Source organism: Oncorhynchus keta, chromosome 14, assembly GCF_023373465.1.
Source record: "Oncorhynchus keta strain PuntledgeMale-10-30-2019 chromosome 14, Oket_V2, whole genome shotgun sequence".
In the NCBI taxonomy this organism is placed as follows: Eukaryota; Metazoa; Chordata; class Actinopteri; order Salmoniformes; family Salmonidae; genus Oncorhynchus; species Oncorhynchus keta.
In genome coordinates, this window is record NC_068434.1 from 39,313,593 (window position 1) to 39,415,793 (window position 102,201).

Below are 102,201 nucleotides of genomic sequence, written 5' to 3' on the forward strand. Positions count from 1 at the left end.
GCAAACCAGATGGGATGGAGTATCGTTGCATAATGCTGTGGTAGCCATGCTGGTTAAGTGTGCCTTGAATTCTAAATAAATCACGCAGTGTCACTAGCAAAGCAACCCCACACCTCCTCCTCAATGCTTCATGGTGGGAATCACACATACGGAGATCATCCGTTCACATACTCTGTGTCTCACAAAGACAAGGCAGTTGGAACCAAAAACCTCCAGTTTGCACTCATCAGACCAAAGGACAGATTTCCACCGGTCTAATGTCCATTGCTCGTGTTTCTTGGCCCATGCAAGTCTCTTTTTATTGGTGTCCTTTAGTAGTGGTTTCTTTGCAGCAATTTGACCACAAAGGCCTGATTCACGCAGTCTCCTCTGAACAGTTGATGTTGAGAAGTGTCTGTTACTTGAACTCTGAAGCATTTATTTGGGCTGCCATTTCTGAGGCTAGTAACTCTAATGAACTTATTCTCTGTAGCAGAGGTCTTCCTTTCCTGTGGAGGTCCTCATGAGAGCCAGTTTCATAATAGCGCTTGATGGTTTTTGCGACTGCACTTGATGAAACTTTCAAAGTTCTTGAAATGTTCCGGATTGACTGACCTTCATGTCTAAAAGTAATGATGGACTGTTGTTTCTCTTTGCTTATTGGAGCTGTTCTTGCCATAATATGGACTTGGTCTTTTACTAAATAGAGCTATCTTCTTTATACCACCCCTTACTTGTCACAACACAACAACTGATTGGCTCAAACGTATTAAGAAGGAAGCCTCCCGGGTGGCGCAGTGGTCTAGGGCACTGCATCGCAGTGCTAGCTGTGCTACCAGAGACTCTGGATTTGCGCCCAGGCTCTGTCGCAGCCGGCCGCGACCGGGAGGTCCATGGGGCGACGCACAATTGGCCTAGCGTCATCCGGGTTAGGGAGGGTTTGGCCGGTAGGGATATCCTTGTCTCATCGCGCACTAGCGACTCCTGTGGCAGACCTGGCGCAGTGCGCGCTAACCAGGTCGCCAGGTGCACGGTGTTTCCTTCGACACATTGGTGCGGCTCCCCAATTTTCATGGTATCCAATATCTTGTTTCAAAGCTACAACTCCCGTACAGGCTCGGGAGAGACGACAAAGGTCGAAAGCCATGCGTCCTCCAAAACACAACCCAACCAAGCCACACTGCTTCTTAACCCGGGTTGGATGCGTACTGTGTTAAGAAGCAGTGCGTCCTGGTTGGGGTGTGTTTCGGAGGACGCATGGCTTTCGACCTTCATCTCTCCCGAGCCCGTATGGGAGTTGTAGCGATGAGACAAGATAGTAACTAACAATTGGATACCATGAAAATTGGGGAGAAAAAACGTATTAAGAAGGAAAGCAGTTCCACAAATTAACTAGGAGCACCTGTTAATTAAAATGCATTCCCGCTGACTACCTCATGAAGCTGGTTGAGAGAATGTCAAGAGTGTGCAAAGCTGTCAAGGCAAAGGGTGGCCATTTGAAGAATCTCAAATATAAAATATATTTTGATTTGTTACAAAAAAAAGTTTAAATGGTTACTACATGATTTCATGTGTGTCATTTCATAGTTTGTGTAAAGACAATATAGAAAATAGTCAAAAATAAAGAAAAACCCTTGAATGAGTGTGTCCAAACTTGACTGGTACTGTATATATTTTCTTCCACAAGGGGTGGGTGTTGCAGCGCTCTCAGCTTCCCTACTTCCCGCTGCTATGAGCATCCACATTAATGTACTAGTGTTTAGAAACATATTCTATTCTTAATTATAATACAAATGACTCCAATGGCAATACATGATTTACCATTCATTGCTATTGGGTACAAAATAGTCTGAAACACAGCCAAAACTAATTGCAAATGCATCCAATAAGTTTGTAGTCACAAGCTTGATGTCGTCATTGCGTGCTAGAAATAATGGGACCAAATACTAAAGTTTTGACTACTTTATTCATAAGAATCTTTTAGGGTGTCAATTTTTACCCCTACCTTAGAGAAAAAAAGTATTACTTGTTAATCGTCATCTTTCTTTGCCACATACACCGGCTAGGTGCAGTTTTACAGGGTCAGTCATAGTAGTACGGCACCCCTGGAGCAAATTAGGGTTAATTGCCTTGCTCAAGGGCACATCAACATTTTTCACCTTGTTGGCTCTGGCGTTTGAACCAACAACCTTTCGGTTACTGGCACAACGCTCTAAACGCAACATTTGGTTCGTCTACAAATAAATGCTTGATATGTTAGATTCACGTTTCTATCTCAACCAAAAATCTAAGTTGATAGCACTAAATCAAATCAAAAACTTTAAATGCACTTCAAATAAAGTTTGATTTAGAACTATTTTTAGACTTAGATTTTTGGTGAAGATGGAGACGTGAGTCGAACATATCAAGCGTTTATTTGTAGACCAACTAGATGTTGTGTTTAGAGCGTTGGGCCAGTAACCGGAAGGTTGTTGGAAGAGCTACTCCTCTGTTTAGCACTTCCACTTGGCTTTAGGTTGTTGAACAGAGCCTTTGCCTTCCCATATTTGAGTTTGCTTACAACACTTACAAGACTAAATCTAGCTAATATTTCATTGAATACAAGATAGCAAACCGTAAGCTGATAAGATACAATTGAACAAACGGTAACTCATTTGCAACTGTTTAAAGATCAAAGTTGCTTGCAATAAGATCTGCTGAATCATGTTCAAGTGTTACAATGGTTGTATTGACAGGTGCAATGGCATGATACTGCATTGGTGCACTTAAAGCCTCCATATGTGTTGTGTTAAGTATATACAGTGGGGTACAAAATTATTGACGCCCTTGATAAAGGTTAGCAATAATGAATATTGATATTGAGCTATACTGTATTTAAAATATATATATATATATATATACTTAATCTTTCTCTGAGCAATTGTACAACAAGAAAATTTGGTATTCCTAAGGATTTGTATAAATAAAGTAGTAAAAAGTTTAGAACTTGGTCTCATATTCCTAGCACGCAATGACATCAAGCTTGTGACTCTACAAACTTGGATGCATTTAAAGTTTTTGGTTGTTTTTCCAGATTATTTTGTGCCCAATAGATATTAATGGTAAATAATGTGTTGTCATTTTGGAGTCATCTACATTGTAAATAAGAATAGAATGTTTCTAAATACCTCTACTTCTACATTCATGTGGATCTGACTACAGATAATCCTGAATGAATTGAGTGAGACGGTTAGTGTTGAAGCTCATACCCCCAATACATGCTAATGAAAAATGAAATTCCTATTTTCCTCAGGAGGCGATGTGTGGGGATTTATTGAATGACGCTCAAACATTCTTATGACTATAAAATGTTCTCATAAAAAGCATATTTTAACATTGTCTGCTCAGGCAAATTAGCCGAACTGCTAAACCAAATCAGATCTCCCGTACATACCCCTCCTGGTGAAGGCAGCCAATGGCCTGCTTCTATCTACGATGTAAACACAGCCTCCTGTGAAAATACGAACTGCATTCAGATATGCAGTGCAGTCGGAAAGTGTTCAGACCCCTTGACTTTTTCCACATTTTGTTACGTTACAGCCTTATTCTAACATTGATTAATTTATTTTACCCCCCTCAATCTACACACAATACCCCATAATGACAAATCAAACAGGTTTTTACACTTAATTTTAAAAAACCTAAATATTACATTTACATACATTTTCAGACCCTGTACTTTGTTGAAACACCTTTGGAAGTGATTACAGCCTCAAGTCTTCTTGGGTATGACACTACAAGCTTGGCATACCTGTATTTGGGGAGTTTCTCCCATTCTTCTCTGCAGATTCTCTCAAGCTCTATCAGGTTGGATGGGGAGCATCACTGCACAGTTATGTTCTCTCCAGAGATGTTCGATCCAGGGTTCAAGTCCAGGCTCTGGCTAGCCCACTCAAGGAAATTGAGACTTGTCCCGAAGAAACTTCTACGCTGTCTTGGCTGTGTGTTTAGGGTCGTTGTCCTGTTGGAGGGTGAATCTGTGCCCCAGTATTAGGTCCTAAGCGCTTTGGAGCAGATTTTCATGAAGAATTTCTCCGTACTTTTCTCCTTTAATCTTTCCCTCGATCCTGACTAGTCTCCCAGTCCCTGCCACTGAAACACATCTCCACAGCATGACGCTGCCACCACCATGCTTCATGTATGTGCCTTTTAATGAGTGTCTTCCATCTGGCCACTCTACCATAAAGGCCTGATTGGTGAAGTGCTGCAGAGATGGTTGTCCTTCTGGAAGGTTCTCCCATCTCCACAGAGCAACTCTGGAGCTCTGTCAGAGTGACCATCGGGTTCTTGGTCACCTCCCTGACCAAGGCCCTTCTCCCCCGATCGCAGTTTGCCTGGCCGGCCAATTATAGGAAGGGTTTTGGTTGTTCCAAACTTCTTCCATTTAAGAATGATGGAGAACTGTGTTCTTGGGGACTTTCAATGTTGCATAAATTGTTTGGTATCCTTCCCCAGATCTATGCTGCAACACAATCCTGTCTCAGAGCTCTACGGGCCACTCAATTAAATTTACCACAGGTGGACTTCAATCAAGTTAGAGAAACATCTCACGGATGATCAATGGAAACAGGATGCAGCTGAGCTCAATTTTGAGTCTCATGGCAGGGTCTGAATACTTATGTAAATAAGGTATGTTTTTCATTTTTAATAGATTTGCAAAAATGTCTAAACCTGTTTTTCGTATTGTCATTATCAGGTATGGTGCATAGATTGAGGGGGGGAATATAATCAGTTTTAGAATAAGGCTGTAGCATAACAAAATGTGGAAAAGTCAAGGTCTGAATACACTAACTTGCTCCCAAAGAATGAATTAAGATAAATATATGTTTAAGTGCATTTGAAATATGCAGCATGCAATACGAATTGTCTTGATCGTATGAAAAGGTAACTCCGTTGACCATTTATTAAGCCCCGTTTTTTTGGCACTTAGAAGTCAACCCAGGTTGGGCTGGCCTTAGTGGGCTTGCTCAATTTGCATTTCCACTGCTTCCAGGTATTAGAAATCATGTCATGTTGCTAGGTAGACCATATGTGACTGCAGCTGGCAATTAGGTGCTAGTGGAAAAGGGGCTTTAGTGTTTAATTAGCTATTAGTCAATGAATTCAATTGCCATAGCCACGGGAGGTAGGGTTGCTGACCTGAGAAATTTGAATTTATATATATTTTTTTTACACAAAAGTAGTGCATTGGGCTTTTAGCGTTAGTGGACAGATGCCTGCAGCACAGGTACACATTTTTTTCCAGCATGTCCACTTTGGAGAGTTGTTTAATAAAGAATTGTCTTTCAGGATTCAATAGTTGGAGTTATAAGAGTTGTTGCCCTGTCAGATTCAGTGTGATTTTTATTCCAATGGAATCAGTAAAGAACAAAACCCTGTCCTCAAAATGCTCAAGGTTATGGGCAAAGACAAAATATCCATATCAAATCAAATAACATAGAAAACCACTTTGTGCAGTATTGATTTACTTAATGTACATTACTGTATTTTGCATAGTCTGGTCATCTAGGTTTGTACCTGTAGACTTTCGATCACCATGAAGAAAAACTATGCTCAATACAGTAATTGAGTAAGTTGAGACATCAAGTGATTTGCGATGATGTGGCTCATTTGGTAGAGCATGACGCTTGCAATGCTACGGTTGTGGGTTCAATTCCCACTGGGGAAAAGTATGCACTCACTACTGACATTTACACTGGATAAGAGTGTCTACTAAAATGGAATAGGACATAGACCATTTCAGATTTTTACATAGAAATCAGTTGCATTTGCAAAGTATTTCAAGAAACTGGAAAACATTTTATATTCCACAAGTATGATCAGATTAACTTTTGTACAGATAATTATCAGACTCAAGTTAAATGCTAGTAAACACTCATGTTTAGTTTACTTAAAAAAGTGGTGCACTGGGCCTTTACTAGTTCTGTATCAGTGGACCGGTATAGACTTCTTCAGCGCTGGCTATTTTTCTTCTTCTGCATTCTGATGTATAAATAGTGACGGCTAATTCAAACTGTAGTAGGATAGTTCTCACAGATGAGTGAGTCAACCCATGCTTGGTGAATAGCACTTGGTTGATCTCTGTGAGCAGGACACAGGAGTGCTGAATAAATCACATCAAAGGAATGTAGGTTGAGAGCTAGAAAATGAACATCCCGACAGTCTGAGGCAGAGTGCTCTGGAATCATCCTACTCCAAAAATAGACAGGGATAATTTGGCATTCTTTATTTGTTAGTATGAATGAAAATAGTGGGTGGTGCCTTGATGACTATTACATTTACACTACTTGTGCTATAGATTTTTGTAGTCTTAAATTATTACTTTGAATAAACTGATAGCTTAAACTCCTTGTCCCGGAATGACATGCTAGCTAGTGATAAAGCTATCTGCTCCTGCTAGCTAGCAACAGATCTACAGTACTTGTGACTAGCTAGCTACATTGCTAGGGTTGCAGTGTTCTGTTGGGAGTCATTTTACAGCTTGCATTGATTGTATCACATTTCTATAACTAAATAGATAGCTTACAAATAAAAAAAATGATAGCAGTTTGTCACCAGCTGTCTACTACCTTAGATACAGATAACATGATCAGCAGAGATAGAACACAGGTTTTACAGTTTAGTACTGGGCGGCGTTTTGCATGTCCAGCTAGCCAACCAATTTTTTTTATTTTATTATTATTATTATTACATTTACAAGAATTGACATTGCCAACAAACGGAGATGTGTTCAGAATAAATACATATACACAATAAGTTTTTAAAAAACTTCTCCTTTGACAGAGATTGATCGTCTCAAACTAAAGCAGACAGGTCGTAGCAAGCGATCTGCGATATAATCAGAAGGAAACAAAGACAGGGCTGGAAACAGACGGCACCAGATAAACTCTGGCCAATCCAATGTCAACCTTAAGCCCTCATTCCCTGTGCACTTTGGAGATCATACCGCACTTGTAAACCTTGAGGAAATTTGGATTTTCAGTTTACCTTCAAAATTTAAACGGAAATATATTTGACTCCAATTGTGATAGCAGTGTTTGTGCAAGCATGTAATTTGACACAGACAGTACTTGCCTGCAGACACAGGTATGTATTATTCTGACAACTGGAAGCCTCCCCATGTGAGGGAAGCCTACCATGTTGTAATAGGTTTTTACAATAACCAAATTCCATTGTATTTTAGAGCCACTTTGTAAATACTGCAATGCATGATCGAACCACTGCTTCAAATGATTTTCAAACTACTGTATGTGTGTGTATCTATTTGTAGTGGGAGTGGTATTTGTAATTTCATGTTTATGTATCCTGATATTATTGGTGTTATGGGAGTAGTTGTTTTATCATAAATGTTAAACCTGCGTTCATGTTGCAATGAGAGAGAGTCAAAATGACTCATTACATGTTTTAATCACATCAAATCAAACTGAAAGTCATCAGTTACATTAATTGAATCTGTATTGGAACATGATAAATGGAAGTAAAGGGGCTTACTTGTTCTTTTGCTACATGTAAATTGATACTCCACCATGAGTTTTAAAATGGTGCCTTGCATTAAATTGTCTAAAGTGGGTGGAGGAATATTGAATTATTTATTGTATTTTTTAAATGATCTGCACTTAAGTTAAACATTTTCTAATTATACTTATCTTTGGGCAACAGGTAAATTAAACTATTGTGTTCTAATGTTGTTTGATTTATATTGCAGCAGGGTGGCCAATGGTCATAATGCACCACAAGGCATGCTGGGTCAATTAAGTCTAAATCTGTGTAATCTGTACTGCCCTACCAAGCAAGCAAGAAGGCAGTAACTGCTCATTTGGTCAAAAATTAGTTAGTCATTTTTGCTACATAAAATACATGCTTAATCATGTGGACAAGTATCCTGCCTTGTATTGTGTTTGAGAAAATGGAGGTCATGTTAGAAGTAACTGCATAAATGTACTGTGAAACCAAGGTAAATAAAAGTCATTTTTCTCAGTTCCACACTATGAGCAGTTACTGCATTTTTGCTTGGTAGGGCAGTGTATCTTTCAAGGTCAATTTGCTAAGATGTTTAGTAGTATACGTTTGTCAACTTTGCGTGAGTGCCTGCGTATTACAAACTGAGCAATTGCAGTTTGAGACCTAGTTTCTGTCTGCTTTTGACTTTATATGTACAAGTTGCTATGCCAAATAAAAAAAATGAATGTTAGATGTATGTGATCGCTGCGGGAATTGAATCCATGGTGATGCATTGATGTTACCAGTGTTAAACTCGTACATACTGAGCAACACACCTCTGAAGTAATATTCCTTATCTATGGATACAGTTCTCAGTGTTGGGAGGTCTTCAGAAATGTAAAATATATTTAGTGCAGGGAGGACAATATACAGGATATGCTGAAGGCTGCAGAACAAGCTGTTAAATGCACCACAGGCTTACAGTTAGCTACCAGTAGGGACATGCAATCCGCTGAGTGCTGTGTGGCTGAATTGTCTAACCCTTGGTTTTTAAAAAGTTTGTAGGAACAGCATGGTATGACTTACCTTAACAGCATGGTATATGTGCAGTTGTTTATGCAGAGCTGGCTTTAATTGTACTTAGTGTATGCCAGCTGTGCTATGAATCATCTAAAACCACATGAACTAGAACCTAGTGGTTCCTCCTGTAAAAGTTGCGTCATACTGCAGCACACCTTGCGGGCTGCCGCAGAATTCTATGCCACGTTATTTAAATTGTCTGCCGTTGTTGCCATTAATGCTAGTTTGACCACCAGAGGGCATCTTTGAGAAGAATTTGATAGTCTTCAATATTGGCTGTATCAGATAATTTTGACTTTTTTTTTTAGAAGAACATCGTACGTGGGATTGATTTAAGAAATGTAGCTGAACTTGATTAATATTATGACGTTTCTATTCCAAGAAAAATAAAAAACAAAACCCTCAGGGTTTTAATCAGGAAAATGTGACGGTCAGGAGTAGGCTACAGTACTAAGAACATAACATTTTCACACCCTAATTGCAATCTAACCAATACCCAAAAGGAGATTCAGTGAAAATAAAAACCTCATTGATTTATTAAGACCAGTCCCAATGCTTATCTCAGAGCAGCGCGAAACAGTTCTGAAATAGTTGACCACAGCGGTAGGCTATTGTTTCAAATCCTATTGCTTCTAACTTAAATAAGACTTAGACCACTTTTAACAGCACATTACTCAGCACTAGTGACATGTCGCCTATGGTAGGATCAGAATGTTTACATAAACCTGCCAAATACTAATTGAGTGGGTCTTTAAATTGTTTAACTTGGGTCAAATGTTTCAGGTAGCCTTCCACAAGCTTCCCACAATAAGTTGGGTGAATTTTGGCCCATTCCTCCTGAAGAGCTGGTATAACAGCCAGGTTTGTAGGCCTCCTTGCTGGCACTCACTTTTTCAGTTCTGCCCACAAATGTTCTATAGGATTGAGGTCAGGGCTTTGATGGCCACTCCAATACCTTGACTTTGTTGTCCTTAAGCCATTTTGCCACAACTTTAGAAGTATGCTTGGGGTCTTTGTCCATTTGGAAGACTCATTTGCCATCAAGCTTCAACTTCCTGACTGATGTCTTGAGATGTTGCTTCTTCCTCACAATGCCATCTATTTTGTGAAGTGCACCAGTCCCTCCTGCAGCAAATCACCCCCATAACATGATGCTGCCACCCCGTGCTTCAGTTGGGATGGTGTTTCTTCGTCTTGCAAGCCTCACCCTTTATCCTCCAAACATAACGATGGACATTATGGCCAAACAGTTCTATTTTTGTTTCATCGGACCAGAGGACATTTCTCCAAAAAGTATGATCTTTGTCCCCATGTGCAGTTGCAAACCGTAGTCTGGCTTTTTTATGGCGGTTTTGGAGCAGTGGCTTCTTCCATGCTGAGCGGCCTTTCAAGTTATGTCGATATATGACTCGTTTTACAGTGGATATAGATACTTTGGTACCTGTTTCGTCCTGCATCTTCACACGGTCCTTTGCTGTTGTTCTGGGATTGATTTGCACTTTTCACACCAAAGTACGTTCATCTCTAGGAGACAGAACGCGTCTCCTTCCTGAGCGGTATGACGGCTGCATGGTCCCATGGTGTTTATACTTGCATACTATTGTTTGTACAGATGAACGTGGTACCTTCAGGCATTTGTAAATTGCTCCCAAGGATGAGCCAGACCTGTGGAGGTCTACAATTTTTTTTCTGAGGTCTTGGCAGATTTTTTAAAGATTTTCCCATGATGTCATGGAAAGAGGCACTGAGTTTGAAGGTAGGCCTTGAAATACATCCACAGGTACACCTCCAATTGACTCAAATGATGTCAATTAGCCAATCAGAAGCCATGACATTTTCTGGAATTTTACAAGCAGTTTAAATGCACAGTTAACTTCTGACCCACTGGAAATCTGATAGTGAAATAATTGTTGGGAAAATGACTTGTCATGTACAAAGTAGATGTCCTAACCAACTTGCCAAAACTAGTTTGTTAACGAGATATTTGTGGAGCGTATGTAAAAAATGTTTTTTTTCTGTGAATTTAGAGGATACTAAATTAATATCTAATGGGCATGTAAAGACCAGCTACACTACATGACCAAAGGTATGTGGACACCTGCTGGTTGAACATCATTCCAAAATCATGGGCAAGAATATGGAGTTGGTCTCTTCTGGGAAAGCTTTCCACTAGATGTTGGATCATTGCTGTGGGGACTTACTTCCATTCAGCCACGAGTTTTAGTGAGGTCGGGCACTGATGTTGGGCGATTAGGCATGGCTTGCAGTCGGCATTCCAATTAATCTCAAAGGTGTTCGATGGGGTTGAGGGCAGGGCTCTGTGCATGCCAGTCAAGTTCTTCCACACCGATCTCAACAAACCCTTTCTGTATGGACTTTGCTTTGTGCACGGGGGCATTGTCATGTTGAAACAGGAAAGGGTCTTCCCCATACTGTTGCCACAAAGCTGGGAGTGCAGAATTGTCTAGAATGTCATTGTATGCTGTAGTGTTACGATTTCTCATCACTGGAACTAAAAGGGGCCTAGCCCGAACTATGAAAAACCACCCTGGACCATTATTCCTCCTCCGCCAAATGTTACAGTTGGCACTATGTATTCGGGCAGGTAGCATTCTCTTGGTATCTCCCAAACCCAGATTCATCCGTCAGACTGCCAGATGGTGAAGCATGATTCATTACTCCAGAGACATTTTCAGCTTTCAGGAATTGTGTACAGATCCTTGCGAAATGAGGCCGTGAATTATCATGTTCTAACATGAGGTGATAGCGGCGAATGAATGGCACAACAATGGGCCTCAGGATCTTGTCACAGTATCTCTGGGGATTGAAATTGGCATCGATAAAATGCAATTGTGTTCGTTGTCCACCCACCCACACAACACCACATACACACAGTCTACCATCTGCCCGGTACAGTTGAAGCCAGGATTTATCCGTGAAGAGCACACTTCTCCAGCATGCAAGTGGCTATCGAAGGTGCGCATTTTCCCACTGAAGTCAGTTGCAACGCTGAAATGCAATCAGGTCAAGACCCTGGTGAGGACGACGAGCACACAGATGCGGTTTCTGACAGTTCGTGCAGAAATTCTTCGGTTGTGCAAACCCACAGTTTCATCAGCTGTCCGGGTGGCTGGTCTCGGATGATTCCACTGGTGATGAAGCCGGATGTTAAGTAATTTGTATAAATGTCGAAAAACATAATTCTGATTTTACTACATCTCAAGCAGCAGCGTAAAACCAAGCGGGGGGGCGGATACCACTTGCCGTGCGGTAGCAGATAGGACATTCTATGATTTGGGTGACAAGTCATTGACAATTTTTTGGGCCTTCCTCTGACACCGTCTAGTATATACATTTTCACAAAGTCTGCTACCTCAGTTTCTATGATGGCAATTTGCATATACTCCAGAATGTTATGAAGAGTGATCAGATGAATTGCAAAGTCCCTCTTTGCCATGCAAATGAACTGAATCCCCCAAAAACGTTTCCACTGCATTTCAGCCCTGCCACAAAAGGACCAACTGACATGTCAGTGATTCTCTCATTAACACAGGTGTGAGTGTTGACGAGGGCAAGGATGGAGATCACTCTGTCACGCTGATTGAGTTCGAAAAACAGACTGGAAGCTTCAAAAGGAGGGTGGTGCTTTGAATCATTGTTCTTCCTCTGTCAAATATGGTTACCTGCAAGGAAACACATGCGGTCATCATTGCTTTGCATAAAAAGGGCTTCACAGGCAAAGATATTGCTGCCAGTAAGACTGCACCTAAATCAACCATTTATCGGATCAAGAACTTCAAGGAGAGCAGTTCAATTGTTGTGAAGGCGGCTTCAGGGTGCCCAAGAAAGTCCAGCAAGCGCCAGGACCGTCTCCTAAAGTTGATTCAGCTGTGGGATCAGGGCACCACCAGTACAGAGCTCGCTCAGGATTGGCAGCAGGCAGGTGTGAGTGCATCTGCACGCATAGTGAGGCGAAGACTTTTGGAGGACGGCCTGGTGTCAAGAAGGGCAAAGAAGCCACTTCTCTCCAGGAAAAAACATCAGGGACAGACTGATCTTCTGCAAAAGGTACAGGGATTGGACTGCTGACGGGGGTAAAGTCATTTTCTCTGATGAATCCCCTTTCCGATTGTTTAGGGCATCCGGAAAAATGCTTGCCCGGAGAAGACAAGGAGAGCGCTACCATCAGTCCTGTGTCATGCCAACAGTAAAGCATCCTGAGACCATTCATGTGTGGGGTTGCTTCTCAGCCAAGGGAGTGGGCTCACTCACAATTTTGCCTAAGAACACAGCCATGAATAAAGAATGGTACCAACACGTCCTCCGAGAGCAACTTCTCCCAACCATCCAGGAACAGTTTGCTGACGAACAACGCTTTTTCCATCATGATGGAGCACCTTGCCATAAGGCAAAAGTGGTGGCTCGGAACAAAACATCGATATTTTGGGTCCATGGCCAGGAAACTCTCAAGCCTCAAGAGGCTGGTGGACAAACCGTAAACCCACTAATTCTGACAAACTCCAAGCATTGATTATACAAGAATGGGCTGCCATCAGTCAGGATGTGGCCCAGAAGTTAATTGACAGCATGCCAGTGTGGATTGCATTAGTCTTGAAAAAGAAGGGTCATCACTGCAAATATTGACTCTTTGCATTAACTTCATGTAATTATGCATTATGCATGCGCAACAGCTTGGAGCAGACATTTTCTCTCTCTCTCCTATTGAAGAAGCTACAGTCCGGTTGAAATATTATTGATTATATATTGTAAAAACAACCTGAGGATTGATTATAAAAAACATTTGACATGTTTCTACGAACTTTACGGATACCATTTTGAATTTTTATCTGCCCGGTCGTGACCGCTCGAGCCGGTGGATTTCTGAACATAACGCGCCAACCAAATGGAGGTATTTTAGATATAAAAATAATCTTTATGGAACAAAAGGAACATTTGTGTAACTGGGAGTCCCGTGAGTGCAAACATCCGAAGATCAAAGGTAAGCGATTCATTTTATTGCTTTTCTCACTTTCGTGACCAATCTACTTGGCTGCTAGCTGTTTGTAATGTTTTGTCTGCTGAGAGAGATGTCCTTACATAAACGCTTGGTATGCTTTCGTCAAAGCTTTTTTGAAATCTGACACGCCAGGTGGATTAACAACAAGCTAAGCTGTGTTTTCTATATTGCACTTGTGATTAAATGAAATATTTTAAGTCATTTAATTTGAATTTGGCGCTCTGCAATTCAGAGGATGTTGACTAAAATGATCCCGCTAACGGGATGGGTGCATCAAGAAGTTTTAAACAGGTCAACATACACAAAGCTGCAGGGCCGGACAGATTACCAGGACGTGTGCTCCGAGCATGTGCTGACCAACTGGCAGGTGTCTTCACTGACATTTTCAACATGTCCCCGATGGAGTCTGTAATGCCAACATGTTTCAAGCAGACCACTATAGTCCCTGTGCCCAAGAACACAAAGGCAACCTGCCACAGACCCGTAGTACTCACACCCGTAGCCATGAAGTGCTTTGAAAGGTTGGTAATAGCTCACATCAACACCATTATCCCACAAACCCTAGACCCACTCCAATTTGCATACCACCCAAACAGATCCACAGATGATGCAATCTCTATTGCACTCCACACTGCCCTTTCCCACCTGGACAAAAGGAACACTTATGTAAGAAGTCTATTCATTGACTACACAAAAGCTCATCACTAAGCTAAGGATCCTGGGACTAAATAGATACTATTTGGTGGTGAGGTGGTAGCATCACATCTGCCACGCAACACTGGAGTTCCACAGGGGTGCGTGCTCAGTCCCCTTCTGTACTCCCTGTTCACCCACAACTGCACAGCCAAGCACGAATCCAACACCATCATTACGTTTGCAGAAGACACAACAGTGGTAGGCCTGATCACCGACAATGACGAGACAGCCTATAGGGAGGAGGTCAGTGACCTGTTCGGGTGGTGCCAGAATAACAACCTATCCCTCAACGTAACCAAGACTAAGGAGATGATTGTGGACTACAGGAAAAGGAGGACCGAACACGCCCCCCCATTCTCATCGACGGAGCAGGTTGAGAGCTTCAAGTTCCTTGGTGTCCACATCAACAACAAACTAGAATGGTCCAAACACACCAAGACAGGCACGACAAAGCCTCAGGAAACTGAGGGGGAAACAGAGGCCGAGCAAGTGCTCGGCATCTGACCGCAAGGCACTACAGAGGGTAGTGTGTACGGCCCAGTACATCACTAAAGCCAAGCTGCTTGCCATCCAGGACCTCTACACCAGGCGGTGTCAGAGGAAGGTGCTAAAAATGGTCAAAGACCCCAGCCACCCCAATCATAGAATGTTCTCTCTACTACCGCATGGCAAGCGCTACCGGAATGCCAAGTCTAGGACAAAAAGGCTTTTCAGTTTTTACCCCCAAGCCATAAGACTCCTGAACAGGTAATCAAATGGCTACCCAGACTATTTGCATTGTGTGCCTCCCCCCAACCCCTCTTTTACAATGCTGCTATTCTCTGTTTATCATATATGCATAGTCACTTTAACTATACATTCATGTACATACTAGCTCAATTGGGCCGACCAACCAGTGCTCCCACACATTGGCTAACCGGGCTATCTGCATTGTGTCCCGCCACCCACCAACCCCTCTTTTACGCTACTCTCTGTTCATCATATATGCATATAAACATATCTACATATACATACCACCTCAATCAGCCTGACTAACCGGTGTCTGTATGTAGCCTTGCTACTTTTATAGCCTCGCTACTGTATATAGCTTGTCGTTTTATTTCTTTACTTACCCATTGTTCACCTAACACCTTTTTTGCACTATTGGTTAGAGCCTGTAAGTAAGCATTTCACTGTAAGGTCTACACCGGTTGTATTCGGCGCACGTGACACACTCTGATTTGATTTGTGAAGATGCTGGAGGAAACAGGTATCCACAGTAAAACGAGTCATATATCGACATAACCTGAAAGGCCGCTCAGCAAAGAAGAAGCCACTGCTCCAAAACCGCCATAAAAAAAGCCAGACTACGGTTTGCAACTGCACACTGGGACAAAGATCGTACTTTTTGGTGAAATGTCCTCTGGTCTGATGAAACAAAAATAGAACTGTTTGGCCGTAATGACCATTGTTATGTTTGAAGGAAAAGGAGGAGGCTTGTAAGCCGAAGAACACCATCCCAACCGTGAAGCACGGGGGGTGGCAGCATCATGTTGTGGGGGTGATTTTATTGCAGGAGGGACTGGTGCACTTCACAAATCATGAGGGACAATTATGTGGATATATTGAAGCAACATCAAGACATCAGTCAGGAAGTTAAAGCTTGATTGCAAATGGGTCTTCCAAATGGACAATGACCCCAAGCATACTTCCAAAGTTGTGGCAAAGTATCTTAAGGACAATATAGTCCAGGTATTAGAGTGGCCATCAAAGCCCTGACCTCAATCCTATAGAACATTTGTGGGCAGAACTGACAAAGTGTGTGCGAGTTAGGAGGCTTACAAACCTGACTCAGTTACACCAGCTCCATCAGGAAGAATGGACCAAAATTCCCCCCTTATTGTGGAAAGCTTGTGGAAACAATTGACCCAAGTTAAACAATTGCAAGGCAATGCTACCAAATACTAATTGAGTGTATGTCAACTTCTGACTCACTGGGAATGTGATGAAAGAAATAAAAGCTGAACTAAATCACTCTACTATTATTCTGACATTTCACATTCTTACAATAAAGTGGTGATCATAACTGACCTAAAACAGAGCATTTTTACTAGGATTAAATGTCAGGAATTGTGAAAAACAGTTCAAATGTATTTGGCTAAGGTGTATATAAAACGTTTGACTTCAACTGTATGTCCTGGATGTCAGGAAGCTTGGCCCCAAGGATATACTTGGCCGTACGCACTACCCTCTGTAGCGCCTTACAGTCAGATGCCGAGCAGTTGCCATACCAGGTGGTGATGCAACCGGTCAGGATGCACTGTACGTGATAGACTGCAGTTGTTAATTTAATTGTGGTGTAAAAGGTCATGGAAGCCAATAGGGATTCAAATTTCAAGACTGACATTAAAGTCAACACAAAAAATCATCACGGAACCAGTTGATACAATATCTTCATCCTGTATCCCTTACATCTCATATTTTTAAAGAATATTGTTCAACTGTTTGTACTTTCATTTACTGTAGATTTGGATAAAAATAGAGTAAAGCAAACACAATTGTAGTACTCTGGTCTCCCTCTGCAGTACACCTACACATGCTGCCAAACAAATAATACAAAAATAAATTGCAGTAGTCATTCCTCACCTTGTCCTCCATTGCAGTACATGGATGATAGCCCGGTTCCCTACAGAATACACTTGACAGAGGATTCACATGGTTTGATAATTTGAGCAAACCAAACGACTGGAAATCAGTCATTTTCAATGGATAGATTAGAGCAGCAGCAAAGACAATGGACTTGATGGATTAAGTCTCCTGTCAAGAACAAATGCCCCAATTACAATGATTGCACAAATCAAACCCGACTGATTAGATAATGACAGAAGAGCTTCTACTCATTTAATCTATTGTTTTGAGAGCCTCTTGGGGGTAGGGACATCTTCTCCTCAGCTACTTTAGTAGGGTACACAGTTGTGGTGATGCAGGGAATAACTGAGGCTACAATTGAGTGAATTCATTTATTCTATGCTTTTATAAATTGCTTACTGGAAATCAGTTTTGCCTAATTTTATATTTATTTATCCCTCTTAACACCTCTGTCCCCAGACCCTCCCAGAAAGTCCACAGTCTGTCTGTTTAAAATCCTTTGCATTGGTTAAAATATCCCAGCCACTGCAACATGCTGGACACAGTATATCGCACTGTAATTATCCCTAATGGCTCCTAACTTGAACCGTTTACGAGAAAATTCATGTTAAGAGGGTCCTAATGTAGAGGTTGGGGCGTTGGGGACCCTACATTTTTTAATGGTTTGTACTCTACTATTCCTGTATACAGTAATTACCTGTGAAGTACTTATAGGAGAAGGTGATTTGGCATATAGATGGACCCAGAGGGTGGTGTTTGACTGGCTTTTGCCCATGTCATGTGTGCCAAATTATTTGTCCAACTCATTTTGAATTTAAGAATAAAAAATAAAAGTAGTAAATGATGAAAGAGCGGCAGTAAAATAACAATAGCGGGGCTATCTATATACAGGGGGTACCGGTAGAGTCAATGTGCGGGGGCACCGGTTAGTCGAGGTAACATATACATGTGGGTAGAGTTATTAAAGCGACTTACGCATAAATAAGGGGGTGGGGCAATGCAAATAGTCTGGGTAACCATTTGATTAGATATTCAGAAATCTTATGGCTTGGGGGTAGAAGCCTCTTGGACCTAGACTGGGCGCTCCGGTACCGCTTTCCATGCGGTAGCAGAGAGAACAGTCTGACTAGGGTGGCTGGAGTCTGACAATTTTTAGGTGCTTCCTCTGACACCACCTGGTAGAGGTCCTAGGTGGCAGGAAGCTTAGCCCTAGTCATGTACTGGGCCGTACGCACTACCCTCTGTAGTGCCTTGCGGTTGGAGGCCGAGCAGTTGCCATACCATATGCTCGATGGTGTAGCTGAGGAACCTTTTGAGAACCCATGCCAAAGTATAGTTGGTAATCAGTTTGCTTGACAGATTTGGATGGCTTTCTGCTGTAACAGCTGGAATAAAATAACTACAACGTTGAAGTATTCACCTGTATAGTTATTCCTGTGTTTAAGAGACAGATGAGTGGTACACACAGAATTATCCAATAAGATTTATGCTTTTTGCTTTGTTGAATAAATTAAAATAGCTTCTTAGTATTGTTAAATATATATATATACATATATTTAAAGAGCTTTATCAGGTTGTATGTCTTTAACTACATTACATATATTCTCTGCTTACAATGATACTAACTATCTACATTATGGAGAGACATCTTCGGTGAAAGATGAGTTTTTATAAATACTAAAAAAGGTCAATGGTAAGCAGCTTTTCTATAAAAGGATTTAATAAGTTGCTACCGCAATCAGAAATATGCAAAAACAGATCTGTACAAATGAACTTGTGTTGCCGTAGGGCAGTCCATTAGCTGTACAAGAAATGTTAGGCGTATACAGCAGTAAGCAGTAAACAGAAAATAATAAATGTAAATATGCAGCAAAATATATTTCTGAATAATCTTCTCTAAAGACCGATGTAAAGGAGTAGGTGTCTTGATGACTCATGCAGATGTTTTAACGACGATACTATACAAAAATATAAATGCAACAATGAACTATTTTACTGAGTTCATAAGGAAATCAGTCAATTGAAAATAATCAATTAGGCCTTAATCTATTGATTTCACACGACTGGGCACTTGGGAGCCAGACCTAGCCAATAAGAATACATTTTTTCCCCACGAAAGGGCTTTATTAGACAAATACTCCTCAGTTTCATCAGCTGCCCAGGTGGCTGGACTACGATTCCACAGGTGAAGTTAGACGTGCCAATTGCACACTCCCTCAGAAGATGAGACATCTGTGGCTTATGTTGTGTGACAAATCTGCACATTTTAGAGTGGTCTTTTATTTTCCCCAGCACAAAGTAACCTGTGCAATAATCATGCTTTTTGATATGCCACACCTGTTAGGTGAGTGTGGATTATCTAAACAAAGGAGAAATGCTCACTAACAGGGATGTGAATACATTGAACCTCTAAGCTCTACCCAACAGTGCAGTAATCAATATCAAAATATATATGACACATAAATGCTAGAAACAGGGTCAGTGCCAATACCAAATGTACAATGGCAGATACTGGAGTGTGAGGTAGATAGGACATTCGGAAAGCATTCAGACCCCTTAACTCTTTCCACATTTTGTTACCTCACAGCCTTATTCTAAAATTGATGAATTACAATGTTTTCCTCAATCTACACACAATACCCCGTAATGATGAAACAAAAACAGGTTTTTCAAAATGTTGGGAAATGCATTAAAAATAAACATAACTTATGTAAATACGTATTCAATTGATTGGACATTTGGAAAGGCACACGCCTGTCTATACGAAGGTTCCACAGTAGACAATTCAAAGGAATCTCCCGACGAAGGATTGTGTCGAGGCACAGATCTATTGAAGGGAACTAAAAAAAAATCTGCAGCATTGAAGTTCCCCAAGAACACAGTGGCCTTAAATGGAAGATGTTTGGAACCACCCAGACTCTTCCTAGAGCTGTTCCTAAAGGACAACCATCTCTGCAGCACTCCACCATTCACACCTTTATGGTAGAGTGGCCAGATGGAAGCCCCTCATCAGTAAAAAAAAGCACACGACAACTCCTTTGGAGTTTGCCAAAAAAGCACCTAAAGGAATCTGATTATGAGAAACAAGATTCTCTGGTCTGATGAAACTAATTTTGACTCTTTGGCCTGAATGCCAAGCGTTACGTCTGGAGGAAACCTGGCACCATCCCTACGGTGAAGCATGGTGGTGACAGCATCATGCTGTGGGGATGTTTTTCAGCGGCAGGGATTGCGAGACTAGTCAGGATCGAGGGAAAGATGAACAGAGCAAAGTACAGAGAGATGCTTGGTGAAAACCTGCTCCAGAGTGCTCAGACTGGGGCGAAGGTTCACCTTCCAACAGGACAACGACCCTAAACACACAGCCAAGACAACGTAGGAGTTGCTTTGTGACTAGTTTCAATGTCCTTGAGTGGCCGCACGTGAACCCGATTAAACATCTCTGTAGAGACCTGAAAATAGCTGTGCATCAACACTCCCCATCCAACTTGACAGAGCTTGATGGGATGGGAGAAACTTCCCAAATAATGGTGTGCCAAGCTTGTACCGTCATACCCAAGAAGACTTAAGGCTGTAATCGCTGCCAAAGGTGCTTCATCAAAGTACCGAGTAAAGGGTCTGAATACTTACGTAAATGTGATAAGAATAAAAAAATTTAAACAGCCTGTTTTGCTTTGTCATTACGGGGTACTGTGTGTAGTTTGAGGGGGAAAAAACAATTTAAATCCATTTTATATAAGGCTGTAACGTAATAAAATGTGGAAAAAGTTAAGGGGTCTGAATAATATGTACCTGTAGGCGGGGATTAGAAGAAAGTGACTGGTTTCAGGATAAATAATAATAGTAAGCAGTACGGCAGCAACATAAGTGGTGGGTGGGTGTGTGTGTGGTGGTGAGTGTGCGCGTAAGTGTTCATGTGAGTGCAAGAGTGTCAGTGTAGCCGTGATATGCTGATTCTTTAAACAGGGATGAAAAGTGACTGGTAGCAGGAATATATAAATACGAATGGTAATATTCTAGTGGTAATGTATACATGTAAACAGGAGTAATATTGACCAGTAGCAGGATATATTGTTAGGTACTAATGGTAACGGCAAACAATGAACAGTAGAGTAGTAGTAGTAATAAATCAAATAAATAATTATTTTAGCAGCAGCGTAGGTAGTTGTAAGCCATGCCCAAAAAAACTAGCCAAGATGCAAGTTCTGTGCATCTGGAGCCAGATGCAGCCAGCAATAGCTGAATATGCTTGGCTGAAAGAAGAGCACAGATGTGATAGCTTTATCATCTTAAAAAGGTTTTCCTGACAAAGGTTCAATGGGAATCTTTGCACAATTCATCCTGTAACAATGGTGTTTCAAACTGGGTGCATGTCACAAAAGATTTTATAGAAACATTTAGACAAGGACATATGTAGCCAAATCGTGAGCAGAAGGGAATACATTCTCGTCAAGAATTTGATGAAACCATATTGTATAAGAACACAGTTTGTAATAGATGCACAAAACACAAACCTAGTCAAGGCTAAACAGCTCAAACCTACCAATGTCATATCATTATAAAACATGCTCGCTCTTGCAACTCACAAGCAATACATTTATTACAGTACGACCCTCATTATATTTGAGTGTGGCCCTGAGCTTCTGTGCATATTGAGTGTGGCCATTGGTCTTCATTGAGTAAATGACCATTAAAACATTCCCGGACTCCAGGGTAACAATCTACTCCACACAAATCTTCTAAAGATGTAACAATTAATGCCAGAGATCACGGTTGATTAGAAAACATATCATTCCAACCCCCAAAATGCCTGGTAGGGTAGTTCCTCTTAAATTAGGTATACTGCAAGTAGCTCATTTGTAAGAGGAAAACATGATTAAGTCCACTCTCAATATGGCACACAGTATAAAAGGTTGGTCATTTAACAATGTCAGGTTATACCACGAGATACTGCTTTGTAACGATTCCTTTCATGGTTATCACTGAGATTGGGACTCATACAGCCCTATCCATTGTCTACACTGTTTCCCAACACATCACAGTGAACTTGGGGATTGTATACCCTTCAGTCCTTTTGCAATTCTGTTACAGAATGGAATCTATGATATTGGTTTACTGAATGGTAAACCTTTTGTTACGATGGTGTCTCGTTTACCCCGGACCATCATAAAATATTTACTTTTCAGGATACCAATACCATAGATTCCATTCTGCAACAGAATAGAAAGGGTCGACCATTCATTCCGACTGCTGTCTCTTAAAAAGTTTGTTAAAAAGGTGAATTTGTAATGTTCTTTCAAGAGTATATTACTGCTCCAAATGGCATCTCTCTCACAATAGCATTACATTTGTATGCCCAAATTTTAAAACATACTCTACATGCCAGACGGTGCAAGCGCTCTTGAAAATTAAGTAGGTCCTACCACTTTTAGGTGATAGCCTACCTACATTACATATACACAAAAGTATGTGGACACTCGTTCAAATGAGTGGATTCAGCCATTTCAGCCACACCAGTTGCTGACAGGTGTATCAAACCGAGCACACAGCCACGCAATCTCCATTTACAAACATTGGCAGTAGAATGGCCTTACTGAAGAGCTCAGTTACTTTCAACGTGGCACTGTCATCCAACAAGTCGGTTCTTCAAATTTCTGTCCCGCTAGAGCTGTCCCAGTCAATTGTAAGTGTTGTTATTGTGACGTGGAAACGTCTAGGAGTAACAACCACAACTGTGAACTGGTAGGCCACACATGCTCAAAGAACGTGACCGTCGAGTGCTGAAGCGCGTAAATAGTCTGTCCTCAGTTGCAACATTCACTACAGAGTTCCAACCTGCCTTCATCTTAAAATAAGATGAATCTAAGTTTGGCAGAAGCCAAGAGAACGCTACCTGCCAGAATGCATAGTGCCAAATATAATGTTCGGTGGAAGAAAAGTAATGGTTCGGGCTAGGCCACTTAGCGCCAAAAGTATGTGTGAATAAGGGCCTAGAGAGCCACAGCTGTACAATACAAACGGTGGTAACTGCAGGACATGCTGGCCCTGAACCGATCATGTGTAGAGAAAACCATGCACACAAAAAAACAATCCTTATACAGTATTCGAAATGTATTCGGCCCCCTTGAACTGTACTTATCCTTGTATCTATAAAATGTCTCGCACAACTTGCTACAATTATTGAGATTCATCCTCTAAAACAGTGGTTCCCAAACTTTTTATAGTCCCGTACCCCTTCAAACATTCAACCTCCAGCTGCATATAGCCCCTCCAGCACCAGGGTCAGTGCACTCTCAAATGTTTTTTTGTCATCATTGTAAGCCTGCCACACACACACACACACACTATACTATACATTTATTAAACATAAGAATGAGTGTAAGTTTATCACAACCCGGCTCGTTGGAAAGCAAGATACTCTGAGTGCAGCCCAATACAGAAATCTGGCAGTGGCTTCTGATTAAATTAAATTTTCACAGAACCGCTTGCTGCAATTTCGATGAGGCTCTCTTGTTCAGATATCGGTAAGTGGACTGGAGGCAGGGCATGAAAGGGATAACGAATCCAGTTGTGTGTGTCGTCTGTTTTGGGAAAGTACCTGCGTAATTGCACACCCAGCTCACTCAGGTGCTTCGCTATATCACATTTTACAATGTAAGCTAGAGTTCATTTGCACACAAAAAAATCATACAATGATGGAAAGACCAGTGGGTTGTCCTTGTTAATGCAGACAGAGAAGAGCTCCAACTTCTTAATCATAGCCTCAATTTTGAATATAGTTGAATATAGTTGCAGAGTCCCTGTAATCCTAGACTCAGATCATTCAGGCGAGAAAAAACAATCACCCAGACAGGCCAGGCGTGTGAGAAACTCGTCGTCAGACGTGAAAATTATGGTCAGTAAAAGAGAACTTTAAGCTCGTCTCTCAATTATTTTTATTTTATTTTTATAAAGTCAACACTTTACCCTTTGATAACCAGCGCACTTCATTGCATAATGCAGAAAATACACGAGAGTTCAGGGGCCTTGCTTTAACAAAGTTAACCATTTTCACTGTAGTATCCAAAACGTCTTTCAAGCTGTCAGGCATTCCCTTGGCAGCAAGAGCCTCTCGGTGGATTCTGCAGTGTACCCAAGTGGCGTCAGGAGCAACTGCTTGCACGCGCGTTACCACTCCACTATGTCTCCCTGTCATGGCTTTTGCACCATCAGTACAGATACCAACATCTTGACCACCAAAGCTGTCCAATACTTGAAAAATATCCCCTCATGTTGTACTGGTTTTCCCTAATTAACCCCCCATGAACATAACAGAGCTGTGCCAGGCCTGCCACGTCTGTTGATTCATCCAGCTGTAACACATAATTCAATGGCTAGTATGCGCAACAGTAATTGTTTTGTTTTAAAACATCTCCTGCCATGTCACTGATGCGTTGTGGAACAGTGTTGTTTGATGAAGTCATTACCTGTATAGTTTTTGGGGGGCATTTTCCCCCAGCAGTGTTCCAGCCATATCTGCGGCAGCAGGTAGAACTAAGTCCTCCACAATAGTATGGGGCCGCCTGTCCTAAACCACTCGGTGGCTCACCATATAAGACACTTCTAGCTCCTTCTTATTCATGGTATCTGTTGCTTTTACTACTTGAAAGTCATCTTTATTCTCGCTCAAAACTCTCATGGCTTATTTTTTTAAATTGTCATGTTTCGTTTTTAAATGCCTGCACAAGAATGGTTTCCCGCGAGAGAGTAACGGTTCATGTGACTGGATGTTAATTATTTGACTAGATGGTTTAATTTTATTTTTGCCTGAGGCTACTCAGGTGAGAAAAAAAAAACTCACCCAAATGTATAGTCCCGTCGGAAAATATAAATGTACTGTTTGAAAATGTGAAAAAGAGAAAAAAAAAGAGAATCATTTTTATTTGGCGTACCCCTGACAGAATACCTGCTCTAAACGTTTGACACACTAGCAGAGAGGAGTCAATTCATACAAGCACATTTATTTCAAAGTTACCCTTTCTTACTTACCTTTGTCCTTTTTCAAAAGGAGGTGAGGAGGATGCGAGCAGTCGTTAAACCAATTGGAAATCTACCATGTGCACTTTCTCTATTCCCCTTTCCTCCATTCCTCGCATCCTCTCTCGACTCCTTCTCAAAAAGTCAAAGGTCCCCTCAGGTCAATCTTCTCCTCCAATACAGTTGATAATATGGCAAGAAGATACTGTATGCTAGGAAAAGCAGAAAGAAATTTAGATTAGAGCCATGGACAATCATTATTTAATTTCTATTTCACCTGCAGACAAACCAGGACATACTCTAAAATAAGGTGTATTCCAATCGATTTGTCAGTGTTTGAATTCACAATTTAGCCTCACTTCTAGACTCCCACTTTTCATTAGTTAGACATTTTATGAAACACAACACATTTCTTTAAAAAAATAATGTACCGTTCTAGTTCTAACAGTGTTCTAGGCATTAATGGACTTGGTACATATTCTGTTATGTTAATGGGTTGAAGTACTATTGGAAATCTGTTAAAATAGTTTAGCTGTGCTTGACTGAGCTTGCCTGCTGCAATGGACCCAATAGAAAAGTCACAACTTAACCCGCCTGGCACTCCAGGTAGAATAGAGCGAATGCTCTAAAGTATTTGAAATATTTCAAATATATCAGATTCTGAACCCAGGTGTGGTTTCATTCCTAGTACAGCAGGCACCATTCTGAAGACATGAGCTGTGTTCGAATACCCATACGAACATACTATATATTTAATGAGTATATATATATATATACACACACACACTACTAGTTAATTTTAGTATACTGTAAACAAACTGTATCCTTTTAGTTGAGCGTACTAGTTCTTCGCCTGTCTACCTGAAGTTGATGCTGTTGCTATGCAACCTCTTGCTAGCATAACAAATGACTAGCTAGACATTTTACGATTTCGGGTGTGTTCGTAAATTCAATTTGTTGTCAGATTGTCCATTGTCTGTTTGTAAATTCTGAGCGTTTCGATCTCGGCGCATTCAAGGAGTAGGGTTGATCCGAGCGTTCGGACCTCCCAACGGCAATCAAGCACCCAAGCTAACTGGCTAACTACTTCCCGAACACAAATGAGACCACCTCACTGACCATTTTACTCATCCTAGCCGAGTTGGTTAGGCTGTTTTCATGTTATCTAGAGCGTTGGTGACTCCACCTGTGCTGTTGGCAATAATTTAATTACGCTTTTTTTTGCCGACGTTTACTGACACCGGCCATATTCCACGGGTGTTGAGCGTTTGTAAAATTCATCTGTTATTCTGTGCTCTGAAATCAGAGTAGATAGCCAGAATTAACAATGACTATACTACTTAGCTAAGAATGATGTGAATAACCAAGTCAATAATGTTGGGTAGATAGATAGCATATAGTTAATATACTGCCTGGCAAGTTCGATGTATTTGTAGCCAACTAATGTTCGGTAACTAGCTAACATACCGGTACTGCTGTAATGCTATGCGGTTTGTAAGGATAGCGTGGCTAACAAATTGTCAGCCAACATATAACTTATTTGAAAAGCCATGACTTTATTACATTGATCAACATTTTAACATTTGTCATCATTAGTTAAAGCAATGCATTTGTATCTGCTCTCGTCCGTCTTCGGCTGCATATTTTCCACCATTCTCTTCAAATCTGAAAACGTTGTGAAGCCATGCACATTTTCTTAAGAATTGCATTATGGGGCCCTAAAAGCAAGGAAATAGTGTTCACTGCTTGTATACTTTGTATTTTTGGTGAATTTAGTACGACATCTGGGAACTTTTGGCATAATAACATCCAAACTATGACCAATAAGTATACTACATACTCAATTTATGTCACAAAAACTATAGTTAGTGTGGTTAGTATTAATAATCGAACACAGCTAAAGTCATCAATATCACTGTCACATTTCACTAAGAAAACAGAATCTCTGCTTCTGTTAGGAAACAAACATATTCATAACAAAAATATTTAATTCTCTGTAAGTCCCTTTTCAATGTGGCCCACCGGCCAAGTACTTTCCTTTAAACACACACCAGAATCAAAAAACTGTAAAAAAAAACAACGCAGGCTGTTGTGAACATCACTACTTTTGATTAACAGATCCTTTTGATTAACAGATGCGATGAGGCACAGCAAATCTCTAAGTAAGAAGCCAGTTGTGCTCCTTTTCCAGTATCCCTTTGTCATCCTGTGCTGTCCCTGTTGTGACCCCGCCCATGGCTGTGTCCCAAATGCCCCCCCCCCCGATTCAGTACACTACTTTTGAGCATAGGGAACTGGTCAAAGGTAGTGCACTATTTAGGAAATAGGGTGCCAATTGGGATGTAACCCTTGTTCTCGGTGTCCCCAGAGCCCCTCGCTCAGCGCTGTCCGGCATCTCGGATGCGACAGGCCACCGCCGTGATGAGAGCTGCTCCCTTTCCACTTCCATCCTCTGATTGGAGGAAAGTGACCTCGCACTGAGGCGCCAGGTCCCTGACCGTCTCATGCATGATGCTGGAGAAGCTGTGAAGAGGAGAGAGATCAGAAGCAGGTTAGAATGTTCTTACTGAGAATAGACAATGGACCAGAATCTGCAGGGTATGTGAGTTCATATGGCAAGGGACAAGAGAATGAGGGAAACTCATAGGCAGATGTACATGCAGGCACTGTAAAAAAGGTGCTGTTAAAAGGTATGAGGCTAGAATTATACATTTATATCATGTTACATCCTTATTCTTAAATGGATTAAATTGTATATATCAACATATACACACAATGACAAAGCAAAAACAGGTTATACATTTTAGCAAAATGTTCAACTGAAATATCACATTTACATAAGTATTCAGACCCTTTTACTCAGTACTTTGTTGAATCACCTTTGACAGTGATTACAGCCTTGGGTATGATGCTACAAGCTTGGCACACCTGTATTTGGGGAGTTTCTCCCATTCTTCTCTGAAGATCCTCTAAAGCTCTGTCAGGTTGGATGGGGAGCGTCGCTGCACAGCTATTTTCAGGTCTCTACAGAGATGTTTGATCGGGTTCAAGTCCGGGCTCTGGCTGGACTTGAACCCGATCAAACAAGGACATTGAGACTTGTCCCGAAGCCACTCCTACGTTGTCTTGGTTGTGTGCTTAGGGTCGTCGTCCTGTTGGAAGGTGAACCTTCGCTAAAAAGTTTGAGGTCCTGAGCGCGTTATCAAGGATCTCTGTATTTTGCTCCATTCCTCTTTCCCTCGATCCTGACTAGTCTCCCAGTCCCTGCCGCTGAAAAACATGCCCACAGCATGATGCTGCCACCCCCATGTTTCACCGTAGGGACGGTGCCAGGTTTCCTCCAGACGTGATGCTTGGCATTCAGGCCAAAGAGTTCAATCATGGTTTCATCAGACCAGAGAATCTTGTTTCTCATGGTCAGAGTCCTTTAGGTGCCTTTTGGCAAACTCCATAGGGGCTGTCATATGCCTTTTTACTGAGGCGTGGCTTCCGTCTGGCCACTCTACCATAAAGGCCTGATTCCTCCTCTCCACAGAGGAACTACGGAGCTCTGTCAGAGTGACCATCGGGTTCTTGGTCAAATACCGGTTTTCGCTTTGTCATTATGTGGTATTGTGTGTAGATTGATGAGGTTATTTTGTATTTAAATCAATTTTAAAACAAGGCTGTAAAGTAACAAAATGTGGGAAAAGTCACAGGGTCCATATATATATATATATATATTCTATCTGTATCTCACACCAATTAAACTCAAATTATTATAATTATTGAAAGCAGATTAGGTTTGTAAATGCATAAAGAAACCATGCGTAACATTTTAATGAACTTGATTGATGTTTGCATTTTACCTACGTAACCACGGAAACAGAGCCTCGAAGAAAAACTTATGTTTATCCATTTTGCACCCACTAATTTTATTCATAGATTCAGTAAGATAATAAAGGGAAAAGTAAGAGCAAAGTAAAGGCTATAAACTGAAACTACCAGCTGCCTACAGTTAAATGTGCAATTAACGTCTGAGCCCGTATTATTTTTTTTTTAACGAAAAACAGTGCTGATCTAGGCGTAGAGTACACCCAGTCCATATGTTTTTCATTGTCATCGAAAAGGCAAAATCCTAAATCAGCACTCGTGCTCTGGGATGATTCATGAATGCAGCCCCTGGAGTATAGCTTTAACCGGACTCTCTTTTTGTGATAATACTATCAAATAACCACTCACTGTGGATGTAGTTTGTAGAGCGTTCCATCGACACCCACTGTGATTTTGAGCTCGGAGAGGTTGCGGTTCTGCCGGATCTTATCGACCACAGCGGCCAGGCCGGCACCACAGAGTTGGGCAGCGCGACGAGCCACCACGCTGCACACCTCCTTCACCAGGATACTGTCGTCACACGTAGAACTGGTCAGACCCAGGTGCTGCAGGATGGAGCGTACCTGCCTCAGGGCCAGACGGTCACTGACAAGGGGGGTGAGAGACAGGCAGGCACAGACAACAGTCAAATCATTTTTGTGAACATGAAGTGCACACAACATTGTTCTTTATCATACGCTCAACATTTTGGTGTCTAGGAGGGACGTAGTATTGAAATCCAATAGCTTTGAAAAGGGGACGCACACGTTGATCCCACCATGGCTGTTAACCTTTTTAGTGACACTTTTCCAAATCTTCCTTTGGCTCATCAGACATCAACACTAGATAGTGACTGAAAGCGTAATTGCCACAAACATTCCCAGACAAGCAAACTCTGACACTGACTCACCTCTCGATCTGGGAGAGGAACTTGGTTTCAAAGATGCCTCTGGATTTGAGCCTCTCAGAGAGTTTGCCTCGGAACAGAAGTCCCTTTGCAGTGAACTCCAGCAGTATGTTCCTCACTATCTCCCCAAGGTACATCCCACTGATCATCTTCTCATACCTGACAGAGAGACCGAGAGAGACTTGAATCCTGAGGCTTACTGCTACACAGTTTTGTTGACAGAATCCCACTGTGGAAAAACACACTTCAGGTTTTATGGATGAAAGCATTATTGCACTGGAGCGTGTAGTTGTCCCAGCTAGGGTCGCAAAGCTACTGGTAAATTACAAAAAAATGACTGCTGATTTTATGCTATTTCGGGAATTAACATAAAATATATGTTGGTATTTTATACTTTAATAACTATTTTGTTATATATACACACAAACACACACACATTACCAGTCAAAAGTTTGGACACACCTAGCCGTTTTCTTTATTTTTGACTATTTTCTACATTGTGTGAAGACATCAAAACTATGAAATAACATGTGGAATCATGTAGTAACCAGAAAGGTGTGAAATCAAAAGATATACAAAGCTGTCATCAAGGCTACTTTGAAGAATCTAAAATAAACTCGCCCCAAAAAAGGAAACGTCCTCACTGTCAACGTTTATTTTCAGCAAACTTAACATGTGTAAATATAAGATTCAACAACTGGGACAAACTGAACAAGTTCCACAGACATTCTTCCATTTCTGTTAGTCAAATGTGTCCCTGAACAAAGGGGGGGGGGGCGCAAAATCAAAAGTCAGTATCTGGTGTGGCCACAAGACACATTAAGTACTACAGTGAATCTCCTCCTCATGGACTACACCAGATCTGACATTTCTTGCTGTGAGATGTTACCCCACTCTTCCACCAAGGCACCTGCTAGTTTCCGGACATTTCTGGGGGGAATGGCCCTAGCCCTCACCCTCCGATCCAACAGGTCCCAGGCGTGCTCAATGGGATTGAGGTCCGGGCTCTTCGCTGGCCATGGCAGAACACTGACATTCCTGTCTTGCAGGAAATTACGCACAGAACGAGGAGTATGTCTGGTGGCATTGTCATGCTGGAGGGTCATCAGGAAGGGTACCACATGAGGGAGGAGGATTTCTTCCCTGTAGCACACAGCGTTGAGATTGCCTGCAATGACAACAAGCTCAATCCGATGATGCTGTAACACACCGCCCCAGACCATGACGGATCCTCCACCTACAAATCGATTCCGCTCCAGAGTACAGGCCTCTGTGTAACGCTCATTCCTTCGACGATAAACGAGAATCTGAACATCACCCCCGATGAGACAAAACCGCAACTCCTCAGTGAAGAGCACATTTTGCCAGTCCTGTCTGGTCCAGCGACGGAGGGTTTGTGCCCATAGGCAACATTGTTGCCGGTGATGTCTGGTGAGGACCTGCCTTACAACAAGGCCTACAAGCCCTCAGTCCAGTCTATTGCAGACAGTCTGCGCACCGATGGAGGGATTGAACGTTCCTGTTGTATCTCGGGCAGTTGTTGCCATCCTGTACCTGTCCCGCAGGTGTGATGTTTCAATGTACCGATCCTGTGCATGTGTTGTTACACGTGGTCTGCCACTGCAAGGACGATAAGCTGTCCGTCCTTTCTCCCTGTAGCACGGTCTTAGGCGTCTCACAGTACGGACATTACAATGTATTGCCCTGGCCACATTTGCAGTCCTCATGCCTTCTTGCAGCATGCCTAAGGCACGTTCACACAGATGAGCAGAGACCCTGGGCATGTTTCTTTTGGTGTTTTTCCAGAGTCAGTAGAAAGGCCTCTTTAGTGTCCTAAGTTCTCATAACTGTGACCTTAATTGCCTACCGGCTGTAGTGTAGTGTGCTGTTAGTGTCTTAATGACCATTCCACAGGGGAATGTTCATTAATTGCTTATGGTTCATTGAACAAGCATGGGAAACAATGTTTAAAACTTTACAATGAAGATCTGTGAAGTTATTTGAATTTTTACAAATTATCTTTTAAAGATAATCTCCTCTGTGGAGATGGGAGAACCTTCCAGAAGGACAACCATCTCTGCAGCACTCCACCAATCAGGCCTTTGTGGTAGAGTGGCCAGACGGAAGCAACTCCTCAGTGAAAAGCAAATGACAGACCGCTTGGAGTTTGCCAAAAGGCACCTAAAAGGACTCTTGACCATGAGAAACAAGATTCTCTGATCTTTAGCCTGAATGCCAAGCGTTATGTCAGGAAGAAACCTGGCACCATCCCTACGGTGAAGCATGGTGGTAGCAGCACCATGCTGTAGGGATGTATTCCCATGGCAAGGACTGGGAGACTAGTCAGGATCGGGGGAAAGATGAGCAGAGTAAAGTAGAGAGATCCTTGATGAAAACCTACTCCAGAGCGCTCAGACTGGGGTGAAGGTTCACCTTCCAACAGGACAACGACCGTAAGCAAACAGCCAAGACAATTCAGGAGTGGCTTCGGGACAGATCTCTGAATGTCATTGAGTGGCCCAGCCAGAGCCCAGACTTGAACCCAATCTAACATCTCTGGAGAGACCTGAAAATAGCTGTGCAGTGCCCCATCCAACCTGACAGAGTTTGAGAGGATCTGCAGAGAATGGGAGAAACTCCACAAATACAGATGTGCCAAGCTTATAGCTTCATACCCAAGAAGATTTAAGGCTGTAATCACTGCCGAAGGTGCTTCAACAAAGTACTGAGTAAAGGGTCTGAATACTGAAAAATCTGAATAGTTTCCAAACGCACTGTACAAAAATGTATAACGCAACAATTTCAAAGATTTTACCGAGTTACAGTTCATATAAGGAAATCAGTCAAATGAAAAATTCAGTAGGCCCTAATCTATGGATTTCACAAGACTGGGAATACAGATACCTTTAAAAAAAGGTAGTGGTGTGGATCAGAAAAACAGTCTTTATCTGGTGTGATCACCATTGCCTCATGCAGAGTGACACATAACCTTCGCATAGTTCATCAGGCTGTTGATTGTGGTCTGTGGAATGTTGTCTCACTCTTCAATAGCTGTGTGAAGTTGCTTGATATTGGCAGGAACTCGAACACGCTGTACTACACTTCGATCCAGAGCATCCCAAACAAGCTCAATGGCAATGGGTAACATGTTTGGTGGGTATGCAGGCCATCGAAACAGACATTTTCAGCTTCCAGGAATTGTGTACAGATCCATGCGACACGGGGCCATGAATTATCATGCTGAAACATGAGGTGATGGCGACGGATGAATGGCACGACAATGGGCCTCAGGTTCTTGTCACAGTCGCTGTGCATTCAAATTGTCAAAGACAAAATGCCCGCAAGACGCAATACAAGTGGTCTGCGGTACTGAGGCCAGTACTGCCAAATTCACTAAAACAACTTTGAAGTCTGCTTATGGTAGAGAAATTAACATTACATTCTCTGGCTAGAGCTCTGGTGGCATGCCAATTGCACGCTCCTTCAAGACTGTTGTGTTGTGAAAAAACTGCACATTGTAGAGAACCTTGTACTGGTCCCGGTGCAAGGTACACCTGAGTAATGATCATGCCGTTTAATCAGCTTCTTGATATGACACCTGGTCATGTGGATGGATTATCTTGGCAAAGGAGAAATGCTCACTAAAAGGGATGATAATTTGAGAGAAATAAGATTTTTGTGTGTATGGAATATTTCTGGGATCTTTAATTTCAACTCATGAAACATGGGGCCAACACTTTACATGTTGCATTAATATTTTTTCAGTGTATTATTAATTTATTATCTCCGTCTAGTCGATAGCCTATATGTTCGAGAAAATAGCATGATAAATGAAAATGTAAAAAAATCTAAAAACAATGTCTTTATTTTCTATTAACACCGCAACTCTTCCAACTATTTACTTTTTTTCACAACTGCCACCAGTTTAACTACAAAACATTAACAAATACATTGACCTAGCAAAGTAAATAAATGAAGGATATTTCATGCTAAAACCCTCATATTAAACACCAATTGTATTCACTAAGTTGGTTTATATAGAATCATTTTTTACAGCTTAGTCATTGTTTTGTATTTAAAAAAATAAATAATCTAATTTAATATATTTCACATTGATAAAGCCACACAGAGGGCCAGAGATAATTAGACACCTGTGATAATCTGAAGTACCCAAAATGGTCACTAGATGTTCTGTGTTAGATTACACAAATTCTGGTAGTTTACTGGTAAATTTAGAAAGTTTCCTTTAATATACCCTCCCTTTGCAAACCTAATCCCAGCCTCCAAAGACGCATAAATCAACTTTAACAAACAGTCCAATAAATCCACAGAAAGGAGACTTAATTTGTTTAATAGAGCCTCCGTAAATCAGCACCCCAACTAAAGGTGTACTCTTTATTTTTCTTTCAACACCATTGTAAACAAACAGTAATAGGCTACCTCTGTTTGCCAGGGTTGGTGGCACAGTCGTCCACGGCTCTGTCGAATTCTGTGCTGAAGTCGTCCAGCTCACCGTGGTCCCCAAAGGCCCCCCACTCCATGTTAACACACATCCTCCCCTCGTCCCCCTCCACCAGCTCCACATTCTGCATTTCCTCCATGTAGCAGGCATTGGTGCCAGTACCTGGAGAGAGGGGAAATGTGTGTGTGTGAGAGAAAAAGAGAGCAACAGACACTCAAAGAAAAAGGAAGGCAGTTATTGATTTCTTACAGACTGTGCTTTGATCCAGAAGGAACATACAGTAGGCTATTGGAGACTCACCTACGATGAGGCCCACCTCACACAGTGGATCTTCGTAGCCACAGGTCATCATGGTGCCCACAGTGTCATTAACCACGGCAACCACGTCCAGGTCAAACTCCTACAAAAACATAAACACATGGACTTATGGATCACCAAAATGGAACCCTTTTTCATAACCAAAGGATTTCAGATTGGTATACTATAATATCAAAGTTACGGTTGGTGTACTTTTATGGTATCACATTCAATTTTAAATGGATTTGATATCCTACAGGTACTGTAATGTGTAACAGCGTTTTGATTCTGGGCAGTGTAGGATTGTGACTAAGCCCAGTGGGTGGGTGTGACCTCTAACCTCTCTGCGGTGGATAGCATCCTTCAGTAGAGACACAACATCCTCTCCCTCGCAGCCGGTAGCTTTGAAACCCTTGGTCCACTTTAGCAAGATACCCTGAGGAGGAGGAGGAGGAAGGGGAATGGACATCACATTAGGAGGGCGAGGGATAGGCATCTTTACCTGGCCCTGAGCAGAGTGTTGGTTAGCCTATACTATGTCAGGACGCATCATAATTCCTATAATAACTACAACATAAAACTTCTTAACTGGGAATATTGAACCACCAGCTTTCATGTGTTCTGGGCAAGGAACTTAAACTAGTTTTTTTACATGGCACATATTGCACTTTTACTTTCTTCTGTGTTTTTGCATTGTTTAAACCAAATTGAGCATGTTTCATAATTTATTTGAGACTAAATAGATTTTATTAATGTATTATATTAAGTTAAAATAAAAAAAGTGGTCATTGTTCATTCAGTATTGTTGTAATTGTCATTATTACACACACACACACGCACACGCACGCACACGCACACACCCACTTTTTTTTTTTTAAAGGTCGATTAAATCAGCTTTTATTGTGTCCTCCAATAAATCGGTATCAGAGTTGAAAAATCATAATTGGTCGACCTCTCCTACAGACACCTATACAATGTGTGAATAGACCATGTGATGCACTTCGTCCACTCCTGTCAGCACTTGTCCTTCCAAGCCTTGCCATTTGAATGAATAGGTGCAGACAGAGCACAGACTGTTCTCAAGTGTTTTCAACGTTCTGTCTGTGAGAGGTTCAGCAGTGGTTCAAGCCATCCAAAAACAATGTTTAAAACGAGTTTTACGTGTGCGTGTTTGCTTTGTTACCTGGTCCAGTTTATTCTGATGGCAGGGGAAGGAGAAGGTGAAGCCGAGGGGCAAGGAAGCTCCTTTCATACCCATGTACTCCAGGAAGTCAGCGATGCAGTGCACTATGTGGTCAAACAGCTGACAGAGAACAGACAGAGAGAGGAGTCAAATGACCAATGCAGTGGACTGGGACTGTGACATAACAGACATTGAGACGGACATTTCCGGTTTACCTCCTCTCCAGTGCCCTGCATAGCCTCCTGGGGGATGGCGTAGATCTTGTTGTGCATCTCCACGCTGCGTCTCTTCCCGCCCCGCACGCGAACCAGCAGAACTCGGAAGTTGGTCCCACCCAGGTCAAGGGCCAAGAAGTCACCGTGCTCTGATAAGTTCAATGAGTCAGACAATAGGGAAGGTAGCTAAGCAAGAGCGATAACTTAACACTTACATTTTTATTTATTTTTTACATTTAGCAGCTAGAGGGTTATGTGCCTTGTTTAATAACGGAAGTAGGTGTTCACATCCTGACAAACTTTTTTGTCATCTCTGCATTTCCAACGGGGAACCCGCTGATTGCTGGCTGACCACCCACCCACCCACACATGCTAGGCACAGGTGGACTGTTCCTAAGTGAATTTGGTGTATTGATTTGGTAAATTCTTAACTACATGTAACAGCTTAAGGTTTCCTACTCCTCATTCTCCTGCTATAGTCCTTCCAAGGACATCTGTCTATTTTCCAGGATGTTCAATCAAGGGCTTTCTGAAATTCTAAATCTGAAGTATTTTAAAGGTCCATGGTGGGTACCCTTCAATTAACATCTTATGGCTCCATCTCCTCCCAGTCACACACATTCCTCCCATCTCCCTCCCCTCTGACCTTCTAATCCAATGTTTTTTGAGAATGAGCCGAGAGGACACGAGGAACTGCAATTGAGATTCTTCCGCAGATACCACCCCTTCTTATACCTGTTCCGTCGGGTGTGGAGCGGACGTAGGTGGGCAGCATCTTGACGGTGGCCTGGTCATGACTCTCCTTGGCAAGGCCCCTATTAATCTCCTCTCCCATCCTCCTCTTCACCTCCAGAAGCTGCTCCCGGCTCAGACGCAGGGCGTCCAGAACACGCTGCCGCTCAGCATGTTGGGTAGCCAGCCGGTAGGCCACCGCCGTCACCATGGCCGCCCCCTTCCCGCTGCCGTCCTCTGAGCGCAGGAAACGCACGTCGCAGTCCGGCACCAAACGCCGTACCATCTTGTGGAGCCGCCGCGCAAACCTGGGCGAGGAGAGGCACAACTTTACTTTTAAGCTTATTAAAACGTTAAAAGGGTTTAATTAGCTATTAGTAAACTGTTGGTAAATTAATTACAATTTGTTCATGTTTCTTATTAGTGAATACATGTGTATAAACTATTCCTTACGTGGTCTTGTAAATTTAATTGGCACTTGAGATTTAAGGTTAATTTACATTGTAATTCCCCTTATCCGGTGTAATTTATACAGGACAAAAATATAAAAACGCAACATGCAACAATTTCAAAGACTTTACTGGAGTTACAGTTCATATTAGGAAATCAGTCAGTCAATTGAAATCAATTCATTAGGTCCTAATATATGGATTCCACATGACTGGTAATACAGATATGCAGCTGTTGGCCACAGATAACTTTATCAAAAAAGAAGGGCCACACAATAGGCCTCAGGATTTCATCACTGTATTTCTGAGCATTCAAATTGCCAACGATAAAATGCAATTGTGTTCGCTGTCTGTATCTTATGCCTGCACATACCATAACCCCTCACCACCATGGGGCACTCTGTTCACAACATTGACATCAGCGAACTGCTCGCCCACACGACGCCATACACATGGTCTGTGATTGTGACGCAGGTTGGACATAGTGCCACACTTTCCTAAAATTATGTTGGAGGTGGCTTATGGTAGAGAAATACATTCATGGGGTCTTCAAACGGGCGGCGGTTCGTGTGCAAAGTATATGATTACTGTGAGAGTAGTTTCTAAACGTACCAAAGTATTCTCTCGTTCTCTCTCGTAACAAGCCGCAATATTGTGTCAGTCTTCTAGGGACCTGTTTCTAATGTATTAAGTGTGTATATTTATCCTGCGTTATCATTTAGTTAGCTAGTAAACAAATAATTAAACCAATTTGTGTATTACTGAATCATAAGGATGGGGTTTTGCAGATGCAGGAGGTTACGAGTGTTCAGAATGATGATATTATGATTAACGAGTTCAATGTTTATGGATATAATATATATAACCTTAAGAGTTTAATTCGGGAGATGGTTAAAGTTAAATAAACAAATAAAAATATATCGCTCATGATGCCCCAATTCCTAATGAGTGAATTGTTGCATGATTAATTTAAAAATCGGTAACAATTAAACATCTTTAGTTGATTAGATAAATAACAGTCACATTAATGAAAGTAAAGTCATAATAATAGTTTATTATAGGATTCCTATACTTCACAGCAAGTCATGGCTCTGGTGTGAAACTCAAGAGTTGTGGGTTGAATGTCAAATTGAGCCTGAATACATTTGAATGAAATGGGATATTGTGCAATTGCATTTAATTGTTGATGTGGTGAAAGGACTGGAGTAGTAGTGTATTTGAGCCTTGCACTGCTTGAGATCTACAGTGTCCACAAGGGATAGAGGATATGAGAGAAATGGTAGCACTTGTTTTGAAGGTCTTATTTTACAAGGCGTAGAATCTTAAATTTGACCAATTTCTCACAGCAGGAAAATAACCCTGCAGAAACAGGAAATCTGAATTAGTGTGTGAATTATAATTAATTAAAAAAAATTGGAGGATGGATACATTTTTGTAAGGGCAAGTCAAGTCAAGTGGAAATTAAAAAGCCTTTTTAAACGAATACACTAAAAGTATGCTGCAGGAAATTTCCTGAAACAACAGGGTGATCAAATTCAAATCCAACATCTTTAGAGCAGGATGAACTGTATGCCAACCAAATTCATGACTGGCATTTGAGATGAGGGTCAGTTCCACTGTAATTACACTGTGCAGTCTAGTTTAGTTCATTCTTATGCCTTAGAAGTAAGAGCACTTCTATACTTCAGTGAGTAGGAACCCCGAGTGGTGTGTCACAGAGAAGATGTAGATTACCTGAGTATCTAGTAAAATACGTTAAGTGCCATGTCAAGTACAACACTTCACCTGTTCTATCCTGAATTGGCGGGAGCCACAATGACAATGTCATTGATCCCCACTCTGTTAGAGATAACCCCAGAGTACAGCATCACAAAGCTCACACACACACTTGGGCCAAAACACACAAAGACTGCTCCACTCACTGTGGGTGGTTCTTGTAGACAGAGCCGTCCACTCCTATGGTTGTCCTCAGCCTCTCCGCAGCCTTGTTGTCTCTGATCTGTCTCAAAACAGAGACTAGCGTGGCAGCACACAGGTGGGCGGCCCGTGTCGACACAACCTGACACACCCTCTGAGTGGCCACGCAGTCCTCCCCAGAGGGGTCCAGGCCCAGCCCCCTCAGCACCTTCTCCGCACTCACCAGACCCTCCTGGTCTCTGTCAGAAAGAGAGCACCACCGCAGTTACATACTGGCTTAAAAAGTATAACATTAGGTGTGGTACTTGCTCATCATTATCATCATCATCACACTCATTATCATCATATTCATCATTAGCAGCAGCATCATATTCATGATCATCAACCAAGTTATATCAAGATACAAGACAGAGTCAATGAAAGAGCCATGCCATCTATTATTTTATACCTTGATTAAATAGGCCCACAGTCTCACACATATTGTACACTCATACTACTGACTTGTCGTTTTCGATGGCGGAGACGAAGCTGGTCTGGAAGTGTCCTGTGGTGAGGAGGTCAGGAGTGGTGTGACCCTTGAACACCAGGTCCTCCTTGGCCATCTTTACCAGGATCAGACGCACCAGCTCCCCCATGTACATCCCACTGATCATTTTCTCAAACCTACACACGCACACACAGGCACGCAAATCCTGTCATGATTACATGGTTGGTACAGGCGAGCACATCAGAGGTGGAGCTCGAACGATTGCCCTCTGTCTCATGGAAATAGTTTGTGTTTAGCTGTATATAGTCAGCTAACTAGTTGGTTGTTCAATCTTGTTTCTACCGATGTAATTCATACGGAAAACACCCCAAGCTGTTTGCTATAGCTTGCTAATCTGTCTGGCCAGAAAAGTTGTTTGGTAGTAAATTTGGCCTGACTTGGTGTGTCAACTTCAGCTGTCACTTTCACTAGTTAGCCATGCAGACAACCAGCTAACTAGCTGCCAAAATGGAGATCAGAGTAATGTTGTTTATCTGTTAGGTGTAGGTTATGGTTTGTCATGTTTGCTAGGTACAGATATTCACTGTTAGGGTAGAAGCCCGCACAGTGGAGCTCATATGATATCGATTTGCAGTGATATTTGTTTGCAGAGCCAGCTAACAAGTTGCTTGTTTTGTCCTGTTTCTACAGATGCTATTCATTTGGAAACTGTCCCAGCTTTGAATCTTATTTGAATCTTATCTGTAAACACTTACCATCTATGAAAAGTAATCTGACCATGCGTCTTGACGTGTGAGTACCCTATATAGCCTTTATGGTTGTAATCTAACCCCGCTGATCATCCATGACCATATTAATGTGTGTGCTTAGTGGGACCATCATTTGTTTTTCAACAGGACAACGACCCAACACAACTCCAGGCTGTGAGTGCTGCATCAGATGACCTGGCCTCCACAATCACCCGACCTCAACCCAATTGAGAGGGTTTGGGATGAGTTGGCCCGCAGAGTGAAGGAAAATCAGCCAACAAGTGCTCAGCATGTGGGAACTCCTTCAAGACGGTTGGAAAAACATTCCAGTTGAAGCTGGTTGAGAGAATTGCAAAGCTGGCATCAAGGCAAAGGGTGGTTACTTTGAAGAATTTCAAATATATTTTGATTTGTTTAACACTTTTTTAAGTTACTACGTGATTCCATAATGTGTTATTTCATATTGTTGATGTCTTCACTATTATTCTACAGTGTATAAAATAGTCAAAATAAAGACAAACCCTTGAATGAGTAGGTGTCCAAACTTTTGACTGGTACTGTATGCACACCATGAACTAGGAAAATCTGGACACTAAGGTTTTCATGAAATCATTTTGATTGACTGAAAGCGCTGTATGACATCATGATGATACTGTTTACTGTGAGATGGGATTGGGATGTGTGTAACAGTACCACATAAAATATTATGGAAAACCCTAACAGTTGATTATCAGGAAGAAAGTATGTGTATAGTTGAGGGAAAAAAAAGAGAGGAAGGGAGAGCAAGACAAGTGTGAGAGGGACAGAAAGATATTCCTGACCACAATAGTCTCCTATTTGTTGCTGCCCCTCTCCTTCCTCCCCCCGTTACTCTAGGTTCATGACAGGAGTGAGGGAAGTGATTGGGAGAGACATGGCTCAGCACCAGGCAGGGAGGAGGAGTTGGAGATGATTGGAGGGATAGAGCGAGGATAAAGAGGGGAAGAGGAGTGTGAAGAGGGGAAGAGGAGTGTAAAGAGGGGAAGAGGAGTGTGAAGAGGGGAAGAGGAGTGTGAAGAGGGGAAGAGGAGTGTGAAGAGGGGAAGAGGAGTGTGAAGAGGGGAAGAGGAGTGTGAAGAGGGGAAGATGGAGGGAGAGGGGAAGAGGAGTGTGAAGAGGGGAATGGAAGGAGAGGGGAAGAGGAGTGTGAAGAGGGGAATGGAGGGAGAGGGGAAGAGGAGTGTGAAGGGGGAATGGAAGGAGAGGGGAAGAGGAGTGTGAAGAGGGGAATGGAAGGAGAGGGGAAGAGGATTGTGAAGAGGGGAATGGAGGGAGAGGGGAAGAGGATTGTGAAGAGGGGAATGGAGGGAGAGGGGAAGAGGAGTGTTAAGATGGATAGGGAGTCAAAGTCAGGACTATTATCAAAATACTGCAAGAGAATTTCCCCAAACTACTTCACCCATGGCAAGACCTCTCAGTGGATGACAGTAGACTACTGTGGAAGCAGCATAGGCCCCCCAAAAAACAGTAAGTGGGGGGTAAAATATTGTGTCGCTGACTCCTGGACTGGCTACTGCCTAGCTTTCAGTGTGTACATAGGTCGGGGGGGGGTCAAGCAATTGAACTTGGCTTAGCCTGCAGAGTTGTCATGGAGCGCATGAGGAGCTCTCTCGTCACAACACTATGTCTATGCTGATGACAACTTTTCAGCCATACCTCTGGTGAGATATCTTCTTGATGTCGACATACTTTTGTGGCACAGCAAGGCCCAATAGAAAGAATTGACCCAAGGCCATAATGAAGCTCCATACAGGTCAGTCTAAAATGGTCTGCAGATAATCGTAAAGTGTGCTACTGTAGAGACAAACGAGATGTGTACTTTCTATGTCCTAACAGCTCAGGGAATGACACCCTAAAACCAGTATCAAAACACGGGCAGAATGTACTCATGCGATCCAGAGCTGGTCCTGGATTACAATAAAAAAAATGGGCTGGGTTGATAAGGAATTCCATGTAGTATAAGAACACCACCTCCCAGCTGCCCACTGCACTGAGGCTAGGAAACACTGTCATCACTGATAAATCTACGATAATCGAGAATTTCAATAAGCATTTTTCTACGGCTGGCCATGCTTTCCACCTGGCTATCCCTACCCTGGTCAACAGCCCTGCGCCCCCCACAGCAACTTACCCAAGCCTCCCCATTTCTCCTTCACCCAAATCCAGATAGCTGACGTTCTAAAAGAGCTGCAAAATCTGTACGCCTTCAAATCAGCTGGGCTAGACAATATGGACCCTCTCTTTCTAAAATTAGCTGCTAGCCTGTTCAACCTCTTTCGTATCGTCTGAGATCCCTAAAGATTGGAAAGCTGCCGTGGTCATCCCCTTCTTCAAAGGGGGAGACACTCTAGACCCAAACAGTTACAGACCTATATCTATCCTACCTTTCTAAAGTCTTCGAAAGCCAAGTTAACAAACAGAACACCGACCATTTCAAATCCCACCGTACCTTCTCCGCTATGCAATCTGGTTTCCGAGCTGGTCATGGGTGCACCTCAGCCACGCTCAAGGTCCTAAACGATATATAACCGCCATCGATAAAAGACAATACTGTGCAGCCGTCTTTATCGATCTGGCCAAGGCTTTCGACTGTCAATCTCCGCATTCTTATCGGCAGACTCAACAGCCTTGGTTTCTCAAACGACTGCCTCGCCTGGTTCACCAACTACTTCTCAGATAGAGTGCTGTGTGTCAAATTGGAGGGTCTGTTGTCCGAACCTCTGGCAGTCTATGGGTGTGCCACACGGTTCAATTCTTGGGCTGACTATTTTCTCTGTATACATCAATGACGTCGCTCTTGCTGCTGGTGATTCTCTGATCCACCTCTACGTAGACGATACCATTCTGTATACTTCTGGCTAGTGGGAGACCAATTATGATTTTTCAACGCCAATACAGATTATTTTGGGGACCAAAAAAAGCCGATACCGATTAAAATCGGACGATTTTTATATATATTTGTAATAATGACAATTACAACAATACTGAATGAACAATACACCCTTTTCCTTTAACTTAATATAATACATAAATAAAATCTATTTAGTCTCAAATAAATAATGAAACATGCTCAAACATGCTCAATTACCCCACCTCTTCAAGGAATAACTAGGATAGGGTAAGTAATCCTTCTCACCCCCCCCCCCTAAAAAGATTTAGATGCACTATTGTAAGTGGCTGTTCCACTGGATGTCATAAGGTGTATGCACCAATTTGTAAGTCGCTCTGGATAAGAGCGTCTGCTAAATGACTTAAATGTAAATGTAAATTTGGTTTAAATAGTGCAAAAACGCAGTGTTGGAGAAGAAAAGTAAAAGTGCAATATGTGCCATGTAAAAAAGCAACATTCTAAATTCCTTGCTCAGAACACATGAAAGCTGGTGGTTCAATATTCCCAGTTTTTCAATATACCCAGTTATGAAGTTTTAGGTTGTAGTTATTATAGGAATTATGACATGTCGACTATTTAGCTCTAAACCATTTGTATTTCATATACCTTTGACTATTGGATATTCTAATAGGCACTATAGTATTGCCAGCCTAATCTCAGGAGTTGATAGGCGTGAACAACTCTGTAAATCAAGCATTGCTAAGAGCTAGCCCAAACAACTACCTCTTTCCCTACTGTATTTAATTTAGCTCCTTTTCACCCCATTATTTTTATTTCTACTTTGCACATTCTTCCACTGCAAATCTACCATTCCAGTGTTTTACTTGCTATATTGTATTTACTTTGCCACCATGGCCTTTTTTTTGCCTTTACCTCCCTTATCTCTCCTCATTTGCTCACATCATATATAGACTTGTTTTAGTTTATTTTATTTTTACAGGGACAGTGCACATTAATCAACGTTTCAGTAAAAGTGCCGGTTTTAGCCAGCCGGCTAATTTTCAACCGCAGTCCCTGGGCAGGTTATTAAAAACAATTACAATATAGACAATAGCACCATAGACATAGCAACATAGGACAAGCAAGACATAGCATACAGACAGAGCAACATAGGACAAGCAAGACGTAGCATACAGACAGAGCAACATAGAACAAAAAGCAGCAAGACAAAATTCATAAAAGCAACAAAGTGTTTCCACACCTCACAAGCTACAGACAACAGACAACATGGAAAGCGGCAACACACAGCTAGGGACCATGTTCACAAATCAGTATGTACTGTATGTTTGTTTTACTCCATGTGTAACTCTGTAGTTGTATGTGTCGAACTGCTTTGCTTTATCTTGGCCAGGTCGCAATTGTAAATGAGAACTTGTTCTCAACTTGCCTACCTGGTTAAAGGGTGAAAAGGTGAAATAAATCAATTTAATAAAAGCTGCTGGCAAACGCAGTAAAGTTTGAATGCTTACGAGCCTGCTGCTGCCTACCACCGCTCAGTCAGACTGCTCCATGAAATATCAAATCATAGACTTAATTTATAATATAATAAAACGCAGAAATACGAGCCGTAGATCATTAATGTGGTCGAATCCGGAAACTATCATCTTGAAAACAAAACGTTTATTCTTTCAGTGAAATACGGAACCGTTCCCGTATTTTATCTAACGGGTGGCAACCAAGTCTAAATATTGCTGTTACATTGCACAACCTTCAATGTTATGTCATAATTATGTAAAATTCTGGCAAATTAGTTCGCAAAGAGCCAGGCGGCCCAAACTGTTGCACATACTCTGACTCTGCGTGCAATGAATGCAACAGAAGTGACAATTTTCCTAGTTAGTTCATGTTAGCAGTCAATATTTCTTTTAACTAAAGAATGCAGGTTAAAAAATATACTTCTGTGTATTGATTTTAAGAACGGCATTGATGTTGATGGTTGGGTACATTCGTACAATGATTGTGCTTTTGTTAAATCATCCCCCGTTTGGCGAAGTAGGTTGTGATTCGATGATAAATTAACCAGCACAGCACTGATTATATGCAACGCAGGACAAGCTAATTAAACTAGTAATATCATCAACCATGTGTAGTTAACTAATGATTACGTGTGAATAGATTTTTTTCCCTAAACGTTTAATGCTAGCTAGCAACTTACCGTGGCTCCTTGCTGCAGGTGGTCAGCCTGCCACGCAGTTTCCTTGTGGAATGCAATGTAATCGGCCATAATCGCTGTCAAAAAAATGCCGATTGGTGTGAAAACCTGAAATCGGCCATAATTAAAATCGGTCATGCAGATTAATCGGTCGACCTCCAAAGGTTTGTGCTAACAAACCTCCAGACGAGCTTCAATGCCATACAACACCCCTTCCGTGGCCTCCAACGGCTCTTCAATGCATGCAAAACTAAATGCATGCTCTTCAAATGATCGCTGCCCGCACCTGCCCGCCCGTCTAGGATCACTACTCTGGACGGTTCTGACTTAGAATATGTGGACAACTACAAATACCTAGGTGTCTGGTTAGACTGTAAACTCTCCTTCCAGACTCACATTAAACATCTCCAATCCAAAATAAAATCTAGAATCAGCTTCTTATTTCGCAACAAAGCCTCCTTCACTCATGCTGCCAAACATACCCTCGTAAAACTGACTATCCTACCGGTCCTGGACTTCGGCGATGTCATTTACAAAATAGCCTCCAACACTCTACTCAGCAAATTGCATGTAGTCTATCACAGTGCCATCCGTTTTGTCACCAAAGCCCCATATACTATATACCACTGCGACCTGCATGCTCTTGTTGGCTGGCCCTTGCTTCATATTAATTGCCAAACCCACTGGCTCCAGGTCATCTATAAGTCTTTGCTAGGTAAAGCCCCACCTTAGCTCACTGGTCACCATAGCAGCACCCAACCGTAGCACACACTCCAGCAAGTATATTTCACTGGTCATTCCCAAAGCCAACTCCTCCATTGGCCACCTTCCCTTCCAGTTCTCTGCTGCCAATTACTTATTTTTTTTAAATCACTGAAGCTGGAGTCATATCTTCCTCTCTAACTTTAAGCATCAGCTGTCAGAGCAGCTTACCGATCATTGCATCTGTAAACAGCCCATCCAAATACCTCATCACCATATTGTAATTTTTTTGTTGTTGCTCCTTTGCACCCCAGTATCTCTACTTGCACATTCATCTTCTGCACATCTATCACTCCAGTGTGTAATTGCTAAATTGTAATTATTTCACCACTATGGCCTATTTATTGCCTTACCTCCCTAATCTTACTACATTTGCATACACTGTATATATATTTTTCTATTGTGTTATTGACTGTACATTTGTTTATCCCATGTGTAACTGATGTTTGTGTCACACTGCTTTGCTTTATCTTGGCCAGGTCGCAGTTGTAAAGAAGAACTTGTTCTCCAATGGCCTACCTGGTTAAATAAAAGGGTGAAATAAAAAAATAAAACGTCAACCAGCTCAGGAGCTACTAGAATGTTGGATGGACAGGCAGGAAAATGGTGGAAGTATGTGTTGAGGGATGCTCAAAATTGCTATTATTAATGCTTACATTGTGTGGGGACCCTGCAAAGACCCCTTCCCAGAAACCGCAGGCACCTGTCCCTGAAGGCATTCAAAATGCAAATTGCACATTGGCTTTGTGATGGATACAGTGGCAGGAAGCGAAGAGCCAAGAGTGTGGCACCAGGGGGTGTGGACCGATTTGTAACTCATAATTTGAAAGCAGGACAAAATTATGAGAGGGCACAGGAAAGGGTGTGCATCCGGAGTGGATGCAGGGCAAAGAGTGGGAGAGTGGGTTTTGAAATCATTTCTGAATTAGTGTCCTCTGGTCAACGTTTTGATACCAGGGTCCAAAGAGTTAACCTGTTTGGGCTAGGGGGCAGCATTTTCACATTTGGATGAAAAGCGTTCCCAGAGTAAACTGCCTGCTACTCAGTCCCAGTTGCTAATATATGCAAATTATTAGTAGATTTGGATAGAAAACACTCTGAAGTTTCTAAAACTGTTTGAAATATGTCTGAGTATAAAGAACTCATATGGTAGGCGAAAACCATGAGAGAAAAATCCAACCAGGAAGTGGGCAATCTGAGGTTGGTCGTTTTTCTGCTCATTCCCTATTGAACATACAGTGGGATATTGGTAATGTTGCACTTCCTAAGGCTTCCACTAGATGTCAACAGTCTTTAGAACCTGGTTTGATGCTTCTACTGTAAAGGAGGGGGGAATGAGTCAGAGGTCTGGCAGAGAGCCACGAGCTCGTGATGCGCGTTCATGTGAAAGTTACCTCGTGTTCATGTGAATGTTACCTCGCTTTCCATTGCTTTTCTACAGACAAAGGAATTCTCCGGTTGGAACATTATTGAAAATTTAGGATAAAAACATCCTAAAGATTGATTCTATACATCGTTTGACATGTTTCTACGAACTGTAATATGACTTTTTGTCTGAACTTTTGCCTGGACCTGCCCGCGCGTCGTGAGTTTAGATTGTGTACTGAACGCGCAAATTAAAAGGAGTTATTTGGACATAAATGGACTTTATGGAACAAATCAAACATTTATTGTGGAACTGGGATTCCTGGGAGTGCATTCTGATGAAGATCAAAGGTACGTGAATATTTATAACACTATTTCTGACTTCTGTTGACTTAAACATGGAGGATATCTTTTTGGGTTGTGTTGGTCTCTGAGCGCCGTACTCAGATTATTGCATGGTTTGCTTTTTCCGTAAAGTTTTTTTGAAATCCGACACAGCGGTTGCATGAAGGAGAAGTATATCTTATAAATATATCTTTAATTCTGTGAATAACGCTTGTATCGTTTGTCAATGTTTATTATGAGTTTTTCTGTAAATTGATGTGGCTCTGTGCAAATTCATGGGATGTTTTGGAGGCAAAGCCAAATGTAAGGTTTTCGGATATAAATATGAACTTGAGCGAACACAACATACATGTATTGCGTAACATGTTGTCCCAGGAGTGTCATCTGATGAGGAATATCAAAGGTTAGTGATGAATTTTATCTCTACTTCTGCTTTTTGCAACTCCTCTCTTTGGTTGGAAAATCGCTGTATGCTTTCTGTGACTAGTTGCTGACCTAACATGATATGTTCTGCTTTTGCCGAAAAGCTTTTTTGAAATCAGACACTGTGGTTGGATTAACGAGAATGTTATCTTTAAAATGGTGTCTAATACTTGTATGTTTGAGAAATTTGAATTATTAGATTTCTGATGATTGAATTTGGCGCCCTGCAATTTCATTGGCTGTTGGCGAGGGGTTCCGCTAGCGGGTTAACAAGGTGAAAATTACAGTTTCCACAACAAGACAGATGTACTTGGCAGCTGGAGGTTGATATCTTTTCCAGGTGGCCTTGGGCAATAGACAAAGAATACTAGCGTAATCGACAGTATAGTAGAAGTAGAGAGCGGGCCATGCGTCTGCCCTCTCACTCACAGCTGTTTGCCGGGGTTGAGGGAGCCGGCGTCGATCTCCCGGTCGAAGTCTGTACGGAGGTCATCCAGAGCGCCGTCGTCACCGAATGCCCCCCACTCCATGTTGACACACATCCTCCCCTCGTCCCCCTCCACCAGCTCCAGGTGACGCATCTCCTCCATGTAGCAGGCGTTAGTGCCGGTACCTAGGGGGGCAGCGACAGACAAAAATGTCATACTGTTGGCAACAGGGACATAAGGACTGACTAATCTGATGACAAAGAAAATCAACCTCTGGAGCAGATATGTGGATATTGACTCATCAATCACGCTTCAAAATGTAATTCAGGTTTAGACTTGTACAGAGGTTTCAATGCTAAGCCTTTCTTACACCAAAAGCACAATTGAATATGTCTCAATAAACTCACAGTAGGTGTATTATTTACATACTGATTATACTCCCCTCCATTAGTATTTGAACAGTGGACATTTTGTTTCATATGAGGCGAAAGTACAGAATGTCAGCTTTTATGTGAGGGTATTTTCATACATATACAACAATATAAATGCAACATGTTAAGTGTTGGTTTCATGAGATTAAATAAGAGATCCCAGAAATGTGCTATACACACAAAAAAACATCTCTCAAATTCTGTGGACAAATTTGGTTACATCCTTGTCAGTGAGCATTTCTCCTTTGCCAAGATAATCCATCCACCTGACAGGTGAGGCATATCAAGAAGCTGATTAAACAGCATGATCTAAACAGCATAATCATTAAAACCGCACCTTGTGCTTGGGACAATGAAAGGCCACTCTAAAATGTGTATTTTTGCCACGCAACACAATGCCACAGATGTTTAGACATGAAAGCACTTTATCTAATCCCCCATATGACGAAGTTACTTTAGTGTATTAATGTAGTCAAAAGTTTAATATTTGGTCCCATATTCCTAGCATTCAATGACAACATCAAGCTTATGAGACTACAAACTCATTGGTTGCTTTTGCTGTTTGTTTTGGTTGTGTTTCAGATGTTTTGTCCAATAGCAAAGTCAATAATGAATTGTGTCATTTTGGAGTCACTTTTATTGTAAGATTAGAAGACGTTTCTGAACACTTCTACATTCATATGGATGCTATCATGATCACCCCCCCAAATGCTAACCTCCCCTGTTATGTGTAATGGTAAGAGGTTAGCATGTTTTATTGTAGCCTTTCGCCCTCCTTACTCATCATTATTCATGATTTTTCCTAATCATGGCATTATCAGGATTAATTTAGACGTGTTCAGAAACATCGTATCTACTCATTTAGAAAGTCAGACAATTACTCCAGTCGCCATTCAGTTACTATTGGGAAAAACCCAAAACACAACAAAAACAAACTGCAAATGCTTCCAACGAGTTTGAAGTGTCACAAGCTTTATGTAGTAGAGGTTGACCGATTAATTAGTGCCGATTTCAGGTTTTCGTAACAATTGCAAATCGGTATTTTTGGACGCCGATTTTGCAGATTTAAATTGTTTATTTATTTATTTTTAAACACCTTTATTTAACTAGGCAAGTCAGTTCACTTAAGGTATAGGGGGCAGCATTTTCACTTTTGGTATAAGGTGCAGAATTGTCACTTTTGGATAAATAGCGTGCCCAATTTCAACTTCCTGCTACTCATGCCAAGAATATAAGTTCTCATTGGCAAACAATATTTCTTAGGAACTTGTTTTCAGTTCCTACCGCTTCCACTGGATGTCACCAGTCTTTGGAATTTGGTTGATGTTATTCATTTGTGCAATGAAGAAGTAGGGCCAACTAGGAACTGCGTAACAGAGTTGCGCAAGACTTGAAAAGTAGTTTAGTTTGTCGTCTTCCTGCATTGAACACAGACCCGTCTTCAATTTGATCGATTATTCATGTTTAAAATTACCTAAAGTTGTATTACATAAGTAGTTTAAACTTTGCCAAAATATTTCATAGGCAACTTTTGAAATATTTTGTAGTGACGTTGCGCATTTTGGAAGCTGTTTTTTTCTGGATCAAACGCACCAAATAAATTGACATTTTGGATATATATGGACGGAATTAATTGAACAAAAGGACCAATTGTGATGTTTATGGGACATATTGGAGTGCCAACAAAAGAAGCTTGTCAAAGGTAAGGCATGTTTTATATTTTATTTCTGTGTTTTGTGTAGCCCCTGCAGCATTGAAATATGCTACCGTGTTTGTTTGCTGTTGTGCTAACATCAGATAATAGCTTCTTATGCTTTCGCAGAAAAGCCTTTTAAAAATCTGACATGTTGGCTGGATTCACAACGAGTGTAGCTTTAATTGAGTATCTTACATGTGCGATTGAACCTTTTAAGGTATAGGGGGCGGCATTTTCACTTTTGGATAAATATCGTGCCCAATTTCAACTTCCTGCTACTCATGCCAGGAATATAAGATATGCATTTTATTAGTAGATGTGGATAGAAAACACTCTGAAGTTTCTAAAATGGTTTGAATCATGTCTGAGTATAACAGAACTTATGTAGCAGGCAAAACCCAGAGGACTAACTGTACAGATTTTGTTTTGTTTTTTTGCCTCTGACTACTCCCTCAGTCGTCATTGCCAAGGGATATTTGATAGGAACCATTTTTCAGTTCCTACCACTTCCACTGGATGTCACCCGTCTTTGGAATTTGGTTGAGGTTATTCATTTGTGCAACGAAGAAGAGGCACATCCTGGAACAACGTTACACTATTGAGAGTTTTTTTCCAAGTGGGACGTAAGCGTCCCCTATACCATAAGAAGTTAAGAACACATTCTTATTTTCAATGACGGCCTAGGAACGATGGGTTAACTACCTTGTTCAGGGGCAGAACGACAGAGTTTTACCTTGTCAGCTGAGGGATTCAATCTTGCAGCCTCAAAAGGAGCCACGGTAAGTTGCTAGCTAGCATCAAACTTATCTTATAAAAAACAATCAATCATAATCACTAGTTTTAACTACACATGGTTGATGATATTACTAGTTTATCTAGCGTGTCCTGCGTTGCATATAATCGATGCGGTGCGCATTCGCGAAAAAGGACTATCGTAGTGCCAACGTGTACCTAAACATAAACATCAATGCCTTTCTTAAAATCAATACACAGAAGTATATATTTTTAAACCTGCATATTTAGCTAAAAGAAATCCAGGTTAGCAGGCAGTATTAACCAGGTGAAATTGTGCCACTTCTCTTGCGTTCATTGCACGCAGAGTCAGGGTATATGCAACAGTTTCGGCAGCCTGGCTCATTGCGAACTAATTTGCCAACATTTTAAGAAATTATGACATAACATTGAAGGTTGTGCAATGTAACAGAAATATTTAGACTTACGGATGCCACCCGTTAGATAAAATACGGAACGGTTCCGTATTTCACTGAAAGAATAAAGTTTTGTTTTCGAGATTATAGTTTCCGTATTCGACCATATTAATGACCAAAGGCTCGTATTTCTGTGTGTTGATTTTTGATAGAGCAGTCTGACTGAGCGGTGGTAGGCGCCAGCAGGCTCGTAAGAATTCATTCAAACAGCACTTTCGTGCGTTTTGCCAGCAGCTCTTCGCAATGCTTCAAGCATTGCGCTGTTTATGACTTCAAGCCTATCAACTCCCGAGATTAGGCTGGTGTAACCGATGTGAAATAGCTAGCTAGTTAGCGGGGTGCGCGCTAATCGCGTTTCAAATGTCACTCACTCTGAGATTTGGAGTAGTTGTTCCCCTTGCTCTGCATGGGTAACGCTGCTTCGAGGGTGGCTGTTGTTGACGTGTTCCTGGTTCGAGCCCAGGTAGGGGCGAGGAGTCCTATAATTACTATAATAACTACAACCTAAAACTTCTTACCTGGGAATATTGAAGACTCAAGTTAAAAGGAACCACCAGCTTTCATGTTATCATGTTCTGAGCAAGGAACTTAAACGTTAGCTTTCTTACATGGCACATAATGCACTTTTACGTTTTTCTCCAACACTTTGTTTTAGCATTATTTAAACCAAATTGAACATGTTTAATTATTTATTTGAGGCTAAATTGATTTGATTGATGTATTATATTAAGTTAAGTGTTCATTCAGTATTGTTGTAATTGTCATTATTACAAATAAATTTAAATAAATGTTCAATAAAAATATTATATATTTTTTATATTTAAAATCGACCGATTAATCGGTATCGGCCTTTTTGATCCTCCAATAATCAGTATCGGCGTTAAAATCATAATCGGTCGACCTCTATTATGTAGTCATTTTGTGGATTAATACTGTAAAAGTGAATTTGTCCAAATACTTCACATGGAGGCGACTGATATAAATAATATAATAGCCATTTCGCAGAAGCGACTTAGTCATGCGTGCATACATTCTTTACGGATTTGGGGGGAGGGGGGTGTCCCAGGAATCAAAACCACTATTCTGGCATTGCAAGAGTCATGGGCTACAAACTGAGCTACAGAGGACTTTCATTTCTAAACAGTAAAACATTTGTATGAAAATACCCTCAAATAAAAGGGTTTACATCCCTGTTAGTGAGCATTCCTCCTTTGCCAAGATAATCCATCCACATTATGTACTGTTGCCTCATGAAATATTTGATCTGAAATCCAAAATTCTGAAATATAGAGCCCCCCCTCCAAAGTGCTTCACTATCCAAATACATATGGAGGAGAGTGCATGTATGGACTGTCTTCACACAATGGAGGCCTCTCAGCAAATACATTTTCATAAACATCAAAACATTGTGAAAGTGAGCACCAAGAGATCCTATAATAATTATGTGTTCTGTATGTAATTCTATGGTGAGGAAATAGGGAGCCAGAACATTGGGAGTCAGTCCTTATTGATGTGTATGGATTGCATTCATGATGGAGTGCTCAGTACCTCGCTCAAAACACTTAGATCGAGAGCATTGTGTTGGATTACACAAATCACAGAAACTCCAACTAATCCCCATATAGGTTAGGATGGAGAGGGACTCACCGACAATGAGGCCTATTTCACAATGATGGTCGTCGTATCCACAGGTCATCATTGTGCCCACAGTGTCGTTGATTACAGCCACAATGTCAATGTCAAAGTCCTTAGGAAAGATAGAAACATGTCGTAATTAACAAGTGAATCCCTTGGCCAGCATGCCGTGACTGAAACCATTACGCATGATGCAACTCCTATGAGAAACAAGTCAAGATGCAGGGTGTGATCAGGGCCCGTAATCAGAAAGAGTCTCAGAGTAGTAGTGCTGCTCTAGGATCAGGCCCCTTCTGTCCATGTAATCTTATTCATTATGACCTAAAAGGCTAAATTGATCCTAAAAAAATCTGCAGTCCTACTCCGATGTTATAAGCAGCCAATATAATCTGTTTTATATTTTGGGGTGGCTTCCTAGTCTCCTTTTCACCTCATTTAACACTTGATTTAGTTAACAAAAAAGCATCAAGAGTTTCACTTCATACATTAATGAAGAAAAGTTACAAGTGCAACAGAATAGGTCCGGACCCTGTCCAGCAACTCTCTAATCCCAACAACACAGTCACAAAGCAGCATTAATGTTCCATAGCCCTTGCAGAGCAGGGGAAACTAGCCTCTGCCCTGAATTGACACAGAAATCTAAATGAAAACGGTGGCACAACATGTTGTCAAAGCAACACAATGTGAACCTCTGGGTTGCATTTGAGAGTGAGCAGCGAGCTAGTTCAGCCCAGAGGTCTCTGACAGAGCTGGTCCTTCTACTACATGCTAGGAAAGCAGCTGTGTTTCAGCAAATATTGCTTAAGAAATCAACTTGTGTTAGTTTCGAAATCCATGGCTGACAGTACACAATATAATGATGACCTATTCAAATATAATTTGGTGCTTTCCTTGGAAGGACAAAAACACAGTAATTCCATTATAGATCAGGGCAGCGGTCAGGACAAGAGCAAAGCACAAGAACACTCCAATCCTATTTACCCCGCCAAGCATAGTGTAGACTAAGCAAGGGGCGGCAGGGTAGCCTAGTGTTTAGAGCGTTGGACTAGTAACCGGAAGGTTGCAAGTTCAAACCCCCGAGCTGACAAGGTACAAATCTGTCATTCTGCCCCTGAACAGAGGCAGTTAACCCACTGTTCCTAGGCCGCCATTGAAAATAAGAATTTGTTCTTAACTGACTTGCCTAGTTAAATACAGGTAAAATAAATAAAAAATAAAACATGTGGATGGTGCATGCCCTGCATTCAGCAAGTGACTTGTTCATCATCAGACAAACAACAAATAAACAGAAATGTATACTGAATAGCTTGGCTGACAAATAGCACACTCTGCATCTCTAGGGCCTCAAACAGCTCTCTATACACTCCAGGTGCATTCCCATAATTTTTCATGAAAATGTACATTCCCCCCCCAATTTTCTTACAGTATTGAGTGTTTACCAAGGATACTTGAGACAAGCCCATTTAATGCCCCTTCATGTATGACTAAGCAGACTGGCTCTGAACAACAGCTTTTGTCACACATTCAGACTTTTGTACACAAGGAAAAATATAAAAGATATGCACATCCAAAGAAAACATTGTAATGGAATGAGTGTTGTGTAACTCCTGTATTGTATGCTCCCACTGTGGTTTATTGTGAGGCACACAAAACAGATTACATCGATAAAGCAAAAAAGTGGGCTACAACTACTTGTTTTGAATACAACCTCAGGAGAACTACTGTAAAGCTCAATATGAAGAGTTAAACTTAATGGTCGCATACAAAAATGGGTAAAAACATTTATGGATTTTCTTTGTGAAAACAGCAAGCATGGGAACAGACAAACTCACATTCTGTGTGTAATGTGGTTCCCCTGCCTGTTATTAAATATAAATATATAATTGTTTTTAAATCACACAGAAGAACCTTGGGTTATTTGCCTATTGTGTTATAAAAATAATTTGTGGGTGCATCTCTTATTGGGACCGATTTTAGGCACCAATGAATAACTTCTAAACCCCCAAGTGGGTTGAGTACAATGGCATCTTTCTAAACTTGAATAAACACTGTTTCACAGTTAGCCATAATAGTGCTGGTCTGACGACTTCATGCAACACTTTCCGCTTAACCTTAGTGGGTCAAATGATTTGTGTAGCACACAATATCTAGAAAGCTCCTAGAAGTCCAGAAATGATTTGATCTGCTACTGCAATGGCTACTCAGTGCATTAGCTTGGCCTATGAACTTTCTACTGACTCACCCCTCTCTTTTTGATGGCTTTCCTCAGAAGGCTGACCACGTCTCTTCCTTCCACCCCGTGTGACTTGAAGCCCTTGGTCCATGACACCAGAATACTCTGCATGTAGACACACACAAACAGCCACACACACAGGCAATGAAAACTTCTGGAGCATTCTGAAAAATCAGTGACTTTTTTCCCCTTAACTTTCCAATGCGGTCTTCAAAAATGGTCACCCTTCTTATTCCTCACCTCATCCAGTTTGGTTTGCTGGCAGGGGAAGGAGAAGGTAAAGCCCAGAGGAAGCTTCTGATTCTTTATTCCCAGCTTTTCCAGGAAGTTTGCTAGACACTCAGCAATGTGGTCGAAGAGCTTAGGGAGAAACAGAGGGGTGTTCTGTTTTAACATAAAGCAGCAAACTGGTCAATGTGCTAGAAAACCCTTCAGTTCATCCAACCCCATTTATTTTGTATAATAGCAAAATGATAAATGTTACGGTAAAATATTACAAATATTACTTTATAGCCCTTACCAATCACAACCCTTATTGAACACCCTGAGATAAATCTGACAACCTTAAGAGCATCAAAACAGGCACGAAACAGGAGAAAACGGTTTGCTTGTCGAATATCAAAACATTTGTTTTATTTTCAGTTCTCTCAATTCTGTGCCTACTGAACACAACCCTGCATGCATACATCCCTAGTAGTGGTGAGCGATTAGTGCTTTTTGAGGTCGGTTCAGTTTTGGTTCGATTATTTTAAAATGATCACGATATTGATGCTTTTTTTTGTGTGTAAAACATGAAATGCACTATGCATTATGTGGGTAACACAGAATTAAACCAGTATTAAAAAGTATCATGATGGTAGTGACTGCACATTACTGCTTATCACAACTATTATTCACATTATTTGAATAACATATTCTGTTGTGTTTATTACATTTGTTTTATTTGATGACATTTAATTCCAAGTCAACTCATCTCTATAGAGCTGCTGTCTATGCTCTGACAAAAATCACTATTTTAGTAGTTCTTCAAACGTAAATTAAGGCCTACTTTAATGAATGCTGAATACCAACTATCAATTGTCTTATATCATGTATTTTCTGGTAGAGAAGATGTCTGGTAAACAAGTTAATTTCATTCCATTTATCAGTTCTGTCAATTTATTGTCTTTTGTTTGAAACACTCCAGTCAATGTTGAATGAGGACCCTTGCATTCTCAACCAGCTTCACCTGGAATTATTTTCCAACAGTCTTGAAGGAGTTTGCACATATACTGAGCGCTTATTGTTGCTTTTCCTTCACTCTGCGGTCCAACTCATCCCAAACCATCTCAATTGGGTCATGTCTTAAAGTAATGATAGACTTTCATTTCGTTTCTCTTCTTGCCATAATATAGACTTAGTCTTTTACCAAATAGGGCTATTCTTTGTATAAAAATGAATGAGGAGAGGTGTCCAAGCTTTTGACTGGTACTGTAGTTGATTTTATTTAAAACATGGAATGGAAAAAATCCGTTAACAATGTTGGCCAATCTATTTTTTTTGGGGGGTAAGGGACATGGTCCACTCCACTCCCCCCCACTCACCTCTGAGCCACTGCCCCTCATCAGCTCCTCAGGAATAGCATAGATCTGGTTCTCCATCTCCACCTTCTGCTTCCCATTGTCAGACACTTTCACCAGCAGGACCCGGAAGTTGGTCCCACCCAGATCTAGAGCCAGGAAGTCTCCCTTTTCTGGTGGATAAAAAATAAACACTGAAGGTTGGCCCCTAAAACATGTATTTTTCACAACTTGCTGTAAAAGCAATACAAAAAAATGCTAACTCACACCACACACACTACAGTGTTAATTGCAATAGAGATGGTAAAGAATACAAATATATGCTATCAAAGATTTAAGTGGGAATGTGGTGTGTGTCTAGTTAAATATACTACAAGTTCTCCAAATAGCCTGTACCACAATTAGCCCTAATGGTATTTTTAATGAAATAGGGCTCTTTTATAGGCTGTGTTTCTAACACAGCCTATCAAAGCTACATAGCTGCAAACAGATATGACCGCAAGCAGCAAGAATGTGATTGAAGCCAAGTCTCTCGAGCCAGACTAAAATTTTAGAAATACCGGCTTTCTGACATCGCTGCTTTTCCTGCTTATTGTCCTACCATAAACATCCCCTTAACAACAACTGAGGAACTAGTAGCTAGCAAGATGGATATAGGCGGTTGTTCTTAATGACTGCATTTAATGACAATTTTGTGAAGAGTAGTTTTAACACTAATAGTATTTGAAACCAACCAGTGCCAAGGTTATCTAGCATTTACAGTTTTGTATCATTTTCAATACTTAGAACAAAGTAGGTGGGGTGAAGATGAGGCGAACCCTGCTCTCTTGCCTCCGCTCCAGACCCTGGTTGCCCACCAGCCTGACAAGCCAGAGAGGCAGGATGCTTGAGATGACACTGTCTGGAGCCCGATCAAAGTTCCCCTGCATGTCTAAAAGCATGCCATCCTCAGATAGGTTTACAAACAGCAGGGAAGGGAATACAGTGAAATGATAAGGAATGTCTACAGAAAGGTTTATGAAAACAATCTGTGTTCAACATGTAGTTGCACAGGTGGTTTAGCAAAAAACACTTAACACCTGTAAAAAAAAAGTGACCCCCTCAGTTCTAGGTACAGTAGGTGTTATAACAGTACCCGACTCAGAGACTCCTGCAGTGGTACAAACAAACAAGGCTGCAATGGCTGCTGGCGTTTCTCTCCATCTCCCTCCCTCCCTCTCAACAATACGAGTCCCAAGAGCCCTCATCAGACATCGGCTTTGAAATGTAATGTCTGTTCTATTCATTCTAATTCTATGGTACCAAAATAGCCAAATATCTTTGAATGCCCCATTGAAGGTTTAAGTAACCCTAGTCTCTGGCTCTTCCCTCTCCCCCAAGGTAGCAAGCATGTGTTTGGGGCACAGTTGGATGTGTCTGGCACTATGGCTCCGTGTCTGGTGGAGCTGAAGCCTAAGCTGGCCTCATCTGGGACCAGCTGCATCACAACACAGTCAGGTAAACTAATCCCTCTCTCCAGGGGTGAAAGTAAAGCGGTCCGATACGGCAAAATAAATAGTGGAGTACACCGTACCAGTAAAACATGAGCCCGTCACAATAATTAAAACAAAACGTAGAGAAAACTGTAGGCTACTACACCATTGTGTATCATTATCACATGTCAGAGGCATTAACAACCTCTTGAAGCAAGGGGGCACTATTTTTATGTTTGGAAAAATAACGTTCCCAAAGTAAACGGCCTATTTCTCAGGACCAGATGCTAGAATATGCATATAATTGACAGCTTAGGATAGAAAACACTCTAAAGTTTCCAAAACTGTAAAAATGCTGTCTGAGTATAACAGAACTGATATTTTGAAACCCCTGTGTTCCTATGCATCCCTATTGCCCATTGAAAGGGATATCAACCAGATTCATTTTTCTATGACTTCCCTAAGGTGTCAGCCTTTAGACCTAGTTTCAGGCTTTTATTTTGAAGAATGAGCAAAGAACAACCATATTGCGTAAGTGGACAGGTGGGGGCTCTCAGGTGATTTGTGCGCAAAAGAGAGGCGGCCATTGTTACTCCCGGTCCTAGTGAAAAGCAAACTGTCCCGGTTGATATATTATCGAATAGATATTTGAAAAACACCTTGAGGATTGATTATTAAAAAACGTTTGACATGTTTCTGTGTACATTATGGATATAATTTGGAAGTTTTGTCTGCGTTGTCGTGACCGCTCTTTCCGGTGGATTCTTGGGCATAACGCACCAAACTAACAGAGGTATTTGGATATAAAAAATATCTTTATGGAACAAAAGGAACATTTGTTGTCTAACTGGGAGTCTCGTGAGTGAAAACATCCGAAGATCAAAGGTAAATGATTCATTTGATTGCTTTTCTGATTTCTGTGACCAAGTTACCTGATGCTAGGTGTACTTATTGTTTTGTTAGGCTATCGATAAACTTCCAAACGCTTGTATTGCTTTCGCTGTAAAGCATAATTTCAAAATCTGAGACGACAGGGTGATTAACAAAAGGCTAAGCTGTGTTTCGCTATATTTCACTTGTGATTTCATGAATATGAATATTTTCTAGTAATATTATTTGACTGTTGCGCTATGCTATTCAGTGTTGCTGATGACAAATATACCGGATCCGGGATGGGTGGTTCCAAGAGGTTATTAAAAAGTGAAATGACAAATCTTTACGTCTAGGCCCAGAGAGATCCTATTCAAGTAATAGGAATTCTATATGTAACTATATGATTTATGCAGATAAAATGTTTAGGTACGGATATAGGAGGTCCCAGAATAAATTAATTCTACTTATGTTAGTCAAGCGTTTCAAAGAGGAAAATTACAGACCGGGTGACAGTTACTTCACGTTTCAGGGAAGGTGATCATTTTTTGCCTTTATTTAAAATGGATAAGTCATTGAGATCACTTTCACAACAATCTGACCAAAAAGGAGCAATGAATCAAATGGCAAAGCAGACCAGTGACGTTGCAAACAGAATACACCATTAGCTACTCCTTAGGTTCAATATGCACATACTACTACACCCCTTTGGTGTGGTCATTTCTAACCCCAGACCCCCTCCCTGACTGTCTCCCAGGCTCGCTCTGCTGGCGTTTTCTAGGGGGTGAAGGCATAATGCCCAACACTGCAGGAACCCACAGATGGGACGTCTCATGATGCGGTGCAGTAAGCGTGTCAGCTCGACACAAACACCCTGGAGGTGAGGGTTTCAGTAATAACTGGGACGTCTCATGATGCGGTGCAGTAAGCGTGTCAGCTCGACACAAACACCCTGGAGGTGAGGGTTTCAGTAATAACTGGCTGTGTCATGTTATAACCTCTGGGTAATAACTGGCTGTTGTAAGTGGTGTATGCTCCTCAGACTGGATGAGAGTTTAGGAACAGTATGGGCCAGTACATGCTGTTCTAGTTACCTGGTTATGTCATGCTATAACCTCTGCTCACCAGACTGGCTGTGGACCAGAGTGTTCTGCTAAATATCAGTGTTTTCCACAATTGCATAGAGTCTCTGGTACATTAGAATGCCTTGATTACATCCAAATTCAAAGCGAAATTATTGAATAATGAAGTAAGATGGCACAGACAGAAATGACAGCTCTCCTTCTAGCTCCTAAGTAACTATACAGTATTTTGCTTTTGTGTGTAATTTCTTACATTATTAGCACAGAACGTTTGTGTTATTACATACAGCCAGAAATACATTTTGGAAATCAGAGCAGCAGTAACTCACCACCATTAAGAATCTCAAACATATATTTTGATTTGTTTAACACTTTGGCAACTACATGATTCCATGTGCTATTTCATTGCTTTGATGTCTTCACTATTATTCTACAATGTAGAAAATAGTTTAAAAAAATATATAAAAAAACCTTTGAATGAGTATGTGTTCTAAAAAATCTTGACCAGTAGTGAGTGAGAAACTCAGCAAAAAAAACAGATGTCCTTTTTCAGGACCCTGTCTTTCAAAGATCATTCATAAAAATCCAAATAGCTTCACAGGGTTTAAACAGGGTTTAAACACTGTTTCCCATGCGTGTTCAATGAACCATTCATGAACATGCACCTGTGTAACGGTCATTAAGACACTAACAGCTTACAGACTAGAGGTTGACGGATTATGATTTTTCAACGCCGATAACAATTATTGGATGACCAAAAAAAGCCGGTACTGATTAATCAGCCGATTTAGATAGATCTAGACATCTAATCGGGGGCGGCAGCGTAGCCTAGTGGTTAGAGCGTTGGACTAGTAACCAGAAGGTTGCAAGTTCAAACCCCCGAGCTGACAAGGTACAAATCTGTCGTTCTGCCCCTGAACAGGCAGTTAACCCACTGTTCCCAGGCCGTCATTGAAAATAAGAATATGTTCTTAACTGACTTGCCTGGTTAAATAAAGGTAAAATTAAAATGACAATTACAACTATACTGAATGAACACTGATTTCAACACAGTTCGCAACAAGCCAGGCGACCCAAACTGCTGCATGTACCCTGACTCTGCATAAACTGAATGCAAGAAAAGTGACAATTTGAGGCAACGCAGGACAAGCTAGTTAAACTGGTAATATCGTCAACCATGTATAGAAAACATAATCACTAGTTAAGATTGATTGTTTTTTACAAGATACGTTTAATGCTAGCTAGCAACTTACCATGGCTCCTTGCTGTCTGCACTCGCGTAACAGGTGGTCAAGCCTGCCACGCAGTCTCCGGAATGGCCAAATATAAATTGGCCATTCCGATTAATCGGTCGACCTCTACTACTTACGGTAGGCAATTAAGGTCACAGTTTGAAAATGTAGGACACTAAAGAGGCCTTTCTACGGACTCTGAAAAACACCAAAAGAAAGATGCCCAGAGTCCCTGCTCATCTGCGTGAACATGCTTAGGCATGCTGCAAGGAAGCATGAGGACTGCAGATGTGGCTAGGGCAATAGATTGCAATGTCCGTACTGTGAGACGCCTAAGACAGCGCTACAGGGAGATAGGACGGACAGCTGATCGTCCTCGCAGTGGCCGACCACATGTAACAACACCTGTATAGGATGGCAACAACAACTGCCCAAGTTACACCAGGAACGCACGATCCCTCCATCAGTGCTCTGACTGTCCGCAACAGGCTGAGAGGCTGGACTGAGGGCTTGTATGTCTGTTGTAAGGCAGGTCCTCACCAGACATCACCGGCAACAATGTTGCCGATGGGCACAAACCCTCCGTCGCTGGACCAGACAGACAATTTTAACATAAAGCTGTAACGTAACAAAATGTGGAAAAACTCAGTTCTGAATACTTTCCGAATGCACTGTAGCCTAGTTAATATGAAGTGGAAAAAAGTAACCTGCTGATTAGCCGGCAGCCAGCGCTAATGGAAGACACTGGAGTATGAGGAAAACACTGGAGTATGAGGATGGAGGTTGTGGGGGTGTTATAGTATGCAAAAGCAGTGTTTAATCAGAACGATTTATTTCAAAATGACAGATCCAGTCTGAAAACTGTCCCATCTACATGTCCTTTTATGTTTTACAGAACAACCAGTTATCCAGAATCATGCTACTGAGCCTGAACAATAATTCTTCCATTGCACCAGGGGACAGATTGAGAATGAAAACAGACCACTTACTATACAGTGGCAGCAGAAGCGCCTGGAGGAGCAATGGCGATGCCCATCATCACCATGGCACCCAGCACAGCATGCAAATTGTAATCTCTTCCCCTCTCCATCTCTACTGCTGTAGGATGCAGAGAAGATGAAGGCAGCTTTCAAGAAGTTATTGTCATGTGCACAAGTACAGTGAAATGCCTTTCTTGCCAACTCTTTCCCAACAACGCAGTAATCAATAACAGTAGTACTACACCGCTGTGACAACTCATCTACATCCATGGTAATGTGGATGACAACAGACCCAAGTCAGCCGGCCCCCACTCACACCCAAGTTGTGCCACAAATGCACTCAACTGAATGGTTCTACAAAGTCAACAAGGGTGAGATGCTACAGATCTCCAATGGCATACGTTGACTAAGGATCAAAATGTTATTCTTACATCCAGGTAACATCTTGCCAATGTGAAAACAATCTCTACAGTACATATTCCTAACTCAATTTCATAAGTCAGAAAATGTGGGCGCTTACTGGGTTGAGGCTGCACCTACTTTCCGGCCTGGTTTGTGAAGATTAGGCACCAAACCAGAGTGTGATGCTGAATATGAATATGGCGGTTGTGAGGGTGTATTATTGTGCAAAGGAAGTTTTTAACCTCTAGGGTAGGGGGCAGTATTTTCACCTCCGGATGAAAAGTGTGCCCAAAGTAAACTGCCTGTTACTCAGGCCCAGAAGCTAGGATATGCATATAATTAGTAGATTTGGATAGAAAACACTCTAAAGTTTCCAAAACTGTTCAAATAATGTCTGAGTAAACCTGAGAAAAATCCATCCAGGAAGTGGAATTATTTTCATGTGGCTGTTTTTCAACTCAATGCCTATAGAGAGAATCCAATGGGTTATAAATCCGGTTGCAGTTCCTATGGCTTCCACTAGATGTCAGACTTTAGACATTCCAAGATGCCGTAGCAGTCAAGACGTCTTTGTCCTGTCCCTTGTATATCGTTTTACACATTTTTCGTCGCATATCCTTTAAAATATTTAGTTAAACCTCATCATCTAAATACTCTCCTGCAACCCGCCTCTCACCCAATGTGGCGTGGATCTGCTTTTTCCCCCCTAAAGAATTTATATTTACTTCGGATCTGGAATCCTTCAACTGAAGCTAGCCAGCTACCTACCAGATATTAGTCAGCAAACCATTGCCAGCGGCCATCCGCTAACCTTCAGCTCGGAAAGCTCTCGCCAGTTCGAACAACGTGACGCTAACCAGAGTATAACGGACCTGTTATTTTTATCCCCGGATTTCTACCTTAACCTGTTGCGACTCTATGGGCAGTATTTTCATTTTTTGGAAAAAAACATTCCTGTACCCTTATCCTACTTCTCCTCTGTTCCTCTGGTGATGTGGAGGTTAATCCAGGTCCTGCAGTGCCTAGCTCCACTCCCACCCCCCAGGTGCTCTCATTTGTTGACTTCCGTAAATGTAAAAAAAAAACTTGGTTTCATGCATGTTAACATTAGAAGCCTACTCCCCAAGTCTGTTTTACTCACTGCTTTAGCACACTACCAACCCAGATGTCTTAGCCGTGTCTGAATCCTGGCTTAGGAAAACCACCAAAAACTCTGAAATCTCCATTGCTAACTATAACGTTTTCCGCCAAGATAGAACTGCCAAAGGGGGTGGTGTTGCAATTTACTGCAAAGATAGAAAGTAATACAGAACTCTGCAGACTAAGTCTGTACCCAAACAATTTGAGCTTCTACTTCTAAAAATTCACCTTTCCAGAAACAAGTCTCTCACTGTTGCCGCTTGCTATAGACCTCCCTCTGCCCCCAGCTGTGCCCTCGATACTATATATGTGAACTGATTGCCCCCCATCTATCTTCTGAGCTCGTGCTACTAGGTGACCTAAACTGGGCCATCCTACAAACTAAGCTTGATGCCCTCAATCTCACACAAATTATCAAGGAACCTACCAGGTACAACCCCAAATCAGTAAACACGGGCACCCTCATAGATGTCATCCTAACTAATTCGCCCTCCAAATACACCTCTGCTGTTTTCAATCAAGATCTCAGCGATCACTGCCTCATTGCCTGCATCCTTGATGGGTCTGCGACCAAACGACCACCCCTCATCACTGTCAAACGCTCCCTGAAACAATTCTGCGATCAGGCCTTTCTAATCGACCTGGCCGGGGTATCCTGGAATGACATTGACGTTATCCCATCAGTAGAAGATGCCTGGCTATTCATTAAAAGTGCCTTCCTCACCATCTTAAATAAGCATGCCCCTCTCAAAAAATGTAGAACTAGGAATAGCTATCGTCCTTGGTTCACGCCATACCTGTCTGCCCTTGACCAGCACAAAAACATCCTGTGGCGTTCAGCATTAGCATCGAATAGCCCCCGTGATATGCAACTTTTCAGGGAAGTTAGGAACAAATATACACAGGCAGTTAGAAAAGCTAAGGCAAACTTTTTCAAACAGAAAAAGTAGTACCAACTCAAAGAAGTTCTGGACACTGCTGTCCACTGCACTGCTCTGAGGCTAGGAAACATTGTCACCACCGATAAATCCGCTATAATTGAGAATTTCAAAAAGCATTTCTCTACGGCTGGCCATGCTTTCCACATCGCTACCCCTACCCCGGTCAATTGCCCGGCACCCTCCACAGCAACCCGCCAAAGTCCCCACCATTTCTCCTTTACCCAAATCCAGATAGCCGATGTTCTGAAAGAGCTGCAAAATCTGGACCCCTACAAATCAGCCGGGCCAGACAATCTGGACCCTCTTCTTTCTAAACTTATCTGACGAAGTTGTTGCAACCCTTATTACTAGCCTGTTCAACCGCTTTCGTATTGTCTGAGATTCCCAAAGATTGGAAGGCTGTCGCAGTCATCCCCCTCTTCAAAGGGGGTGACACTCTAGACCCAAACTGCTACAGACCTATATCTATCCTACCCTGTCTTTCTAAGGTCTTCAAAAGCCAAGTTAACAAACAGATTACTGACCATTTCGAATCCCACCATACCTTCTCCGCTATGCAATCTGGTTTCAGAGATGGTCATTCTTATTGGCAGGCTCGACAGCCTTGGTTTCTCAAATGATTGCCTCGCCTGGTTTACCAACTACTTCTCTGATAGAGTTTAGTGTGTCAAATTGGAGGGCCTGTTGTCTGGACCTCTGACAGTCTCTATGGGTGTGCCACAGGGTTCAATTCTCGGGCCGACTCTCTTTTCTGTATACATCAATGATGTTGCTCTTGCTGCTGGTGATTCTCTGATCCACCTCTACGCAGACGACACCATTCTGTATACTTCTGGCCCCTCCTTGGACACTGTGTTAACTAACCTCCAGACGAGCTTTAATGCCATACAATTCTCCTTCCGTGGCCAACTGCTCTTAAACGCAAGTAAAACAAAATGCATGCTTTTCAATCGATCGCTGCCCGCACCTGCTCGTCCGTCCAGCATCACTGCTCTGGACGGCTCTGACTTAGAATACGTGGACAACTACAAATACCTGGGTGTCTGGTTAGACTGTAAACTCTCCTTCCAGACTCACATTAAGCATCTCCAATCCAAAATTAAATCTAGAATTGGCTTCCTATATCACAACAAAGCATCCTTCACTCATGCTGCCAAACATACCCTCGTAAAACTGACCATCCTACCGATCCTCGACTTCGGTGATATCATCTATAAAATAGCCTCCAACACGCTACTCAACAAATTGGATGCAGTCTATCACAGTGCCATCCGTTTTGTCACCAAAGCCCCATACACTACCCACCATTGCGACCTGTACGCTCTCGTTGGTTGGCCCTCGCTTCATACTCGTCGCCAAACCCACTGGCTACAGGTTATCTACAAGTCTCTGCTAGGTAAAGCCCCGCCTTATCTCAGCTCACTGGTCACCATAGCAGCACCCACTCGTAGCACGCGCTCCAGCAGGTATGTCTCACTGGTCACCCCCAAAGCCAATTTCTCCTTTGGTCATCTTTCCTTCCAGTTCTCTGCTGCCCATGACTGGAACGAATTGCAAAAATCTCTGAAGCTGGAGACTCACATCTCCCTCACTAGCTTTAAGCACCAGCTGTCAGAGCATTTTACAGATCACTGCACCTGTACTTAGCCTATCTGGAAACAGCCCATCTATCTACTTACCTCATCCCCATACTGGTATGCATTTATTTATTTTGCTCCTTTGCACCCCAGTATCTCTACCTGCACATTCATCTTCTGCCGGTCTACCATTCCAGTGTTTAATTGCTATATTGTAATTACTTCGCCACCATGGCCTATTTATTTCCTTAATTTACCTCATTTGCACTCACTGTATATAGACTTTTTGTTTTCTTTTGTTCTACTGTATTATTGACTGTATGTTTTGTTTATTCCATGTTTAACTCTGTGTTGTTGTATGTGTCAAATTGCTATGCTTTATCTTGTCCAGGTCGCAGTTGCAAATGAGAACTTGTTCTCAACTCGCCTTCTTGGTTAAAGAAAGGTGAAATATATATTTTTTTAAATAAATGGTTTCAGGCTTTTATTTTGAAAAACAACGAGTAAACAGCCATTTTGGTCAGAGGAACTTTGCAGACCTGATTTGGCGTGCTCCGTTTGTTATTTTTCCTTTCTATTGAAAACGGCATTGTCCGGTTGCAATATTGATTATAAAAAGACAAGCAACCTGAGGATTAATTATAAACATTGTTTGACATGTAGACAACTTTTATCGGTACTTTTAGTATGTATTTTTCTGCCTGTTGTGACAGTCTTGGAGCCATTGGATTACTGAACAAAACGCGTCAACAAAACAGAGTTTTTGGGACATAGATTTTATTGAACAAAACAAACATTTACTGTGTAACTGGGAGTCTTGTGAGTGCAACCATATGAAGATCAAAGGTAAGTGATTCATTTTTTCAATATTTTTGACTTTAGTGACTCCTCTACTTGGCTGATAAATGTTTGTATGCTTTTGTACACGGGCTGCTGTCCTCAGAAAATCGCATGGTATGCTTTCACCGTAAAGCCTTCTTGAAATTTGACACAGCAGCTGGATTAACAAGAAGTTAATCTTTAAACCGATGTATAACATTTGCATATTTTATGAATGCTTATTTAGTGTATTCCTGTATTTTGAATTTGGCGCTCTGCAATTTTACCGGATGTTGGCCAGGTGGGACGCTATGCTACTAGTTATGCTAGTTATGCTACTGAGGTTGAATAAATTGTTCCACTGCACCAGGCGACAAAGGATGAAAACAGAAACACCTTCACTCAATTTCATCCAAAAATGTATGGATTTTTGTACATGCGCTCGGTTCTCTTTACATTACTAAATGTTGAATTTGATCAGGGGTGTCACTCAACTCATGGAGGGTCATGCGTCTGCTGGTTTTGGTTAGTTCCTTTCATTTTTTGTCCAATTAAAGGCATACTTCGGGATTTTGGATACAATTTTTGTGTTTGGGAAGATGGAAGTTAGCATTGGCTCAAGAAAATACTTCTAACTGGAAGTCTATGCTAACTGGGTATCTGAGCCAAATCTAACTGGGTATCTGCTAGCATGCTACAGTTGAATGCATGGGTGATTGGTTTATGGAAACAGGGCATTCAAGCAGAAACATGAATAACTACAATGAAGGGAAATGTTTAGCCTGTAGTAGAGCTAGCTAACTGGCTAATTTATAACTAAAACATACATTACCAAGGGCTAGTAAGCAAGATAAAGCTATTAATAGCTTGCTAGCTTGCTGGACGAATATGGGCTTAAGTTGCTAGCTACCAGAATGCAACCTGTAAAACATTGCAGTCATCTAATATGACCCTTTTAGTATAGGTTAGTTAACATTTTGAAATGGTATGGTGATTTATGTGCCATAATTATAACAAGGAGATGTTCCTCACCTCATCCAGAGCAGACTGACAGTCTTTCTTCCCTGCCAAGCCTAGCTAGCCATCCGCGTCCGCATTTGGTCCACCTGTTTACGAGGGGAATCTTTTCCATGAGCACAATTCCCGCCTGCATTTTAAACCCCACCTACCCAAACTCGATTTGTTGGGAGAATTGTCTTTGAGATCCCCCTCCCCCCATTTCTAAAAGTCCGGGAGGAGTTAACATCCTACCCAGATCTTGTGGCGTTACCCAAGGTCTGGCTCCTCTAGACTAACTGGGGCGGGGGCGGAATCACGGGTGAGACTAAAATGAATTTCATTACAGCCACTGAGAGGACTGACCATGACGCAGTAGACCCCTTGCCACCACATTCCTCTTTGAAAAGTGTTTGGTCCTTTCACCTATTGCCAATAACATACCCATGGCCTTTAAATGTGCTACAGATTTCTCTGAATTTCTCCCCTGTGGGAGCTAGGTGAATTGCAACAGCACAAGGCTGCAATCATAACAAAATATCCTCCTCATCCCACTTCCCCATAACATAGTGGAGACTTGCATTTTGAGCCTTTTACTTTCAGTTTTGGTCCAACAGCTTTAAAAACAGTTTAGATGGTACAATGACTCCCTACACTATTCAGTGCTTGTATTCTTCAACAAACTGACATTGAGCAAACAGTGTAGAGTTTTAGCAACCAGGAAGTGACAAAGCGATTTCTACATTGACCGCTTACCCCAGGTTTCCACTAGACAACACAGTCAGAACAGCTTTCCCATTTTGACAACAGAAGCCGGCAAGAGAAATCAATAGGCAAATATCGTAGCCAATCACAACACTGGCGGTTAAGTATTACTGTGAAACACTCATTACATCATCATTCCCCTTGCCTCTCCAAAACATTTATAGAAAATAAATAAAATGCCTTTCGTGAACCACTCGCACTTGATGTTTTCCCCCCCTTACTAGCTCTGACTTTGCTGATAAGATACATTTTCCCTCAAAATAGTTAAGATGAATGCACAAACTGTACATCGCTTAGGATAAGAGCGTCTGCTAAATTACTGAAATGTACTGCAGCTATATTATACATTCTGAAATTACAATGCAAAAAAAAAATGTATGTTTAATCCTGTGTGTCATCTTTAACATTTTCATGAGATAGTGGTGAATCTTTCAATGGACTGACATTCCTCTTTAATGCGTAACAACGCAGAGGTTTTATTCAACTCAATAAACAAGTATAAAATCTATATGTTTTGAATCCTGTCACATTCGTTAAGTGACTAGCCTAACATTTCAATGCCCTTTTAATTTGAATGTCATTTTCAAACTGAGGAATACTTGATCAAAAAGGTCAGTCTCAACTTAAGGAACATTTCTTTAGATAGAAAATAAAACCATGACTTGGGAACAAAGACAGTGGGGCAGAGAGAGTTGAGCGCAAGAGAGAGAGAGATAAGTGGTTCAGTTGGATAGACACTTATCTGCTCGGTTGGGGTTTAACGTGCCAATAATGACCCGAGTCAACAGGCTAGGCAAATAGGTTTGGCCTGGTCACCTCTTCAGTCACGAATGATAAATCACCTTCCCCAGTCTCAGAGTGTTTTTGGATATGCCACCTGCCCCGGTCACAAATCACTAACACCGGTCTAATTCACATTACAATGTTCATGCAGCATAGCCCTACCGGTAGAGTGCATGCCCAATTCACAGTTTCCTTCTTAGTGGTACACTAGTGTGGATGGATATTGTAACGTAGAATGTATGCACACATGACTAAGTCGCTTTGGATAAAAGCGTCTGCTAAATGGCATATATTATTAACAGAGCTCAGATGTTATATGTGCCATTCTTCACCAGCATACTCTCATTAGCTGCCATGATGGCGTCAGCTAATCGGCATCCTAATAAAACATCTAAAAGGGGTTAATCAATCAGAAAACTCAGACATCCTATTCATCTCAGCAAATTACAGAACTGTCCCTAGTTGAAATGTTTAAGTACACCTCAAGCCACTAATCGTGTCCTAAACAAGTACAACGGCCACTGTGAAAAGAAAAAAATATGTTCACAATCCGCACCCCATTCAACCTATCCTAGATTTACAAAGTCATTACTTCCAAACAAAAACACTTCCCGGGGTTCCCATAGGCTTACGTTGTATTACATTTGGTCGTGCTGGTTGCAAAATTCCTATTTTTGATGCAGCAGTTGTTTGCTGAAATGCTAACGCTCATTGATATAGGCTGGTAGCAAAGCTAGCCAAAGTGCCATTTTACTGGATGAAGTGTTTATTTGTTTTGGTATAATGCAGTTGATTTGCAACAATAAACATATTAAGCAGGACATTCATGAGACTTGCAATCCAATTATAATCCAAAATGTGTTTGAAATACATTTACATGTTGCTTATGAGTGTAAGATTTATTTTGCTGCTGGTCTGTAGACGGGTTGGTTGTTTAACAACAAAACCGGCGTGTGCACAACAGACAGGGTTGGCTTAGATTGTTGACACATGTAAACTATATTTCGTATCTAATATTTATTGAAAACAAATACGTTTGCACAATGAGCACGTCTCTCAAACCGTTACAGTTATTGGTTAGCTAGCTAGTGAATTTTAACCATATTAGCATAAACGTGACATCCAGTCAAAACAAGACATGGTATCAAGAAAAAGATACATCTAGCTGAAACGAGCCACCTACAACAAAAACAAGTTGCCGCCATCTGGCCATCCAGAATCCCAATAACACACTGCCTTCTGCCCCGTTGAAGTGTGTGCATTTTTTTCATGACTTTGTCAGCTAACCAGTCTATGAGAACTTCCCTGTGTTTCCCCATGGTATGGTAATTGTAAATATGGGTTGTGCCATTTCCTTGAATAATCCAATTACAGTGCATTACAAGTCCAAGGCTTGGAGGCCAGGTCTTTTGACACCAATGGAACTTCCTAGTTAAATACAGGCTAAATAAAAACACTTTGGATTGGGCCAGAGCTAGCTAGATATAAAGAGCCTTTGGAAAGTATTTAGATCCATTGACTTTTCCCTCTTTATAGCTTTTATCTAAAATGGATTTGCCTGCATTGACATTTTTTTTGGAAGATCCTCAGCAATCTATACATAATACCCCATAATGACAAAGTGAAAACAGATGAGACATTTAAGCAAATGTATAAAAAAGAAAACAGAAATAAAATAATTACATAAGTATTCAGACCCTATGCCAAGAAACTCGAAATTGGGCTCAGGTGCATCCTGTTACCACTGATCATCCTTGAGATGTTTCCACAACTTGGGAGTCCACCTGTGGTAAATTCAATTGATTGGACATGATTTGGAAAGGCACCACCTCTCTATATAAAGATCCCGTAGTATACAGTGCATGTCAGACCAAAAACCAAGCCATGAAGTCAAATGAATTTTCCGTACAGCTCCGAGAGAGGATTGTGTTGAGGCACAGATTTGGGGAAGAGCACCAAAACATTTCTGCAGCATTGAAGGTCGCCAAGAACACAGTGGCCTCCATTCTTAAATGGAAGAAGTTTGGAACCACCAATATTCTTACTAGAGCTGGCCGCCATGCCAAACTTGGCCTCGGTCAGGGAGGTGACCAAGAACCCAATGGTCACCGACAGAGCTCCTCTGTGGAGATGGGAGAACCTTCCAGAAGGACAACCATTTCTGCACTCCATCAATCACGCCTTATGGTAGACTGGCCAGACGGAAGCCAGTCCTCAGTACGACAGCCTGCTTGGAATTTGCAGAGAGGGACCCAAAGACTCACAGACCATGAGAAACAAGATTCTCTGGTCTGAAGAAACCAAGACTGAACGCTTGGGCCTAAATGGCAAGCATCACATCTGGAGGAAACATGGCATCATCCCTACAGTGAAGCATGGAGGTGTCGGCATGATGCCGTGGGGATGTTTTTCAGAGGCAGGGACTGTCAGGGACTGGGAGAATAGTCAGGAGATGGAAAGATGAACAGAGAGAGATCCTTGATGAAACCCTGCTCCAGAGCACCTAGGACTTCAGACTGGGGAGAAAGTTCACCTTCTAACAGGACACCGACCCTAAGCACACAGCCAAGACAACGTCTGAGCCCGGACTTGAACCCGATCGAACATCTCTGGAGAGACTTGAAAACAACTGTGCAGCAACACTCCCCATCCAACCTGAGAGCTTGAGAGGACAATACTATACTTTTGGAGAATCTCCCCAAAACGCAGGTGTGCCAAGCTTGTAGCGTCATACCCAAGAAGACACGATGCTGTAATTGCTGCCAAAGGTGCTTCAACAAAGTACTGAGTTAAGGATCTGAATACTTACGTAAATGTGATTTCATTTCTTATTTTTCAACAAATTAGCAAAAACAAATCTAAAAAACAATTTTTCTTCATTATGGTGTATGGTGTGGAGACAGATGAAGAAAAAAATAATATATTTTGGAATATGGCTGTAACATAACAAAATGTGGAAAAAGTCAAGGGGGTCTGAATACTTTCCGTAGACAATGTATATCTATCTGTGTTGTATGCATCGAACTGCTTTGCTTTATCTTGGCCAGGTCGCAGTTGCAAATGAGAACTTGTTCTCAACAAGCATACCTGCTTAAATAAAGGTGAAATAAAAAAATATACATACAGTTGAAGTCGGAAGTTTACATACACTTAGGTTGGAGTCATTAAAACTCATTTTTCAACCACTCCACAAATTTCTCGTTAACAGAAATTCAAGAACACCATCCCAACCTGAAGCACGGGGGTGACAGCATCATGTTGTGGGGGTGCTTTGCTGCAGGAGGGACTGGTGCGCTTCACAAAATAGATTGCATCATGAGGAAGAAAAATTATGTGGATATATTGAAGCAACATCTCAAGACATCAGTCAGGAAGTTAAAGCTTGGTCACACATGGGTCTTCCAAACGGACAATGACCAAGCATACTTCCAAAGTTGTGGCAAAATGGCTTACGGACAACAAAATCCAGGTATTGGAATGGCCTCAATCCTATAGAATATTTGTGGGTAGAACTGAAAAAGCATATGCGAGCAAGGAGGCCTACAAACCTGACTTCGTTACATCAGCTCTGTCAGGAGGAATGGGCCAAAATTCACCCAATTTATTGTGGGAAGCTTGTGGAAGGCTACCTGAAACGTTTGACCCAAGTTAAAAAATTTAAAGGCAATGCTACAAAATACTAATTGAGGGTATGTAAACTTCTGACCCACTGGGAATTAAATGAAATAATTAAAAGCTGAGGTTATGTAAACTTGTGACCCACTGGGAATTAAATAAAATAAATAAAAGCTGAAATAAATCACTATTATTCTGACATTTCACATTCTTAAAAAAAAGTGGTGATACTGACCTAAGACAGGGAATTTTTACTAGGCTTAAATGTCAGGAATTGTGAGAAACTGAGTTTAAAAGTATTTGGCTAAGGTGTATCTACAGTTGAAGTCGGAAGTTTACATACACCTTAATCCTAATAAAAATTCCCTGTCTTAGGTCAGTTAGGATCACTTTATTTAAAGAATGTGAAATGTCAGAATTATAGGAGAGAGAATTATTTATTTCAGCTTTTATTTCTTTCATCACATTCCCAGTGAGTCAGAAGTTCAAATACACTCAATATCAATTGAGTGTGGTCCATAATTATTGGCACCCTTGATAAATATGAGCAAAAAAAAGAAAAAAGAAAATAAGACTAAAATAAATTATACTAATACTGAGCTACATTGTACGTGCCAAAAAAAATAAATTGGGAAATTATATTATACTAATGCAATTGCTCAGAGAGAGATTGTTTAACAAGTAATACAACAAATCTCAGAGGGGACAAAATTAATGTTAAGCCCGTTTTCAAAACTCTAGCACCTTTCCTTGCGAGGATAACGACAGAGCCTTTTTCTAAAATATTTTATGAGATTGGAGAACACGTTGGGAGGGATCGCCATACAGAATCTTTCCAGATCCTTGATATCCTTGATCTGAACTTATGGACTCCCCTCTTCAATTCAAACCACAGGTTTTCAAATCTGAATACTGAGAAGCCCGTTGCAAAAGGTTGATTTTGTGGTCAATTAACCATTTCTTTGTGCTTGGGGTTGTCTTGCTGGAAGATCAACTTGCGGCCGCCATGTGTCAGCCTCCTGGCAGAGGCAAACAGGTTCCGGTTATTTAGTAAAGTTCATGATGCCCTTGACCCATAACATCAAAGATCCACCACCATATTTTACCGTAGGTACGAGGTACTTTTTTGCATACGCTTCTGTTTTTCAACACCAAACCCACCATTGGTGTGCGTGACCGAAGAGCTCTATTTCACGTCATCTGACCATAGTATCAGTTCCAATCCAAGTCCCAATGCAGTTTTTCAAACTCCAGCCAGTGCTTTGGTCAGATGACATGAAAATAGAGCTCTTAGGCAACGCACACCAGTGGTGAGTTTGGCATCTTTATTTACAACTCAATCTAAATAAATGAAAATGACTCAACAGCTGTCAGTTAAGCCCCCTCCCCCGATGCTCTTACCTGTCCCATCAGGGGTGGAACGCACAAACGTGGGCAGCATCTTGACAGCGGCCGTGGGGCTGGAGTCACGGCCCAGACCCTTGTCCATCTCCCGTCGGAATCTCACCGACACGTCCATCAGGTTCTCGTCTGATAACCGCAGGTGGTACAGGTATTTATCCACCTTGAGAGAAAGAGAGAAAGCTAGAGTAAGCTAGCAACTGGAGGTGCTACAAGTATTTATCCAACTGACCTTAGGAAAGGGAGCGAGCGAGAGAGGAAGATGGATGAGTAAGCCTTGTTTGATGCAGAAAGGGTCATAGGGTAAGACCAGATCTCCTGATTCTGTAGCATGAGGCAGCTTGATGTACCAGTGCACTCCCTGGACAGCAAGCTAGGATAAATATAAACCAATATTCCCTATTGATTACGAACTACGTCTGACTTCTATTCCGACATGAGTATCCAATGCTCATGAGGGTTGCCATGAAGCGACATCAGTAGCTTTGCAAAGGAACCATCATCTGTTTGTTTGGGCCTAGATATTTTCTTACGTGGTTATAAGCTTGTGTCTCCATTTTGTTGCTTTACCACTGAAGTTGGCCTAATGTTAATGTTGTGTTCAATTACTGTGAGTGTGTGTCAGGATTTCCATTAGTTGATTAAACTGTTTCTGGACAAAATAACCAGGACAAAAAAAAAGTCCCATTGCAAAATAATGCTTTTCATTCATTGCAGGAAATACATTTGACTGTCATGCTTTTATTTCACAAGGTAGGCCATCCATCGTTAAATATCCTACCTGGTTAAATAAAAGGTGAAATAAAATAATAAAAGCATGACGGTCAAATGTATTTCCTGCAATGAATGAAAAGCATTATTTTGCTATGTTTTTTCCCTCCTGGTTATTTTGTCCAGAAACAGTTCTCAAGTTCTCAAGTTCTCATTTACAACTGTGACCTGGCCAAGATAATGCAAAGCAGTGCGACAAAAACAACACCAGAGTTACACATGGGATAAACAAACGTACAGTCAATAACACAATAGAAAATCTGTATACAGTGTTTGCAAATGAAGTAAGGAGGGTGAGGCAATAAATAGGTCATAGTTGGGAAGTAATTAAAACTGGAGTGATAGATGTGCAGATGATGATATGCAAGTAGAAATACTACTGTGCAAAAGAGCAGAAAGAAACAAAAACAAATATGGGGATGAGATTAGGTAGTTTGTTGGATGGTCTATTTACAGATGGGTTGTGTACAGCTGTAGTGATCGTTAAGCTGCTCTGACAGCCGTGCTTGAAGTTAGTGAGAGGGATACAAGTCTCCAACTTCAGTGATTTTTGCAATTTGTTCCAGTCAATGGCAGCAGAGAATAAGTTAATTTGCATAATTCAGAATTAAATTACCACGCGTGTATTTGTTAGTCTTCACGCATCTTTATCCAACAAAACTATCACACGTGCAGAGCGCCAATCTTGAGCGTCATATCTCCTGCAACTCCTTAGCTGGTTGCTAAGCCCATTCACTGGCCAACAATTCTATATGCAATTTCTTGTTTAAAAATCTTAGTGCATGATTAAAAATATATAATTTTATTTCTCAACTGGTAATTGAAGCGTGCCCCCCATTCGTGGAACAGTTTCATTTCAATAATACAATTGTAGTTTCTCAAAATCATTGTTACGCGGTTAAACAAAAATCTGAATTAAAATTATAACGATCTAAAAAGTTAAATTCAACTGTTGCGAGCACCAGCTTCTGCCATATGGACACATTGATACCCTGATTTATTGGTGGCTTAAGAAATGAGCGCATGGAACTCATAGCCTATAGACAAATGAAGCAGGCCTATCACCTTCTATTGTCAACGAAGTAAAAATACATCAAGCTGACAAACAAAAACGATACTAGAAAATGAAAATTCAATCGCAGTCATCACTACTCAGCCAGCCAATAGCGTCGCCACACACCTCTCCCCTTCATGTCAACATTATCTAATTATACCCAAGACGCATTATGCTTTTCACTGACAGCCGCAGCTCAAAACCGCTAGGCCCATTGCCACTCCAGCTGCCCGAATAGGCATAGGCCTTTGAGCTTGTGATTTGAAACAATCCACAATCCTTTTTTAAGAAGATAATGATCCTCAATTCTTCTTTGACTAAGTCATGCTTTTTGGTGAATTATCTTGAATGATTTCATTCTGTATTAACAGGAGTAATTATATAATTTTGGCTAATGTATTTCAAATGTACTTCCCTAGCCTATTGAACCTGCTGCCTTGCCATTTCTCTCCTGTTCCATTGGTTTTCATATCAACTTTCTTTCCTTGACCAGAAGCCAAAAGCACAATCCTAGTCATATTAGCGACCCATCCTAGTGGTTGCATCTTTAGATTCACCCTTTAAGTTCCTAACAGAGAATTGAATCTGTCACATATATTTCCCACAAATTACATTTTGGCAAATGTTTCGAAAATGATTTATTTTTGGCTGCTTCATTACAGGAGTTGCATGCTCTGTTCAGATGAATTACCATAATCTAAAATGTGATTCCTGTCATTCTGAGCACAGTGGGTGGATGCCCTAATGGGTTACACACCCAATGCATATGGGTCTGGTAATTTTATCAAATGGCCGGTAAATTAAAATCTTCCCGGTCACGTTGTTCGGCGCCACATTTTCTTAACGGAAACCCTGGTGTGTGCATGTGTGTGTGTGTAGCTATGGTACAGGGCCAGTAGGGACAGTGGCATTACATCTTATCATACTACAATCTTCCCTGGCTGAAATGCCAACAGTCATGTGGTAATGCCCGCTTTGTCATGATAATAGTAATGGTTCCGAATCTGAACAGAGTGATTGTTTCCACAGTCTGGGTGACATTACAGACAAGCAGTCAACAGAGAGACAACACAATGGAAAATCATTATTATCTATCTTATTTGTTTGGCATGTCGTCTACAATAGTCCTTGACCCATTTCACTGTCAAAGCCAAATCGGACTACCTCTGTAGGCCTCAACTCAAACCTCCGATAAAATGTTATTGTACTGGAAGTCACATTTCCCCAGGGCTAACTAACCCCACCCCCTGCATTACTGGTTGGCTCCAACTCCAGGAACTGAATGACTCTGCTAGGCACTGTACAAGCAGCTGATTTCACACATGGCCCAACCACACTACTCTAAATACCAGGAACCTCACTGACTTGCAAAACGTGTCCGGCAGCAAGGAGCACGTGACTGGAGGAAGGGGGAACACAAGACGAGTGAAAAGGTCTAGCAAACCACAAACCAAACATTATGGCTTTATTGTATTTGTCTCAATGGCTAGACCTAGCTGATCTTACAGTAAAAGCCTCCAAACGGCAACATATCAATGATATCCTCATGTATAGGCTAAGTGGTAGACTGTTGTCTTGCACAATATGTAAGGTAAGACCCTGGTACAGTGGCCGAGTTCCCGAATGGCACTGTATGTATGTATGTATGTATGTATGTATGTATGTATGTATGTATGTATGTATGTATGTATGTATGTATGTATGTATGTATGTATGTATGTATGTATGTATGTATGTATGTATGTATGTATGTATGTATGTATGTATGTATGTATGTATGTATGTATGTATGTATGTATGTATGTATGTATGTATGTATGTATGTAATAATAATAATAATAATAATATATGCCATTTAGCAGACATCCAAAGCGACTTACAGTCATGTGTGCATACATTTGACCATCGAACCCACTACCCTGGCTCTAGTCTTTGACCAGAAGGCTCTAGTCTAGTGCACGACATAGGGAATAGGGTGGCATTTGGGACACATCCCCTTAAGTCACCTTGGCCTGAAGGTCCTGGCTAGCAAAACGACTGATTAATAAATATCTGATACAGACAGGACACAACGTTCCAGCAGCAACCTGGAACAGACTGACCGTACAACATTCAATCTGAAACTGGAGATGGACTTAGAAAGCAGAACCTCATCGGAAAGGGAGGGGTAGAGGAAGAAGGGGGAGAGTAGCGAGGGAAGAATGGTCGAGACATTATGACACTCTCATAGCCACGAGAAGATGTTTTGAGTTAATGGAAGGCCTTAAATTTTACATTATTAAGGCCTACATGACACATTCTCAGTATATTTTTAATACTATACAAATTACAGAAACCTACTCTGACACTGTCAAACATAATAAAAACTACAATAAAAGACCACTTATAGAATATTAGGAGTAGAGAGAACACATACAAGACCAAAAGTACGTGGACACCTGCTCGTCGAACATCTCACTCCAAAATCATGGGCATTAATAGAGTTCTCCCCCCCCCTCTTTCTGCTATAACAGCCTCCACTCTGCTGGGAAGGCTTTCCACTAGATGTTGGAACATTACTGCGGGGACTTGCTTCTATTCAAATACAAGCGCATTAGTGAGGTTGGGCACTGATGTTAGGCATGGTGTTCGGCATTCCAATTCATCCCAAAGGTGTTTGATGGTGTTGAGGTCAGGGCTCTGTGCCAAGTTCTTCTACATCGATCTCGACGAGCCATTTGTGTTTGGACGTCGCTTTGTGCATGGGGGCATTGTCATGCTGAAACAGGAAAGCACATTATTGTTGAGAATGTTATTGTATACTGTAGCGTTAAGATTTCCCTTCACTGGGACTAAGGGTCCTAGCCAGAACCATGAAAAACAGCCCCAGACCATTATTCCTCCTACACCTAACTTTACAGTTGACACTACGCATTCGGGCAGGTTGCGTTCTCCTGGCATCAGCCAAACCGAGATTTGTCCGTTCGACTGAAGAGTGATTCATCACGCCAAAGAACACGTTTCCACTGCTCCAGAGGCCAAGGGCGGCGAGCTTTACGCCACTCGAGCCGACGCTTGGCATTGCGCATTGTGATCTTAGGCTTGTGTGCGACTGCACATAGGCTTACAGAGGCCCATTATCAGCAACCATCACTACTGTGTTCCAAAGGCATGTTGTACTAGTTAATCCAAGTTTATTATTTTTAAAATTGTGCAATTTGTAGCGGAAATGCGCTTACAAGGGAAACATTCTGTAGACGTGTGGCTTAAAAATGTGCACTGATTGGTTGAAATTGCGAGTCCTCTTTTTGTACTGGGGTGATGGGTCAGTATCATGAGATATAAAATAAACAATATTAGATATGAATTATTTTACTGTTTTATGCAGAAATAATGCAGTGATTGTCAAATTTGCAAGCACTCGCATAATCTGCAGGGAAATGTTGATTTTGCAAAAACAAAATGTGATCAGCAAATCCTGTAGGGGCTAAAATGTTGCTATTCACCGACACCGCAAAGAGAAATTAAATTCAGGACTGGCAGCCATTTTGAGCAAACCCATGAGTTTACCAGTCAAATTTCCAAGGTGAGAGGTTCCAAAATCCTTCTATGGATTATATTCTTATGACCGCAACACAAGTTGTTTGCTATCTGGTTTGAGTGCTGCCCAAATTCAGAGTTCAGACAGGAGTAATTGTATAATTTGAGCAAAATTATTTCAATTTATCAGTGGGCGCTGCAGCACCTTCAAATCCCCAACTTCCCGCTGCAATGGAAAGGAATCAATTTTGTCAGGGCATAAGAAGGTTAAAGCAGACTACCCTAGAGAGAAAGGATCAGAAGGGTGAAAAGCCCAAATGTAGCAGCCATTGACAGAGCAGGCAGATCAAAAAGGATAAATATGTGACATTTATTGAACTAATGTAAAATGTTTTAAGTCTGATGCTAGTAGTATAGTCTGTGGCCACACCTTACAGACTTTACAAGTCAAACTCACAGCTGGTGAGTTTGTCTGGACTGGTGCAATACCAACAACGAGAGAGCCGACAGGGAGGAGACGAGAGCCCTGGCAGAGTGGTTGCAGGGAAATAACCTCTCCCTCAATGTTAACAAAACATAGGAGCTGATCGTGGACTTCAGGAGACAGCAGAGAGAGCACACCCCATCCACATCGATGGGCCCACGGTGGAGAAGGTGAAAAGCTTCAAGTTTCTCTGCATACACATCACTGACAATCTGAAATGGTCCACCCACACAGAAAGTGTGGTGAAGAAGACTCAACAGTGAGGTCAGTACAGGTGCATTAATGCTGGGATCTCAAGGCCATCAGACTAAAATAACCATCACTAGCCGGCCTCCACCTTGTACCCAGCCCTGAACTTAGCCACTGTCACTAGCTGGCTATTGTACATTGTAGAGGTCGACCGATTATGATTTTTCAGCGCCAATACTGATTATTGGAGGCCCAAAAAAGCCAGCCCCGATTAATCGGCCGATTTAAAAAATATATATTGTAATAATGACAATTACAGCAATACTGAATGAACACTTATTTTAACTTAATATAATACATCAATTTAGCCTCAAGTAAACAATGAAACATGTTCAATTTGGTTTAAATAATGCAAAAACAAAGTGTTGGAGAAAGTGCAATATGTGCTATGTAAGAGAGCTAACGTTTCAGTTCCTTGCTCAGAACATGAGAACATATGAAAGCTGGTGGTTCCTTTTAACATGAGTCTTCAATATTCCCTGGTAAGAAGTTTTAGTTTTAGGTTTTAGTTATTATAGGAATTATTGGACTATTCCGCTCTATACCATTTGTATTTCATATACCTTTGACTATTGGATGTTCTTAAAGGCACTTTAGTATTGCCAGTGTAACAATATAGCTTCCGTCCCTCTCCTCGCTCCTCCCTGGGCTCGAACCAGCAACACAACGACAGCCATCATCGAAGCAGTGTTACCCATGCAGAGCAAGGGGAACAACTACTAGAAGCCTCAGAGCGAGTGACATTTGAAACGCTATTAGCGCGCGATAACTAGCTAGCCATTTCACTTCGTTTACACCAGCGGGAGTTGATAGGCTTGAAGTCATAAACAGCGCAATGCTTGACGCACAACGAAGAGCTGCTGGCAAAACGCACAAAAGTGCTGTTTGAATTAATGTTTACGCACCTGCTTCTGCCTACCACCGCTCAGTCAGATACTTGTATGCTCTGTCAGATTATATGCAACACAGGACACGCTAGATAATATCTAGTAATATCATCAACCATGTGTAGTTAACTAGTGATTATGATGCATTATTTTTTATAAAGATAAGTTTAATGCTAGCTAGCAACTTTCCTTGGCTTACTGCATTCGCGTAACAGGCAGTCTCTGTTCAATCTAACCCTGGAATGTAATGAAATTCCAAAGATCTGGAAATCAGCATTTGTCCTACCACTTTTAAAAGGGGGGGATCCAACTCATTTAAATAAGTATAGGCCAATCTCAAAGCTGTCACCCCTGGTGAAAATACTTGAAACCCTTGTAAGTGAACAACTAAAATATTTTTTATTTACTAACTATTTTATCAATGTACCAATCGGGCTTCAGGAAGAAGCATAGCACAATTACTGCAGCAGCCATGAAGGTTTTAAATGATATCACTGAAGCCATTGACAAAAAACAGCACTGCGTCTCACTTTTTATTGATCTTTTAAGGCTTTTGATACAGTTGATCATGCTATGCTAAGGCAGAGGTTGTCAAGTGTAGGTCTTTCGGAGCATGCAGTTGCATGGTGTGCTAACTATCTGTCTGATAGTGCACTCAATTTGATGGGCTTATGTCAGTTTAAATTGTCTGTCTTGAATGGTGTGCCCCAAGGCGCTGTACTTGGTCCTCTCATTCACTATTTATATAAATGATTTAGACAAAAAATCTCCAAAATGCACAACTTAATTTTTATGCTGATGCTACTGTTATTTACTGTTGTGCCTCGTCTCTTACAAAAGCTTTCCAGAACATGCAAACTGCTTTTTATACTGTTCAACATGCCTTGTGTCAATTAAGGCTTATCCTCAATACTGACAAAACTAAACTAATGGTGTTTTCTAATGCAAGAAATAGACCTCTGAACCTTTCACCTATTACTACCTGTCAGGGCAAGGAGATTGAGGTTGTAACCTCAAATATCTTGGAATTTTAATTGATGACGGCCTCTTTTAAATTGCATATTCAACAACTTACAAAAAAATTGAAGCTGAAATTGTATTATGAATTTTGAATATGAATATGAATTTTATTTTAGGAATAAGGCCCGTTTTTCTTTTGAAGCCAGAAGGAGGCTAGTATCAGCTACATTTATGCCTTTACTAGACTATGGGGATATTTTATATATGAATGCTTCCGCTCAGTGTTTGAGATCAATTGACACTACCATGGCACATTGAGAACTATTTTAAACTGCAAAACCCTTTGTATACCAGGGTTGGCTGGCCTTCTCTCGTCACTCGTAGGCTCAGCCACTGGTATACTTTTATTTACAAAGCCATTTTGGGTTTACTACCTTTTTTTGATTTTGAGGCTGATTCCCTGACCTGTCAATGTTTTTAATTTGCTGTTTTATACTCTTGTGAATTCAATGGTTTTTACTAGATTACTTGTAGTTTTTCATGTTTGTTAGTTAAATAAAGGTATAAAAAATAAAATAATAAAAACGGCAAATCGGTGGCCAAAAATAACGATTTCTGATTGTTATGAAAACTTGAAAATCGGCCCTAATTAATCGGCCATTCCGATTAATCGGCCGAACTCTACTCTAGTACATTGACATGGAACACTGGTCACTAATAACGTTTACATACCGTTTTACACATTTCTTCTTAACCTTTATTTAACCAGGAAGGGCTAATTGAGATTTGAAATCTCTTTTTCAAGAGCATCCCAGCCAAGTCAATACTCAATTACAGACAGACATGAAAATCTACAGGCAATCTAATAGCATACTGTATTCTAGTCAAGGCCATCTATTAATCTATTGCTGTACATATACGATTCTATCCACTTATTCTTCAGATATACTATCTATTCTATCCACATTCGGTGCATGTCTATACATCACATACATATAGTTGAAGACAATAGTTCATATACTTAGGTTGGAGTCATTAAAAATAATTTTTCAACCACTCCACAAATGTCTTGTTAATTAACAAACTATAGTTTTGGCAAGTCGGTTAGGACATCTACTTTGTGCATGACACAAGTCATTTTTCCAACAATTGTTTACAGACATATTATTTCACTGTTTCACAATTCCAGTGGGTCAGAAGTTTACATACACTTAGTTGACAGTAGAGGTCGACCGATTAATCGGAATGGCCGATTAATTAGGGCCGATTTCAAGTTTTCATAACAATCGGAAATCGGTATTATTGGATGCCGATTTACAACTTTATTTAACGAGGCAAGTCAGTTAAGAACACATTCTTATTATCAATGACAGCCTAGGAACGGTGGGTTAAGTGCCTTGTTCAGGGGCAAGACGACTTTTTTATCTTGTCAGCTCAGGGATTCAATCTTGCAACCTTACGGTTAACTAGTCCAATGCTTTAACCACCAGCCTCACGAGGAGCCTGCCTGTTACGCGAATGCAGTAAGAAGCCATGGTATGTTGCTAGCTAGCATTAAACTTATCTTATAAAAAACAATCACTAGTTAGAACTACACATTATTGATATTACTAGTTTATCTAGCGTGTCCTGCGTTGCATTTAATCGATGCGGTGCGTATTCGCGAAAAAGGACTGTCGTTGCTCCAACGTGTACCTAACCATAAACATCAATGCCTTCTTAAAATCAATACACAGAAGTATATATTTTTAAACCTGCATATTTAGCTAAAAGAAATCCAGGTTAGCAGGCAATATTAACCAGGTGAAATTGTGTCACTTCTCTTGCGTTCATTGCACGCAGTCAGGGTATATGCAACAGTTTGGGCCGGCTGGCTCACAGCGAAACTAATTTGCCAAAATTTTACGTAATTATGACACAACATTGAAGGTTGTGCAATGTAACAGCAATATTTAGACTTTGGGATGCCATCTGTTAGATATAATACGGAACAGTTCCGTATTTCACTGAAATAATAAACATTTTGTTTTTGAGGTGATAGTTTCAGGATTCGACCATATTAATGATCTACGGCTCGTATTTCTGTGTGTTATTATGTTATAATTAAGTAAATGATTTGATAGAGCAGTCTGACAGATGGTAGGTACCAGCAGGCTCGTAAGCATTCATTCAAACAGCACTTCCGTTTGTTTTGCCAGCAGCTCTTAGCTATGCTTCAAGCATTGAGCTGTTTATGACTTGAAGCCTATCAACTCCCGAGATTAGGCTGGTGTAACCGATTTGAAATGGCTAGCTAGTTAGCGGGGTGGACGCTAATAGCGTTTCAAACGTCACTCGCTCTGAGACTTGGAGTAGTTGTTCCCCTTGCTCTGCATGGGTAACGCTGCTTCGAGGGTGGCTGTTGTAGATGTGTTCCTGGTTCGAGCCCAGGTAGCGGCGAGGAGAGGGATGTTAGCTATACTGTTACATTGGCAATACTAAAGTGCCTATAAGAACATACAATAGTCAAAGGTATATGGAATACAAATCGTATAGACAAATTGTCCTATAATTTCTATAATAACTACAACCTAAAATGTCTTACCTGAGAATATTGAAGACTCCTGTTAAAAGGCACCAGCAGCTTTCATATGTTCTCATGTTCTGAGCAAGGAACTTAAACGTTAGTTTTTTTACATGGCACATATTGCACTTTTACTTTCTTCTCCAACACTTTGTTTTTGCATTATTTAAACCAAATTGAACAGGTTTCATTTTATTTGAGGCTAAACTGATTTTATTGATGTACTAAATTCAAATAAGGGTTAATTCAGTATTGTTGTAAATGTCATTATTACAAATGAAATTTAAAAACTTTTTTTTTGAACACAAAAAAAAAACCACATTAAAAAAATTGCCTGACGAATCGGTATTGGTGTTTTTTTGGTCCTCCAATACTCGGGATCGGTGTTGAAAAAACATAATTGGTCGACCTCAAGTTTAAATGTATTTGGCTAAGGTGTATGTAAACTTCAACTCTATTTATACTCCAGACTACAACATTGCTCATCCTAATATTCCTATATTTTTTATTTCCATTCTTTACTTTTAAAATGTATTGTTAGATATTACTGCACTGTTGGAGCTAGGAACATAAGCATTTTGCTACACCCTCAAAAACATCTGCTAAACACGTGTATGCGACCCATAATATTAGATTTCACACAAAATAGCCCTGTCCCGCTACAAGAACACAAATTGTAATTAATAACATATCATACAAAATGGGTGATGGACATCCACAAATTAATACATACCATATGAAACGTAACATATACTAATTGCTGGATCGAATCCTCGAATATATATACACACACACATACATATATAAACAAAACAATATGTTATGAATTTGGAAACCATAAATGTTTGGAATTCTAGCTAACTGACTAACTCAACCAAGCTAGGGGGTTAGGGTTAAGTTTAGGAGTTTAGGAGTTAGGTTAAAGGGTTAGGACTAGCTAGGACCTGCTAAAAGGATTAAGGTTAGGGCTAGGAGAAGGGTTCACTAAAAAGGTTATGGTTAGCTAACATGCTAAGTAGTTGCAAAGGATCTAAAAAGTAGTAAGTAGTTGAAAAGTTGTTAATTAGCTCAAATGCAAAAGTTGTCCGTGATGAGTTTCTTACTCGCACTCCGACTGACCAACCAACCTACTTAATAAGTAACAATCTGTCTCATTTAACCATACCAAATGTAACATATACTAATCTTTTCTGGATGTATGTTTACCATGTTACGTCTAGTCTATGAGACCAGGCTGGACCTACGTAGAAGCACCTCATGATAGGCTCATTTTCACAACCATTTATCCTACTACTGATGTAAAGATAAGTGTGTATGCATCCTGTCTAATTATGTTGATAGTCCTGTTTAGGTCAGTGATGTAGACAGTCTTACGTTTCAGGTTCAGCCAAGCTAAACCGATATGCCAACCGTCTATTTCTCAAAACATTGCTAGGTCAGTGCTGTTATTTCTTGGAATCCCTGCCCATCCATGGACAGGGCCGACGGCTCTCGCTCTGGCATTGCATTGAAATGCGGAAACAAGAAGATGCGCAATTATTGCATTTTAAACAAATCAGTAAAAGTTCATAATACTTGGGCATATCTTGTCAGTGTCTTCAACTTTAATTTAGTTCCTTTGGATAGACATTGTGGGGCATTTGACGGAAAAGAAAACTAATTAACTACCACTCCTTAGAGGAAATTCGACACAATGGAAACTAGCTAGACGCTCCACTGACGCAATGCCAATATGATCCGAGTCATCACACGACACGTGTGGCGTACTTCAAGTAACCTAGCCTCTTCTTTCGAGTGCTAGCTAACCGGTCAACGGCCAATATCACTTGGGAAATATGTCCCTTTATAACATAAAAAGAGCAAAGACATGTAGCTATGTTTTCGATGCACTTACTTGTTGAACTTTGTCATGGTGGAGCTCCGTGAAGTAGTAAGCCAGAAGATGAGAGGCTATCATCGTCGTTGTAAATGTCCTTCTCTACCTCTTAGTTCGTTAGCTAGCTATGTCAATGTAATTATTTCCTATATGGCTTGTTCGTTAAAGTTGTCGGCAACTAATCATAACGTCGAACAAAATCTTATCTGGCCTTCGTAATGACAACTTTATAGAGATGAAGGCTGCAGAAGTCACATCGATAACTTCCACCTACTTCGAACAAGTAATTCTTAATATTCTTCGCGTCATTGCTGGCGATTGGCCACGAGGAAGGTGGGGCTTCTCTTCTTGTCTAACGATAAGCAAATTATCATAATGATGAATACTATAATTAAACACAAGATGTCCTTACATATCTGATCTCTCAGATCAACTTTTAACTTTTTTTTAAATATATGTATATAATATGAGTATATCTTATCATAGAGATACATCTATAATCGTATTTATATAAAACAGGAGTGAGTTTGGTTTGTAATACAGATTAAACTGATTTCATGGAGCAGTTCCATCTATTGACATGATGTTCCTGTAATGACTGACAATTCACATTTCTTACATTCATGAACTGCCAGAAGAAGGAAAAAATCTCATCATAGGAAAAAAAACTGTATGGGGGAAGAATACAATTTAAGGCAGGAAATTGACAGGGAGGAGAGAATTATTTCAACAACAATGTAGCAATATATCCAATTTAGCACATGCTGTAGCCCATTCAGGTGCCACATTCAATTATGTAGCGCATTCAGGTGTGTGTGTTTGATGTATTATATGCACCAAAAGTCAAGGTCAGTCATTTTCTGCAACAAGTAACAACTGAACTCATACTGACAAGATCTCAGGACCCTGGTTCACATCTGCACGTTCCATGATGCTGAATGACTAGGCATTACAGTGACCTGAGGATTCTTCTCTATTAGAACAATAGTAGGCTACTGTCTCAGAGGATGAGGGTTAGGGTCAGTTATATTTCAATTCAGAAAGTTTTTTGTGATCTTGATATTTCAGCATGGACTACAGATATAACCTTCAGATAATGGTGTGACTCAGACAGTGCTACTCATAGAATCTCTGAGTTGGATACAATAAAACAGATCACAAGGTCAGAACATTGGGATCTAACTCCAAACTGCTGTTGCATAGCAGCTATTGTCCAGAAGAAATGCCACACCAACAGCCACTATTGTCACACCAGAGCAACTCAAACCTACTGGCTGAAGTATGCCTATCTCTTTGTCAGTACCTACGCAGTGGTCAGGCCGTGTACTGGTCATTCCGCCAATTCTCATCCCCATTGTATCTCTCCATCCATCTATTGTATTCCTCTCCATCCATCTGAAACTTTCCCTCCTATGACTACTTGTCAAAACCCTATGGGAGTGCACTAGGGAATAGAGTGCCATGTCAGAAGCAGCCCTTGTCAATACTGCGTTCCTTCCAAACACACTCAGTGCCACATTATATCATGATTAAATTAACATAAACAAAGCCATTGCAAAAGGCCGTCGGTTCTGATTACAGCCCTCACACTTTTCATATTGGACACAATTCAAACAAACACTTTCAATAAAATGTGCCTTTTATATGAGTGTAGAAAAGGTCAGTAAATATGATGTTTCTAGATATTTCAAGGTTTGTATATCAATTGACTCTATTGCTCTTTCCCTTCTACTAATAAAGCATTGCTCATGCAACTCAGAAATACCAGCAACCGGTTTAGCATGTTTTGAGCACACAGATGTACACGTAAACATGAATGCAAATAGACATTGTCATGATGCCTTAGGTCATGCATTTGACTAATTCTATACGATATGATCATATTCCAAACGCATGTTCATGTGGCAGAGGGAAATATCTGATTTTGCTCTGATCAGACTAAGGGGTGACTGGGAGTTTTAGGGCCTGTATTTAGGGTCTTCGAGTAGGAGTGCTGATCTAAGATGAGGTCCCCTCTGTCAAAGCAATTTTATTCATTATGATCTAAAAGGCAAAACTGATTTAAGATCAGCACTCTTACTCTGAGAAGCTATATTAATACCGGCCCAGGTTCAGCTTTTGGATATAGCCTAACCCTCTCCTCGGTATTCTGGTTGTGTTCCCTGTCTTCTGCTTGGACAGGAGAGAATAAAAGGAGCGGCAAGATAAACTAGGTAATCCATGATGCAGGTATTAAAGGATTAGCTATTTATAACTCAAAGTTTAAAGCCAAGTGTAGTTGGCCAGAGTGTGAAATGTTTAGGACACTTAGCTATCATGTAGAGATAATGTTGAATAACATTTTTATACCATATATTTACAGTGTTATACATAAACGATCTCCTATTCCTCAGTCATGATGTGACTTTTACGGTGATAAACTCATATCAGGTTCAGACCAGCTCCTCCTGGCAAAGCCCCCAAAAATGGGTTATGTCATTAATTTAACGTTCAGCGATCCACTCACTTATCTCCCATTTGTATTTTAGTCTACGAGAGAGACTACGAATGATGATAGAGCCTAAATGTCCAAGAAACAAATTAAATGTAATTTATTTGCTTCATTGCAAAACACACATATTCCATGCTGTTTTAACACAAACATGATTTTTTTTGTGGACCTGAGTTAAGATGTAGATAAAGGATATATAAATGCAGACAGAGAAAAAACATGACATACGGTATACTCTAGTCCAGGACATATTTTAAGTATGCACTCTTTTTCTGATGTGATAACTGTAGCTTCTATTTCCCCAAAAATATATTAGAGCACTAATGACCTCTAGTGGCTAACATTATTAGTACAGTTTTCAGCCAAGCTCAATTGCTCTTGCTCAGTGGTTCCCAAACTGTTTACAGTCCCGTACCCCTTCAAACATTCAGCCTCCAGCTGCGTACCCCCTCTAGCATCTACGATACATTTATTAAACATAAGAATGAGTGTGAGTTTTTGCCACAACCCGACTCGTGGGAAGTGACAAAGAGCTCTTATAGGACCAGGGCACAAACAATAATTGTCACGAATATTACCGAAAGGTGACTCCCCTTCTTGTTCGGGTGGCGCTCGGCGGTCGTCGTCGCCGATCTACAAGCTATCACCGATCCGTTGTTCTGTGTTCCTTTGGTTTTGTCTGATTGGTATCACCTGTTTCTTGTTTGGTTGTTAGGGTGGGGTTATATAAATTTGTTTAGCCCGCTTCTGTTTCGTGCGCGCTTGTTCGTCTGTTTTTGTGTTAGAGTGTATGTTGTTTGTATTTCCGGGTTTTCGCGCTGTCCGTTATTATTTCTGTTCATTTTTGTTTTACTGCTTTTGTTCATGTATTTTTTCCTGGACATTAAACCGTGATTTTCCCACATACTTTTGCTCTCTGCGCCTGACTCCACACCTCTTCACATATTTTACGTAACAATAATATAATAATAATCAATAATTCTGATCTTTATTTCACCATCTTACATATAAAACCTTATTTGTTAATTACATTTATTGACAATTGTGAATATCTCACCACAAGTTAATGAGAACGGTGTGCTTTGAAAGGATGCACATAACTCAGCAATGATGGGTTGTATTGGAGAGAGTCTCAGTCTTAAATCATTTTCCACACAGTCTGTGCCTGTATTTAGTTTTCATTCTAGTGAGGGCTGAGAATCCACTCTCACATAGGTACGTGGTTGCAAAGGGTATCAGTGTCTTAACAGCACGATTTACCAAGGCAGGATATGCTGAGCGCAGCCTAATCCAGAAATCTGGCAGTGGCTTCTGATTAAATTCAATTTTCACAGAACCACTTGTTGCAGTTTCAATGAGGCTGTCTTGTTCAGATATTAGTAAGTGGACTGGAGGCAGGGCATGAAAGGGATAATGAATCCAGTTGTTTGTGTCATCTGTTTGGGAAAGTACCTGCGTAATTGTGCACCCAACTCACTCAGGTGCTTCGCTATGTCACATTTGACATTGTCCGTAAGCTTGAGTTCATTTGCGCTCACAAAAAAATCATTAAATGATGGAAAGACCTGTGGGTTGTCCTTGTTAATGTAGACAGAGAAGAGCTTCAACTTCTTAATCATAGCCTCAATTTTGTCCCGCACATTGAATATAGTTGTGGAGAGTCCCTGTAATCCTAGATTCAGATCATTCAGGCGAGAAAAAACATCACCCAGATAGGCCAGTCATGTGAGAAACTCATCATCATGCAAGCGGTCAGACAAGTGAAAATTAGGGTCAGTAAAGAAAACTTCAAGCTCGTCTCTCAATTAACAAAAAAGTGTCAATACTTTGCCCCTTGATAAACTGCGCACTGTGTGTTGTAAAAGCCTTACATGGTCGCTGTCCAAATCTTTGCATAGTGCAGAAAATACAGGAGAGTTCAGGTGCCTTGCTTTAACAAAGTTAACCATTTTCACTGTAGTATCCAAAACGTCTTTCAAGCTGTCAGGCATTCCCTTGGCAGCAAGAGCCTCTCGGTGGATGCTGCAGTGTACCCAAGTGACGTCAGGAGCAACTGCTTACACGCACGTTACCACTCCACTATGTCTCCCTGTCATGGCTTTTGCACCAGATACCAACACATCTTGACCACCAAAGTCCATTTGGTATCACAAAGCTGTCCAGTACGTTAAAAATATCCTCTCATGTTGTCCTGGTTTCCAGTGGTTTGCAGAAGAGGATGTCTTCCTTAATTCACCCCCATAAACTTAACAAACATATACCTGGAGCTGTGCCAGGTATGACTCATCCGGCAGCAGGAAGAATTAAGTCCTCCACAATAGTATGGGGCTTGCCTGTCCTAGCCACTTGGTAGCTCACCATATAAGACGCTTCTAGCCCCTTCTTATTCATTGTATTTGTTGCTTTTACAAGTCTTACTACACAGAAGTCATCTTAATTCTTAATTCCCTTATTTTTCAAATTGTCATGTTTTGTTTCTAAATGTCTCCACAAGAGAGAAGGTTTCATCGAGCTGTGAGATAGTACTTTTTCACATATAACACACTTTGGCTGAAGAAAGGCACTCTCCCAATATAAGCGAACACCAAATCAATGTAGTTCTCATCATATTTGCACCTCTTCGATGGACCAACATCCCTGTCTGTTGTTCGGTGCTTTCACTGGTAAGGGGGCAGTAGCTCTTCGGCTGCATCAGATTCACAACTGTCAGTGTCCATGCAAGCTGGGCTAACAACAAATGTAAAATTACTCTTGCTAACATTGGATGTACTCGTGGAAGCAGAACAACTTGTTTCGTCGACAGGTGCAGGTGTAGTTCTACTGGTAGTAGCAGTACTACCAGTAGAGCTGGTATGTGTCTCTATGGATGCGGGCCTTACATTTTTTAAACCATTTATCAATTTCCAAGCAAACGGAATGAGCAGCAGCTACATTTGGCTACATACTGACTGTTAGTGGAATTCCCGCGAGAGAGTAATCGTTAATGTGATTGGATGTGAATGATTTTACTAGGCAACCTGTATTTGACATTGTGTTGTTATTTCGCTGACCACTAGATGGTTTCATTTGATTTTTGGCAGTGAAACGAGGCTACTCAGGCAAGAAAAAAAACTCATCCAAATGTATAGCCCCGTTGGAAAATATAATTGGACTTTATTTGTATTTTTATGTGAATCACATTTTTATTTGGCGTACCCCGTGCGGCATTGTGCAACCATTACCTGAGACCATAAACCTCAAGTAAATCTATCTAGCAAAGATTTGGTTAGGTACATAGGTGAACTTTCTTTAAGATGAATGCACTAAATCGCTCTGGATAAGAGTGTCTGCTAAATAAAAAAATGCGTATGTGGGATTCAATTAATTAACGATACACATTGTAATTTATTTTCAGTAATGAAAAGGCATGAAAGAGCACCAGTAAGCCAGTGACTTAGCCCCTGTAATAGGGTTTGAGGCAGAGAATCCCAGTCGAAAGAGGGGAACTGGCCAGGCAGAGACAGCAAGGGCGGTTCGTTGCTCCAGAGCCTTTCCGTTCACCTTCACACTCCTGGGCCAGACTACACTCAATCATAGGACCCACTGAAGAGATGAGTCTTCAGTAAAGACTTAAAGGTTGAGACCGAGTCTGCGTCTCTCACATGGGTAGGCAGACCATTCCATAAAAATGGAGCTCTATATAAGAAAGCCCTGCCTCCAGCTGTTTGCTTAGAAATTCTAGGGACAATTAGGAGGCCTGCATCTTGTGACCGTAGCGTACGTGTAGGTATGTACGGCAGGACCAAATCAGAGAGATAGGTAGAAGCAAGCTCATGTAATGCTTTGTAGGTTAGCAGTAAAACCTTGAAATCAATTTAAAGAGGAGTCCATAATTTGCTTTCTAATAATCATTATATTTTCCTCAAAGAAGTTCATGAATTTATTACTGCTGAAGTGAAAGCCATCCTCACTTGGGGAATTCTGCTTTTTAGTTAGCTTTGAGACAGTATCAAAAATACATTTTGGATTGTTCTTATTTCCCTCAATTAAGTTGGAAAAATAGGATGATCAAGCAGCAGTGAGGGCTCTTCGATACTGCACAGTACTGTCTTTCCAAGCTAGACTTCCAGTTTGGTGTGGCGCCATTTCCGTTCCAATTTTCTGGAAGCTTGCTTCAGAGCTTGGGTAGTTTCTGTATACCAGGGAGCTAGTTTCTTATGAGAAATGTTTTTAGTTTTTAGGGGTGCAACTGAATCTAGCGTATTGCGCAAGGTTAAATTGAGTTCCTCAGTTAGGTGGTTAACTGATTTTTGTCCTCTGACGTCCTTGGGTAGGCAGAGGGAGTCTGGAAGGGCATCAAGGAATCTTTGTGTTGTCTGTGAATTTATAGCATGACCTTTGATGCTCCTTGGTTGGGGTCTGAGCAGATTATTTGTAGCAATTGCAAACATAATAAAATGGTGGTCCGATAGTCCTGGATTTTGAGGAAAAATACTAAGATCCACAACATTTATTCCATGGGACAAAACTAGGTCCAGAGTATGACTCTGTGACAGTGAGTAGGTCCAGAGACATGTTGGACAAAACCCACTGAGTCGATGATGGCTCCGAAAGCCTTTTGGAGTGGGTCTGTGGACTTTTTCATGTGAATATTAAAGTCACAAAAAATGTGAATATTATCTGCTATGACTACAAGGTCCGATAGGAATTCAGGGAACTCAATGAGGAACGCTATATGTGGCCCAGGAAGCCTGTAAACAGGAGCTATAAAAAAGTGATTGAGTAGGCTGCATAGATTTCATGACTAGAAGCTCAAAAGACGAAAATGTCATTTATTTTTTGTAAATTGAAATTTGCTATCGTAAATGTTAGCAACACCTCCGCCTTTGCGGCATGCACGGGGGATATGGTCACTAGTGTAACCAGGAGGTGAGGCCTCATTTAACACAGTAAATTCATCAGGCTTAAGCCATGTTTCAGTCAGGTCAATCACATCAATATTATGATTAGTGATTAGTTATTGACTATAACTGCCTTTGAAGTAAGGGATCTAACATTAAGTAGCCCTATTTTGATCTGTGAGGTACCAGGATCTCTTTCAATAATGGCAGGAATGGAGGAGGTCTTTATCCTAGTGAGATTGCTAAGGCGAACACTGCCATGTTTAGTTTTGCCCAACCTAGGTCGAGGCACAGACACGGTCTCAATGGGAATTGTGCTGCCATCCTGTTAGAAGGTAACAGATTATTTTATTACAATGGTTAAATTGGATTTTCATTGTGTTCAATGGTGTTATTTGCCCCCTAGTGGCGCTTTCTGGTACTTAGAAAGTCAACGCAAACGGGAAGTTCAGAATTTGTTTTGCACGCATAGAAGCAGCTACAAACAACGCTACGGTGCAGGTCTTTCAATGTAGTTATTTCTTGTCACGCTTCAGCCTTGGAAAAATATTTGTTTGTAAGTTCGATTCAAGCATTTAGCTAATGATGATAATCTTGTTATTGATAGAGTTTCTTACATATCAATGTTGGTTGCATTTACTCACAAATTGCAATGCCTTTTGTGTATGTCGTTAGCTGTATTACTTTGCTCATGCGTCATGCAAACGAATTGTAAAATATACAATACTGTAGTTTTGTTACTGTTTTTAGTGTAATATGCTTTGTTATTCTACATAGATGGTTATACATTATTAGAGTAATGAAAGGAGCAATTACCATATGGTTAACAATTAGCTATATGGTTTGGCATCATGCCAGATGCATGGTACCTTAGCGCGTGCTTTGTATTTATGCAACTTCAAATGTTTAATGTACATCTACAGTATGTCGGTGTGAATTGAACACTAAAGTATATTCTTTTCTGTATTTTGCAGTTTCACAACATAAACGTTTTCAATATATTCATTCAAGAAAAGTCACGCCTTGGGAGTTTTATTGAAGACTTAGTTGTTAGCTATCTGTCTAGTTTTGCATGGGAACGCAACTCAAGGGCAGAATAGGAATAGCTGAGCTGACTACACTGACTGTGCTAGTGGCAGACTCCACTAAGCTGGCAGGCTGGCTAACAGCCTGCAACCTGGCCTGCACCCTATTTCATTGTGGAGTTAGAGCCCTGTCTATGTTGGTAGATAAGATGAGAGCACACCTCCAGCTAGGATGGAGTCTGTCACTCCTCAGCAGGCCAGGCTTGGTCCTGTTTGTGGGTGAGTCCCAGAAAGAGGGCCAATTATCTACAAATTCTATCTTTTGGGAGGGGCAGAAAACATTTTTCAACCAGCGATCGAGTTGTGAGACTGCTGTAGAGCTCATCACTCCACAGTGTCTCCACAATGTCTGTGTGCCAGTCAATGTGTCTCTGTGATCTTGTCAAGATCGGATGGATTTGATATATGGCTGTTGATGGAGGATTTGCTGGGTTCTGAGTTTTAGAAAAGAGCATAGTTTAGGAGACAAAGCTGAACGATAAATTATGCCTAATGCTGTCTGGCTATGTGTGTCTTTGCTATAAAGGATCTCAGTTGCAATGTGTAAGGGACTCTCAGAGAATTCATTGATAGACACTGAATTCTCTGAGAGTCACAGGGTTGTGATGGAGCTCATATAATTAAAGATGGACTTTGTGATAACTAACTCTGACTTGTGTGTGGTTTGCTCTCATGATTTGGTAAATACAGAAAATTTCCACGACACGCTCCACAACTATTTTCAGGTCTCTCCAGAGTTGTTTGATTGGGTTCAAGTCCGGGCTCTGGCTGGGCCACTCACGGACATTCAGAGACTTGTCCCGAAGCCACTCCTGCATTGTCTTGGCTGTATGCTTAGGGTCGTTGTCCTTCTGGAAGGTTCTCCCATCTCCACAACTCCACAGAGGAGCTCTGGAGCTCTGTCAGAATAACCATTGAGTTCTTGGTCACCTCCCCGACTAAAGCCCTTATCCCTCGAGTCCTCATTTTGGCCGGGTGGCCAGCTCTAGGAAGAGTCTTGGTTGTTCCAAACTTCTTCCATTTGAGAATGATGGAGGCCACTGTGTTCTCAAATCAAATTTTACTTGTCACATGGGCTGAATACTTCAAGTTTATTAGACCTTACAGTGAAATGCTTACTCACAAGCCCTTAAACCAACAATGCTTTAAGATGTTTTAAGAAAAAAAGTGTTAAGTAAAAAATATATAAAAATTGAAAATAAAAGTAACAAATAATTAAACAGCAGCAGTAAAATAACAATAGCAGGCTATATGCAGGGGGTATCAATACAGAGAAATGTGTGGTTAGTTGAAGTAATTGAGGTAATATGTACATGTAGGTAAAGTTAGTGTCTATGCATAGATAATTAACAGAGTGTAGCAGCAGCGTAAAATAGGGGTCTGGGTAGCCCTTTGATTAGCTGTTCAGGAGCTTGGCAGTAGAAGCTGTTTAGAAGCCTTGATAGTTTTTGGTGATGTTTTTGGACACCAAGGAACTTGAAGCTCTCAACCTGCTCCACTACAGCCCCTTCGATGAGAATGGGGGTGTTCTTGGTCCTCTATTATCCTGTAGTCCACAATCATCTTCTTTGTCTTGTTCACGTTGAGGGAAAGGTTGTTGTCCTGGCACCACACGGCCAGGTCTCTGACCTCCTCCCTGTAGGCTGTCTTATCATTGTCGGTGATCAGGCCTACCACTGTTGTGTCATCGGCTAACTTGATGATGGTGTTGGAGTCGTGCCTGGCCATGCAGCCATGAGTGAACAGGGAGCACAGGAAGGAACTGAGCACGCTCCCCTGAGGGCCCTCTGTGTTGAGGATCACTATGGTGGATGTGTTGTTACCACCTGGGGTCGGCCCATCAGAAAGTCCAGGATCCACTTGCAGAGGCAGGTGTTTAGTCCCAGGGTCCTTACCTTAGTGATGAGCTTTGAGGGCACTATGGTGTTGAACGCTGAGCTGTAGTCAATGACTAGCATTCTCACATTGGTGTTCCTTTTGTCCAGGTGGGAAAGGGCAGTGTTGAGTGTCATATAGATTGCATCATCTGTGGCTCTGTTGGGGCGGTATGCAAATTGGAGTGGGTCTTGGGTTTCTGGGATGATGGTGTTGATGTGGGCCATGATCAGCCTTTCAAAGCACTTCACGACTACCGACGTGAGTGCTACGGTTCGGTGGTCATTCAGGCAGGCAGGTTACCTTAGGGTTCTTGGGCACAGGGACTATGGTGGTGTGCTTGAAACATGCTGATATTACAGAGTCAGTCAGGGAGAGGTTGAAAATGTCAGTGAAGACACTTGCAAGTTGGTCAGCGCATGCTCGGAGTACGCGTCCTGGGAATCCGTCTGGCCCAGCGGCATTGTGAATGTTGACCTGTTTAAAGGTCTTACTCACATCGGCTATGGAGAGTGTGATCACACAGTCATCTGATGCTATCATGCATGTTTCAGTGTTACTTTCCTCGAAGTGAGCATAGAAGTAATTTAGCTCGTCTGGTAGGCTCGTGTCACTGGGCAGCTCGTGCTTCCCTTTGTAGTCTGTAATGGTATGTAAGCCCTGCCAAATCCGACGGGCTTCAGAGCCGGTGTAGTATGATTCAATTTTAGTCCTGTATTGACGCTTTGCCTGTTGCATGGTTTGTCGGAGGGCAGGTGGGATTTCTTATAAGTTCCTTGAAAACGACAGCTCTACCCTTTAGCTCAGTGTGGATGTAGCCTGTAATCCATGGCTTCTGGTTGGGGTATGTACGTATGGTATACTGTGGGGACGATGTCATCGATGCAATTATTGATGAAGCCAGTGACTGATGTGGTGTACTCCTCAATGTCATCGGAAGAATCCTGGAACATATTCCGGTCTGTGCAAGCAAAACAGTGGTGTAGCTGCTTCATCTGACCACTTTCTTAGGAAAAGGGGGATACTTAGTCAGTTGTACAACTGAATGCCTTCAACTGAAATGTGTCTTGCGCATTTAACCCAACCCCTCTGAAACAGAGAGATGGGTTCTTATTCGTTTTTGCTTATAGTGTGTGCCCCTGGCTATCCGTAAATGTAAAAAACTTTTAAAAAATTGGTGGCTTCTGGTTTACTTTATGTAAGGAATTTACTTATATTTATAATATATTTACTTATACTTTTACTTTTGATACTTAAGTACATTTTAGCAATTACATTTACGTTTGATACTTAAGTATATTTTAAACCAAATACTTTTAGACTTTTACTCAAGTAGAATTTTACTGGGTGACTTTGACTTTGACTTTTTACTTTTTCATTTTCTATTAAGGTATCTTTACTTTTACTCAAGTATGACAGTTGGGTACTTTTTCCACCACTGGCTGTGATAATCTCTCAGGTCTAGACTGCTAGCAGACAGACCTGTACATAACAGGTGATATTCTCTCAGGTCTAGACTGCTAGCAGACAGTCCTGTATATAACCTATGATATTCTCTCAGGCCTAGACTGCTAGCAAGACAACCCTGTATACATTAGCATCACCTTCCTAATATTGAGTTGCACCCCAGAACAGCCACATTTTGTCAGGGCATGGACTCTACATGGTGTTGAAAGCGTTCCACATGGATGCTGACCCATGTTAACCCCAATGCTTCCCAAAGTTGTGTCAAAATGGCTGGATATCCTTTGGGTGGTGGACCATTCTTGATGCACACAGGAAACTGTTGAAAGCGTTATTTTAAAACAGCAGCTTTGCCGTTCTTGACACAAACCAGTGAGCCCGGCACCTACTACCATACCTTGTTCAAAGTCACTTACATTTTTTGTCACCCTCTGAATGGCAGATATACACAATCCATGTCTCAAGGCTTAAGAATCCTTCTTTAACCTGTCTCCTCCCCATCATCTACACTGATTGAAGTGGATTTAACAAGTGACATTAATAAGGGATTATAGCTTTCACCTGTCAGTCTGTTTCACGGAAAGAGAAGTTTTCAGACTCATACTCTGTTTTATATACTCAGTCTATAGCTTGTGATATTCTCTCAGGCCTAGACTGTACTAGCAGGCAGCACCGCACAACCCGTTTTCTCTCTATGGAGCAGGGATGTTCAACTCTTACTCTATGAGGTCCGCAGCTGGTTTTCTTTTCTACCTGATCATTCATTTCATACGCCTGGTGTCTCAGGTCTAAACCAGTCCCTGATTAAAAGGGGAACAATGAAAAAATGCAGTGGGTCAGGCATCGAAGTCCAGAGTTGAGTTTGAAGGCTACAGATGTTCCAGCCCAACTGAGTGGAATGGCTGAGAGACTAAGCCTGTTTGTCAACAAACACTTCACAGGTAGGCTTACAACAGCTGTGTGCATACCAAATGTTTCAAGTTGAATTAGTCGTATGTACAGGATACACATGGTATGCACAGTCCTATGTAATGCTTACTTGCAGGTTCGTTCTCGACAATGCAACAATAAGAAATAATAAAAGATAACAATATGAACATAAAGTAAATGGCTCAGTAGAATACAATAAACATTTTAGTGTAAGTATAATACAGGAAGACACAATTTATAGTACAATATTCACACATGTATCATAGAAAGGGGTGAATGATAGCGGGCAAGTGTTTAAATTGCGCACTATTAGCAATTTAAATGGCACCCTATTCCTGTGTACTTTAAAGGGATTGCACTGCCATTTGGGACTCAGCCATGAAGTTTGCTTGCTGTACACTCAGGTCATTACTGAATAAGATGTTTCATGAGCTGAAATAAAAGATCCCAGAAATGTTCCATGTGCACAAAAAGCTTATTTCTCTCAGATTTTGTGCACTCATTTGTTTACATTCCTGTTAATAAGCATTGCTCCTTTGCCAAAATAATCCATCCACCTGATAGGTATGGCATACCAAGAAGCTGATTAAACAGCATGATAATCAGACAGGTGCACCTTGTGCTTGGAACAATTAAGTGCCACAAAAATGTTGTCACACAACACAATGCCAAAGATGTCTCAAGTTTTGATATTTCACCTTTATTTAACCAGGTAGGCCAGTTGAGAACAAGTTCTCATTTACAACTGCGACCTGGCCAAGATAAAGCAAAGCAGTGCGACAAAAACAACAACACAGAGTTACACAATTGGCATGCGGACTGCAGGAATGTCCACCAGAGCTGTTGCCAGAGAATTGAATGTTCATTTCTCTACCAGAATTTGGCAGTACGTCCAACCAGCCTCACAACCGCAGACCACGTGCATGGCGTCATGTGGACAAGTGGTTTGCTGACGTCAACGTTGTGAACAGAGTGCCCCATGCTGGCGGTTGGGTTATGGTATGGGCAGGCATAAGCTTCGGACAACGAACACAATTGCATTTTATCAATGGCAATTTCAATGCACAGAGATAACGTGACGGGATCCTGAGGACCATTGTCGTGCCATTCATCCGCCTACAAAACTGCATGTTTCAACATGATAATGCACGGCCCCATGTCGCAAGCATCTGCACACAATTCCTGGAAGCTGAAAATATCCCAGTTCGTCAATGGCCTGCATACTCACCAGACATGTCACCCATTGAGCATGCTTGGGATGCTCTGGATCGACGTGTACGACAGCGTGTTCCAGTTCCCGCCAATATCCAGTAACTTCGCACAGCCATTGAAGAGGAGTGGAACAACATTCCATAGGCCACATTCAACAGCCTGATCAACTCTATGCGAAGGAGATGTGTCACGCTGCATGAGGCAAATGGTGGTCACACCAGAAACTGACTGGTTTTCTGATCCACACCCTACCTTTTTTTTAAGGTATCTGTGACCAACAGATGCATATCTCTATTCCCAGTCATGTGAAATCCATAGATTAGGGCCTAGAGAAGTTATTTAAATTGACTGATTTCCTTATTTGAACCGCAACATGCAAAAACTGTTGCATGTTGCGTTTGATCAATTTCGCACAAACAAAAAGGGCGTCTCAACATAGAGTTGAGAGTTAGAATAGTAGAATTTCAAAATGTGTTTATGCTTTAGCAGTTTTTCTCTTGTCTTCAGTCAGTGAT

At 41.2% G+C, this 102,201-nt stretch overlaps 1 protein-coding gene across 3 annotated transcripts; it reads right to left on the reverse strand.

The window, feature by feature from the left end:
* Nucleotides 1-24,770: 24,770 nt before the first annotated feature.
* LOC118393388 (hexokinase-2) lies at nucleotides 24,771-90,905 on the reverse strand. 3 transcript variants are annotated; one of them, XM_052461740.1, is made up of 18 exons: nucleotides 90,819-90,905; nucleotides 75,387-75,549; nucleotides 57,336-57,484; nucleotides 55,993-56,112; nucleotides 55,762-55,857; nucleotides 53,532-53,631; nucleotides 48,551-48,734; nucleotides 39,411-39,572; nucleotides 38,915-39,148; nucleotides 36,547-36,851; nucleotides 35,812-35,960; nucleotides 35,597-35,716; nucleotides 34,754-34,849; nucleotides 34,417-34,516; nucleotides 34,095-34,278; nucleotides 29,658-29,813; nucleotides 29,117-29,353; nucleotides 24,771-27,418 (listed from the first exon to the last, which is right to left on the reverse strand). In XM_052461740.1, the coding sequence occupies exons 2-18, from the start codon at nucleotides 75,502-75,504 to the stop codon at nucleotides 27,274-27,276; spliced, it is 2,655 nt and encodes an 884-aa protein (XP_052317700.1). In that variant the 5' UTR covers nucleotides 75,505-75,549; nucleotides 90,819-90,905; the 3' UTR covers nucleotides 24,771-27,273. The 3 variants fall into 3 exon arrangements, with proteins under 3 accessions (XP_052317700.1, XP_035641919.1, XP_035641920.1); XM_035786026.2 differs by lacking the exon at nucleotides 90,819-90,905 and adding an exon at nucleotides 87,768-88,076; XM_035786027.2 differs by lacking the exon at nucleotides 90,819-90,905 and adding an exon at nucleotides 62,957-63,065 and having other exon boundaries at nucleotides 75,387-75,523.
* Between the last annotated feature and the right edge of the window lie 11,296 nt (nucleotides 90,906-102,201).

Bases quoted from the DNA above. Each gene is read 5' to 3' on its own strand.
- LOC118393388 (XM_035786026.2), bottom strand. From the start codon at position 87,830: ATGATAGCCTCTCATCTTCTGGCTTACTACTTCACGGAGCTCCACCAT. The intron at 36,852-38,914 runs GTGAGTGGAGCA...CTCCTCGCCCAG, and splicing joins GTCTACAAGAACCACCCACA to GTTTGCGCGGCGGCTCCACA. The intron at 35,961-36,546 runs GTATAAGAAGGG...TGAACTTATCAG, and splicing joins CTCCACACCCGACGGAACAG to AGCACGGTGACTTCTTGGCC.